The sequence below is a fragment of the Saccopteryx leptura genome, chromosome 12 (genome assembly GCF_036850995.1).
Source record: "Saccopteryx leptura isolate mSacLep1 chromosome 12, mSacLep1_pri_phased_curated, whole genome shotgun sequence".
Lineage (NCBI taxonomy): Eukaryota > Metazoa > Chordata > Mammalia > Chiroptera > Emballonuridae > Saccopteryx > Saccopteryx leptura.
Genome location: NC_089514.1, coordinates 10,755,105 through 10,877,000, shown reverse-complemented (window position 1 = coordinate 10,877,000; position 121,896 = coordinate 10,755,105). Strand labels below are relative to the sequence as shown.

The following is a 121,896-nucleotide window of genomic DNA, read 5'->3' as shown; positions in this document are numbered from 1 at the left end:
CACTTGGGCAGTGACCAGAAACTGAGAGCAGAGATGGCAGGTTCTTGGGGGCAGAGGGTAAATACTTTGCCTGGGGAGTGGGCTCTCAGTTATGAATTGGCTCCACCACCAACTGGCTACATAACCTTGACCTATTTATTTAGTTCTTTTTATTTAAGCCTCAGTTTACCCATCTGTACCAAGAAGAAGTTCAGTAGGATCACAAAAACAGTAGCAATGGTAATTGACTCCTCAGTGAATAAATAAAACCAGTGAAAACCCACTATGGGGGATGTCAAGACCACGAAGAGGCTGCGGCTCAGAGAGAGAAAGTGACCAGCCCAAGCTTGCATAGCTAGCCCTGGCCTCGGGGAGGCAGCCCAAGCGGTGGGACTCCGGACTCCGCAGCGCTATCATTCTAAGCTGCTGGAGGCTCCCTGTGCGCCCCCACCCCTTTTCGGAACATTGAGGCATTCATTCCCCAGTAGAATACATTTGAAGACATCCAGGCAGACGCCCCAAGCTAGCTGATCGTTTCAGGCGGGGTTGTGGGGGCATAGGCCCAAGGAGAGTCTAGGTCCTTCCTAGGACTTGCTGGCTAAGGAAGGCTTCGCGGAGGAGGAGGAACAAGCCGACAGACACGGAATCGTGAGGATGTGGGAGGGAGAAAGAACAGGGCTTTCTCGCTCTGGGCGTCTTGGGGAAGGTGGAAAGGAGGGCGGTGAGCCCAGGGGAAGGCCTGACTCTGAGCCCGGAAGCCCAGCGACAAAGGGGGGAGTGGTCGCCCCCGCATCCTCCTCTCGCTGTCGCTGTCCGCCCCGCAGCTCTTGCTGGTGTAAGCTTTTAAGCAGGCGAAAGCGGCAGGCGGGGTCCGGCCCCCCCACCCCAGCCTCCGCCGCCCCGGCCTAACCCCTCCCCCGGGCGCCCATTGGCTTGCACCCCAGCCCCAGCCTGCGAAGTGCGCGGGGGAGAGGGTGCGGGGAGAGGGGGGGGGTCGGTTGCCTCCCTCCCGCCCGGAGCCTGGTTTCACCGCGGAGGCGGCGCGGCTCCCGCAGGGCAGACACGCTGGACCGGCGCGGGGCGCGGGGAGGGCGAGGGCAGCGCGGGGCGCCGCGCTCGGGCCCCGGGCGGTGACTGACAGCGGCGGCTTCAGGCGAGCGCGGTCCCCGCGTGCGCACACGCACACGCACACGCCGCCGGGCAGGCACTCGCGGCCGCGGGCCGCCGGCGGACACACGGCCGCGGAGACCCGGGGTCGGCGCGCGCTCCTCGGCGCACAAGCTCTCCATCGCCCGGCGGCGGCGCGGGGCGCCGACTCGCCGCTGCGCGTCTTCCCGGAGGAGTCCGCCCTGGGCTGACCCGCAGCCCGCGGCCCCGCGGCGAGGCCCCGCGGGGAGAAGGTAAGGGCCACCCCGCTGCCCCTGTCCCTCCACGCCTCGTCCGCCCTCCCCGGGCTCCACAATCTTCGCCCCTCGGGGACTGCGGACCTCCTCCTGCAGCTCGATAATCCCTGCAAACCGTGTCCTCCACCAACGGAGAGCGGCCCAGGGCAGCGCAGGGCCAACCTCCTGAATACGAAATGAAGCCCCCTCGCGTCGCTGCTCCCTTCCTGCGCGACTGTCTGACACCCCCTCCCCCCAAATGTCTGCTGGTTCGTGCTGGAGGCGACCGATCCCTAAAGTCCTTAGGGGGTGGGGTCGGCCTAGCTACCTCGCGCCCCTTCCGGTGCCCGAAGGCAGGACCAGAAGCTGGGAATGCACTGCGGCCAGAGACCCAGAGCGACCCACACGGACTTGTCCCTCTACTCCCAGGGCACTCGGACGCGCCTACGCGAATTGGGCAGGTGACGCTGGAGGGTCCCCGGGTGCCTCAGGAGGTTTGAAGGGTGAGCAAGTGATGTGGTCGGTAGGAAGTGGGGTCGGGGCCAGCATAGAATGCCCCCCACGGTGACACATTCGGGATTATTCCAACGAGCGTCGTCTCTCGGTTTCCCCGCAGCGTGGAGGGGCTGGGGTCTGGATGGTTTTGGTGGTCCCGCGAGGAAACGCCCCCCGGGGGCCTGTGGGAGAAATACACCTGCCTCCGAGACCCCTGCCGGCTGCCTTAAAGGCGCAGGTTCCTGCGGCAGCTGCAGAAGGAGGGGGGCACATCCTGGCGGTACATCGTTGGGTTGGGGCATCAAAGGAGCCAGGGTGCCAATGGATGGAGCTAGACACTCAGAAGGGAGCCCAGCCAGAAGCTGATTGTATTTCAGGTGGAGTTGGGGATTGGAGCCTCACCCCTGGAAGGAGCTCAGACCCCCTTTGGAAGATGCTGGGGTAGTGTGGTAGACCCCTGCTAGCGCTGGGGCTCCAGCCCACATGTATGCAAGTGCGTCGGTTCCCCTTTCTCTACCTCCTCCAGCCTCACAATGTCTGCAAAGCCATCCCCTTGAAAAAAAACTCAGAAAAAGGAGACAGGCATTTGGCTTTTCCTGTGAGCAGCCCAGTGTGTCTATGTGTGTGTGTGTCGGGGGGGAGGGGGGGCTTGGGATGGACAGGGCTTCAGAGTCTGTGGGGGGCTACTTGGGCAGATACAGGTAAGCGTCCTGAAGGTCAGACTAGAGGCATTTGGGTGGCCGTGGGCTTCCGAAGGGGACGAAACCCTGTTTGAACCGTGTGGGGGGAAGCAGCAGCACCCAGGTTTCACCAAGAGGCCCTAATCTGAGTTTGGTGCCCGGCGCAGGTGGGGTTGGGCCCACAATTACAAAGTAAATCCAGCCCCTGCTTCCCGGTGACCTTGGGTAGAGCCAGAGGCGCCAGTCTGGACACAAGCCGAAATTTGAATGTATAAATTAGAGACAGAAGACACTGGGCAGGCCCTGGGCCAGATCTTCCAACCAATCCATCAACAAGTGTGTGTGTGGGGTGAGCAGGCAGGCGGCCCACACCTTCCTCCGCCAGTGGGCAGCTCATCCTGGTTCTGTGTCGGGGACAGGACCCGGGAGTCTGTCTGCCCCTGTTCACAGTGAGGGCAGGCATCTGTGGGGAATCTCTGGAAGGACCTTTCTCTGTATCCCAAGGATTAATCAGGCTCAAGGCTGGCAGGGGGTTGGTTCATTGGCGAAAGCTTCAGAGGCTGTGTTTTTCTCCTGCTTCCACCCTCTCTGCCACGTTCCTACTGTGGGCTACCCTCTCAGTTTGTGCTGGATAAACAAACCCACAACAGTGGTGTTTACCATCAGCTTATGCAACCAGGAGGCTGGAAAGACAGGAGATAAGGCCTTCCTCCCGGGCACATGGCTCAGGTCTCCCAGGTGTCTGGCCTCCCTGGGAGGAAGATGTCACTGACCAGCGGCTGGCCCCGATTAGGTAGAGGACAGACACCTCGTGCTATCTGCCAGAGGGCAGAGCCAAGGCCCAGCTCTGCTCCGCTCAGTACCAGCACAAAGCCTACTACACACACCTGGGTGACAGTGGGTTTCTTGTCAGGGAGGTATGTGAACATGAGTGATGCCCCAAACAGGGGCCACCTGGGGGCGTTTCTACTCAGGTAGGGACTAGAAGAGGTTTGGTCACCGCTGAACAGGGTCTGAGCTGCTGGGCCTAGTGGTCCAGCTGCCGGCCAACATGCAGGCAACTCCTCGGCCGTGTTTGTGACGAGCCCCGGATGCCGTCAGAGGCACATGGTGACAGCCACCCCCACAGTGACACACAAAGGAGTGACACATAGCCGGGGAGGCATGTAGGCTTCCCATGGTGCCGGGCAGAGAGCTGGGGCGAACCATGCGAGAGCGGAAAGACAGACGGGCACCGGGACACACGCCTCGCACAGATCCAGGGGTACCTGGGACCCGGGCGTTTGCCCAAGGAAGTCACGAGAGCCCTCCTCAGTGCCAGTCCATGTGCACGCTGAACTGAATGCAGGAAGTGCCTGTGTTGCATGAGATGAGGACGAGGGATGGCGACGTTTCTGCAAAGGGCCAGGTTGTCAGTGTGTTCGGCCGGCTGGCCGTTCGCTGTGGCAGCCACTCCACTCTGCTGCTGGAGCGTAAAAGGAGCCACACAGACAGTGTGGAAACAAATCGGCATCGCTGTGTCCTGATAAGCTTTATTTATGGACACGGAGATTTGGATTGCATACAGTTTTCGTGTGTCATGAAAAAGGAGTCTTTACATTTTTTTTCCTGACCATTTAAAAATGTAAAAACCATTCTTGGCTCACACCGCCTGTCCAAAAATAGGTGGCAGGCTGGATCTGATTCGCCTCAGGGGTTTGCCAAGACCTGGGCTGTAAGGTGAGAGGTGGCTTAGGAGGTAGGAGCACGGAGGGGCTGCGTGCTGAGAGCGGGAGCTGCCCTCTCTGTGTGGAGCTCAGAGGGCCCTTCTGTTCGGTGGGCCAGTGCCAGCTGAGGCTCCCCGCCTGGCCTGAGCACCCCACCCCAGACAGGCCTCTGATATGTCTGTGTGATAAGTGTCCCACTCTAAGGACACCACACCTGGAGACCACAGTCGTGACTGAAAACAAAACGTCACATCCCTGGAGTTCACTGGAGCCTCTTTTTCCATCACCCTCTGTGCCCAGGTCTGTGCCCACCTCCACCAGGAGGGAGACCACAGGGAAATCTGGACAGGTCCCTTGTTTCCAGATGAGACTTGAAACTTCACAATGGGCAGGATGAGACGTGAAACGGCCCCAGCAGGAGTGAGGCACGGGTGGTTTGCAGAGGAGGGTGAGGTCAGTAGAGGCAGGTGCAGTCAAGGTGGGTTTCCTGGAGGCAGTGGTAGGAGGTCAGGTTGACTTTGAGAAATACCTGAATGCTCTCATTTCAGCTCCAAGCATTGCTTTAACTGTTCTTACCTTTCCCCCCTGGCGAATGGGCACAGCAGGGGGTTGGCGAGGGTGAAGATATAAAGCTACTCTGTAGACATCTCTGAACTTCCCAGCTTCTGACTTCAGGCTGTGTGGTGAGCCAGGGCCTGCCCCTGGTGTCTTCCTATTCCTTCTGTCCCCACCTGCCATTTCCTCCCTGCATTTTCCTGGGGGCTGGGCCAGAGACTGTCCTCTCCCATCTCCATGTGTCTCTGGGCTCCATCTCTTTTTCCGTTCCAGCGGCCCTTCCCCACCCAGGCCCCATTATTCCCCTGAATCCAGAAAAAATCCCCTGTGTGGCTTCTGCCTGCGCTTTCCCTCCCATTGAGCTCCCCAGCCTTCTGAGCAATATCCCCTAACTGGGAAGCTGGTCACTTGACTCCCCTGCTTAGAACTCTTCCTGCTCCATGGAACAAGGCTGCAGTGTCCCCGGGGTGTCCACGGCCGTCTGCCCTCTTGTCCACCCCACCCCCTGATACCTCTCTGTGCCCCTCCACGCCCACAGGTCGCCTTCCCAAACACATCCACCAGGCACTCCTCAGAGTTTTCTGGGCCCCCACCACCTGCCCTTTCTGTGCCAAGTGCTGAGGGCATCAGAGCGGGGCCTCTGAGCGGAGGCTGCTGGTTCAGAGGGGTCACCTGTCCCTAAGCCACACCCTGTGCCGAGAGGGGCTCTGTAAACACCGGTGGACAGGTGCCTGCCCCTGGTTCCGCTGCCTCTCCCCCTCCCCCTCCTCCACACTTCCCCTAGCCTTCCATTATGTCTTTCTTGCCTTGCTCTTTCCCCCTTTTTTTCCATTTATCTTCTGCTTCCTCCTCTCCCTCCTCTCCTCCCTCTTGCATGGTCCAGGGGGGGCTCTCCCTGGCAGGGACCGCCCAGACCCCCTCCAGGACAGGAGATGAGCCTGGACCACCCAGTGTGACAGGGCTTTGCAGCAGGGCCTTGGGAAAGTCTCCTGGGTTCCTGGGACCCAAGCCCTTGGCAGTGAAAAGGGGAAACGCCACATGTGTGCTGCGCCCTGCCCTTCCTGCCCTGAGCCCGGGTTCCCCACGTGTTGGATGCAGAGCTTGGGTGAGATCGTTGCTGGAGTCCCTTCTGGGCACCTGGCTTCTGTCACCTGCTGGGCACGGGACCCCGGTGGCCATGCTCTGAAAGTGGAAGGTGTGAGCACCGAAGAGGAGCATGGCATTTATGATGGATTCTGCGATTGTCAGGACACGCCTCTCCCCGGTGCTGGGCTCTGCCCTTTCTCAGCTCTGCCCTTCGCAGGAGGAAGGGGTTCCGGGGGGTGCCCCTCTTCCTTCCCCTTTGAGAGGGTGGGGGCAGTGTTTCATCTTTCAGCTTCGCCCCTTGGCTCGCTGCACTGAGAGGGAGAGGAGGGCTTGGGGGGAGGGGTGTGCTTAGGTTCTATTAATCAAGAGAACGTGGGGAGAGCAAGAGAGGCCAGTGACCCACCTCTCCTGGGTCCTCTTCTGCCTGGCGCCCGGGCTTGACACTGCCCGGTGCTGGGGAGGGATGCCAGGCAGCCAGAGGAGTCCAGCAGGAGCTGGCCCAGAGGGCCCCAGTCCCATGAGGGCAGGAGAGGCCCCCAGGGCTGTGTGTCCCCACAAAAAGGGGGGGGGTGCTGCCCTCCCGCTGTGGGGCTTCCATGAGGCAAAGCAGGACCTGGAGAGACGGGGAAGATGTCAGGCTTCGCCCCTCGGGGGCCTGGACCAGCCGCTGGAGAGGGGTGAGCACCCCATCCAGGGAGCTGGATGCTGCAGGCAGGGTCCTGCAGGGTGTCGGGCAGTGGGAGGATGGTAGAGGGTCTCCGAGTCCTCTCCCACTCCATGTGGGAAGGCGGGAGCCCAGTGAGTCACGCAGGCTCCGGTGTGCTGACGGATGACACGTCTTCCTGCATGCCTGCACAGCGCTCGTGGAGGACTCGCTGCTCTCGGCCCCTCCTGTCCGGTCTGCCGTGGGGCTGGGGGGGCCCGTGGAGGGCGGGCCTTCCTGAGCCTGGAAGGGGCAGCGGACTCCACTCTGGCCCAGGGATCTGTCACGCCTCATTCCTGCCATGCAGCGGTCCACGACTGTCCTCGGTGTGACCTTGGGAAGTGTCTTCCCTTCTCTTGTCTCTGTCCCCAAAGGTAACTCAGTACCCCAGGGAAGTGGCCTTTAATGTCCATCTCAGGTGTGAAATGCTATGTTTATGGTTAAATCTCCCCCTGGATGGTTCTTTAGATAGAGAAGTATGGGCAGAGGGTAGCAGAGGGCCTGACCGAGTCCCCAAGAGTGTCAGAGGGACCGCTGAGGGGGACCAGTGGGTTCTGGGCTCACCTTCCGTTCGGCAGTAGCAGAGGCTGGCGGGAACATAGGAATGGAACGCACCAGTTTCGGAGCCGGGTGGCTTGGGTTTCACTTCCCAACGCTACCGCATATTTGCTGTGTGACCCAAGGAAACTGCTTAGCCTCTCTGTACCTCAGTCACATCGGCTATAGAATGAGGATAACAGTAGTCACTACTTCATAGGTTTGGGCAAGTGAAATGAGTTAATGCATATTTATTGCTTGGAAGCGTGCCTGACACATACTGAGTGTTTAATAAATGTTAGTCATTAGTAGAGAAAGGTGCAGCTGGCCTGCTGTTCCCATTTTGAATGTGACACAATGCAAAAGCCTGAATGCAAGCGGCCCAATGACAATAATAGTCAGCATGCGCACTCCCGTACCGGGAGCCAGGCTATACTCCATACTCCGCTGTTTTACTTACATAAATCTGTGCATGCCTCACAGTCATATCTATGAGATAGGTGTTACTATTACTCTCACTTTACAGATAAGCAGATGGAGGCACTGAAGAGCTAAGCAGCTTGCTTGAGACCCTAAGGCTAAAAACTCTAGCCAAATGGTCCCTAAGTCCACCACAGTAAATGCCAGAAGATAGAGTTTATTGCCCTCAGATGAGTTGCAAAGTTGCCCCAGCAAAGCCTGGACCCAAGAGAGAGACCCTGGGAAGATCAGTGACGAGGTCATCCTGAGCCACTTGTGTGGCTCGGCCAGAAGGGTCCTGTGTGCATCCGGAAGGGTCCTGTGTGCACCCGGAAGGGTCCTGTGTGCATCCAGAAGGGTCCTGCGTGCACCCGGAAGGGTCCTGCGTGCACCCGGAAGGGTCCTGCGTGCACCCGGAAGGGTTCTGTGTGCACCCGGAAGGGTCCTGTGTGCATCCGTCCTGTGTGCATCCAGAAGGGTCCTGTGTGCACCCGGAAGGGTCCTGTATGCATCCGGAAGGGTCCTGCGTGCACCCGGAAGGGTCCTGCGTGCACCCGGAAGGGTCCTGCGTGCATCCGGAAGGGTCCTGCGTGCACCCGGAAGGGTCCTGCGTGCATCCGGAAGGGTCCTGCGTGCACCCGGAAGGGTCCTGTGTGCACCCGGAAGGGTCCTGTGTGCATCCGTCCTGTGTGCATCCAGAAGGGTCCTGTGTGCATCCGGAAGGGTCCTGCGTGCATCCGGAAGGGTCCTGCGTGCATCCGGAAGGGTCCTGCGTGCACCCGGAAGGGTCCTGCGTGCACCCGGAAGGGTCCTGTGTGCACCCGGAAGGGTCCTGTATGCATTGTGAAGGGTCCTGTATGCATCTTGAAGGAAGGGAGAGTCCACCCCAGGCTGCAGGAGCCAGGCCCTGTCCTGCAAGGTCATTGGCAGCCTGAAGGAGGCAGCGGAGGGGGTCGGCCAGGCCAGGCCAGGACAAGGGGCAGGGGCAGCTGACAGAGCTGGGTGGCAGACCCCGGGGTTGCACCTAAGGGCAGAAGAGCCGTTCGGGTGGCCCAGGGGAGTACCAAGTTTGGGGCAGGTGGCCTAATATCGCATACTCTGAGCGCTGTGCAGCAAGGTGCCTGGAAGCTGAGGAGGTGACCCCTGAGGTCCCCAGCTGAGGTGGGGGCGTGGGACGGTCCAGGCTTGGGGGCTTCCAGGGTTTGTCTCGCCGGTGTGTCTGTGTCCAGTTGGGCAGGGGGTAGATGGTAGTGGGGGAGGGTAAACAACGAGGCAACAGTGGGCTCAGAGAAGAGATCTTAAAAGTCCGCCTCACAAGAGAAGGAAATTTGTAACTATGGTGACCGGTGTTCACCAGACTTCTTATTGTGGCAGTCGTTTCGCAATATATTTTGCAAAATATTGAATCATTGTGTTACACACTTGAAACTATGTAATATAACGCTCAATAGCAATTACATCTGAACAAAAAAGAGAGAGGACAATAGGGAGAATGCACAGGCCTAAGTCTAACCCGTCCATCCTGTGTCTCCAGGCTGGGGCCACACCTGGCCCCTGGCTCCTGTCATTGCCTAAGCAGCCCGCTGACCGAGCGGGGAGCTGGGGTGGTTGGGCTGGGGCGTCCGCTCCGGCGTGTCTTCAGTCCAGAGCGGTGGGACTGAGGGGTGAGCACGTGTGTGTGCACATGCACAGGTGTGTGTGTGTGTATGTGTATGTCTGTGCCCCTGCGCCTGCATCTGAATCCAGATAGGCCTCCTTGTCTCTGTATATAGCCGAGTGCCTTTGCATAACAAGTGTGTCTAAGTGTGTGTATTATTACATAGGTCAAGAGTCTGTTAAACACACCTGAATACCTAACTTGCGGTGTGATTCGTCTGCATACATCTTTGTTCTGTGAGTGTACTTCTGCACTGCTGGGAAGGAGTGTGTGTGTGTGTGTGTGTGTGTGTAGTTGTCTGTCAGCCCCTAAAGGAATCTCCTCCTTTGTGTATTCCACACATGGCTGTTTGTATTGGTGCGTTCAAGCTGGTGCCCCGGGGAATAAATGTCTCTCTTTGTCTATGATAGGTCTTTATGATCTTCTCTGTGGACCTGTGTATTTGTGTGTGTGTGTGTGTGTGTGAGAGAGAGAGAGAGAGAGTGACAGAGAGAGAGAGAGAGTGACAGAGAGAGAGAGAGTGACAGAGAGAGCGAGAAAGAGAGTGAATCAGAAACCAGCCATCCATCCTCAGTACACAAACAGCTTCCTTGCTGTTGTCACCTGCTGGCCCTCGAGAGCACCGGAGTCCAGACTAGTGGTCAGGAGGCAGCCATGCCTCCCAAATCAGGCACCTGTGGGTTAGTGGTGACCCTGACATGGGCCTAGTCCTGTAAATGATTTAATAGCGATAAAAGTAATTGTTAAATCATTGTGTAGTATGTCATTGTACGGCCATGCCGGGGCCTAGGAGCAGCACCTCCCTGCTGGACGCCTTGTTGCCCAGTGTGTGCTGTTACTGCTCTTTTAAATGACTCTGCAGGGAGCATCCTCGCCTCCGCCTCCTTTTGTACGGGTGCACATACTTCCCCAGGGTCGACCTCCAGGCGCGGGATCCGGGGTGCACATACTTCCCCAGGGTCGACCTCCAGGCGCGGGATCACCGGATCTGTGGGGACACATGCTAGTGGGCGGTTCTAGCAGACCAGACCCACCCCCTGGGCATGTGCTGGGGCTCCCACCGCCTCTGGGCTTGGCTCCCACACCCTGGTGTCCCCACCCGTGACCTCCATCCTTGAGGACCTCGGGGCTCCTGCAGCTCTGAGGCCCCCTCTCGGCCATCGGCAGCTCTGGGGCCCCCTCTCGGCCATCGGCAGCTCTGGGGCCCCCTCTCGGCCATCGGCAGCTCTGGGGCCCCCTCTCGGCCATCGGCAGCTCTGGGGCCCCCACTCGGCCATCGGCAGCTCTGGGGCCCCCTCTCGGCCATCGGCAGCTCTGAGGCCCCCACTCGGCCATCGGCAGCTCTGGGGCCCCCTCTCGGCCATCGGCAGCTCTGGGGCCCCCTCTCGGCCATCGGCAGCTCTGGGGCCCCCACTCGGCCATCGGCAGCTCTGGGGCCCCCTCTCGGCCATCGGCAGCTCTGGGGCCCCCACTCGGCCATCGGCAGCTCTGGGGCCCCCTCTCGGCCATCGGCAGCTCTGGGGCCCCCTCTCGGCCATCGGCAGCTCTGGGGCCCCCACTCGGCCATCGGCAGCTCTGGGGCCCCCTCTCGGCCATCGGCAGCTCTGGGGCCCCCTCTCGGCCATCGGCAGCTCTGGGGCCCCCTCTCGGCCATCGGCAGCTCTGGGGCCCCCTCTCGGCCATCGGCAGCTCTGGGGCCCCCTCTCGGCCATCGGCAGCTCTGGGGCCCCCACTCGGCCATCGGCAGCTCTGGGGCCCCCTCTCGGCCATCGGCAGCTCTGAGGCCCCCACTCGGCCATCGGCAGCTCTGGGGCCCCCTCTCGGCCATCGGCAGCTCTGGGGCCCCCTCTCGGCCATCGGCAGCTCTGGGGCCCCCACTCGGCCATCGGCAGCTCTGGGGCCCCCTCTCGGCCATCGGCAGCTCTGAGGCCCCCACTCGGCCATCGGCAGCTCTGGGGCCCCCTCTCGGCCATCGGCAGCTCTGGGGCCCCCTCTCGGCCATCGGCAGCTCTGGGGCCCCCTCTCGGCCATCGGCAGCTCTGGGGCCCCCTCTCGGCCATCGGCAGCTCTGAGGCCCCCTCTCGGCCATCGGCAGCTCTGGGGCCCCCTCTCGGCCATCGGCAGCTCTGGGGCCCCCACTCGGCCATCGGCAGCTCTGCAGGTCGTGGAGGTGAAGGCTGCCCAGGGGCCCAGTGGGCTGAGGTGGGTGAAGGGGGCTCTGTCTGTGAGGGGCCCAGGCTCAGCAGCCGGAGCCAAGCGGCCGCCTGTGAGTGAGCACGTTAGGAGCGCGGGTCTTTTTTGTTGTAGTCTGGGGCCGGGGTGGGGCAGTGGTGGCGGCTTGAAAAGCTCCCCCAGTCATCTGGTTCCCTTCCGAGTGTTGCTCCCCGCCCCTCAGCTTCCATCCTTGCTGCCCTGTCAAAGCCCAGTGGGGTCCGGTGGCTGGGAAGGGTGCAGGAGCAGAAGAGGGCAGCATGGGACGCCTCATGGACAAGTGGCAGATGTCACTGCCACCCCCATTCCGTAAGTGGGGACTTCTTCAGATGGCCTCTCCTGAGAGCCACAGGGACAGGGAAATGCCCTCCCTGGTGGGCACACGTGTGACAGATAAACTGTTGTTGTCGAGGGAGATTTGGGGAGGCAGTCGTCTGCCGCAGAGGAGAACGCCATCCGGACCACCCCAGCAGTGCAGTGGGGGCCCGAGCCACTGTGCTCCCCGCGTGTCCCCCGGTCCTAGCACTGGGCAGGTGCTCAGTGGGTGTTTGCAGAGGCTGCGGGTTTTGCCACAGGTGGGGAGGAGGCCGGGGGAAGGGCAGGCTATCTCTGCCCCTGCTCGCCAGGATTCATGCCTTTTCCTCTCTCCACCCCTAGACGCCCGCGGCTGTTCAGCGGCTGCTCGGAGTGGGAGGCCAGCGGGCCGACCGCAGCCTCTTCCGGGATGAGAAGCGTCATGGCCGCCAGCACCGTGCAGGCCGTCCTGGCTGCTCTCCTGCTGCTGCCCCTGGTAAGGACCCAGGACCGTCCCCTCCATGGCCAGCTGGAGCCCCAGGCTCACCTGAGCCCTCCCCCGAGAGAGCCTGTGTCCTGGGCATGATGCCCTCAGCTGGCAGCATTCCCACCGGACTACCCGGCACCTCTGTGTGAATTAGAAAGGGTGTCCCATCCTCAGGACCCTCAACTGACTTGATCGGAAATTGTCACCCAGTTTACAAATCTGTGATGATGGAGACACATGTGGCAATCTTGCAGAACGTTATCCTGCTCAACTGTGCAGGCTTCAGAGCTCAGAAGCCTGCTCTAGGCTCGTGCCTCCCCCAGCACAGGGGCGGTGGGGGGCTCCCCGCCTTGGCCCCTGCCCCGAACAGGGAGTTCAGACCCGCAGTGGATACAGCTGTCCTGAGAGTCCCGGATCCATGTCCTGCCTCTGCCCTGCCCTCCTGTGTGACCACAGACAGGCCCGCCCCTCTCCCCGGAGCCATCTGCACCTCTGTGAACAGTCAGGGCCGGATTGAACACTGCCCGCGGCGGCTCAGACGCCTTGTGCCTGCCTCTGCGCTCCCCGACACTCCCTTACGGAACCATTCCAAATTTTGAGTTAGTGACACCATTGGGACACAGCGGTCATGAGAGCAATGCGTGGGCTCTGAAGTGCCTTGGTCCCGTGCTCGACCCCAGCTTCTGCTGCTAACCAGCTGAGGGGCTTCGGGCAGGCATGTCCTGACTTCTTTGAGCCTCAGTTTCCTCTTTTGTAAAAGGGGGCAAGAGTAAGTGAGAGTGGTTCATTGGCCCGCTGAATGCTGCTGCCACTCCTTGGCCAGTGGCCCTGTCCTGAGCCCGCAGGGGAGGGGGGAGGAGTGCTCTCAGCCCCTCCTCCTGCCCAGCCTCTGCTTCTTCCCCTAAAGTGCAATAGCTGCCTCCTGGTCTCTGAGACCAGACTGCCTATGTTCCAATCTTGGTTGTACAGTGTGCTAAAGCTGGGTGACTTTGAGCAAGTTACTTAATATCTCTGTGTTTACCTCTGTAAAATGAGGCGTGGTAGAAAGAGCATCTACTTTGTAGTACTCTGGAGATACACACACACACACACACACACACACACACATTCATACATACCCTCCTAGTTTATGACAGAATGAAGCACGCATGTGGTAAAGTGCTATCTATATATGTATCTGCTACTCTTTTTATAAGACTTAAAAACTGAGACCCAGGGCCAGGGTGGGATCCACCCAAGGCCACACACTGAGTTGGCAAAGAAGGGCCCTCATGGGACCTGCGACAGAGTGGGTGTCAGGACCTCTGTTGGCCCTGAAGTCTCTGTGTCACTATCCTCTTCCTGCTTCTGTCCCCTCCCCCCACAGCCCCCAGGGCTTAGGGAAGGGTGCTCACAGGGGAGCCTCCCTGCTCCCTCCCACCACCCATCCCTGTGTCCCCTGCAGACCTCTGCCATGCACTCCAACTGCATCTTCAAGCAGGAGCAAGCCCTGTGTCTGGAGAAGATCCAGAGGGTGAACGAGCTGATGGGCTTGAATGACTCCTCCGCAGGTGAGGCGGGCGCCAGGAGGGCACGGGTCCGCGGCACAGCCGGGCTGGCCCCGAGAACGGGGACTCCCGCCGGGAGGGCGCGGTCCCCGGCACAGCCGGGCTGGCCCCCAGAACTGCGACTCCCGCCGGGAGGGCGCGGGTCCCCGGCACAGCCGGGCTGGCCCCCAGAACTGCGACTCCCGCCGGGAGGGCGCGGGTCCCCGGCACAGCCGGGCTGGCCCCGAGAACGGCGACTCCAGCCTCCAGCCGCCTTGTAAAGCAAGGTGGAGGCGATGGGTCCTGGGTCCTGCAGAAAGCTCTCTGGGTGATGGAGTCCTGAACCTGTTCTGGGCAGTGACACTACGTTCGCCCTCCTTGGGGGACGGCCTGCCCTGGGTGCCTCACCGTGGGAAGGGCTGTTCTGGGTGGCTGGATGTGGCCACCTCTGATCCCAGGGGGATTAGCACAGAGCTGGGGTCTGGGCTGGGCAGGACCCTGGCTGTCAGAGAACTCGTTAGCAGGCAGCCTGGGCCTGGAAGCAGCAGGGACACAGCGGTTGCTGGTGCCCAAGCCGGAGAACATGTGGCCACCCTGAGGCAGGAGACATGGGGCCCTTTCCCACCTCCTCTGCTCACTCCATCAGAAGCCAGAGAAGGAGGGGCCGACAGCAGGAAGCCCAGTCCTCCACCTGTCTGAGCAGTACTTCCCGGGACCACAGTTAGCCTGGGGAGGGGCCCTGCCCCCTCTGCTGGAAGGGCCATGCACTGCAGGACTTTAGCTGCCTCCCTTCTCCCCATTAAATAGATGCCATGACTCCCCTGATCCCAGTGGCAACCCAAAATGCCTTGCAGCATTTTCAAATGTCCCAAGGCCGTGGCATGGTTGTCTGGCTGAGAACAGGGGGTCCCGTGTAACCCCCTTCTCCTGACTCCCTCACTGTGCAGATGGGATGCCGAGGCTGACGGGAAAGAGCCTCCCTGCCTGCCTGACTCCCAGCGGGGCCAGGGAGAGGGTCAGCGTGGGAAAGCTGGGGACTTGGGGGAGGGGACATCCTGGGAGGCCTCACAGACTCTTCAGTCGCTGGAGGGCGGGGCTCTCTGCCCAGGCTAGAAGGATTCAGTTCTCCCTCCGGATCCTCCCCGTTTACAGGGAGCTCTTCTGAGCACCATCTGTTTAAATACTTGATTAATCTGCAGCCCAGTTATGTGTAACGGTCCCCCCAGGCCGAGCTCCCCAGCCAGGCAGTGAACATTAGCTGGTAACGGAGCCGCTCCCAGCCGTGCTGGCCTGGCCTGGCCTGGCCCTCCAGCCGAGCTCTGGCTCAGCCATAACCAAGGCTGCAAGGGGATTCTAGGTCCTGCCAGCCTGGGAAACTGAGGCAGGGTCTCCAACTAGGTGCAGGGTTGTAGGAGACCAAAATAAGATCTGGTCGAAGGCTCCGGGATGGGAAGGCGGGGCCCGGAGGCAGACCTGGAATGCAGGTGTGCCGCCGCCCAGCCCGGGGCCACGGTTCCTGCAGCCTGGGTGTCGGGGGCATTGGGGTCCCGCAGCCTGGGCGTCGGGGGCATTGGGGTCCCGCAGCCTGGGTGTCGGGGGCATTGGGGTCCCGCAGCCTGGGTGTCGGGGGCATTGGGGTCCCGCAGCCTGGGTGTCGGGGGCATTGGGGTCCCGCAGCCTGGGCGTCGGGGGCATTGGGGTCCCGCAGCCTGGGCGTCGGGGGCATTGGGGTCCCGCAGCCTGGGTGTCGGGGCATTGGGGTCCTGGGGGCATTGGGGTCCTGCAGCCTGGGTGTCGGGTGCATTGGGGTCCTGGGGGCATTGGGTTCCTGCAGCCTGGGTGTCGGGGGCATTGGGGTCCCGCAGCCTGGGTGTCAGGGCATTGGGGTCCTGGGGGCATTGGGGTCCTGCAGCCTGGGTGTCGGGTGCATTGGGGTCCTGGGGGCATTGGGTTCCTGCAGCCTGGGTGTCGGGGGCATTGGGGTCCTGCAGCCTGGGTGTCGGGGGCATTGGGGTTCCTGCAGCCTGGGTGTCGGGGGCATTGGGGTTCCTGCAGCCTGGGTGTCGGGGGCATTGCGGTCGGGCAGCTAGAAGCCTGCAGGAGGGAAGGGTAGAGGCGGCAGGTGGGGCACCGCACAGTGTGTGGAGCCCTGGGCTGGGAGAGGATGGGAGGGTCGCCCACAGGGGTGGTCCGGAAGACACGGGAGTGAGATGCGCTAAGGTGGACGCCCTCCCAGGACGGGGCAGGCCAGTGCTGGGGAGGAGATCCCCCCCTCCGTGTGCTCAGGAGAGAAAGAAAGGATTCATGGGGAAGATGGTATTTAAATCCCATCCTTGTGCTCAAACCTGGCCGCACGTCCAAGTCACCGGGGTGCGTTCAGAAAAGTGCGCTGCAGCCGCAGCCCGAGCCTGAGTTACAGCAGAACCTCGTCCCTCCTGGTCACCGCGGACATTGAAGGTTCCCAAGGCAGTTCTGAGGAGAGGCTGAGCTGAGAAACCCCGAGCCAGGGCCCAGGGACGAGTAGGCACCTGACAGGCGGTGAGACTGAGGGATGGGTGATTGGGGAGAACAGCCCATGCCGGGGACCTGCAGCAGCGGGGGGTGGGGTGGGGGGTGGGGGGTGGGGAGGGGCGGGAGTCACTTCCTGTTTCCGGACTCTTTATTGGAGGGAGGGAGGGAGGGAGGGAGGGAGGGAGTGGGTGGGTGGGTGGGGGTGGGCCAGAGAGCGGAAGGGGCTGGCTGAGGGCCCCAGCAGCCGGCGTCTGCATGTCCTGGTCCCTCTCCACTCGTGCTGGAGGTAGGTGGGGACAGCAGTGGGTGACTTGCACCAGGCTGGCATCCCCCCCAGTGTCTCCTAGGACCCCACCTGGCCCTCCTCGAGCTCTGCCTCAGAGGCCTGTGAGTCAAGGCCGACCACAGGTCACCCCTCGAACCTGGACTTGGGTGAGCGACCCCAAGCCTGTGGGAGGAACTCATTTCCCTCCCTCACTCACCCATCCCCTCACTGTCTTAACTCGTGTGATGAGCTGGAACCTTCAGGTGTCTGGATGCTCCGCAAACATCGTCACTTGGCCACAACAGGTGGATCTGATCTTCTATTCCAAAGAGAAAGCAGGAGCCAATTACGTGATGGGCTGGAGTCTTTAGGTGTTCAGCCCGGGTGGAGTGAGGGCAAGACCCGGGGGAGGGACTCCAGAAGGAGTTTCCTACGGGGCTGTGAGTCTAGGTGGTGGGATCAGGGAGGGCTTCAAGGAGGGAGGGGAATTCAGGCTGGGCATGGACAAGGGCTGGGTGTGAAGGGGTCTCCTGGAGGCAAGGGAGCAGCTCTCCTCTAACCCGGGGCGCCCAGAGGAGAGAGGAAACAGCCCCTCCCATGGCCTACCTGAAGAGAGCTTCCCCCACCTCTTCCTAATCCCCCTGCTTTGAATCATAGGATGAGGCTCTATGGGACAGAGCTGAGGCCTAAGTAAGCAGGACAAAAGGCCACCGTCTGGAGGAAAAGAAGAGGAGACGGTGGGTCTAGCTGGACCACCACCTCCATGGCCCTTTCCTGCTCTGGGCCTCAGAACCTCTGCTATTAAAATGAGGAGGTGGAATGGATGGATCCTGTTCAGAGCCAGTACTTACATTACAGCTTTACCGTGTGTCGGCGCTGCTCTAGTGCTCACCTCCCTTTGCAGGCACCTAGGGGGCAGGCTCTATTACTACCCCTGCTTTATAGACGAGGAAACTGGGGCACAGGAGGTCATGTACCCAGCTTGGAGACAGTCTGGTAAGAGGCAGAGGTAGAACCTGTACTCCGATAGTCTGTGCCCTCAGCCACTGGGACGCACTGCCTCGGAAGATGATATACTCTGGGCGGCAAGTGCAGTTTGGAACATTCTGGAAAGACTTTCTGGAGGAGCTGAGGAAGGGTTGGGGACCAGATCTGGGTTTCAGAGGGCAGATGGAGAGGCGTGGGAAGGCAGGAGAGAAAGGTCTGGTGGGGGACGACCGACCCAGCTGAGGGTAGAGTGGGAGCCGTGAGTGCAGTGGGCAGGACCTGGGACCGCCGGCTATGGAACCAGCATCTAAATCTTCGCACACACACGTGGGGGCATGGTGTGGCTCATTTAAACCTGAGCACCCCAAGGCCTGGGCAGCTGTCCCTGCCCTTAGCAGACGAGGCTTTGCAGACTCACAGGGGCTGGGCTGCTCGCCCGTGACCCGGTACGTCACGCACGAGGAAGGTGGAGCCGGGATGTGCGCTCGATGGTTCCAGAGTTCTGGTTCTTAACCACCACTGCTTTGGGCCCAGAAGAGGAGCGAGGAGACACCCGCACCCCAGGTCCCCCTCCTGCAGTGAGAGGTCCTACGGCAGAGGAAGTTGAAATGAGGCTGGAGAGAGGAGTTGGTTGGGGGAGGGGGGCCGTCACTTTTCTTGGCCATGAGAAGGCTGAAGGGCATTTGTCTTTCTAAAGGCCAGGATAGCATGAGGCCTCAGCCTCGGTGGTCTCCTTGGCCGGGTCTCCCAGGCCCCTGGTCCAGTGCAGCCGAAGGAGAGGGACAGGGAGGCCACAGAGTGTCCAGCTCCGCTTAGCTCAGCTCAGGCGTGTGGCCTGTAGGTTCCTGCAAGCTGAGGTTGGAGGAGCCCCCGCTCAAGGGGCCTTCAGAGCAGGTGGCCTCTGGGCACCTCGTCAGTGCCACTGTTCTGGGACAGTGTGGACCGCGCTGCCAGCGGCCAGCGGACGGTTTGCTAGGGCCCGAGAGAAGCCTCAGGCTGGGCCCCTGGGGCATCCTTGGCTTCAGACGGGACATGTTGCTGAACTGCGGGCAGCAAGCAGGCTGTCTTGTGCTGGTGGTTGCGCTGGGTGGTGTATTGAAACTGAGAGCATTTAAAATGCCCTCCCCGGACCAGTGATCGGCACTGGGGCGGTGGGCTTGTTGAGAGTGCGAGTTCAAAGCCTGTCGATGATTGTAAAGCATATCCAAGTTCAGGAAACACTGATTTGGCCAGAGAAGATCCTCCACCAGGGTTCTTAGGCCAGAGAACAGCTCCCGGGATATGAGTAAGCCAGGCCAGGGGCCAAGGGCCAACTCTGAGTGCAACTGAGAATCCACAGTTGTGCGTGATGTTGTTAATCTGTGCTTGGGTGAGTTGAGAGAGGCCGGGCCTCCTGCTGTTCCCCGTCTGTGCTCCTGCCTTGTCCCTTCTGTCCCCAAGCCCACACACTGTGCCTAGGACGCTGGCCACAGGTCAGCCAGCATCCCTGAAACACACTTGAAAATGACCAAGAAAAATCTGTTAGCTCGTTCCAGAGACTGTGGGTGCTTTAATACATTTTTTATGTATTTATATATATACATGTTTCCTGTATCTCTTAAACCCGGTGAAGCGAGTGCATCTGATGAGGGTGCTGGTCTGTTAGAGTTGAGCCGTGTGGCATTGCCTGTGGTTGGGGTTCCCAGGAAGACACCTGCACCCCTTAAATTCTGGTTCCTCACTGGTGCCAGGACCTGCAGCCCCCAGAGAACAGCAGGGGGTAATGTGTCTGGTGGCCTTCAGAGTAGAAGCCCTGGGACAGGATCGCGCTGGGGAAGGAGAGGAGAGGAACAGGCGGGCGGAGGAGGCAGCACATTTCGGCACGGCAATGGAGAGTGAAAGCTGGCCTCCGACTTGGTCTGCAAACCCTTGGCGTGTTTTAAAGATGTTTATTGGGACCGTTAATGAGGAGCTGCATTTAGTGGTTTTGTCCCTCATTCCAAACCCCTGAATGCGCAATGGGACTTGAGACAACCTTGAGTCCAGTTCGGTCACGTGACACACGGAGAGGCTGAGACCAGAGGTAGCAGTCACCGGCCAAGTCACACGGAGGGGCCGAGCCAGCTCTGGGACGGGGCCCAGCTCCGCGGCCCCAGCGGGGGTGCTCTTTGTGCTGCGGAAATCTCGTGCCAGAGAGAAGGAGAAAGGACTCCTGTGTGTGGGAACCTGCGTTTCCACTGATGAGGGTCCCAGATGCACGCAGGCCACGGGCCCGGCCCGCCGGGCTGGTTGCTCTGGTATCTCTGCACACCCCGGGCAGCCCACCCGCCCAGGGGGAGTCCAGCTGCGCCTCCCCTTTGTAGGGTGGTTAGGTATGGTCATCCTGGGGGGTCCCAGGAATCTGGGGAAGGTGGAAGAGGGAGGCCTGCAGCGGCCAGCCATGGCAGGAGGGTAAGGAGGCTTGTAAGGAGGACAACAAGGCCTGCTTATTGCTATTCTGACCCGCCTCTGGGACCAGTCCAGGGTGCTCAGTGCCTGGGCCCAGCCACACCCCCACCCTCACAGACAGGAGAGGCCTGGAGGAGGGAACCGCCACAGGGCTGGGCCCAGGGTCCCCGACCTTGGAGCAAGATCAGCTTTTCTGACTCTCTGAGATTAAACAGGCACTCGGCGTCAGGGAGGAGTGAGTGAGGTCTGCAGGGACCCTCACTCTGGCCGGGGGGGGGGGGGTCCCCACTCCTGGAAGGCTTGTTAAAACACACCAGCCCCACACTTCCTGACTCGGGGGGTCCCGGTGGAGCCTGGGCGCCTGCATTTATGGCAAGTCCCCAGTGGTGTTCCTGGTCCGGGGTCCACACTGTGAGAACCGCTGACCTCGAGGTGTCGGCTGCCTCCTCAGTGCCCTCCCCACACGCCCTGCACGGGGCTCTCAGCTCGTCCGCTTTGCACAGATAAGAAACACGGACTGGACCTAACTCAGGCCATTGCGGTCACGTGCCCGTGAACGAGCCCCGTGTTCTAGCAACAGCCACGCCCCCTCAGGTGGCTCCTCAAAGGGGCGACTGCGCCTCTGTCTGAGCCCCTTCAGAGCCGCTGGTCTCACGGGGTTTGAACAGCGTGGAACTGGACAGAATTGTCGCCATGACAACCTGAGATTAGCGTCTGATTTTGTTCCAGTCGAGGCTAATGGCTCTTGCGTCCTCTCTGTTCAGCTGGCCCAAGTGGTCTTTCCTTCCCACCCCCTGTTGTTGTCACCAGGCGCTGCCTCTCCCGGCTGCTTTGTGTAGATGTCTTAGTGGGAGCAGCCCCGGAGAGTGGGCATTCTCCCACCAAGCTGGCATCCCCCTCCCACCCCCCCCTTGCCCCGGCCTGAATGCCTCTGACAATGGGAGAGGTGAATAGGGAGGCTTGGGGTGTCCAGTGGAGAATGCTCCTAGGGACTCGGAGTGGTCCTGATTTCTGGCCTCCTCTGCAGGGGCAGGGAGACGAGGGAACTTCCTGGGCCGCTCAGCAGTGTCTGCTGCACTTGACCCCCCCACCCCACCCCTGAAGCACGCATTCCCGGCTGCTGTGGCAGAACCTCTCCTGGTTCTCCTTGTGTCTCCGGCCACCCCTCCTCGGCCTCTGGCCAGCTCCTCTCTGGCTGTTGGCGTTCCTTCTTCCATCGACGCCAGGCCCTCTTCCCTTTTCTTCTCAAATCTGCGCCTTCTCACTGGACCCTTCATCCAGGCCCAGAGCCCGACACAGATAGCGCCCTCTGCCCACCACTCCCCGCGTCTCCTCTGGTTGGACTTCCCCTCGGGAGGCCCGCCCTTTATCTCACTGCCCCGAGGAAATCTTGACGGATGCCCCGTGGGAGATGGCAGTGAGGCCAGGGAAGGTCCCCGGCCTCCCCGGGCATCTTCGTGGGCACCAGTGGGTAATGGGGGAGTGAGTCTCTGTTCCTGGTCGGAGCTCAAGTCTCTCAGAGTTGAGAGTAGCCAGCCCTCAGGGTGCACACCGGGAAACTGAGTCAGGATGGAACGGGTAGAGACTTGCCAGAGCCATACGTTGAGCCCTGGGCAGAAGCAGGCAAATCTCCGGTCTTGTGGCCGCCGTGCAGAAACTGAGGGGGCTGTGCCCTTTCCCTCTCTCGCTCCGCAAGGGCAGACTTCTCAAACGTGTTTGCTCCACCTCTGTAGCCCTGGGCCTGGTGGGCCCTGGCACACGGGGCTCAGAGAATGGTGGTTAAGAGAGAATGGTGGTTAAGAGAGAATGGTGGTTAAGAGAATGGTTGGTAAGAGAGAATGGTGGTTAAGAGAGAATGGTGGTTAAGAGAGAATGGTGGTTAAGAGAGAATGGTGGTTAAGAGAATGGTTGGTAAGAGAGAATGGTGGTTAAGAGAGAATGGTGGTTAAGAGAGAATGGTGGTTAAGAGAATGGTTGGTAAGAGAGAATGGTTGTTAAGAGAGAATGGTGGTTAAGAGAGAATGGTGGTTAAGAGAGAATGGTGGTTAAGAGAGAATGGTGGTTAAGAGAATGGTTGGTAAGAGAGAATGGTTGGTAAGAGAGAATGGTGGTTAAGAGAGAATGGTTGTTAAGAGAGAATGGTTGTTAAGAGAGAATGGTGGTTAAGAGAGAATGGTGGTTAAGAGAGAATGGTGGTTAAGAGAGAATGCTGGTTAAGAGAATGCACCCCCTGCCCTGCCTCCAGGCCTGGGACCTCCACCCTGGGGGCCACTTCCTCCTTGTGCCGCCCCCGCCTGAGCCCTGTGCCCCTGCCTGTCCCTGAGTCCTCCTGACTGTTCACCTCCATCTCACGTGCCCTGGGACCTCAGGAACATCAGCTGACACTAGACGCTGGCTGTGCCAGGGTCCCAGGTTCCATGTTAAGGGAACGTCTGTGAACGGGGCTGCTGGGACGCGGACCAGATGTGACCATGCTGCTCCATGCTCAACACAGATCACGGCGGCCAACGATGTGCTGCTGGGCCCCTTTTAAGGACCTGATGTCACAACAAAGTGTGTGCCGTCTGGAGTCCTGCCGGGTGGGTGGGCAGGAGCCATCAGTGACTGGCTTGTTGCTGTGACACCCGGGACACGGCCCCTGCCATGTGGCCCCCAGCATCTTTGACTTGTTGACTTTCTGTCCTCAGAGCTTTCTGTGGTGTTCCGGGTTCCCAAACTCATTCCAGGAGCAGAATGCTACAGGTTACTGTGACTGGGCGGGACCTCCAAGTAGCCAGCTCTCAGTTCTGAGACAGACCACTTCTGTCCAAGCAGTCCGGGCGGTCGTGGGCCCCCGCAGAGAGGCCGTGGGCTCATGCGGCCTGCCGCGGGCCCCGCCCTGCCCAGCGCCGGCCCGGGCTCAATTCTGAGCCCTCTGCTGCTCGGGTCCATCTTCCTGCCGGGCTTCTTGCAGGAGAATGATTTCCAGGGACTCCTAATCGGCATCGTGAAATTCATGACAACAGTAGGGGATGCGCACTGAGTGAGCTTGGTGCTCCGCCGGGAGCTTTACATGTGTGAAGTCATTAGTCCTCACGGTAGCCCCGGGGACGGGGCACTGCCTGTCACCTGCTGGCTGTCCTTTACCTGGCAGGGCGTCCTCTCCACGGCCCATGTGTATAGACCCCAAATAATTTAACAGCCTGTTCTCTGCCCTAATGACCATTTTAAGTATATAAAAAAAAATGATATACCGAAAGGTAGTTTATCATTTTATGCATTTAATACTTAAATAAGAACAAAAAAGGAGGCACACAAAACTAGATTATGTTATAAGAAAGAGCTTTAAAATATTAATGAAAAAAAACATTAAATAATACCTGACAGAAAACAACAAAACTGTTCTCTGAGATATTTCTATACTACTTCTTGATTGGCGTCCTCACTTGCAATTTTTTTTTTTTTTTACCTATGGACGGAATGAATGTTACAACGGACGATCAGAATGTGCTGTTGTGCAGATGAATGTTAAAAAAAGAGTAAGGAATGTCAATTTGGGATTTCCACCTTGGGCGGCTGTCCAGGCGCCCACCTTAGAGAGAACCCTGATCACAGGTGCCATTTTAACAGCCGGTTTGCCAGAGTCAACAAAAAAAATTAGGTATCGGTTCTGCCGAACCTGTGAGAACCGGCGGAATCCCACCGCTGCTCCTCTTCCTCCTTCGCCTCTGCCGTGCTCGCGCCATCCCGTGCCCTTCCTCTGCCCACCCGGAAGCGGGGCCCGCGGGGTCCCCTCGTCTAGGTCCTCTCCCTGGTGAGCTCCCATCCCATCGCCCCCTCCCCCAAGCCCATGGCGCTGGGCCTTAGGGACCGTGTCAGGGGAACCCAGACCACGGAGGGGTGCTCACTGCCAGGGCCTGGCTCTCATGCCTGTCTCCCCCACAGGCTGCCCTGGGATGTGGGACAATCTCACGTGCTGGAAGCCCGCCCACGTGGGCGAGACTGTCATCGTCAGCTGCCCCAAATTCTTCCAAGTCTTCGATCCAGACCAAGGTGGGTTTGCCCCGGGGCCTCTTCAGGCCACACTCAGTCCAGCCCGCTCCCTGCGCTCGGGCCCCAGACCATCCTGGGACACAGGTACCAGGGACGCTGGGTGCCCTGCGGGCAGATAGGTATTCCCTGCTCCGGAGTTAGCATACCGGCGTGGGCATGGGGGATAAAACCACAGACCTCCTGCACACGGGGTCACGGAGGCCTCCCTCAGACCTGACTCCCAGGTCCACGTGGGGCCCATCGTGACGGCTGGGGCAAGGCTGGGCTCTCACCCGTGACCTCCATCACTCACCCAGCTGCGGGCCTTGAGCAGGGCATTTCCTCCTCTGTCCCCTCTTCCCTGGTCTGTCAGATAGGAACGGGGCGTGGTCACTGGGGACCGTGGTGCACGTGGGAGTCACTCAGTGCAGGCCGGGGCATGTTTTTTGTTTTTTTTTTTGTTTTTTTTTTTTGTATTTTTCTGAAGCTGGAAACGGGGAGAGACAGACAGACTCCTGCATGCACCCAACCGGGATCCACCCGGCACGCCCACCAGGGGCGATGCTCTGCCCACCAGGGGGCGATGCTCTGCCCCTCCGGGGCGTCGCTCTACCGTGACCAGAGCCACTCTAGCGCCTGGGGCAGAGGCCGAGGAGCCATCCCCAGCACCCGGGCCATCTTTGCTCCAATGGAGCCTTGGCTGTAGGAGGGGAAGAGAGAGACAGAGAGGAAAGAGGGGGTGGGGGGTGGAGAAGCAAATGGGCGCTTCTCCTATGTGCCCTGGCCGGGAATTGAACCCGGGTCCCCCGCACGCCAGGCCTACGCTCTACCGCTGAGCCAACTGGCCAGGGCCTCTGGGCACGTTTTAATGTTCATTCGGTGGTCATTGTTAGCTGATCTTATTATCATTGTCACTCATGGAGAAGCTCAGGGACCCAGGGAGACACACAATGAGACACCCCAGGCAGCTGGACACAAGACGCCCTCCCAAGTCCACACTCGCACGGGGCCCCAACCCCCACAGCGGGTCAGGCACACTTGTGAGCAGTAAGCGAAGCGTGTTCTTGGTCCTCGCTGTCCTCAGGCAGCAATGAGGGCTCAGGAGAGGAAAGGCCAGGGGTCCTGCTCCCGGGGAGCTCCCGGGCCGCCTGTGAGAGGAGAGCGGGCACACGGGAGCTGCCGGCTTGGCCGAGCTGTGTGTGACGGCACCCTCCCTGCCAGGGAGGGGCACAGAGGGGCCCAGAGTTGTAAAGAGCTCAGTTTGGGGCGTGTCTGGGTTTGAGGTCTCTGGGGGGTGGTTTACCAAGTGCTCTGGAGATATTTAGGGGCCCCATGCTGGTGTGGGGGTCCTTAGGGTGGGCAGTGGGTGGGCTTTGTGACTCCGGGTGCAGGGAGACGGAGCGGGGACTGGGCAGCGCTCTGCCTGTAGGCACGAGGCCTTACTGGCTGCATCTCTGGGAAGCAGTCTGAGACCAGGTCTCCCCTTTGGCTGTGAGTCTGGTGGGCTCTCCAGGCTGAACTCTGCCTTCAGCTGAGGCCTGCAGACTCCCAGAGATGGCGGGTGTCTGGTTAGAACCGTGACCCAGGAAGAGTCTAGAGCCAGACCCTGGCCCTCCACGGCACTCCTGAGTCAAGAGAAGCCGGGTGGCAAGCTGAGGGCACCGAGCGGGGGGTTGGGCGGGAGAGACAGTGGGGCCAGTCTCCAGACAGGTGGTTTACTGAGAACCACCCACGGACCGCTGAGCCCTGGGTTGGGGCCTTGGTCACACGCTTGGCCATGAACGGGTCCCTTGAGACCTGGACCTCAGCTTCTTCCTTCACCTAAGGCCCCAGCTGATGTCCTTCTAGAAGCAGAGATTTCCCAAGCTCTGCTCCACTAGAGTCCTGCCGGCCACCACCCTGTCTTGTCTGTGAGGGAAAGAGGCAAATTCTGTTATGCACCTGGAACTCCACTAACCGGGACCCTCCCTGGCGTGGCAGGTGCTTACAGGAAGTGTGGCAGTGGGAGGAGAGAGCCCGTGTGATGAGGTGCCAGGCTTCTCTCAGACTTCCACACCTAGACCAGAGAAGACAGGGTGTAGCTGCAAGCCCCCCTCCCCTCTCCCTCCCCCTCTCCTTTCCTCTCCCCCTTCCCCTTCCCTTTCCCCTCCCCTCTCCCTCCCCCTCTCCTTTCCTCTCCCCCTTCCCCTCCCCCTCCCCCTCCCCCTTCCTCTCCTTCTCCCCTCCCCCTTCTCCTCCCCCTCCCCCTCCCCCTCCCCCTTCCCCTCCCCCTTCCCCTCCCTTTCCCCTCCCCTCTCCCTCCCCCTCTCCTTTCCTCTCCCCCTTCCCTCCCCCTTCCCCTCCCCCTCCCCCTCCCCCTTCCCCTCCCTTTCCCCCTCCCCTCTCCCTCCCCCTCTCCTTTCCTCTCCCCCTTCCCCTCCCCCTTCCCCTCCCCCTCCCCCTTCCCCTCCCCCTTCCCCTCCCTTTCCCCTCCCCTCTCCCTCCCCCTCTCCTTTCCTCTCCCCCTTCCCCTCCCCCTCCCCCTCCTCCTCCCCTTTCCCCTCCCCTCTCCCTCCCCCTCTCCTTTCCTCTCCCCCTCCCTTTCCCCCTTCCTCTCCTTCTCCCCTTCCCCTTCCCCTCCCCCTTCCCTCCCCCCTCCCCCTCCCCCTCCCCCTCCCCCTTCCCTTCCCCTCCCCCTTTCCCTCCCCCTTCCCCTCCCTTTCCCCTCCCCTCTCCCTCCCCCTCTCCTTTCCTCTCCCCCTTCCCTCCCCCTCCCTTTCCCCCTTCCCCTCCCCCTCCCCCTCCTCCTCCCCTTTCCCCTCCCCTCTCCCTCCCCCTCTCCTTTCCTCTCCCCCTCCCTTTCCCCTTCCTCTCCTTCTCCCCTCCCCCTCCCCCTCCCCCTCCCCCTTCCCTCCCCCCTTCCCCTCCCCCTTCCCCCCTTCCCCTTCTGGGGCCTGTTAGCCACACCCCCTCCATCTCCAGCCCAGAAGGAGGGTGGCAGTCAATCTCTCTCATCCTGACAACTAAGGGACTGGGTGTGGCCACATCCTGTCTAGAACAGGATAGGAAATGAATTTTGAGAGCAGAGACATAGGAGGGAAGCGCAGGGTGGGAGGTGGGACGTCAGGCGTGTGGCCGCCCCGGGACATGACCTGACGCAGCCCGGTCTCTAACTCATTCCTATAGAAACCACATCAGTCACACCCTCCATTCATGGCCTCCTTTCATTCATTCATTTATTTGAAGTTTATTGAACATCTACTCTACGTTGGGTACCATGCCCACCCTGCTTCTTTTCAACAATAAAAAAAAAAAAAAAAAGGCAAAATGACTCAGCAGTAAAATAAGACTTTAAAAAAAAACCAAAACTTTCCTTCAAACTCTACCCTTCCGTCTGGCAATTGTACAATGAAGGTGTTATTGACACCCGATTCTTAATGGTTTCTTAAGGCAGGGCTCTTTAGCATTTCCGTTCACAAAGCTGAATCAGTGAGACTTGCCTTACCCACTTAGAAAGTTGAGAATGGCACGTCTCCTGTTATCTCTGGGTCCCGTGGGAGGCCGTGGAGATCCAGGGGAGCCCTCTCTCTCCTCTCAAATGTCTCCGCTCATTCCTCTGTCCCGGTGTCCTGCTGGAGAGGAGGAGGTAGCGGTCTCCAGGGCCCGGCTGGTCCCCAGCGTGTGGCCCTCACCGCAGAGCCAGTCTCCGGAGTTGAGGGGCGGGGTGGGCAGCAGGGAGGGGCAGGGTGGGATCGGTGGGGCCCAGGGTGGGCGGGCCCACTTCAGCCCTCGCTCACCTCTGCGTTCTCTCTCTTTCTCTGTTTCAGTCTGGGAGACAGAGGCCATCGGTAAGAGGAGCCCTGGAGGGGACAGACTGCTGACCACCTGTCCCTCTGTCCATCCAGCTGGAACCCAGCCCTGGCTGCTGGGAATGGGTGGTGGTGGGGGGGGATAGAGAGGCTCATCAGGACCAGTTCTTCCCTCCTCCCCCTTCCTGCTGGGCCATCCTGGAGGTGGGGGTGGGTGGGCAGGGGGACGGAGGACATGGCCCTTAGCCTCAGGGTGCTCATGGGCTCTCTTTGGGAGGATGAGACTCACCCACGGAGGGGTTGGGAACAAGCCCACGGGGGAGGGGGCGGCGTGTGTGCAAGCCTGGATGTGTGCGTGTGCCCACTCAGACACTGACATCCCCAGGTGGCTGCGGAGTTGGAACGCACAGCAGGCTTGCCTCAGAAGCAGGATTTGGAGAAATAGAGGGACAGGGAGGTTCATTGCTAGGAGAGGAGTCAGCATGGGTGGGGGTGGGAGTAGGGTCCGGAGGGAAAGAGCTGAGGATTACGTCCTTGGTTCCGGGTCCCCTTTGAGGAGAGTGGTCCCGGGTGGGGGTGGGGTGGGGTGGGGTTGAGCAGCGAAGAAGAAACCCCAAGCCCAGGACTGGTGTGGCTGTTCCCTGTTTTTTCCTCGAAAAGGCCCGGTCATCCTTTTTCCTTCCTCTCCCACTCTGGAGGGGGCCCGCGGGTCACCCCGACAAGGTCCCATTTCCACTTCCGGTGGTCCTGAGGGGGAACTGGGTCATTGGAAGCATCAGGAGCACAGACATACAAAGCAATGTGACTGCAGTCAGAACATGCCGTGTGTGTGTCAGAAGGGGGTGCCGGCGGCTGCTGGGCCGCCTCTTGGCTGAGACCCCAGCCCCGGTCCCCCAGACCGCGGGCAGCCTTGGCCTTCCCGTGGGGAGAGCCAGTGTGGACAGCCCCGGCGAGCTGACAGCCCGGCGTTCGGACTCAATGCCCGCGTCTGTGTTTTGCAGGAGAGTTTGGTTTTGAAGACAGCAACTCCTTGCATCTCTCAGGTAAATTGGGGTCAAGCCTGGGCTGGCTGGAAGAGGGGGGGCCTCTGCTGATGCGTGAGTGTGGGGACCCCTCTGCCAGGCCAGGCTGTGCCTCTCTGTGGCTATGTGCTCTGTGGCAGGTCCCTTGTCCTCTCTGATAAAACCCTGGATCTTCCCCCTGGCACCTAGCACTCCGGGGCTCAGAACATTGTGCATCCAATTTTGGGGGCAACACAGACCTCTTGGAGCCCCAGAGAAAGAGCTGGACCAGGTGGCCCCTAGCTTCGAACTCCCATGTGCAGAATGGCCGTTCCCCCTCCTTTCACTGTGGTCACAGTCCCCCAGTGCACTTGTTAAAACGCAGGCGCCTGGGCCCTCGCCCAGAGTCTTTAATTTAGTAGACCTGGGGGGAGGGGCTCTGAGAAGGTGTATCTCTGGCCGGGCTCCAGGTGCCGTGGATGGGCGGGTCTAGAGCCACTGCCCTGAGGTCCTGTACGCCTGTGACTGGGGACGAAGAGCCTAGGACAGGGACCCGCGCGGTCACGGCGGGGTTCCGACAGTCGGGAGGGCGCTGGAACAGTAATAGCGTGGCCGACTCGTGGCGGAGTTCTGAGCAAAGAGGCTTCTCTGTCCCTGCGCCCACACTGTGTGATAAAAAGAAAAAAAGGAGAATAAAAGAAAGGAAATGGCGCCTACCTCTAGGACACTTTTTAAAAAATTGTTTTCCGAAGTGGCTTCCCCTTCCTCTCCCCACCACCCCGACGTGGGCAAGGCGGAGAGGGGGTGAGGCCGTGTCCCCGGGAGGTGTGGGCACTCTGGACGGACGAGGTGTTCACGGGGACTTGGGGAGGAGCTTGCCGGGAGCAGGCGAGACAGGTTTGCTGGGAGCAGGAACAGCTGGCGTAGAACTTGACGTGGAAGTGACTCCGTCCCTCCCTGGGCTTGCCAGGCGTCCTCCTTGTCCTGTGTGGTAGGACGCAGGGTCCCAGAGGCTGTGGAGACCGGGGCCCCCTCTGCCACGGCTCTTTCACGGCAGGGTCACCGCCCTTCTGCTGCTCCCTGAAGCCCCGGAATGTGCCTTTTTAACTCTCTGGCTAAAAGAACTGGCTTCAGAGCTTCCCACTCAGCCAGCAAGGGCCTGAGGCTGGAGAGGTGGGGGCGAGGTTTTCTGTCTCAGCCTCTGCCCTCGCCTCCTTCCAGAGCTCTCCAGAGGTGGCCTCGGCCACAGAGTGAGGGGTTCCTCCAACAACCTGGGAGGCGGAGCCCCTTTGCTGCAGGTGTCTCTTGCAGGCAAAGTCCTGGGCACAAAATCCTGTGAAAGAGAGCACCATGCCCTGTGTCCTAATCCAGTGGTCCCCAACCTTTTTTGGGCCACGGACCGGTTTAATGTCAGAAAATATTTTCACGGACCGGCCTTTAGGGTGGGACGGATAAATGTATCACGTGACTAAGACAAGCGTCAAGAGTGAGTCTTAGACGGATGTAACAGAGGGAATCTGGTCATTTTAAAAAAATAAAACATCATTCAGACTTAAATATAAATAAAACGGAAATAATGTAAGTTATTTATTCTTTCTCTGCGGACCGGTACCAAATGGCCCACGGACTGGTACCGGTTCGTGGCCCAGGGGTTGGGGACCACTGTCCTAATGTACTGTGGGGACTCCCAAGAAGCCAGTGCGGGAACAGGGGTCGATCTGGGGCCACCCTCAGGGGCTGGGCTGGCGGCAGTGGCTTGCCTCCTGCCTCTCCCTGGACACCCGTGGGTCACCCTTACAGACGATCAGGAGAGGGGAGGATGAACTAAGTAACCCTTAACGGCTAAAACAGCCCCAGGCGTGGTGAAACCAGCCTGGCCCCCACTGCACTACACCCAATGACTCCTGCCCCCTCTAGCGTCCCACAAAATGGCCCTTTAAAGCCAATCAAAAGAAAACGAACATATGTTAGTGACAGAAAACAGACCTCTAAACCTGGAAAGGCAGAAGTTCTTTTGAAAAAAAACAACAACAGCCCAAGTATATATCCTAATAAGATCGTGTGCCAGGTTAATGGAGGTCTGGTTCTTGTTAATGAAGTGCTCCGTGTCCCTTCGGTGCGGGGTGTTGCAGCTGCTGGCAGGCCCAGAGCTCCCAGGAAAGTGTCACCTAGGGTTGAGTTTCTCAAGGTGTGTGGGGAACTCACAGCTCAAGGTCACTCAAGGTGACTTCTGGACCAGAATCCCTTGGGGGAGGGGTGGGATATGTGGTCTTGGGATGTCTGTTTCTGATCCCAGGGTGCTCGGCTCCCAGAAGTTTGAGATGTGCTCAGGCATTTCCCTGCTGAGCCTTTGCCGGTTCCGAAAGCTAGGGAGGATGGATTCAGCCCAGCCCCGTCCCCTTGTTATGGAATCAGCTTGCACTGCCCCCCACCTCCAAGTCCTTTGTAAAGGCTGAGCCCGAGTCCGCGGGCAATCGCTGCGTGCCTTTAGACAGCGGAGGGTTTCAGGACCCTGGAGTCGCCGTGCTTCCCAGAGGCGCATATGGGTTTCCAGGCATCCCCACTTCCCAAGTAACTTCCGAACAAGAATTTCAGGGACCCCTCTTGAATCACTGTCATGCCTCTACGTTCTCCTTCTGCTGCAGGCTTGAGGGTGGTCAGCCGGAACTGCACGGAGGACGGCTGGTCGGAGCCGTTCCCTTACTACACGGATGCTTGTGGGCTGGATGACTATGGCGAATACGAGAGCTGGGACCAGGTGAGTGTCTGCCCTGCCCCCCGCCCCCACCTGGGAGCAGTGGAGGTGGTGCTGAAGAGGCCTTGACTCCCGCTGGGACTGTGGGACTCTCAGGTCCCCAGGCAGCACTCACGAGCACGCCCTGTGTACCCGGGCCAGACACGCACACGGAGGCCAATGGGATGCGCTCATTCTGGGCTGGGAAGCGGCTGGTTTGCTGCCTGAGCTCCCTCAGCCCTCGTCATGTGTCCCCCACCTCCCTGGCTACTCCCCCAGGATACCCAGCCTTGCTGTGGCCCAGCAAGTGGGGGGGGGGGTTGCTGCCAGACCCAGCAGGGGTCCTCGTGGACCCTTTCCTAGGCTGAGGCGGGTGCCCACTGGGACTGGTCAGTGGTCCTGCATTCCACAAGCACTGACGAGTGTGGACACTGTGCAGAGGGGACGCAGGCTTGGGGAGGTCCCGGCGGCAGAGGCACTGCTGGGGGCGTGGAGGAGGGGAGGTCAGCAAGAGGAGAAGGGAGGAAGGAGGAGCTGGGTGGTGGGCCCAGAGGAGGGCGGGCCCTGGCCTGGGAGACTGGGCCTGGGAGACTGGGGCAGCCCCCGTGAACCTCTGCCTGCTCTGTGCCCTGCTCCAGGACTATTACTACCTGTCGGTGAAGGCCCTGTACACGGTTGGCTACAGCACGTCCCTCGTCACCCTCACCACTGCCATGGTCATCCTGTGTCGCTTTCGGTGAGACCTTCCGCAGGGTGCCCAGGAGCTCAGCGTGCCCCGGTTCAGAGCCCCGTCCCTAGGATAACGTGGGAAACCCCAGAGAGGGCAGCTGGCCTGCCCGGGGCCGGAGACCTGCGTGCCTCCCTCGTCTTTTCCTGGTCCAGACAGAAAGGTCATTGGAGGGAGAAGTCTAGCCTCGAGGAGGAGTCCTGGGGCCGGGTGACAGGGGCCTGAAGCTCGGGGAGGCGGGAGGAAGGGGTGGTCTAGGTGGGAGACCCCATTGAGACAGAGCCAGGCAGGGGGCCCAGAGCAGACCCCGGGGAGGGGGGGGTTAGAATGCCGTGGGGTCGCCGCTTCAAGGCCGCCTCTTCCGCTGGTGTAGGAAGCTGCACTGTACCCGAAACTTCATCCACATGAACCTGTTTGTGTCCTTCATGCTGAGGGCCATCTCTGTCTTCATCAAAGACTGGATCCTGTATGCGGAGCGGGACAGCAGCCACTGCTCCGTCTCCACCGTGAGTGAGCTGAGCCCTCCCGGGCCATCCTGCCCCCCACTGCTCTCCGGCACTGTCCCCAGACTGTCCCCAGGGAACACAGAAACCCGGGGACGATCACGGGGCTGCGGCGGCCCATGAGTCCCCCGTGTGGCACCACCTCCTGTCCCTCGGCACGGGCGGGCGTGCTCTTGGCAGAGCGGGCGAAGGTTGGATGGGAAGGCCGGGTTCCACTTGGCTGAGGAGGAACGTGGGCTCGGAGAGAGGCCTGGCCTGGCCCCTGGTCATTAATCGCCCAGGACGGAGTCCAGGGGCTGATGGCCTGGCCTTCTTTCTAGACCACCTCCTCGGGCCTTGGGCCTTTGGGAGGTCAGCAGAGAAGATAGGTTTTGGTGAGATAGGGTAGAAAAAGCAGTTCAGAGCACAGGGCCTTGATCTCGGAGAGCACAGGTAGAGGAAGTCTCTCTGAGATTTGTGGGGGCCAGGAGAGTCACCCCACCCCAGGGTGCCTAAAGCCCTCGTTTTATCAAGGAGCCTCTGCAGGGACCTCCCTGCTCACCTGTCCTTCTTTGACCCGGGCAGTGTGGCCTGTATGGGCAGCTTCGACTCAGAGTCACAGACTGCTGCGGTTTTACTCCTCGGGTCCAGGAGTGCTGCATTTCAGACCCTGCAGATACGTGAGCCCGAGAGGCCAGAGCGGGAGGGTCCAAGGGATCCTGCCCGGTCCTGCCGGGCTGGACTTCCAGGGCTCTGCGGGGCGGGGCTGGGGGCTCACGTCCCCTCCCACCCCACCCCACCCCCCGGCTCTCCCTGTGTCTCTCTCTCGGCAGGTGGAGTGCAAGGCCGTGATGGTTTTCTTTCACTACTGCGTTGTGTCCAACTACTTCTGGCTGTTCATCGAGGGCCTGTACCTCTTCACCCTGCTGGTGGAGACCTTCTTCCCCGAGAGAAGATACTTCTACTGGTACACCATTATTGGCTGGGGTAGGTCACTGGCCAGGCTCGAGGCTCACGGCCAGGCGTGTCCTTGGTGCCACCATCAGGGAGTGCCAGGTCAGGGGAGGAGGGACTTCCCCACCCCCCCCATTGATGGCGCGCACCCGCTTCCTGGACTCTTTCTTGCTTTTCCTGCCCGCAGAAAGCGCTCTGCCTGGGGGGTATGCGCAGGGAGTCCTCTGGGAGGCACAATGCCCCGCGGTCTGAGGGAGACGTGAACCCCTAGGAGGCCTGCGTCTAAGGGACAGTCAGGGCCCCCAGGGCTCCAGGTCGGAGCCCCCTGTCTGAGTGGGAACAATATCCTGAGAAGGATGCCAGACCCTGTAGGGGTTCCTGTTATCACAGCACTCCTCTTCTTGCTCTTGCAGGGACCCCAACTGTGTGTGTGGCCGTGTGGGCCGTGCTGAGACTCTACTTCGACGACATCGGGTGAGTGCGAGCCTGAGAGCTGGGGCAGGAGCCCCAGGGAGGGTCTGCCACGTGGGTTCAGGAGCCCCAGGGAGTGTCTGCCACGTGGGTTCAGGAGCCCCAGGGAGGGTCTGCCTCGTGGGTTCAGGAGCCCCAGGGAGGGTCTGCCTCGTGGGTTCAGGAGCCCCAGGGAGGGTCTGCCACGTGGGTTCAGGAGCCCCAGGGAGGGTCTGCCTCGTGGGTTCAGGAGCCCCAGGGAGGGTCTGCCTCGTGGGTTCAGGAGCCCCAGGGAGGGTCTGCCTCGTGGGTTCAGGAGCCCCAGGGAGGGTCTGCCTCGTGGGTTCAGGAGCCCCAGGGAGGGTCTGCCACGTGGGTTCAGGAGCCCCAGGGAGGGTCTGCCTCGTGGGTTCAGGAGCCCCAGGGAGGGTCTGCCTCGTGGGTTCAGGAGCCCCAGGGAGGGTCTGCCTCGTGGGTTCAGGAGCCCCAGGGAGGGTCTGCCTCGTGGGTTCAGGAGCCCCAGGGAGGGTCTGCCTCGTGGGTTCAGGAGCCCCAGGGAGGGTCTGCCTTGTGGGTTCAGGAGCCCCAGGGAGGGTCTGCCACGTGGGTTCAGGAGCCCCAGGGAGGGTCTGCCTCGTGGGTTCTCCGCGGCTGCCCTGACTCCACGTTAACTCGCCCGGACTGCGCACCGCGCCCTGGGCACCCACTATGCCCTGGGCCCGCCACGGTGGAAGGCAGTGAGAACACGCAGGGTTTCAGAGCCCCGCTCTGCTCCTGGGCCCGGAGCCCAGTGTCTGTTTTCCTTTTAGGGAAGGGAGAAAGGGGTTTAAGGATAAGTTGTGCCCCACAGGGGGAATATATGGCCCTTATCCAGGAGGCCTTTGGTGATCCTGAGTCTTGGGCTTCCAGCCCTGCTTTGACAGAGGAGCGGAGGGAAGGACCGTGGCCCTGGGAGCGCTCCTTCCAGCCGGCCCTCCTCGGGTAGCTGCAGGAAAAGAAGCACCAGCCGGGGGCCAGAGAGAGCCATGGTCCTGCAGGCGTCCTGCCCCCGCGTATAATCTCTCTTCTTTCTCTCCATCTTTCAGCTGCTGGGATATGAATGACAACACGGCTCTGTGGTGGGTGATCAAAGGCCCCGTGATCGGTTCCATAATGGTGAGTGTCCTTGGGACGAGGAGCAGGGAAGAGGTGGTGGATTGGACAGCAAGGCAGGGCAGGAGAAGAAATATAGAGGTCACCAACCTAAACCAACCTTTTTCATGGCCGCATGGTATTCTGTGACACGGATATGCATATTTAGCTATCCTGATAGCGTTGGTCATTTATATTGTCTCAGTTTTCCTCATCATGAACGATACTACCAGGAACAGTTCAGTGCATAATTTTGAGTGCACGTGGATATTTATTTCGAATAAATCCTTAAAAGTGGAATTGCTGGGTCAATTGTCTACTACACTTGTACTATCATCCATCATTTAAATTTTTACACAGTCTTATGGAGGGGAAATAGTTGCTCAGTGCTTTAATGTGCATATTTCTCCATATTGTTAGTTAGTGCCAAAGGGTATTTTTTCCCAGATGTTTATTGACAAGGTGTTTTTATTCTGGTTATTACCTTTTTACTTACTTATTTTGGCTTATTTTTCTAGCCCACTGGTTGTCTTTCTTACTGTTTGAAGGATGGTAACACTTTATTTGGTATACATGTTGTAAGTGTGTTTCCAAGATGGCCTAACTCTTGTACAGCCCAAATATCAGACTTTCTCTTCACAAATTCTGGGCCTTGTTTCTTGTTTAAGAAGGACTTTCCAGACCTAAGATAAAAAAATATGCTTCTTAATTGTTTTGGCACATGTTTGTGGATTGGGTTATTACATGCTTTAATTCAGCTGAGATTTTATCTCCTTGATCTGAAATGATACCTAATTTTAGTTTTTTCCCCAATGGATTAATGTTCTACCCTCTCAATTCTTTTTATTGATTAGCTCATCCTTTCTTCATTATGTTGAAATGCCATTGTACCATAAACATTCACTGTATTCTGTTTGGTTCCAGATTTCCTATTCTGTGGTACTAATCTATTAGATTTTCCCATGACCCATACCCCTTGGGCTAGTTACTGTAATATTGTAGCATGCTTTTGTATCTGGGATGCTAATTTCCCCTCTTTTATTCTTCAAAATTTTTATTGCTCATTGTTCTTTTTCAGGTAGATTTCAAATCCCTTTGCAAATTGCAAAAGAAAAAAAAAAAAAGAAAGAAAGCCTAGTTGAAATTTTTATAGGAATGACATTGAATTGAGGAACTGATTTGGCAGATTTAATTACCCCACCCCACCCCCCTCCCTGCCCATCCACAGTTTTGCTTTCTAAGTTTTCAGTTACTTGTGGTCAACTGTGGTCTGGGAAAATTATTAAATGGAAAATTGCAGAAATACGCAATTCCTAAGTCTTAGATTGGAAATTAGAGGCCACGGTGAGGAACGTGATGAAATCTCGCTTTGTCCCATACCGGACCTCCCAGGCGCGAGCCCTCTCTTCGTCCAGTGCAGACCCACTGGAGAGGCTCACAAGCCCGAGAGTCACTTAGCAGCTCTCTTGGTTATCAGATGGATATTTTGAAAGAGAGAGAGAGAGAGAGAGAGAGAGAGAGAGAGAGAGAGAACATTCACATAACTTATACTACAGTGTATTGTTATAGTTGCTCTGTTTTGTTATTAGGTAGTGTTAATCTCTTACTGTGTCTATTATATAAATTAAACTTTATCATATATATATATATATATGATTTGGTACTATCTGTGCAAGCACCCACTGGGGGTCTTGGAAAGTATCTCTTGTGAATAAGGAGGGATGCTTGCAACTGATTTTCTTAAAATACTCTCTCCAAGCCTGACCTGTGGTGGTGCAGTAGATAAAGCGTCGACCAATTATGCTGAGGTTGCCGGTTCAAAACCCTGAGATTACCCAGTCAAGGCACATATGGGAGTTGATGCTTCCTGCTCCTCCCCTCTTCTCTCTCTCTCTCTCTTTCTATTCTTTCGCTCCTCTCTAAAATGAATAAAGTCTTTAAAAATAAAAAAAAATACTCTCTCCAAAAAAAAAAATACTGTCTTTCCCTCCAAGAGCATGGAACGAATCTCCATTTATTAGTCTTTCTCATAGAGTCATTTTGTACCATTTTTTAGTTGTCTCGTTAAATTTATCTCCAAGATAAATCCAGATGGTCTATGCTTTCATTGTGTCCAGGATTCATTCTTTCGTTGTATTTTTTGTAGATTACTACTGATAAAGAGGGAAGGTTTTAGTTTAGTTTTATTTTTTCTTGTCTTTTTTTTTTTTTTTTTAAACATTCTTATTAGTTCTCATCCCTTTTCAGTTGTTTCTTCTGGATTTTCTCTAGGTAGAAAATTATATAATCGTTAATTGGAAATAGTTTTTCCTCTTCCTTTCTAATATTTATACCATTGATTCCTTGGTTTTGATGATGTTTGTAATTTGGGGAAACTACTGTTCAATGAATTTAGCAAAGTTTCTATTCCTGACTTGTGTTAGTGTGTATTTTTTTAAAATTGGGAATGGGAGTCACATTTTAGCAAATGTGATCTGGAGACATTTATTGCAGTAACTTATCCTTTAGTAATGGATATTTCTAGTATTTCAATTTTTCTTCGTTATAGACCAGCGGTTCTCAACCTGTGGGTTGCGACCCCGGCGGGAATATGTATTTCCGATGGCTTTAGGTGACCCCTGTGTTTTGGTCATTCCACCCCCGCCTGGGTCGCGACCCACAGGTTGAGAACCGCTGTTATAGACAGTGCTGCAATGGACATATGTGTGCATATCTTTGAGCATGTGTGGATGTGTCTTTAGTATAAACCTCCAGGAGTGGGATTTCTGGGACAAAGGCTGTGTACATTTAACATTTTCATGAATATCAAATTGCCCTCCGCTAGCGAGTACAAGAGCACTTATTTCTTGTGTCTTTGCTGATGTGATGATTACCAATTTGCCAATCTTTTGAAGGATGATGGTAGCTTATTGTTTTAATCTGTTTCTATAGCAAATATTAGTGGGGTTTTTTGCATTCCTCACATGAATCCTTTCTGGCCATGATCTGTTTGTTCTTCTAGTACACCACTAAAGTCTATGTGCTCCTATTTCGTGTAGCTTTTGCACTGCTCTCTGTAAGTTGTCTGGTTTTAGGCGTAGGCCTGCGAGTGCGTCTGTGTTTTGTCGCAGGGTTTTGTTCGTCTCATTGGTGATTTGGGAGCTTTTCTTTCTTTGCTGTTAGACAATGGAGCAGCGTGTAAACCGCATCTTCCTTAGAGGTGTCCGGACGCTGCTCTGCAAAGTGATCTGAGCCTGTGCCTTTTCCTGCATTCCTCTTTGATTCCTTGTAAAATTTCTTTGGAGGTCATTGCTCTGTTCAGGTGTCCTCAATTTGCTTTTGTTAACTTATATTTCCCATTTTGTTTGGTTTTTTCTCATGGTTTAAAATACTCTATGCATCTGTTGTTTTATCCTTTTTTGCCTTTTTGGAGGGACTCACCCAGGCAGTTAGCTGTGATGACTGAGCTCGGTTCCAGGTACTGACCAGACACTGGGCAGGTCGTGGAGAGTGTGGCTGGCAGACCCGTGCCCTCCTGCAGCTGTTTGCTAGTCCTAGCAGATCTGTGAGAACAAACAGATGATCCCAACAAGACCTAATGTCGAAGTTAATTTTATATGATCAAGTCTCCTATTTTCCCCTCGTTTCTTAATAATGATTTTTTTTCCCCCAGAGACAGAGAGACAGAGTCAGAGAGGGATAGACAGGGACAGACAGACAAGAACGGAGAGATGAGAAGCATCAATCATTAGTTTTTTGTTGCACATTGCGACACCTTAGTTGTTCATTGATTGCCTTCTCATATGTGTCTTGACCGCAGGCCTTCAGCAGACCGAGTAGCCCCTTGCTCGAGCCAGCGACCTTGGGTCCAAGCTGGTGAGCTTTTGCTCAAACCAGATGAACCTGTGCTCAAGCTGGCGACCTCGGGGTCTCAAACCTGGGTCCTCCGCATCCCAGTCCTACACTCTATCCACTGCGCCACCGCCTGGTCAGGCGATAATGAATTTTTTATCTTTATGAATTCTCTCCTTGTATAAGTTACATTTGTGGTACTCTTTCCCTAGTTTTTTATTTGAATGCTTAAATGTTTTTATCGTCAGCATGCGATTATTTTTTCGTAAGGAAGCGTCAGGCTCTCCGTGTTTTTCTCAGAGTGCTGCCTCGGCTGTATCCAGAAGATGGCGCTGTTCAGCCCCCTCGTGCGTGGTGCCTCCTCGCTATTTATTTATTTGCCTGCCTCTTTCCTCCCTTCTCGTTCTACCCCAGTGTCCCACTTGGTTTTAGAGAGCTTTTGCCCCTGATCTTTATCTGAAGGTAAATGCCGCTTCTGCTATTCCCAGACAGGCTCTTAATTAATAATGCGTGTGGTTGTCCATCTTCAGTGCTTCTGAACTTGGGAGTTCCCCCAGAGGGCGGCTCTCACCTCTGCGGTATCCTCTTCACTATCTGCGTGGCTCTGGAAGTTTTCCATCACCCTGATCCTGCTTGCTCTCTCTCTCTTCCAGAAATTGCTCACTTTCCTGGCTCGCTCATGACCGCCCTTCCCGTTTCTCAGTACTCCCATGGAACTATTTCCCCCCTTCCCTCTCTCCCGTCATGGCAGCCACGGGAGCCAGCGTTCTCACGCCGCACGCCGCCGCTTTGGGTTATGAGACTAGATGGGATCTCGAGGAGATCGGGGAGAGGGGGCGGTGTTGGGGGGGGGAATGACAGTCCGTGCAGAGACAAGGGCAGGGGGAGTCTCGGCTCAGTCCGTGCAGAGACAAGGGCAGGGGGAGTCTCGGCTCAGTCCGTGCAGAGGCAAGGGCAGGGGGAGTCTCCGCTCAGTCCGTGCAGAGACAAGGGCAGGGGGAGTCTCGGCTCAGAACCATCTCCGTCTGCTTTTCCTTTGCTCCCCAGGTGAACTTCGGGCTCTTTGTCGGCATCATCGTCATCCTGGTGCAGAAACTCCAGTCTCCGGACATGGGAGGCAACGAGTCCAGCATCTACTTGTAAGTACCACCGTGTGAATGTCGGAGCGACTTCCCACAGCCGGGAGGGTCCTGCACTCAGGTCGCGGCGGGAGGAGAGGTTTGGGTTTTGCTGACAGGGTAACCCAGCGTGGGCTTTTTTGCAAGATTTCTTTCTGATTAAAGTGCCTTTAAAATCTAGTTGCCCATCTGGACTCAGCCAACCCAGGAGCTCCTAATTCATACGGCTCTTCTTATATAGAAGGGAAAAGAGAGACAAGCAGAGACTGGCAGATGTTATATCCCCCGGGGAAATGCAAGATGGGAAATTGCCAGGTTCCCTAAGGGAGTTAGCCTCTCGGTTGGTTTAGAAGCCGGATTTCCTTTACGTAGGGTGTCCTGGTTCTTTGAGATGCTCATGAATGCCGCTGGTTGCCTGCCGCTGCCATCCCCGCCCAGTGTGTACAGGTCGCTTCAGCCTTCGCCAAGTGAGGCACGTGGGCATTCTTGCCGGGCTGAGTGTTGGAAGGGGGGATTCTTTTTCTTCTCCTCTCCTCAGGGCAGCTCTGCTTCTGGGTCTGGTCCTCCTCCTAAAACTCCCTCTTCCCCGAGCCAAGGGACCTGCACTGTGTTTTGGACTGATGGGGTGTGCAGGCAGCCCCTTACCGTCGGGTGGAGCGTTTTTGTCACTTCCCCTGCCCTTTGGGTTGCTTCCAGAGGTGATTTTGTAGTCGGGGCTCCAGCAGCCCTCCCCGCTGGCTCTGTCTTCCCCCTCTGCCGGCCCTCAGCCCGTTCTGAGTCCCACCACCTCCCATCTGCCTCTTTCTGCTTCAGGGTCGGAAGTCTGACCCGCTAGTTCTGTGGGGTAAGGGGACACCAGTGCTGGGGAAGGAGGTCAGTTCCCTGAGGTTGGCTGGAGGGGCCAGACGGATGCATAGAATCGGGGGACAGTCTCTGGGGTCCGTCCACGGGCACAGTATAAGCCGTATGTGTTACTTCCTCAGTTTTTTAAAGAAGAGAGCAGGTTAGAAAGAGCTGAAGTAGTCCAATGGCATCAGTGGGGGGCTTTGTCCAGCCTTCATCAGAGGCCCAGCATGGGGCTCAGAACTTGAATAGCTTCCCAGTGGACAAGTGGGGTGGCAGAGAGTCCCCAGCAGAGGGTTCCCCCCAACCATTCACATACAGAGGGAGAGAGAGAGAAAGAGAGAGAGAGGGAGAGAGAGAGAGAGAGAGAGAGGCACAGAGGGGGAGAGAGAGGGAGAGAGAGAGAGGGAGAGAGAGAGAGAGAGGCAGGAACTGCTTAGCGACCCACCTTAGGCACCTCCCTAAGACTCCCCGGGGCTTCCCGTGGTCCTTGGTCTGTCCGTTTGGCCCAAGCAACGCCCCTGTGGAAGCGCAGCCCCTGGGGGCGGGGGACCAGCCCACGGCCTGGCTGGGGAAGTTTTTTTTTTTTTCTGCATAAAGGATGATTCTGTTATATTGGGAAAGACCCCCCTCCTTGTGTGTTATCCATGTCCTGTGTCTTTTCATTTTTCCATACTTTTGTAACCCATGCTTGTATGTGTATGCTAATGTAAGTCAAAAATGACTCATCCATACTCAGTCACTAAGTCTCTGAGTGAGTCCCTGCGCTGGGGGACCAGTGGGACCTGTTCTCTGCAACTGACTAATTGCCCGAGAGAGGTCGTTCCTGCCGTCAGTCAGCCCAAGGACCCACCCCACAGGGCCCTGCCCTTCTCCTCACCTCCCTGTCCGGCATCAGAAGCTGCGTCCTGGTGTCTGGCCCCCGTTTCTCCTGCTCCGGGGCGCACTGGCTCCCAGTAACGGGTATCTCGGATAGGGGGAGCCAGTGCGCCCCGTCTTTCCTCTGAGCTCTCGCAGCCTCGCTCGCCTGCCTCTGTTTCTTCTTCTGAGCTCCTGGGACCTCTTCTCTGGGGGGTTCTTCCAGCTTCCCCTCACTCTGACTGTGCAGGGACACCCAAGGGCTCAGCCGCAGCCTAACTAAGCACATTCTGCTGATGCCAGAACACACTTCAGCTCAGACATCCTGCCCCAGGCAGCAAGCACCACCGGGGTCTGCCGGGAGAGAAGTGTGGGGTCTGCTGGAAGAGAAGTGTGGGGCCCGGGCGTTGAAGCTGTCACAGGCTTGGAGCTGTGGAGCCCGACCGGCCTTCCTAGTGCATAGATGAGAACCATCTGTAACTAGCACGTGGTTCACCCAGGTGTGCTCCGGAGACATTGCAGGGTTAGGTCCATAGCACTGCAGTACAGTGACAATCGCAATAAAGCGAGTCACACAAATGCCTCGGTTTCCCAGGGCATAAAGAAGTTAGGCTGACGCTCTAGTGCAGTCTGTTCAATGTGCAATAGCATTACGCCTAAAGCAACCATGTAGATACCTTAATTAAAAAACGCTTTATTGCTAGAAAATGCTAACCATCATCTGAGCCTTCAGCGGGTCCGGATCTTCTTGCCCGTAGAAGGTAGTGCCTCCGTGCTGATGGTGGCTGACTGATTCGGGGGGGCGGTTGCTACAGGTCGGAGGGGCGGTGGCAATTTCTTAGAATAGGACAGCGGTGAAGTTCGCCACACCGATCGAGTCTTTCTTTGACGAATGATTTCTCTGTAGCACGTGTGACCCTGTTTGATAGCGTTTTTACTCACCATAGAACTTCTTTCAAAGCCGGAGTCAGTCCTCTTACGCCCTGCTGCTGCTTTGTCAGCTAAGCTTTGGTCACATTCTTAGTCCTTTGCTGCCGTTTCAACAGTCCTCACAGCATCTTCCCCAGGAGTAGATTGCATCTCAAGAAGCCGCTTTCTTTGCTCATCCGTGGAGGAGTCACGCCTCCTCCGTTCAAGAGCAGTCACGAGGGCGCAGCAACTCAGTCCCGTCTGCGGGCTCCACTTCTGATTCTGGTTGTCTTGTTGTTCTGTTCCCACCACCTCTGAAGTTATGTCCTCCCCCGAAGTCTCGCACCCCTCCCTCAAAGGCATCCACGAGGGTTGGAATGAACCTTCCCCTAAACTCCCATTAATGTTGATATTTTGACCTTTTCCTGTGACTCGCTGATGTTCGCAATGGCATCTAGGATGGTGAATCTCTCCCAGAGAGTTTTCTGTTGATGTTGCCCATATCCATCAGAGGATCACTGTGTATGGGTGGCAGCTATTGCTTTATGACATTGATTTCTTAAATTATGAAGCTTGAAAGTCAGAACCAGTGCTAGCTCCACGGGCTGCCGAATGGATGTTGTGTTAGCAGGTGTGAACACGACGTTAATCTCAGTGTACATCTCCATCAGAGCTCTTGCTGCGATGTGACCAGGGGCACTGTCAGTGAGCAGTAGTATTTTCAAAGGAATTTTTTTTCCCCTCTCAGCAGTCAGTCTCAACAATGGGCTTTAAAATATTTAGTAAAAAAAAATATTGTAAACAGATGCACTGTCATCTAGGTTTTGTTTTTCTGTTTGTAGAGCACAGGCAGAGTAGATTCAACAAAATTCTTAAGGGCCCTAGGATTTTCAGGATAGCAAATGAGCACTGGCTGCAACTTCAAGTCACCAGCTGCATCAGCCCCTCACAAGGGAGTCAGCCTGTCCTTTGAAGCCTCAAAGCCAGGCACTGACTTTTCCTCTCTAGCTATGAAAGTCCTAGACGGCATCTTCTTCCAATATTACCTGTTTCTTCTACACTGAAACTCTGTTGTGGAGGGAGCCACCTTCTCTAATCATCTCGCGGGAGCCTCCGAGAACCTGCCGGGGCTTCTCCATCAGCACCTGCTGCTGCGCCTTGCACTTGGCTGTCATGGAGACAGCGTCTTCCCTTCAACCTCAGGAGCCTCTGATGGCTTCCACTTGGGCAGCTTCCTCCCCTCTCTCAGCCTCCATGGAGTGGGAGAGAGTCAGGGCCTTGCTCTGCATTAGAGCTTGGCTCAGGGGGGGGGGGTGTGGCTGGTTCCATCTCTCCGGACCACTAAAACTTTCTCCACATCAGCAGTAAGACAGTTACGTTTTCTTATCATTCGTGTGTTCACTGGAGCAGCACTTTTAATTTCCTTCAAGAACTCGCTCTTTGTGTTTGTAACCTGGCTGTTTGGCATAAGAGGTCTGGCTCTTGGCCTGTCTCGGCTTTCGACATGCCTTTCTTTCTTAATCATTTCTAACTTTTGATTTAAAGTGAGAGATGTGTCACTCTTCCTTTCATTTGAACACTTAGAGGCCATGGTAGGGTTATTAATTGGCCAAATTGCAATATTGTTGTGTCTTGGGGAATAGGGGAGCTGGAGGGGGGGGGAGAGAGAGAGAGAGAGAGAGAGAGAGAGAGAGAGAGAGAGAGAGAGAGAGGCTGGGGAAGAGGCAGTGGCTGGAGCAGTCAGAACACACACAACATTGTCTCATACGGGCGTGGTTTGTGGCGTCCCACACAATTACAATAGTAACACCAAAGATCACCGATCACAGACCACCATGACAAATATAACGATAATGACAAAGTTAGAAATCTTACGAGAATTACCAAAATGTGACAGAGACACAAAGTGAACAAATGCCGTTGGAAAAATGGTAAGGATAGACTTCCTCCACACAGGGTTGCTACAAGCTGTCAGTTTATTTAGAAACAAAATGCTCTATCTGCGAAGTGCCGTAAAGGGAGGAGGTGTACCTGTACTTTTAAGCTCAAACATTGGAAGAACCAGCCAATTGGTTTGCTTCTATTGTGTAAAAAAGAAAAAAAAAAATCCCCTTACGATCTCAGCAAATCCTTTTTATAGAGAAAGTGAAACGTGTATTCATCTCAAGCCCCAAAGATTAAACATTCTGACGGATGTGGTCTGCAAACCCGGGGTGGGGGGGGGGGGTTGGGGGGGGGCAGCGCAGGACAAGGGATTAGCTTGATCCTATTAAGTTCGGCAGCTTGTTTAGGTGTTCCCAGGGACAGGGAGACCTGGCTGGCGCCAGTGAGGGGTAAACAAGGTGACAGGGCTGCTAACCATTTAGAGCGCTGAGAAACACCTGCAACTCAGACCATGCTCAGCTAATGCTCGAGAACACCCAGAGCATCCGGCGAGATAGGTATAGAAAATGCATGTATGCAAACTGTCCCCTGTTTCCCCGCGGAGGGGACGAGTGGTCAGTCGAGTGCAGCGAACCCAGTAGGAAGGAGTGAAGGTGTGGCTACATGGCGGGCAGGACTCAAGCTTTATTACACTGCCATTCCTGTCCTCAGGCAATTTCCAGGCGAGAAGAGGGTGTTAGGCAAGTCTATAAACAAAGCTTCCTGGAAGAAGAGGCCCCAGCAGGCTGCAGCCTTGTATGAGATGGCCCACTTGGAGGGCGTTGAGCAGAAAGGTGTCTGCTGTGGGGGAGGGGTTGCTATGGGGGGATTGGAAAGGGCGGGACATGGTGGGAGAGGATTTTAGGGCGGTGCCCGAAGTCCCCTTGGGCCACCAGAATGATGTGTTGGGCTGAGAAACCCTTCAGATCTACCAACAGCTTTTCGGTTTTTTTCCTCTATTTCCAGAACAAATTTAAGCCTGGGAGTCCCCAAGAAAGCCCGAGAGGACCCCCTGCCTGTGCCCTCAGACCAGCATTCACTCCCTTTCCTGTAGGTTGGTTCCAGCCGCTCAGATGATAAGGGTTTGTCCGCCTCTGCAGGACCAGCGGGGGCTGGGCGGTGGCACTGAGCCGCTCACACGCTCGCGCCTGACGCTCCTGCTACGAGCATCTGGGGTCAGGGCACGGGCATGGAGCGTGGGCACGTGCTCAGGCTCGAATTGGCCTTGGGCAGGGGCTAGGGTTCAGCCCGGGGCTGGGGTCAGGGTTAGCCTGCCTTTGCCTCTGCAGGAAGCCAGCTGGCTCCACGGGGGCCGGGGAGGCTCCGGGGCAGACAAAGCGTATGCTGGGAGCATCTCAGGCTCCCTGTAGCAGCTGGCTGTATGCCCAGCAGTCTTCCCACTGCAAGGGGGGCATTGGAGGCTGCCTCTGGGGACTGGCGTGGGGGAGGGGAGCCCCATCTGTGTCCCCCGTGGGGACTGCACGGAGGGGGTACAGGAGGGAGAAGAGAGCAGGCTCTGGGAGGTAGCTGGCTCAGCAGGGCTGGAACGTCCCCGGGGTCAGAGGACGACACTCATCCCGGAAGACGGGCTTCTCCGTGGCCAGGTGGGAGTGCAGCCAGCAAGCTGTCAGCCCGGGGACCCAGCTGCCTTCTAAGGCCTCCGGTGCAGGTGGGGCTGCATCGTCCACCTTTGAGGCAGCCCCCCCCCCCACTGTCTAGGAGCTCTGGTTAAGGATCAGCTGCAGAGAACGGTTACCCACAATGTGCAGATAGAGAAACTTAGGCCCAGAGAGGGAAAATGGTACCACCCAAGATCACCCAGCAAGTCAGTGGCCAATCAGAGACTTGAGTTCAGGGGCCCCGCCCCCCAGGCTGGGCAGGGACACAGAGGACTGGCTTCTCCACACTGATGGGGTTGGGCAGGGAAGCCAAGATCTGCTGAGGGGGGGGGGCTTCTGGCTGGGGTACCAGGGTGGTGTGGAGTGCCTCCCTGGGGACTGGGTAGAGTTTTGGGGGTTCGAAGCATCTTCAGCATCAGGAGGGACCTTACGCAGGATGTTCAGCTCAGATCACGGCATTCTGTGGGCCTGCCATGTCCAAGGCTATGCCGATCACTAGGATCGGGGGAATACAGGGCTGCTGCCCCACCCAGGTCTCCCTGCAGGGGTCTCTGTCTGGCATCCTGCCGGGTGCTTCTTAGGGCGACAGCAGGCCGCCCTGCACAATGCAGGTGCCAAAGCATTCGTGGAGTTTCGCCTGAGACCAAAGCAGGGGCCCCAGAAACCAGGTGTGCATCCCTGGCTTCCGGGCGGAAAGGCCAAGGCCTGGCCGTGGCGGTGGCCTTCCTGCAGACAGACAGCAAAGCCTCGGCAGGACCCGGCCCGGGAGCCAGGGCTCTGGGAACTGCCACGGGGCTCCCCTCGGACTCTGCCTGAGGCTGCTCCCCCAGCGGCCCCCACCCAGCACCCTGTCTGAGCTGCTCATACTCCTTTGAATTCAAATCAGAACTCAACCCCTCAGCCAGCCTGGCTTTCTGTCCTCCTCTTGATGAAATTCCTTTGCCCTCTGTAAGGCCAGTAGCGCTGCCATGCACATGCAGGTTCCATTGGATTCGGGCAGACGGTAGAGAAACAGTGGAGCCAAAAAATGGTAGGCCGTCCCTTTATTAAAGTCTTGCACTGGCGGACGAACAAACACACAGGGAAACGCTTCCCTTTCACTCAGGGCTCCCAAAGCCCTGACACATTCTCCGGTTCCACAACCAGGAGAATCTTCTCCGGTTCCTCCTAGAATCAAAGGCCCCACCAGTCTCAGCGGAGCTCACAAAGGCCCTCAGCTCTGGTTCCCCATCTGCTGTCCTCCTCTCTCTCTGCACAAACTGGCTTCTTCCTCAGCCCTCTGCATTCCCTCTGCTCTCATTCTGCAAACATGGCTTCTTTTTGCCTCTTCTCCTTCTCTCTTTTCAAAACTTGCCTGCATGAAAACCCTCTCCTCCAGCAAACATGAGCAAGACAATGGCCCTTCCCAAGCAGGAAGGTCATTTGCAATTTCACAGACCCACATATACCTGGCGCTGCCCAGCCCCCAATGCAAACTATAAGCGAGCAAACATAAAAATCATATTTTACAAATTTATTTGACCAACACCCTCTTTCCCAACTTGTGACTTTCCAGAGGACCTGACATCGCTTTCTTTCTCACGCCTCTCTCTGGCTTTGCCGCCACTCCCGGTGTTCCTCTCCAGTGGGTTCTTTTGTTCAGAGTCGCTGAAGATTTGGGGGAAGGGGAGTGTTTGGGAAGAAGAGCCCTTGCTTTTGTCCTTAGGTCCTTCTCTTGAGAGCCCCCCCAGGTGCCAGGTCCGCCGCCATTTTTCTCCCTCCCCCTTCCCGGTCCCCTCAAGGCACTCATCTTTACCCAGGGCTGACTGACCGGCTAACACGCCGCTACCTGCCCCCTGAGCACACTTGGAAGAAATCAGAGGAGTCTAGTTATAGTGCATCCAGGCTCCAGGAAGGGTGAGGGGACAATTTGGGAGTTCCAGGGGAAGACACCTCCAAGGAGAACAGCCGAGGCTTTAGAATTCTGGGTGAGGGTTTAAGCTGAGTGTGTGGGAGGTGACACTCGAGGCTCGGGGTACGGGACCCTGCTTTCCATGCTTCGTGGAGGCCCAGGTTGGGGGATCGGGCCACCGACTCCGGGAGAGCTCCTTTGGATACTCCTTTGGATTCAAATCAGAACTGAACTCCTCAGCCAGCCTGGCTTTCTGTCCTCCTCTTGATTAAATTCCTTTGCCCTCTGTATGGCCAGTAGCCGCGGCCATGCACATGCAGGTTCCATTGGCTTCGGGCAGACGGTAGAGAAACAGTGGAGCCAAAGAAAGGGTGGCAAGGTAGGAAATCACTGTGAAGGCTAGATTCAGGCTTCCATTCCCAAGTTCCCAGTGCAGCCCTTTTAATTACATGCTCACGTGTGTATGTAATTAAAGCAAACCAAAAACAAAACCATACTTAGGCGTTTCCATCTGTGTCTTTGTCTGCGTACCCCACAGACCTGGGGCATTCATTGAGGGCGCAGAGGGGAAACTTCCCACATACGTGACTGCCTCCTGGCAGGTGCCTCTGAGCTCTGACTGGCCCGTGGGTCACCTGGGCATCTTGTCAAAGCGCCCGACTCCGAGCCAGCAGGTCCGGGGTGGCGCCCGTGACTCTGCTTTCTAAGACGCTCGCGGGTGGCGCTGGTCTGGGCGGCCGAGGTTCGTGCCCTGCACCCCTCATCTAGAAGATGGGCCGGCGTCGCCCGTTTCCCTGTGCCGCGTGAGCTGTGGAGTGAGAAGCGCAGCCCCCATGGGGGCACAGGTGCTGGGTGGACACCGGCTTGTTCCGTCTTCGACGTGTGTGATGCACATGTTGGCCCCAGCTAAGTGGTGCCGCCACCCCCCCCCCCCCCCCCCCCCCCCCCCCCGCCAAGGACCTCAGACTTGCTCTCGAAGAGCTAGAATCCACGTCGTGACTGGATCGCTCAGCTTGGGCAGGCCAGCGGCAGGTGCCGGGAGCTCGGCGCCACGTGGTGCCCGAGGAGGGTTTGTAGGGGACCCTGGTTGAGATCTGATGAGAGGGCACAGCCCTTCCTCGCTCGCTCCCGTGTTTGTCAGAGAAGGAAAAGGAGTGTCCAGGGTGCGGGACGCCCCACGTAGGGAGGACAGAGAAAGGCTAGAGGAGGTGGAAACTCAGCCCGAGGCCCCCAGCTGAGGCGGCAGTGGCTCTGTGCAGGCACCCCGGGCCCGCGAGCAGACGCCTCCTTCAGATGACTTCTTGCAGGCAATGGGGCCATGCCCAAGACATGCCCCCTCAGCCTTTGGCCCTGCCCAGCCCGTCTGTCAGCCAGCCTAGCCTGACCAGTGCTGTGGGCTGGCACTCAGCAGGGATGAAAATGCCCTCGGTCGGTGCTGTCCACGTGGGACCTGCTCGCCTCATGTAGCTGCCGAGTCCTTGCGGTGTGGCTAGGGCCCGTGAGGAAGTGGAGTTTTAATTGGATTTAATTTTTTTTTTCCTTATTCAACTCAAACAGCCATAGTTGGGCAGTGGCTGTCATACGGGATAGTTCAGATCTAGACGGACAGTTTGTTCCGAGAGAGAGGTGTAGCGGGGAGACCAGAGGCCATCAAGTCGGGCTTCTTCATCGAGCCGCCCACATCTGACCTGATTCCAGGCTCCGTCCACCGAGGCCGGGCACCAAGAGGTGCGCGGCCTGAGTCCCCGGTTGCCAGCCCTCTGGGTGACCTCCAGTGAGGCTGTGTACTGAGCGTAGAGCTGATTCTGCAGACAGCTTCCAGCCCCCTGAGACCCAGCCCAGGCCCCACCCCGTCGGTGGGTGGTCCCAGTGTGCGTGCTCGTGTGTGCGTGCATGTCCGTGCACAGACGTGTCCACGTGTGGGCGTGCATTTCTGTGTCCGGAGCTGAACCTGTCTTGGCCCCGTCGGTGGGTGGTCCCAGTGTGAGTGCTCGTGTGTGCGTGCATGTCCGTGCACAGACGTGTCCACGTGTGGGCGTGCATTTCTGTGTCTGGAGCTGACCCTGTCTTGGCCCCACCCTGTCGGTGGGTGGTCCCAGTGTGCGTGCTCGTGTGTGCGTGCATGTCCGTGCACAGACGTGTCCACGTGTGGGCGTGCATTTCTGTGTCTTGGCCCTCGGCTTCCTCATTCTCCACGTGACCACCGGGTCCTGTCTCTGCCCTCCCCGTGAACCGTGTGGCTCTAAGCCCCCACCTCAGTGTGTCTCCACTGCCCGATGCCCTCAGCTGACAGACGTGCTGATCTTGTCACACCCAGCAGCTGCGTGCAGAAATGCTACTGCAAGCCAGAGCGGGCTCCGCAGCACCCTTGCAAGATGTCAGAACTGTCCACCATTACTCTGTAAGTGCGTGGCTGCGGCCCGTGTCCTGGAGGGGAGGGGGACGCATGCCGCCTCCGCCCGGAGCCCGCGTCCTGCTGCTCGCGGGGCGGGAGGGGAGCAGAGGGCCGTTTGCGCCTCCAGCCCCGACCCCCTTCCTGGCTGCTGCATGCTGACGTCTGTGTGTCTTGTGAGTTCCCTGCAATCTCGTGGCGGCCGGCAGGAAGGGAGGGGGGGGATGGAGCTGCAGCCTTTCAGGGAACAGCCAGGGCTTGGCTGGTGCTGAGGACGGTCTCAGGAGCCTTGGCCCCTGCTGCTTCGATGTGTCGTCTTTCCCCAATGTCCTCGTGCTCTGGGCTCCGGTCTTTGAAACTGCCAGGTTATTTCTGCTAGTCTTAGAGCTTGGGTTTATGTGGTCCGCCCCCCTCACGGGACCTGGGTCCTCACTACAGTGAACCCCACTCTCCCCTCATGTGTCCGGTCGGTGCTCACTGTCTTAGTCTCCGTCACAACCCTGTGAGGTGGGTCCTTGTATCGTCCCCATGTTGCAGATGTGGAAACTGAAGCACAGAGAGGTGGAGCGACTCACTCCAGGTCACATAATTGGCGGGGTGAGGATTTGGGCCCATGGAGTCCTGTCACCGGCCCCAGGGTACCTCGGATGGGAGCTGCGGCCTCATTTGGGCATCTCTTTAAGTGTTCTGGCTGTTGGAAGCTTTTCTTGGTATTTTTTAGGACAGTTTTTTTTTTTTTTTCCATGGATGCCTCCTCAGGGCAGAGGAACAGATGCCGCTGTCTCTCTGGGTGAATCAGATCATACAGTGATTCTGTGGCTGTTCTCAGAGAGGTGTCCTGAGGCTCACACCCTCTGTCCCCATTGAAAGGCCTCTGGTTGGCTCTGAAGTGCGGAGGCCCCAGAACTCGGGGCCCCGGTGACCTCCTCATCTGCCTCCACTTCCCCATCGGTCAGAGGCTCACTGGGGTGCCCTGAGTCCCTGGCAGAAGTCCTGACCGTTCCTGACTGCCTCGGGGCTGCCGGGGAGGGGAGGTGTCATCCTCGGACGGTGTGATGGGCCACCCCGGTACCAGTCCACCCCCAGTGCCAGGCACCACACCCCGGTGTCAGTCCACCACACCCCGATACCAGTCCACCACACCCCGTGCCAGGCACCACCCCTGTCAGGCGTGGAAGGGCCCGCGCCAATACCTGAAGGTTCGCTCTTTCTCACACATGTCCTGTCCCGTGCACGGCCACCACAGAAGCCAAAGTGTGGCCTTTTGGTGTCCAGGGCACTTTGCAAACTACAAGGACAGGACCCTGGAAACAGACCTATTTGTGGGAGAACAGGGAACTGGATCATGGGCACGACCCAGGGCCATTGTCCCTCTTGAGCCCAGGACCGCGGGCATGTCCCGGGGCCACCGTCCCTCCCGAGCCCAGGACCGCGGGCACGTCCCGGGGCCACCGTCCCTCCCGAGCCCAGGACCGCGGGCACGTCCCGGGGCCACCGTCCCTCCCGAGCCCAGGACCGCGGGCACGTCCCGGGGCCACCGTCCCTCCCGAGCCCAGGACCGCGGGCACGTCCCGGGGCCACCGTCCCTCCCGAGCCCAGGACCGCGGGCACGTCCCGGGGCCACCGTCCCTCCCGAGCCCAGGACCGCGGGCACGTCCCTGGGCCACCGTCCCTCCCGAGCCCAGGACCGCGGGCACGTCCCGAGGCCACCGTCCCTCCCGAGCCCAGGATCACGGGCACGACCCACGGCCACTGTCCCTCCCGAGCCCAGGACCACGGGCACAACCCACGGCCATTGTCCCTCCCGAGCCCAGGACCACGGGCACGTCCCAGGGTCACTGTCCCTCCCGAGCCCAGGACCGCGGGCACGTCCCGGGGCCATTGTCCCTCCTGAGTCCCTTCAATTAAGCTGTCCTTGTAAAGCCGTCTTTTTAGGTGGGGCCACAGAGGGACCCCGAGGTGCCCTTGTGCCTGCATTTCTTCTTTAGAAGTTGTTATTTAGCCAACTGTCCCTGCTGTCTCTGGCGCCCTGGGTGTCGGCAGAGGGGCAGGGCCCAGGTCACCTTCAGTTTTAAGGGCCCTGAAGCTTTCACACGGGGCCTGTGCGGTCCGAGTATTCCTCCACGGGCAGGCTGTTCCCGAGTGTGGGCGCTGTGCGGGCCACAGAGGGGAGCAGGGGTAAGGGGCCACCAGGCCCGCCTCCGAGGGGCCGCAGTCCGAGAGAGAACAGACAGGTGGGTGGCTCGACCGCTCCAGCTCCGGAGCTGGGCTCAGAGTGAGCACTGCCCAGATCCCACTGGCCCCAGCCCTGGTCCCGGGACCCCAGGCCTTGCAGAACGGACTGCCCACAAGCCTGGCGAGGGTGGATGGGTGCCTAGGCCTCGAGGGCCTTCTTCCTTCCAGGGATCAGCCTCCGTCCACAGGAAGGTCTCCCCAGCTCACTCCTCCCTTTTCTATGTGTCTCCTTCCCTCCCTTCCTTTCTTCTGTTCCCCACTTTCTCCTTCCTTCCCTCTGGGAAGCCAAGGGCCTCACTTGGCCTCTATGGATTTGCTTCTGAAATCAGAGCCCACATTCAACAGAACATTCTCCCCCAGAAAAGCTGGGATGGGGAAGAGGGGGGGGCGCAGGTATTAAAGCCCCCCACGCCCAGCTGTCCACCCTGTGGACCGAGGGCTGCAGGGAGACCTGACCTCCCTCCCACTCACACCCAGACGCAGAGGGCCGCGGAGGCAGGCCACGCCTCCCGGACAGGCCCCCGCTTTGAGGATATTCGAAGGGAGCCGGTACACTGGGGGTGGACGGAGATGGGTCACACGCTTGGGAACCCTCTGGGAGCTCCCTCCTCACAGAGCAGGACCCACAGGGACCCGCACGGCGCATGCTCTTGTTGTCTTTTGTGGCTTCTGTGCCCCGCCCCTCGGAACAGAGCCCTTCCCACCGGGTCGTGGGGAGGGTCAGGCAGAGGGTCCCCAGCTGACACATCCCTGCCCCCCCTACCCGTGCAGACAGCCTTCTCTCCTTTTGACTCGGTTTCCCGGGTGGCGAGTTCCTCCTGCTTGGATGGAATCACTCATGCCCACAGTCAGTGTGTCCTTCCTAGAACCCCACCCAGTCTCTCCTGCTGTGGCCCCCAGACCGTGCTCCTACCCCACCCCACCTTCCTGTCGTCAGCACCTCCCTGTCACTCTGTGAGTGTCCCTGGCCAGCCCCGGACGCAGACCCCTACCTGTCCGTGTGGCCCCTCAGGGCTGCTCTCCAGGCGCCTGCAGCTTCCTTTCAGAGCCCCCCATTGGTCCGCTTACCCGTCACGTCCGTCACTCAAGCCTTCCGTGTCCCGCCCCCGTGTTTGGCCCTGCCTTCACGTTTCCCACAAGGGGTGTCAGTGCGTCCACACTCACAGGTGTGCGTGTAGTGGGCCTGCAGGGTCCTGATGTGGCCCAGAGGGACAGGGGCCCTGCAGAGCCCATGAGGGAGCTCTGAGCCTGGGTTTTGCGGGCCACCATCCCTCCCAGCCCCGTGACCTCGGGGAGAACCCCAGGGAGGTCCGTGGACAGGGATCCGGCGCTGGGGGAGATGACAGGGCTGGGACCGGGGCTCTCTGCCCCCCACGGCTCCAGCCCAGGTGCTGGTGGTCCCCAGAGCAGGTGCCTTGCTCTCTCCCGACAGGCGGCTGGCCCGGTCCACCCTGCTGCTCATCCCGCTGTTTGGAATCCACTACACGGTGTTCGCCTTCTCCCCGGAGAATGTCAGCAAGAGGGAGAGGCTGGTGTTTGAGCTGGGGCTGGGCTCCTTCCAGGTACGTGTTGGGGGGCAGGACTCACCGGGATCCAGGGCCCCGGCCCTAACCTGCTCATGGTTCTAGAAACTTCTTTAGCCTAAAGAGGGCCTCCAGGCTTCCATCTCTGCAGTAAGCGCAGTAGACTCAAAGGTTGCTGGGAGAGCCTGTTCTGACTACACTCTGATGTCTTCCTGTCCCTGGGTCTGGGTGTCCTGAGCCAGGCCTCTCTTAGGTGACCTAAGACAGTAGCCCCCTCATCCCTCACCAGCGGCTCTGGGTGTGGGCAGAGTGTCCACCAGGGACCTCTCTGTCCACGTCCTGACTTCAGCGTAGACCGTGTATCCCAGGAGCGCTGGAGGTCTGTCTTGCCAAAGTCAGGGTGCCCAGAGCAGGACCTGGCCACAGAGTGCTGAACGAGCGGAACTGGTGGACGCGCGTGTGGACACAGAACTAAATGACCCGGGGAGGGGGCGGGGCACGGGACTGGTGACTCCGGACGTGAAGGAATAAGTAGGAGGGTCGTAAACAAGTGAGCAAAGGAGTGTTGGCAGGAGGATGAGTAGATCAGATGGGAGCGTGAGGGAGCAGGCGGGGCCCCCTCAAATGCCCCCAGGTTACAGCCACTGTTCCTGAGCCCAACTGTTTAAACGTTCATCTGAGCTGGAGGGTCAGAAAGTGTTTCTGGCTTGAGTCTCTTCCCTCTCTCCATTTAATTCTCAGCCTGGCAAGGGTCTGATTTATAAAGACAAACCCTAGCCTGGGGTTCCTGTCCCAGCACGAGAAACCTGCACGCAGAGAAAACACATAGAGACCGTGGTAGGGTAGCTGAGCACCTCCTCTGTGCCAAGCACTCACCCACGTGGTGTTGGGTGTGGTGTCCGCAAGAGTGGCCCAGGGAGGGGGGGTAACACAGGTCTGTGCTGTCCCGGTGGGGTGTGCCTTCAGGGCGCCTGCAGGCTGGTTGGAGAGCCCAGAGAACATTCTGGGGCCTTCAGGGAGGCCTCTGTAGGAAGCGTGATATATAGAGCTGTTCTTTGCGTTAGGATGGGAAGGATTTGACCAATGAAAAGTGAGCTCTGAAGCCAGGGGCATCGGGAGGGGACTCTCTTGCCAGCCACCTGGCTCCATGGCAGTGGCCATCTTGCTGGGGGAGAACTTGCCCCCCCCCCCCCCCCCCCGTTACCCCTGGTTCCTGGGCGGCTGGTGTCCCTCCTGCCAAGTGATTGTATTCTTCTGCTTCCTGGTGTCACCTTCACTCCCGCCCCCTCCCACACCCTCTGCGTGGAGGACCCTTCGCCATTGGTTCCTGGGCGGCTGGTGTCCCTCCTGCCAAGTGATTGTATTTTTCTGCTTCCTGGTGTCACCTTCACTCCCGCCCCCTCCCACACCCTCTGCGTGGAGGACCCTTCGCCAGTGGTTCCTGGGCGGCTGGTGTCCCTCTTGCCAAGTGATTGTATTTTTCTGCTTCCTGGTGTCACCTTCACTCCCGCCCCCTCCCACACCCTCTGCGTGGAGGGTCCCTCGCCAGTGTGCTCAGGCCTTTCTGTTCTCTCCCCAGGGCTTCGTGGTGGCTGTTCTCTATTGCTTTCTGAATGGGGAGGTAAGATCCTGGCCCTCTGGCTTCTTAGCAGTGGGGGTGGGGGCTTGCTGAGGAGCAGACAGGGGGCGGCCTGCGACCACACAGGGCTTGTCGCCCAGACCAGGGCTTTGCCAGACTCCCAGGACTACAGGAGGCGGGGGGGCGGGGGGGGGTGTGGCCGTGGAGCCAGGGTCTCCTGCAGGCTCCCCCTTGTGCTGGCCTCTCTCCTGCTTTGTGGTCCAGGCAGGGCCCAGGGGCAGAGACCCCCCCACACTCCGACCGCTTGAAGGCATCCGCTGCAGAGCGCGGACGCACCGGGGAGGGCTCGCACTGTAAGAGACGCCTCAGTAAAAGAGCACTGAGAGTGAGGAGGCAGGGCAGGGCCTAGGAGATGGTGCCCGAGAGTGAGGAGGCAGGGCCGGGCCTAGGAGATGCTGCCCGTGGCCGTGAGGCTGTGATGAGCAGGGACCCTGAGCAGGGAGCGGCCCGAGGCTCAGCACTGCCTCCGGTGGTCAGCCTGCCCGCCCAACCCATCCTCTGTCCAGAGGGGACTGTGAGGACGTGGCAGAGATGGGGTGAGGGGCCTGGAACCGTCTAGAAATGCCCCCCCTTTCCAGTGTGGTGCTCTTGAGGTCTCCAGAGCTCACCTGTTGGGTGATGCTTTTGAGCAGAGCCCCGGCCAGAAGCGCTGAGGTGCGGGGGGCGGGGGGAAGGCTTTGGAGGGTGGTCAGCGTCTCGGCTGAGAGAAGTCAGCAGGCTTCTCCACTTCTGCATCCGAGAAACACAAAGGCTGGGCTCAGGGATCGCCCAGACACCCTGTAGAAAGGCCAGATCAGGAGAGGCGGACGGGAGGACAGGCAGGGGGAGCCCCTGGGCCTGCTGTCGAAGAGGGAGCTGGAGCTGGAGGGGTGGGTGCTGGTTCCGGTTCTGGCTGTGCGGTCCGAGCACCGCACGAAGGGGCCGGCCGGATGGAGGGGGCATCGGAGGCTGAGCCACACGCCGGGCTCAGAGCAAGTGGGTGCGTTAGGTAGTGGCCCTCGGCTCTGACTGCGTCCAAGAATCCCTGGGAAGCTTGAAAACAGGTGGACGCCTCATTCCAGAGACTGTGATGTGACTATTGTGGGGTGTGGTCTGAGCATCTGGATTTTTAAAGCTGTCCAGACGAGTCTCACGTGCAGCCCACTATGGGGCTGACGGTCAGCAGGAGGGGGGCTCCTCGCTCTGACCTGTCTGACCCTTTCAAAGCCTCCCTGAAGGCCCCAGCCCGTCTCACAGCCTCAGGAGCCACAGTCTCTGACTGTGGACAAAGAGCGGCCAGGAGCCGAGGCTCACGGCCCCCAGGAAGCCGTTAGCGGGCCGGGCTCAGACGGTGACGGGGCCAGGGGCTGCAGTCAGCTCCTCCGAGGCCTCCTTTCCCACTGGGGACCGGGGACTGCTGGCCGCAGTGCCTGGCTGGGAGGGCCCCCGGGCCGGAGGCAGGTGGACGGGACCGGAGGGCACGTCCCTCCGGAGGTGGGTGACCTGGGTGACCGCCGTGTCGCTCCCTGCAGGTGCAGGCGGAGATCAAGCGTAAGTGGCGGAGCTGGAAGGTGAACCGCTACTTTGCCGTGGACTTCAAGCACCGGCACCCGTCCCTGGCCAGCAGCGGGGTGAACGGGGGCACCCAGCTCTCCATCTTGAGCAAGAGCAGCTCCCAGATCCGCATGTCCGGCCTCCCGGCCGACAACCTGGCCACCTGAGCCCCCTCCGCCCTCCTCTCCTCCACACGCAGGCTGGGGCTGCCGGCGGGGGCCGGCCGTGCATGTCGAGCCTCTTTCCTCCCTCCGGGCAGGCCCCGGGCTGGACGCTGGGCTCCCCGAGGGGGGGAGGACGCAGGTGCAGGTGGGCACCCCCCCCACCACCTTCCCGTCTTGGCGCTGGTCCCACCCACCATGGACCCCTGGGCCCTGACCCCAGATATGTAAATACCCCTCAAATCTGGAAAACTGTCTCATCCTGATCCCTTCATCCAGTGTCCCAGCTCCACCTGCCCCATCTGCCGGCCTCAGTGACCCCTGACCCCTGTCACGAGGCCGACGACCTTGCTTTGGGGGCTCAGGGGGCCTGCCCGGCAGTCTCTCGAAGTGTCTGACTCTCAGTGTGGATTCTCAAGTCTTCTCGCCACCCTGGGGCCCTTCCCGGGCCTGGCCCAGTGCCTGGGACCAGCCTGAAGGCCGGTTTGGACAGCCAGAGCGTCCTTCAGTGCTGGCCGGTAGGTATGAAGGGCCCTCGAGCTCAGCCACGCCGTGGTGTCCGGGTGCCCAGCTCCTGGCGATCGGGGCAATGGGACAGCTCCGGGGCTCTTCCCATCGGAGACTGCCCTTTGGGAACGGCGCTCAAGGTCAGGGGACGTTCTGGTGCTTTTCACGCGGCCCAAGGAAAACTGCCGGGAGCTGGGAGCGTGGATACGATTGGGAAGGAGATGGAAAGAGTGCACAAGGACCCGCGGAAGAAGACCCTCACCACGTCCATTGCTTGACCCCCGCCTCACGGTGGGCAGGAGTTCATCTGGGAGCCTCTCTCCTGCCCCGCCTGCCCCTGGCCTCAGTCGTGGGAGGTGAGAGGCGGGTGCCACGCCTCCCACACGGAATCCCTAATCATCCCCTCCCCCCCCCCCCCCTGCTGTGAAGTCAAAGCCATGACTAGGACGAACCGGACGCCTTCCTGTGGCGGCAGTGAACTCTGAAGCACCCGACATCTCCGTGGGCCCAGTTCAGGGCCCGGGCTCCCACCCCCGACCCCATGGACAACAAGGGGCCCCGGCCGCCAGCTCCTGGGGCTTGGACTCAGCTACAGAAACCCCTGAGACCTCCACAGACGCCCCCCCCCCCCCCCCCCGTGTGCTCTCGCCACTGAATCACCACGGAAGGATCCCGAGGGGGAGCCTCGCCCGCCGAGCCTGTTTGTAGAAGCTTCTGGAAGGAGTGGGGCACCCCAGCGCCGGCCCTGACTCCCCACAGCCTGGGCATGAGAAGGGCCAGACCCGGTTCAGGGCGGGGGGAACAGTGCTGGCCCGCTGGGCCCCGCGTGTGGGGCGGCTTCGTGCCACGGCGACTCGGGTGTTCCTGTCCCAGTGTTCAGGGTGCTCGCAGAGGCCGGGTGGGGGGCTTTGCCTGGTTTAGAAAGAGGAAGGGGCCCGGGGGCTGGTGGAACTGTTCAGATCAGGGAGGCCTTCAGAGCAACTGGGGACGGGCCTAGCTGCTGGGTTTAGAGGACGCTGGCCCCCAGGTCCCTGGCAAAGCCGGGGAGAGACGAGCCGGGTGCCATCACCTGGGACCCTTTGCACTCAGGCTGGCCGTGGGCTGTGCAGCGGCCCTTCCGTCAGGCACTTGGCCTCACGGCCCCCGCCCCCTGCTTTGGGAGGTCAGTCCGTGACCCAAGTGGGTGTCCACTGGCCACCTGGCACTTCAGGCCCCATCGCGGGGCCCGAGCCGCTTGGAAGGGGCCACGAGCTGGGATTCGGAACATAAGGTCTGTCCCAGTCAGACCCAGACCAGTGAGACTTGCAGACGGAGCGTTCCCTGTCTGGGCCTCAGTTTCCCCGTTTGTGAGAGGAGGGCACTTGTCAAGCTTCTCCAGGCTCTATCCTTCAGTGAGTCTCCCGTTCAGCTCGAGAGCAGGGAAAAGGGCGTGCACCACTGTGACGTGTGTCAACGAAGGTTTTGCTGTGTGTGTGTGTGTGTGTGTGTGTGTGTGTGTGTGTGTGTGTGGTGCTGTTATTTGTGGAAATGGGACATGTGTCTCTTTCCTTTGGACACAACAGTGGGAGCTGGTGGGCCGAGGGAAGGGCCAGGCCAGGGGCAGGTGGACAGGCACCTGGGGCACGAGGTGCAGACCGGACCCGGGCCTGGCAGGGCAGGGTGCCATGACTGAGTGGGGAGCGGTCCCCCGAGGATAGACCTTACTTCTCCATCCTTGCCCCCATCAGCGTGTCTGCTTCACCGTGGAAGACACTTTGACTTTACACATAGATCATCGCACAGCAGCAAAAACAAAATCAACCCCGAAGCCCCTGTGTGGCCGCCGGAGCCCTGGGCCTGGTCCTCACAGAGGGTCCAGCTTCCTGTTGGTTTGTCGGTTTGTTTTCCAATCTGAAACTACCCTTGCCAGTCTTGTGAGCAGGGGCACCTGCTGTTATTTTGGATATTCCGGGAGGGAAGGCAGCTGGCCTTCGGGGTTACGGGCAGTGGAGAGGGAGACAGCGTGAGGTTTGGGTAAAAGCCTTCCCTCTCTGATCCTTTGTTTTCAAATCTGTAAAATGGGCGGTAAGACGAGATGATCTGTTGAGCCCAGTGCCTGGTTGGATTCTCTGTATAAACAGCAGACACCCCCTGGGAGGGGCCTCAGGCAGGGACTGTGGTGTTTGTCTGGTCCAGGAAAGGAAAAGCAGGCACACGGGGTGAGGAGAGGCCTCGGAGTGAGGGGAGTGGGGAGGAGTGAAGCCCCAGACGCCACGACTCCGGAAGGTCATTACCAGGAAGGCAGTTACTCGTAGCCGGTGCAATCCGAAAAGACAGAACCCAGCCGGGGAAGGCTGAGTCCTTGGGAGGGGAAATCACTCATCCTTGGTCACGACCGCCCCAGCTGTGACCCGGCGTGGCCGTGTGGAGAAAGTCTCCAGCCCTGGGGGGAAGGGTCACCAGGTAAGGAATGCTGAGGCTGCCCAGGAGCCTTTGAGGGGTCAAAGTGTGAGGTTTGCGGGCCTCAGTGGCTCTGGTGGTCCCCAGCACTGTGGGCCTCATGACTGTCCCCATGCTTGAGGCCAGGCCACCTTGGCACACCCATGACCTGCAGTGGTTCCTTCTCTGACCACCCCCCCTTCCCCTCCAGACTGGCTGCTCCGGGGAACAGGGCCAGGCGCTGGGGCCAGGCCTGAGGCTCGCTGGGCACCTCTGTCCACCGTCACCCGCCACCTGCCCTGCCTGCTGATTCCCCTCCTGACCCTTTCCCTTCCCAGAGGGAAGCTAGAAGAGGCTTTCTTTGTCATTCTGTGGTTACCTTTGACCCCTCAAGGTCACTCCAAAGTGAAAGCACTGAGCGCTTTGGTACCTTAAATTCCTCCGTGAGCCTGGTGACCGTGCACGCTTCTGGGGAAGCCCTGAGCCAGGAGCAGGGGACTTGGGCCCCCCCGCCCCTCCCCCCCGCTTGGCCTCTGACCTTCATTTGGCCTTGACTCCTTCCCATGCGTCTTTGGGGAGACTCACGAAGACCTGGAGCTGGGAGGAACCTTGGAGATCTGCAGCTCAAACATCCCCATTGAGCTGGTAAAAAAAATGCAGGTGGGTGGGACGCAGAACACACTTTAGACACACGAGCGAGGAGGCGGGCCCGCCCGTGTGTGCCCAGCCCTGCATGGGCCCGAACGAGCCCCTCGACACAGCTCATCAGAGAGCCTGCAGCCTCGCACAGGAGAGGGCGCTGCTTAGGAGTTGTCAGGACTCCACAGAGTACAGGAGGGGGGACCGAGTCACCGTGATGTGATGTGGCGAGACCTGCGTGCCTCCCTGGGCCTCACCCCCTGCCCCGCGCTCCGAGGCTGACCCTCTTCCTCACCTGAGGAACGAGAGGGGGTGGTTTGCCTTCTGTCCCACGGGACAGGGATGGGGTTGAAGTGAGATGCCCTGTGTGTGGAAGGGCTTTGGTAACCACACAGGAGCGGGCTGGGTATTGGGGTGAAGACCCCTGAAGGCTTCCCTGTGCTGTTAACTGCTTCAAGCCCTCCTGGGTTAACCTTTGTCCCCTTTGTAAAAAGCCACCGGAACTGAGGGTAAAGCGGAGGCCAGGGGCTCTGATGAACACAGAATTCCAGGTTCGTCTCCATCTACAGATTCCATTTGTTCTTGCCGTCAGGGTAAGGAGGCTTCCGTGTGTGGGTGACGTCAGCCTTTTCCTGCCACCCCCACAGGAATCCTTCAAAGATCTGCAACATCCCTCGAATGGGCCAGGTGCTCATTCCTTCTCCCCGCCTTGAACCTGAGTCCTGGGGCGTGTCTGTGCTTGGCGACGTGTGTCTTGTCTTGTGTCCGTCTTCTGTAGCTTTGCCCCTGTGAGGGCTGGAGGGGGACCACCCCTGGCATCCCAGGCGTGGCTCCGGGATACCTCATCGGAGCCCGGTCAGCCTGGGTTTCTTCTCCCACAGTACGGACAAGCCCCACAGACCTCCCTGCTACTGCGGCCACCATTCATGCTGTGCTCACAACCTTGTCTGGGATTTGGGGGATGTCAAACTGCTGTAGATGACTCAATAAATGTCTTATCATTTTTCCTGGTGGCTGTAACTTGGCAGAAGTAGAGGGCAGGGAGGAGAGGAGGTGGAAAGGGTACAAACCTAATGTCCTGAGTCCTGTCGCCTTTTGGATGTCAAAGGGCAGGGATGAGAATGGATCTGAGTGAGCTTCGCGTGGACTGGAAAAGTGACACCCCAGACTGGAAAAGTGACACCCCGGACTTGGAAAAGTGACACCCCGGCCTCAAAGGACCTGTGAGGATCATGCAGTGTGAGTGGGTTCACAGCCACTTGGGATGCTTTGTGTTCCCAGAAAAGGAAGCAGTTCACCGCATAGTCTTTCTCGTCTCATGGGATCCACATTGTTTTATGAGAGTGGCCACCAGAAGTCCCCAAAGCTTGCCAGGAGCGAGCCTTTCATTCCAGGGCACCGCGGCGATGCCACTGGCTGCCAGAGTCCCATTCCATAATGCCTCTGGGTCCTCAGAGCCACCAGCCCCTGCCAGACTAGATAACCAATTCCAGGTGACCCCCGTTCCCTGAGGGTCTGTTGATGTTCGCAGTCCCCAGCGCCCATTTTTCACGTCAGTCCAAACTGTTAGTTGTCACAGAAGAGAATTTTTGCCAGTTTAGGGAAGAAATACCGGGCAGCTCATAGAACCCGTGAGGCTGGAGATGCCAGAAAGGGTGTCGGGAGCCACCTCATGCTACACAGGCCGGGTGGCAAAGGCATTGAGTGCGGCTAGCCCAGTGAGGTTTCCTCTGGGCCTGGGGCCCAGACTCACCCTGTCTGAAAGCAGACAGCTTGGCCGCCACCCTCACCGGCGGGTCCGACTGCATACGACGTGTCTTTCAAGTCACTCACTCCTGCACCCGCCTCACGTGAGTCCACGGGGGTCGCCGTGCACTTCTGCAGGGGACGCCGGACATTTGAGTGCTTGGGACTCCACCCTGGGAAGGTCAGGCTGGACAGATTCTCAGTGTAGCGATTGTATTACAAAGTCCTGACATCGTACGCGGCCAGCCCTGCAGGCCCGAGCGAGGGCAGAGCCAGCAACCTCCAGGGACCGGGTGGGCCACTCAGGACGTCAGGTCAGTGGGACGATAGCATGGCAGCCCGGCAACCAGAAAGGCCATTTGCCAAAGGTGCCCTGGCGTTCGGGCTGTGTTCCCGGCGGGAGGCTGGCTGGTCAGCTTCAGACGCAGGCCCGGGGGGCTGGAAGGAGGAGGTGGACAGTATCTCTCTCTAGCCCAGCCGTTTTCTGTTTTAGGCAGCCTCACGTCTGCTCACACCTCACTGGGCCACACGGCCACCGTTCACTGCACCCCTAATGACACTGGAAGGGAAGGACGACTCTGGCTGGCAAACAGGAGTTTGTGTCGTAGTCTCAAACCCCCAAATCTGTGGGGGTTCAGGTGGCGGTCACTGGGCTCAGCGATCTCCCGGGCCACTACACTGGGGACAATCCGGGGGATGCCGTCTCTAACGTGAACTGCAGGATCACCCTGGGGCGGTCCTCCGTCAGATCAGGGGGACCGGCTGATGCCCACGGCGGGGGGCGGGGGACGCCACTCTGCGGTGAGGTGTGAGGACGCGTCTGCCACATTCTGCGTCCTCCCTCCCCGCTCTTTCACGACCGCGTTTGCCGAGCGCCTTCTGCTCCCTCGTGGCTTCCACATTATTTAATCTCTTTTTAATTTGGGTGATTATCAGAGTAATGATGTAGTTCACCCTTTTTTCCTCACCCCCTCCCTTTTTTTTCCTGGTCTTTTAATTTCTGTCGGTTACCCTCAAGTGAACCCAGTTTGAATGCGTCTGAGCCTTCCAGCTTTGTTAGACTGCCCTCTGGTGGACGCCGATGGCAGCGCCTCTCTGGTCTGAACATAGAGCTGGAGGCCAAGATGATGATTCCACCTGGGAAACTCGGTCTGGGGACAGCTCGTCTGACCTTCAAGATGCAGCGTGGTTGAGGCTTCAAGGCTAACGTAGAGCGGGTTTTTCTCGGCCGGTTCAATAGCTGTTTCCTACATTTCTATAAAGAAGAGGCTTAGGGGTTGTCAAGCTTATTATATCAGAAGGAGGATGGCGGCAACTTGCAGGGGTCGTCAAACTTTTTATAAAAACCGCCCACTTTTGCAGTGCTGGTAGACCTGGTCCCTACCGCCCACTAGTGGGCGGTTCAGCTTTCATGATGGGCCAATCGCGGCGCTGTTTGGTTGCACGGTAGGGACCAGGTTGACCAGCACTGCAAAGTGGGCGGTTTTTATAAAAAGTTTGACGACCCCTGCGAGTGACACTCTCCATTTATTGACAATTTCCTGAGTGCCTACTGTACGTTGGGAGCTGCTCTGTCACCGGGGAGCATCGGAGATCAGGAGCTTGCCTTCTAGGTAAAGAAGGAAAGAAACGGGGTGGTTTCAGGTGGAATCGGGGGGAAGCTGACAAGCTTTCAGCTGGGAAGTACGGAGGACCGGGAGGGGGTGGCTTGGTTTGGATAGCGCAGCCGGGGAAGGTCTATCCGAGATGCAGCATGGGATCATCTAAAAGCCCCCGAGCCTCGTGGGCCCCTCGCCTGGGGTCCCTGCCAACACCTCAGGGGAGAGCATTTCATGTAGAGGTGCCAGCAAGAAAAACGCACTGCAGTATGAAATAAACACACATGTCCCAGGGAGGGCGTACCACTTCCCTCGGGCCGCCCTCAGGATTTCCATCAACGAGGAGGCTTACAACAGCAGAAATCAATTCTCTCACAGTGCTGGAGGCCGGGCGTGGAAAAGTGGGGCGGAGGCAGGGCCGAGCCTGCTGAAGGCCTTCGGGGGAGGCGGTCCCCTGCCTTTCTCTTGATGGCAAACCCAGGCAACCCTTGGCTTTTCAGGTACATGGCTCTGGGCTGTCCCCGCTCACTGCGTGGCCTTCTCCCTCTGTCTGTCTGCTACTCTTTTTTTTTTTTTTAATTTTTTTTATTTATTCATTTTAGAAAGGAGAGAGAGAGGGGAAGAGAGAGAGAGAGGAGAGAGAGAAGGGGGGAGGAGCAGGAAGCATCAACTCCCATATGTGCCTTGACCAGGCAAGCCCAGGGTTTTGAACCAGCGACCTCAGCATTTCCAGGTCAATGCTTTATCCACTGCGCCACCACAGGTCAGGCCTCTGCTACTGTTCTTACAAGGACACCACTCATAGTGGATTCAGGGCCCACCCGAACCCAGTTTGACCTCATAGTAGTTCATTAGATCTGCAAAGGCCCCTATTTGCAGATGAGATCACATCGACAGGTGCCTGGAGTTAGGATTTCAACGTGCCTTTGGGGCTGGAGGAACGTTTCAACCCACAACAAGGGCAGGTGAGCCTGGAGGCTCTCTGGCTGAGCTGACCCACGGCTTTGACTGAGGCTGTTCGGAAGTGGTGGGGGTTGATGATGGATTGGTGACAAGAGGGTCTGGCGGCCTCCTCTCACCCACAGCCACCTCTCGTCACCACCAGCGTGTCTCAGTCAAACACATCCACCAGCCCTGGTCCTCCCCGGCCCTGGTGTGGTCCTTGCTTTTGTCACGTTTCTCATGGAAAGGGACTCCTGAGAGTCCATTGTCCGCTGGCTCACAACTTCCACAGTGGCGCCCACATCCCGCTGGGGCCCAGTCTTAGCCACTCGAGCCGGATGAAATTCGCTCCCCGGGGCTGGACACTGACCTTCTCTCACTGCCCGAACAACTCTAACTTCCAAGAAACTGAGTGCCCTTCCCGGAGCAGAAACAAAGCAAGCCAAAGCAAGACTCCGCAGCCAGCCACACCTCCTGGTGGAGGGCAAAGGGGGCAGAGCCATCCTTCACATCCGTTCTGACACACACGGGCTCTCCGATGGGGATTGGGGAGCTAAGTCGCAGCTCTAGGCAGCATACCTCCACCAGCTCACGGGAAGAGTGTTTGGCCCCCGGGACTCCCTCTTAGTCACTCTTCTCTCTTTCCCTACCCACCTGGCTTACCCTGTTCTTGCTACTTCCTCCTCACCACCAGGTCCCTCCTCTCTACCCCTGGTCTAGACTCAGGCATGGCTCGGCGGTCTGTGCTTTTCTTGAGCTGATACTATTTGAGGGCCCCTGTCTTCTGGGTTTCCCTGACACTTAGGAACCTTTTGTGGTGTTTTCTTTAACTCACTTGTCTTCAGACAGTCACTGCATGGGCAATGCATCATTTCCTGTGTATTAACCGTGACCTCAGTTGACCATCCGGGCTCTGGGTCTCCAGACACAGCACGTTGGCATAGGCGTGCTCACGCAGTGAGTACCATGGAGAGAGGCACGTGAACTCGCGTTCCAGCACCACAGACAGTTCCGAGATCCCGCACCTCCCGGAGCCCGGCATCTTTGTGTGCCGATCGCAGATCGCATCTGCTGTGAACAAAGGCAGATAGATCTAGGTTTTATGGGCCCTGAAACTCATATGATTTTGGGAGGGGAGTCTTCTTTAATATAAATGCGAACACTTGGATTCCACATTGGCATAACAGTGAGGTTCTGTTTGTTTATTTGTTTGTTTTTAGAATGAGAAAAGTTGACAACCATCACCAGCACTATAAAATCCAGAAAACCAACATAATATCATAGTTGTATTGATTACCCTAGGAAATGTTTTCCCCGGCTTCGTGCATGTCAAACTTGGTTTCCGCACCTCTGCTCTGACTCTGTAGGACTTCTTCCTAGCATGACGCCATCTCTGGCCCTCTGCCTCTGTATGTGATGCGGCGAGAACACAGGAGTATTCCTGGAGTAAGAGTCCAACTGTGTAATAAACCAACAGCGCGATCCTTATTTGTTATCCAAACTGAATGGACCTCTAATTTAACTTCCCCTTAGCTGGATCCCCTGAGAGCTCACGGTGGCTTCAAGACTGTCAGACATATAAGATGGTGTTAAGTTAAATTTTCAGTCCCTTGCAAGAGAGCGTGCCCTGTTAGAGGCGTCCGATACCCCTGGGGGAGGGAGGATCTGGCCAGTCAACTTTCCCAGGAGAATTTGTTCCCGAGCCTGAGTGTTCATGAGCAAAGAAGGAGAAGAGAAGAGGAAGGAAACAACATTAGAAGCAAAGAAAGGGGCCTGAGCAACGACTTCACTTTCTACTGACCAGCTTTCTGTGAGCCCAAATCCGGTGAAACGCCGCTGATGCTTTCTTATAAAATTCCACACTGAAGCCACACTGAGTTTGATGCACTCACACAGGAAATATGAATGGCGCATCTGGTAAGTTCCATGTGCTTTAGATGTCTGGGACTAGAACCATGGATTAAGGATACGATTTTTTTTTTTTTTTCTGGAAAGAAGTCCTTTTATTGGTTAGGCCTCCTGGGCTCTGAAATGGCCTGGCCAGAGGACCAACCTCCTTCTTCATTTGCATCGCAAGCAGAGACATGTTGAAACCGGGTCATGACACAGTTGGTTATTTAACCTGAGCGGCAAGCTGGTGAAGAAACAGCAAACATAAAAAGCCTCGGGAGTTGAAAGCAAACTCTCTCCCCCATCAGTAGACAAGTTCCCCGTCTTGATTTCTTTGAGAGGAATATCGGTGGCTGGGTCTGCACTGCCCTCTGCTGGTCACTTGATTACCAGCAAGGGCAGCCCAGCGCTCCCTGTTTGGAAATCACAAGAGCTGTTTGCACACCGTGACTCATACACGAGATAACCATAACCTGGGGCCAGAGCAAGTTCAAATATTTACTATAATTAACATCAGGAGGAAAAACTTATGTCTTACTCTCTTTGTGCAAAGAATGTGGCCAAGGGAGTATTTCATGGTGGATTTAACTCTTTGCCTTCCCTGTAGCTGAGGCATACATTTAACTCCCTCCAACCCTCCACCCCCCGCCCTGATTTTGTAATGAGAGCGTCCAAAAACTGTAGACAGTTTCTGTAAGATTTCATCTGAGCCAAACTGACGACATGCCCGGGAGCAATATCTCCAATGCGCCAGAGAGGGACAGTTCTGCAGTGTCTTTCATGCACGTGGAGTTAAGGAGGGAAAGAGGGAGATTATATGATGGTGTGAGAAAGCTAGGTGGGGATTACAGGCTAATGAACAAGGTTATGTGCTTTCTTGAGGGTGGTTACATCTTGAGGGGTCTGGAAAAGGGATCTAGCCTTTCAAAGGTATGCTAACCTAGATTCGCAAGAACAAAGGACAGACTGGCTTAAAAACCTTTTACTAAAGAAGTTCTGGGCCCGAGGTGCAAGGACCCACCGCGACCTGTCCAGTTAGAAATTTACCATCAGCTCATTGAAATGCTGGGCCGTTGGGGGAGGGGCAATACCATACAACTCTGTGAGGTTACTTTCAGTCACCAAACTGGTACACACCCCACCTTTCATTCACGCTGATTAATTTTTTTTTTTCTGAAGGCCACGTAAGTGTGAGAAACATGTCTGGTGTCATTCAAGCAGTGAACATGTGTGTAAGAATGTTCACGCTTCAGGCCCTGGCCGGTTGGCTCAGCGGTAGAGCGTCGGCCTGGCGTGCGGGGGACCCGGGTTTGATTCCCAGCCAGGGCACACAGGAGAAGCACCCATCTGCTTCTCCACCCCCCCCTTCCTCTCTATCTCTCTCTTCCCCTCCCGCAGCCAAGGCTCCATTGGAGCAAAGATGGCCCGGGCGCTGGGGATGGCTCCTTGGCCTCTGCCCCAGGCACTAGAGTGGCTCTGGTCGCGGCAGAGTGACGCCCCGGAGGGGCAGAGCATCACCCCCTGGTGGGCAGAGCTTCACCCCTGGTGGGCGTGCCAGGTGGATCCTGGTCGGGCGCATGCGGGAGTCTGTCTGACTGTCTCTCCCCGTTTCCAGCTTCAGAAAAATACAAAAAAAAAAAAAAGGAATGTTCACGCTTCATTGTAAACACGCGTGTACTCGTCTACCCATTCATTCATTCCTCAGATTTTCATGGAGATGTTTGCCCCGCCCTCCCTCCCCCACTTTGGGAAAGGGATGCGTCTCTTGGCCTCAAGGAGTGTGTTGTTTGTACGGAAAATACTAAGCAGCTAAAAGCGGGCGAACAGGAAGACGCGTCCTCCTAGCAGGCGTGGTGGGTACCCGCCCACCATTATTCGTAATGCCCCAAAGTGGAAACAACTCAGATGTCCATCAATTGCTAAATCAACAAATGGGGTCTGTCCAGCCACTAGAATAGTATTTAGACATAAAAAAGGAATAAAATAATGATCCGTGCTAGAACAGGGCTGAACCTTGAAACCGTTATGTTCAGTGACAGAAGCCAGTCACCAAAGGCCACAGAAAACGTGGTTCCTCCGAAGGCAATGTCTGGACCGGGGAAATCTCTGAGACAGAGAGTGGATTCATGGTCCCTGAGGGCTGGGGGTGGGTTCTGGGGGCTGCAGGGGTGACAGCTGAGAGGTGTAGGCTTTCTTTGTGAGATGATGGACAGGTTCTCAAATTGACCGTGGCGATGGCTGCGAACATCTGCCAATATACTAAAAACTATGGCATTGTACATTTTAAATGGTGGATTGTTTGGTATGCAGATTCTATCTCACTAACATTGTTTCTTAAAAAGTTTAAAAAAATGAAACACCACTGAGAAGGAGAAACATTGCTGTTGAGTAGATTTGAGGAGTTTTGAGTCAGATCAGACATATTTGGAAGGAGCTGTAAAGGCTGGGTTAAGAAATACTAACACTAATACTATTAATAATAATTGTAAAAATAAAAAGTTCAGTTTTTTCATCTTTATCCAACTTAAACTGTACTTCGATAAATACTGCCATAGAATATATCCTACCTTTTATGTTTAATTTGTCTTCAGCATTTTTTCATAATTCAATTTAGCTTTTTTAATTGGATGTTTTAAGCATGACTGTGCTAAGGTTCAGGTAATAAGTCTTTCTGCCCTCTATAAAAAGTCATCAGACTGTTTTCCAAAGTGGCAGTGCAGCACCAGCTATGCACAAGGGTCTGATGCTCTGCATCCTTGTCAGCACTTGGTATTGCTAGTTGTTTTTTTAAGCCTTTGTAATCAGTGTGTAGTGATGTTCACTGTAGCTTTCATCTGTATTTCCCTAATGAATTATGCGGATGAATAACTTTTCCTGTGTTTCTTTGCTACTCATATCTTTCCTTCAGTTAAATATCTGTTCACATCTTTCACCTATTTTTTTTTTAAAATGAGTTACGTATTTGTTTCCTTCTTATTAAGTTATGGAGAGTTAAAAACATTTTTTTTTCATACAAATTCTTTGTCACACATGTGATTTACAAATTATTTCCCCCCGGTCTGTGGCTTCTCTTTATTTTCTTAATAGTATCTTTAGAAGAACAGACTTTAGACTTTTAAAAATGTTGATAAAGCCCAATTGGTCAATTAAAACTTTTATTTTCCTACTTTTGTTTTTAGAGGCATTCTTTTTTTTTTTTGTATTTTTCTGAAGTTGGAAACGGGGAGGCAGTCAGACTCCCGCATATGCCCAACCGGGATCCACCCAGTACGCCCACCAGGGGGCGATGCTCTGCCCATCTGGGGCTTCGCTCTTTTGCGACCAGAGCCATTCTAGCGCCTGAGGCAGAGGCCACAGAGCCATCCCCAGAGGCATTCTTTTTAATGCAGTAGGGAATAGAGAGATTTTTAAGAATTTCGAGCAGTGGAACAATATATTACAAGAGACATTTTTAAAAATGTGGTCCTATTGTAGACAATAGTATAAATTGAAGTAGAAATAAATCTTGAGTAAGAAAAACCAACTGTTACAATACATTACGTGTGAAATAAGTGAGGACACAGGTAGGTGTGGAAACAACAGGAATAGTAGTTTATTAAAACTTCACCTCTGCTTAATGAGAGTATACTAATGATCAAATAAGAGTCCCCTAAGGCCAGGGTCAGGTGACTCCTAAGGGATATCAGGAGTCCTTTAACTGGTGACATAAGAAAGCCCAACCTCCTTAATTCCATCTGGCCTGTTGCTCAACATGTGCTTCTGTTTTTGTATCATGATTTCCTATTCAGTCAGAAAACACCAGTTTTCTAAGATGCAATTTGACTGTCATGTTTATATCAGTGAGCTGTTGCTGTGTCACGAATCCCCTCAACACACAGAGTTGTAAAACAATCACCATTTATTTAGGTTCTGGTTCTGAAAACGGGCAGTTCGGGCTGGGTTCAGCTGAGCGGTTCATCTGGTTCCTGCTGGGGCCCTCTCCGACATGTGTCAGTGCCTTTCTAGAATGGCTCGTTTCTGCTGCTGGCTGAGCTGGAGGGGTTTGCTTGGCAGCTGGCAGGGTTCCGAGAGATAGAGCTGAAGAATGCATGGCCTTGTGAGGCCCAGACCCAGAACTGGCGTTACCCACTGTATTTAACTGGACAAAACAAGCCAGCCCAGACTCAAGTACATACAAGGAAAGAAATCATGGTGGCCATTTTTTAAAATAAACAATCTCTTTCAGGTTCTATGTCATAACCTAACCTATGGTCATTTTGTGACATTCCTTGGAAAGAAAAACACTGTATTTAATTGGACAAAACAAGCCAGCCCAGACTCAAGTACATACAAGGAAAGAAATAATGGTGGCCATTTTTTTTTTTTTAATAAACAATCTCTTTCAGGTTCTATGTCATAACCTAACCTATGGTCATTTTGTGACATTCCTTGGAAAGAAAAAGCAACTTAGGAGCCTGTTGGGAAAACAGCTGTGTTAGGCTTGCTCGCTCGTTTACCGGCTGCAAGCACTTTGCTTGATTAGTGCCTGAGCACATGGCAGCACCATGTGTGGATAGTCTATGTAAGGCTATGGGTGCTTGCGCTCGGAGCGTTTTGCGGATTGCCTGCCTGACACTGTGAGGGGCCATTTTGCTGTTCCGTTTGCCCGAGAAGCTGTTTTCCGCTGCCTGTTTGCTCATCCGCAGTTGCAAGCAAGACTCTATTAAACAGGAGCGGCCCACCGCTTTCTGGCTCCACAGTTTCTCTCTACCGTCTGCCCTGCCGGAATCCAATGTGGACCTGCCTGGCCTCGGCCGCCGGCATTATAGACCCTTTCTGAGAGTTGATGGTGAAGGGATTTTTTCTAAGACAAACTTTTATTAGATTCATTATTACAGGATCTGGGGCCCTGGAAATGGAACCAGAATCACCATCTAAAGTGGAAATTCCAACTCCTGTGATCTGCCGCCCACAAGGGTAAGAAACAGACACATTAGTAAGAGCTGCACTTGGCTACAAATATTAACTAACTATAATTGACCCTCTCTGGGAATTTCCATTTAGTTATTTACTGGGAGCTGTTCCCATAATTTCCAACGTGCTGTTGTTATCTATGAGATAATCTTTCTTTTAGCTGTGCTGGGTTTTCAGAGGCATTAATACAGCTTAATATCTCTTCCTGTTGCTTCTCTAATTAAAAGCTGGTTGGATTTCCAAATAAGAAACACTATATCCCGGCACTGGTAATAAGACTGCTAATAACCAGGACAAAAACCTCAGCAAGGGAGGACATTAACCAGACCTGAGGGATCTTCTAATCAGGCAAAGAAAAGGGACTAAGGGTCGGAGGAAGACCATCCGGCAACGATGTGGCTCTGAGAAGCCAGCCTCCCCGGAGAGGCCGCTGCCGGCCGAGGACCGCCAGTGGACAGCCTGAATGTAGTTCAGGGGCCCCGTTCCAAGGTAAATGTTTAAATCCTGGGTCCTGGAAGAAGAGCTCATGTCTGGCTTTCCAATTGTTACCTCTCACCTTCCTTGCTTCCCTCATTTCCCCATTCCTCCCCTCTGGCTGCCTTTGCCGACTTGGGTCTTCACAGCAGGTAACAATTCTGCTAGTTACAAGAAGCAGCCACTAGATGGCACTAGGTGTTCAGATTAAAGTGCTTTATAGATGGGCTCCTTGGGTCCCTCCCTGGTGGGGGACGGAAGGGTCTGAAGACAGCTGCCGCTGTCATTCTCGTCCTCCCCTTCTTCCCCTCATGTTCTCAGTCCATCTCCAGCCCATTTAAAAATTCGGTTTCTTCCAGCAGCAGCTTTTGCGTGATTCTGAAGGCCGAGGATAAATGTGTGTGTGTGGGGGCGCACATGCGCCACGAATGATTGGCATGGAATGGGGGTGCGGAGAGAGGGCATGTGTGGGGCCCACAGGAACTTTGGAACTCTTCCGGCACAGATTTAACTCTGGGCAGGAAAGAAGGTCCAGCCACGCCTCCTCTTCTCATATCCCGAGCCCTCACTGGGCTGAACCCACTACTTCCTTCTGTCCATCCTGTCCTATCCCTGTCTACTCTTGTTTTTAGAGTTCCCTCCTCATTTCCTACACTCTCATAACCAATCAGTTTCGGAAGCTAAAACCTGTCTTGTTTCTTCACACGACTCTTGCCCTCCTGTCTCACCGGCTGCCAAAGAGTTGCCAGCAGCTCCAGCTCGGGGCGCCTCTCGCATCCCTCCACGTGCCCCGAGTGATACGCCCTTTGACCACCTGTGCGCTTGAATGTACCCAAGGTATTGACGCTGGGGATGCAACAGGGACATCAAACGTGAAGTGTGAGGGATGAGCGGACGTTAGCCAGGCAAATGGGGTAAGAGCATTCTCTAGCAGGGGTCTCCAAACTTTTTACACAGGGGGCCAGTTCACTGTCCCTCAGACCATTGGATGGCTGCCAAATACAGTGGTCCTCTCACTGACCACCATTGAAAGAGGTACCCCTTCCAGAAGTGCAGTGGGGGCTGGATAAATGGCCTCAGGGGGCCGCATTGCAGCCCGCGGGCCGTAGTTTGGGGACGCCTGCGAGAGCAGTGAGGTGTGTGTGCACCTGCAGAGCAGCACGGCCCACTGCTGCTGTGGGCCTGTTTGTAGAAGCAGAATTTGCCAGGACTTCTGAGAGCCGTGTGGGTTCTGGACTGAGTGTCCACACGGGTATTTCTAAAGGACACTCCCTTCTTCCTCCTGGTTGCTTGGAACATGTAGGGGTGCCTGCTCTCTGCCTCCCTTTCATTCCCCCCCCCCAATTCTTCCTTCCTCCAAAGGGGGCTTTTGGTTGTTATGACCGGACTCGGGGCGGGGTGGGGGTGGGGAAGGGAAGGTAGTAGGTACAGGCCAGGGATGCCTCTAAACATCCTCAGCGCACAGCAGGGCAACCCCACAACAAAGAATTATTGAGCTGAAAAACGTCAGCAGTACTGAGGAAGCAGAAAAACCCTGCGACTGAGGAAGCAGAGAGGCGAGGAGAGAACATGGCTTTTCGAAAGGACTGGAATACTTTTATTATGGGAGGACAGGTCGGGGGTTGTGGCCGGAGACCCACCGTGCAGAGTTGCATCAGGCGTTTAGACTCTTCAAGGCCAATGAAGAGTGCGTTCTTGAAGCCATAGGAGCCACTGGAGGCTTTATCGTAAAGGTCATTGAGAGCCACTGGTGGGAACTGTAGAGCCTTGGAAATACTTAGTGAATGAATAGGCACAATGTCAGTTACAGCTTTGGACGAGGCCTTGTCCAGAAAAATATTGGTATCTTATGATTCTCCTGATTTTTTTGTTGCCTGTCTAAAGAAATACAATTAATTTTTGCACAGCACAATTTTGTTAAATGTATTCATTAAGCATTATAAATTTATCTGTAATTCTAAAAAATTTTCTGCACACAATCATGTCACCTTCAAATGCTGACTCATTAAAATGGAACGTAAATGAGTACTTTTACCACTTCTCTGTTAAATGCAAAGACCTTGGAATGGTTATTATTTTTACACAATCACGTTTATTTTGATTACTTCTCATATTGACTTCTCTTTAGTTTTTTTATCCTTTTTTTGCATTCCATGATTTTTTTTTCTTTTTCTCAACATCTCCCTTACCCCCCCTCTCAACAGCTCCCTCCCCCCTTCCCTTCAGGTTTAATTCCATTCCTCAGTCCACGCATTCCATGATTAATTCAGGATCATTTTCCTTAGGTGCTTTGGTCTTTCATATGTTATATACCTGCTGCTGATGAATTTCCTCAGATTTTGATTGTCTGAAGTGTTTATTTTTAAGTTTTTGTTTTTTTTTTTTTCTCTCAATACTTTGAAGGTGTTACTCCGTTGTCAGCTTGGTTCCATTATTTCCATTGAGAAGTTAAGGGTTATTCTTATTTTGCTTTATTGAAGGTTTCCTTTTTCCACTGTTGTTTTCAACACATTTTTCTTGTTTATATTTTCTTCAGCAGTTTTACCGTGATAAATCTAGCTGTGTTTTTTTCTTTCTATTTTTCTGCTTGGGGTTTATCGTGCTTCTTAAACTTGTGGCTTGATATCTTTCATCAGGGTTAGAACATTTCTATCTAGTATCACTTCAAGTATCACTTCGGTCCCATTCACTTTTTAACATTCTCTCCTAGACTACAATTATACATATTACAACTTTTTGCTATGTCTTATGTCTCTCATTCCACCCTTCTTTCTTTCTTTTTTTTTTTTTTTTTTTTTTTTTTTTATTTTTCCGAAGCTGGAAACGGGGAGAGACAGTCAGACAGACTCCCGCATGTGCCCGACCGGGATCCACCCGGCACGCCCACCAGGGGGCGATGCTCTGCCCCTCCGGGGCGTCACTCTGTTGCGACCAGAGCCACTCTAGCGCGTGGGGCAGAGGCCAAGGAGCCATCCCCAGCGCCCGGGCCATCTTTGCTCCAATGGAGCCTTGGCTGCGGGAGGGGAAGAGAGAGACAGAGAGGAAAGAGAGGGGGAGGGGTGGAGAAGCAGATGGGCGCTTCTCCTGTGTGCCCTGGCCAGGAATCGAACCCGGGGCTTCTGCACGCCAGGCCGACGCTCTACCACTGAGCCAACCGGCCAGGGCCCCACCCTTCTTTCTTTTATCATGCTTCACCTTTAACATCTTCTTCTGATCTATTCCTTGTTAACGAATTCTCTCTCTGTGTGTTCTTTCTCTACTTATTCTATGTACGTCTGTCTATAGATCTCTCTCTATAGACATAACATTGCCGTTAAACACACCTGAGTTTTTTATGTTGTTACATAAGTTAACCCAATTATAATAGGCTAACAATCTTCAAATTGCTAGCCTATTGGAGCTTCTCCTGGTCTTTCAGTCTTCTGGTGGCCAATTTTGCTGTGATGACAGAAGTGGTGTTGTAGGTCCAGGCACATCTTTTTAATTTTTTTTTATTATTTCAGTTTTACGTTTTATTTTACAATGTAAAATTTTCTAATAAAATCTACTCTCTTTCTCTAATTTCTTGAATAATAATGGTCACTTATTTTAAAGACCACGTCTGATCAAAACCAGAATTGAATTACCCGTGGCTCTATTTCTGTTATTTGTCTTTCCCCTCATGATTTCAACCATCTGGTTTTATTTCCTGATGTAAAAATGTTTGACTATATCCCTCTTTTGACTATAAAAACATGTTAGAGATGCTCTGGGTGGTGTTATCAACGCCTAAACATGGTTTATTTGTGCTTCTGGTGGTGGTTAGGGTAGGATACCATCATTTTGATTCAATCTGATCTTGAATTGGTTTGAAACTGGGCTTCAGTCTTTGTAAGGGATGGTCTATTACTGGTTCATTGCTGTCACTACAGTATAGGTCCTTTAGGCTTGTCAACTGAAATTCTGGGATGTTTGCTAGAACACCTCCTTCAATTATTTCCCCCAAGTCTTATAAGCATGTAGGACAGGGGTCAGAAACCTTTTTGGCTGAGAGAGCCATGAACACCACATATTTTAAAATGTAATTCCAGGAGAGCCTTACAACGACCTGTGTACATTACGCATTATCCAATAAAAATTTGGTGTTGTCCCAGAGGACAGCTGTGATTGGCTCCAGCCACCCGCAACCATGAACATGAGCGGTAGGAAATGAATGGATTGTAATACATGAGAATGTTTTATATTTTTAACGTTATTTTTTTTTATTAAAGATTTGTCTGCGAGCCAGATGCAGCCATCAAAAGAGCCACATCTGGCTCACGAGCCATAAGTTCCCGACCCCTGATGTAGGAAATCCTTGCTCAGCCTCTCTGTCTCTTAGCTCCCACTTGTGAATTATTAAACCCCTTGATCAGAAAAGCAATATTAAGTTAATGTCAAGCTCACCTTTTTGTAAATTTTCTTTCTCCAGGATTTTGTTTCCTTAAGTCCTCACTGCCTTTGTAGTTCTTTGGTATCTGCAAATACATATTTAAAAAACCATATTCCCAAGCATTTCTAGTTGATTTTAGCAGGAGAGTTGGTCTGAAACCACTTACTCTCTGATTACCAGAAGCATAAATCTCTGATAACAAATCTTTAAAGAACATGCAATAAGTTTTGATTGTAGTGCTTCCTATAGAAGAATATTAAAGGCTCTGTGTAAAGCTAGGTAAAGATTTTCTTATGAACTAGGGTTTGATATGTAAGTTCATTTAATCTTTATTTCTTTTCTATGAACTGGATAGACATATGTGGGATTTTTCTCTTTTTAACATGGCTACAATGAAAAGGTTTAGGATTTCTATGTTTATATATATTTCCAAGTCTTTTCACTTTACAAAGACTTCAGGGAAATAAAGGGAAAAATTTAGCTTTATAACACTATCTTCACATCTGAAGTCTGATTTCATTTGCATTTTAAATGTATCACATTGGCTATTTCCTGGAACATTATTTCAAATAGCAAAAGATTGAATGAACCTAACTGTACATGAATACAGGGTGGTTAAATAAATTATGATAAACTCATATAATAAAACATCATAACCACTCAAAATAATTAGGCGGCTTTCTATGTAATGGCATGGAATTATTCCAAGGGATATTGAGTGAGAATAGCAAGGTGTAGAACAAGGTGCGTCCTGTTACTGCTGCCACGCGTATGAAAAAAATTATGTGTGCATATTTTTAAATAAATTTACAAACTGTCTTTGGGACAATATGCATAAACTAGTAAACAATAGTCCTTTCTAGCAAAGTTATTCCCAGGAAATGGAACAAGGTCCCAGGGAGTCAGATCCAAGATGAACACTAACCTTTCGATGCGTATCCTTGTACCTCTTTGGGATGTGTAACTTACTCAAAAATGCAAATAAGTTATTTTTAAAAAGAAAACACGCATTTTCCTGTATCCTAGTGAGAGAATTTCCATTTGTGGGCATGACCAAACTTTTTCCTTCCATTATTAACCTAGTAACGTACCTAGTTTATGTGCTTATAATCAGAAAATTATATGTCCTTTTTCTTCATATGATAACTTTTTCATATTTTTTTATAATCTTCAGAACTATTTTAAAATTTTGTATAGTATTTTGTTTAGCTCATGTACCATAACCGACTTATCCTTTCCCCCAAGGTTGGTTTATTTATATATTTACATGTTTCCTAAGTATGTGTGATGTGATGATAAATATCTTGGCAACGGTATTTATTCGGTGTCTGTAATTAGCTCTAAACCTTTATGATTATTTGGTAAGACTGAATGAAAAGGAAATAAGCCCCTACATGGAGTAGGAAAAAGGTCAGATATGATTATAGACGATCCTCTGAGGGGCCCGTGAGAAGCAAGGCTGTAGCCGTTCCTTCTAACATTTGTCTGTATGGGCAAAACAAACAGAATTGTTGCTCTTTAAATATACATACAGTAAAAGTGGAACTCGTAGGAAATAATGCACTTAAAGAATCATTAATTATTACCTAATTACTTGCACCACTGTGCCATGGACAGAAAAGTGCTCTGTGATGATGAAGTTGTCAATTACAGTGGATAATTAAGGGGCCAGGTGCATGTTTAACTTAACAAGATAAATATCTGCCCAGATGTTGTTTGTCTGCGGCTTCATTACTAGGTAGGTTAGGAGATTTTCATAAACCAGAAAGACTATTAAATGCAAAACCTTGCTACATCAAAATTTAACAGATCTGCCAGTATCGCCAATAGTCATTCAAAGAAGACTGTTCGCCAGACTTCCTAGAAAGCTGAAGAAGAAAGTTAGGTGTCTATAATACTGTGTTTGCAGATTCTCAGTGAAAATGGCCTTTTGCATATAAAACAGGGCAAAAATACCACAGTAATGGAAGCTAGAGAAGACGCCTCTCCATGCCGGAAATATGAAGGAATTTTATGCAAGATTGAAAACACCAGATTGTAAGGAGACAACAGGAAATCAGTCCACGTTTGGACCATTCCAAGGAACCCACGATCCTTGGATGTAAGAGACGAAGACTCTGGCAGAGTGATAGGAAGATATTCTAAGCTGAAGGGAAGAGACTGGGAAGAAAGAACTGGTTGCAGGAAAAATGAAGTCAGATCACGTCACTCCTTGCATTGGCTTGCTAGGGCTCCCATAACAGAATACAAAAGAGTGGATGGCTCAAACAACAGAATATTCTCAGAGCTCTGGAGGCTGGAAGTTCAAGATTGAAGTACAGGCGGGACTGGTTTCTGCTGACACCCTTCTCCTTGGCTTGCGGATGGCTGCCCCTCACTGTGTCCTCATGTGGCCTTTTGTCTGCACTTGTGTATCTCTGGTGTCCCCTCCTCTTCTTACAAGCCCTGTTGGATTAGAGCCCACCCTCAGTTAACCTTAATTACCTCTTTAAAGGCCCTGTCTTTAAATACAGGCACGTTTCAACATGTGAATTTTGGGGGAGCAAATGAGTCCATATCACTCCTGTCCGTAAGACTCTTCCAAGTCCTTAAAGTGACCCGCCGTGCCCCCCACCCCAATTTGGTCCAATGCTGTCTCGCCAACATTCTCTCCTAAAATTCTTCACCTTTATATAGTCCACCCATCTCTGTGACCTTCTCCCTGTGTCTCTGCCACCGAGCAAGCTCCATGTCAAGGCTTTGTAGTGCTACTCTCTGTCTCTGGGTCGCTTGGCCCTCAGAGAGCCACATGGCTAGCTCCCTCCCCACTGTAAGGTCCCTGTTCAAACAAACTCTTTGCACAGCGGGTCTTTTCTGACCATCACATAAAATAGAACTCCCTGTCACCTTATTTTTCTTCTTGCCTAGACTTAGCATCTTTTTCCATACACTTAAAAATTTTGTGGTATTTATTTGATGAATATTCTCCTTCACAAGTAAACTACAGGTGCCCACCTATGCATAGCGAGGAAGAGAATTTGACACCAGGCTTGTCTCAATCCAAGGCCTACCCTTTCCACTGCAGAACATAGAGTATTTGGAAAAATTGCTGTATAAAACGTCTTAATGGCCTGAATAATTCACCTGGGCTGATCTGTACCGGTTGAGTGGCATAGCTGTTTTCTGAAGCTTCCTTCTTCCTTATGTGGCACAAGCATCCCTTTAACGTCCAGTTCTATGGGTATCAGAAAAGAGCGGATTCCTTCCCCCAGGAGATTACCATGTGTAAGGCCTCTGTGCAGCTCGACCCCCCAGAGAACCCCTGCTTTGCCCCTACTGCAGCGGGCCTGGGTTTCCCTTCTCAGTATCTGACAATGGCAGGCTCTTGGTGGGTGTGGCAAAGAGCCATGCTGGAGTGCAGGGTCCCCACACGTGCGACTCCACTTCAGGTCATGATGCTGATTGGGTGGGTGCTTCGGTCTGGAGCATGACCTCTAGGAAACAGGAAACAGAAGTTGGCTTGGGATAATTCTGCCCTTGTTTTGGGGATCAGCATTTCACCTCTGCACTTCCTTGTATTTTTTGAGGATTAATTTTCATACTTCTTTGTATTTTGGTAAGTCCCCCTTCCCTCCTTTTTTCTGATTATTATACTACATGTTTGTTGTGAAACTGTAAGTAATACAGAAATATATAACAAAGAGTAGAAATTTCTTTCATTAAAAAAAAAATCTCTGTTTGCTGGGTACTTCCCACACCCCATACACTTTATATACATACCCTCATTCATTTCTTGCAACAGCTCTATACATGGGCATTATTATTCCTCTTTTACAGATGATGAAGAAGAGACACACAGATGAGATCATCTCTCCAGAAGGTCTGCCAGGTAACAAGACCCCTTCTCTGAATCGTTGCACTGGACTGCGTTTAATTCTCGCTTAGATGACTTAAAAGCTTTCTCAAGTCAACACTGTAATCTGTGGTCTTTTTTTCACGTGATCCGTATTGTAACCCTTTGCCCCTTTCTCTGACATCAATCACATCTCTTTCTGATATGACATGGGTATGGAGCGCTCACTAGCTAAAAAGCCTTTTAAGAGCAATACGTGGTTATATTTACCAACACGACGGCACTGCCTATAGCAGGGAGTCCGACGTGGGGTTTGCTGAGCAGTAAATCTTCATAGAACCCGTCCGTGAGTGAGTGAATGAATACAGTTTGGGCTAACAAGCTCTTTGCGTGCATCATCTCATTTGCTCCTGTTAAAGTGAGATCACATTCATTTGAAAGTCTTTTCCACGCTGAATGTAAGTCATGAATTTTATACTGTCAATGGTTTACACAAAGCTCTTGTAAGAAGAATAATGTTAAGAGCTTAGAATTTTTAACGTATTCTCTGAAGTAGCCAAATGTTCTCTTTTATATGCTAATGTTGATTTGTCTTTTGTCAATCTCTGTGTTTACCATTCTGAGTGGGTACTTTTCTCTCTTGCTCCATTCAGGAGAATCTGGCCAAAAATTTCTCCTCGATTGTCACGGGAGACACTCTGCCCCCAGCTGATAGCCACCATGCTGGCATTGTAAAGGGTACCTTAGACATCACATGCAACTGGCCCCTACTCCTATCCCCCCAGAGTCAAGACTTTCTAGGGAAGGAGATGGAATACCACCACATTCCCTTCTGTTTTCTACTCATCTTCCCAGGGGCTGCACCCCAAGTTTCACCTGGGTTTGTACTTGTTCTCTGTGAAATTGTGTAACTGGAAATAGTCCTTGGGTTTGAGGTGCTTTGATAGCCACAGGTCCCCAGCTGCCCGCAGAGGGTCACACTCGCCACCCCCGTGCTCCTCTCTGACTCAGCCACGACCATGCAGAGGCAGCCTGACTTCAGATCTCCCACGGGTTTGCTGTTTGACCTTGAAGAAGTTGGTAGACCTTCCTTGACCAGCTGGGGAATGAACTTCAGAAAGAGGCAAGTGAATTGAGAGTTGTGGAATCCTAGGTCTGGGAACAAATCAGCAGCAAAGACGGAGGATTATACTCATGTACTCATGTTTCTCCACCCACTTTGTGGATGAAAGAGCTTCCGAATCACTATCTGTCAATCCGACCCTTCAGATAAATGACTCTTCCTTTGAACACAGTCATCATAGGAAAATCTGAGAGCCAGTATCAATATTTATTAGGGGACACACACCCCTCCTGTCCTGTTGTATCACGGATGTATAGTACAACCAGTTATCCTGGGCTCCCTAAGCTCTTTCAAGGATTGTGCTAAAATTAAACCTGTCGGCTGTTTCTTGGGAGGAACAGGAAGTTTCAGACATTTGTGGAGCTGATTTGCCTGCAGAAGTATGGAAGCAGTGTTTTGTTTTCTAAAATTTCTTCTTGGCAAAATAGTTCTTCTCCTCTTTCCCTTTCCTCCCATGGTTCCCGGTGCTTGGCATCTGAAGGCCAAGTTCCTCTGGGAGTGACTGACATGTCTTCGGCATCTACGTGGGTCAAAAGGGAGAGAGATACGAGTGTTGGCCACTGAGTGAAGAGAAGGATAAACAATCCTTGGAAGCCCTGCCAGGAGAAATAAGAATCTTACAAATGTGAAAGGGAGAAAAATATAACACCGGTTTTGTTGTTGTTGTTAAAATTAACTTTGGAGGAAGATTAGGTCAAGCAGGAAAGTTGAAGAAATTCAGTGTCCAAAGGGAAGAGCAGAAAATGACTCAGTGGTCCACGTGAGTTGAAACGAGCGCCACACAGATTTAGAAAGAACTAGCATGGCTCTTCCCTAAAGGAAGATGTCAACAGGACTTCCTGTTGTGGTGCCTCATGACAGTTTAACATGTTGAGCATCCTAGAGGTCCTACAGGAAGGACTCCAGGAGAGACAGGTGACCACCTGTTTGGACTGTCCTTGAATTGGAGTCTCTTGTCTCCTTTCACGTCTCATGAATCTGTGTGTTCCTGAGTCATGAGATTTGGAAGAACATAAAGGAGGGAGTAAAGAAATAATAAATGACTTATAGTTTAAGTTAGTGAAAGCATAAGGTAATTGATAACATTGATTGAGAGCTTACCAAGTGCCTGGCACAATTGGGCAGTGCCTCTCCTATGAGTTAATACTGTTGTTTCTCTTCTTCATAGCTGAGAGAATAGCGAAGGTAACTTGTCCAAATTGTCACAACAGGTCAACCAGCAGGGAATCTGAGTCTCCTGCTCTGACCACCAGGCTCTACTGCCTTGCTTACCCCACACCCTACGTCCTTTCTGAACACCAGCCTGCACTTGTGTGCTTTCAGGATAGCTACCTGCAAGGATTCCAGGGAACGCATTGCATTTTGCTACAACTGGCATAAGCTCATGTGAATGCATATGCACTGTTAGGAAAGTATGGGAACGGGAGGAAGTGGGGGAAATTATGTAGAGCGAGAGCTGTGTCTATGTGTGTTTGTATGTGCACGCAGGTGTCAGTCCATACGGAGATCACGTGGTTTCAATTCTGTTCTGCAAGGAATGACCTCAGAAACATTCGAGAAGTGCCGCTCTTAGGCTCTCCACAGCCCTGTGCAGGAAGAGAGCCTGCCGGGAGTGAAACTGTATTTCACAAACAGGAATCAGTGCGTTTATAAAAAAAACAAAACAAAAAAATCTCCCTGCAATTGAAGATATTAAACAAATTTATTCCGATTGTGGGAACCGTCTAGATTTAACCTGTTGGGATCTGCTGTTCTAGGTGTTTCAGACTCAGAGAACAGGCATTTAAGATGTTGCTTTGTCTCTAAAGGAAGCTGAAGATGTAGGCAGAGTACAGGCCGCGCCCCAGTGGGCCTTCTCCGAAGAGCCCCTCCCCTGGCGAGCGCACTGCAATAGTCAACAATGGGGTCCCTGAACGATCACTGTATCTCTGGTTTCCACAAAACTTCATTTTTCCCGCCTTTGATCCTCTCTTAACGCCGTCAAGAATAGCACAGCAGTGGAAACATAGCCAGTAAAGTAGAAGGCCTGTCCATCCAAAGCATTCAGATTTCCAGTAGGAAACTTCATCTCTGACTCTGAGAGCCCAAAGGCGTGCTCAGCGTTCCCGCTGAATGTCTGGGGGCCAGGTTCCTGTAGGAGAAGACGGCTCTCCGCGCGTGCGCAGTAACCACGGGCCGACTGTCCTTTCTGTTGAGGTGGTTGGTTCTTGGGCAGAAAACTTTCGGAACAGCTATTGGGAGAAGGGAGAGTTTGGCTTTATCAACTAGTCTTATATTAGGCACTAAATGATTACATTTCCATATTCCTAGAAATACTATGTAAAACACCAGTACCACTTTGCTTTTTTTTTTATTTTTTATTAATAGCCCATTTTCTTGCTGAAAGAAAAAATAAAATCAAATATTTTTAACTAATAGAAAAGATCACGTCTATTTTGACTCTGCTTTCTTTCTTTTTTTTCTCTCCTTCTTTGCTTAAGTCTCATAGCTGCTTTGGAAGGATGTCCCCTTTGCCTAAGTGTCTGTCGCCGCTCTGCACTAACTTGCTGAAGTCTCCCCTCTGTAACCTGCTCTGGGTTTCCCAGCACGGCTTTTGGAACTGTAGCTTTCTTAGCCGTTATCAGTGACAGTTCTTGTTTTCTTCACCACGAGGCTGTGGATCAGTGGATACTGGTCCTGTTGATGACGTCAAGGGGCTAATAAGATAGAATAATATAGCTGATACATGTGGTTTATCACGGTTTAGAAACTGCTTTTATATTCAGATCTCTTCTAATCCTAATGAAACATGCATTTGCAAAGAAAAAAACTATTTTCTCAGCAAAATATTGCATTAGGTGATTGTCTTGCAAAAAAATATGTACAAAAGTGACTCTATAGCTGTATCTCTCTATATTCTGTTCCATTTACTGGTTCTGTTTCTCTGGAGAACCTTGCCTAATGCATTGCCTCTGTCTCTGTCCCTGTCGCTACCTGTCTCCTAACTCCTCTCATTGGGAGGGCGTCTCCCTCGCCACTGGTGCAATGATGTAGCTGGGGCCGCTTTTGCTCTGAGAAGAGGGGCACATGCAGGAATCCCACAGGGAACTTTCATTGTATTTTTATATTTCAGAGAGCTCCTTTTTCTCTTTTCCACTTCTGTTTTTAGCTCCTTTCCTTCTGGGAATCAGAATGACTGGTGAGGGCAGCAAAAATCGCAGACAGAAGGGCGGGGATGCCCCAATTGTGACTGTGGGACTTTTTTTTAAAAGCCCCAAATGCTATTCTGATGGAAATTTTTACACTTCGCCCTCCGACACATTCGCACCACGTGGCTGTGTAAAGTGCCCGAGTTCAAGCTCTTGGGAGCGAAAGTCTTTGAAACGAGGAGAAAAAAAAAAAATTACGGAATTCGGATCATATGCTATTGCACGGTTTCAGTTACAAATGAGTTAGCAAAACAAAGTTTAAGGTCCCCAACTGAGCATTTAAAATAAAAATAGAATTTTGTAGGGTGCATAACACCTTTCATTGCAAGAATGGATGAACAAGCAATGAACCTTTCCTGAAAAGTGTCATGGCAGAACAATCCAAGGTGACTGGAAACTCGTGCGGGGAACTAGAAAACCTTAGCTACCAACAAATGACCTCCTTGCTCTTGCAATGCTGAGAGAGGTGTTCTGTAGGGCACATGCTTGGCTACAAATAGGCTACAAATACCTCTTGAGTCCTAATGTGTCTGAGTGGAAGGGACTTGTTTACTAGTGTCCATTTTAGCTGCATATTTTGAAGGTTTATCTCCTTGTTCTTTTTTTTTTTCTTTTTGGTGAAAGAGAGGGACAGACAGGGATAGACAATCAAGAAAGGAGAGAGATGAGAAGCATCAACTCATAGTTGCGGCACCTTAGTTGTTCACTGATTGCTTTCTCATATGTGCCTTAACTGGGGGGCTCCAGCCAAGCCAATGATCCCTTGCTCAAGCCAGTGACCTTGGGCTCAAGCCAGTGACCTTGGGGTCATGTCTGTGATCCCACACTCAAGCTGGCGACCCCACACACAGCTGGTGAGCCTGTGCTCAAGCCAACGACCTTGGTGTTTTGAACTTGGGTCCTCAGCATCCCAGGCCTACGCTCTATCCACTGCGCCACTGCCTGGTCAGACACATTTTCTTGTACTTTTGTAAATTAAAGGGAGGACTGACTTTTCTGCCATGTTGTTTGTGCCATCACTGGCCCATACATGAGCATCGGTAAACATGACCACAAACAAAACAAATCTTGTGAGTGACCCAAACCACACATTTGGGAGGGAACTCCGTCAGAGCTCCGGGTCATCCCGGACAGGAGGTGGTGAAGCCATCGCAAGAGGCTGGCGGATGCAGTTCCTTCTGTTTGCAGACTCTCTGTGCCTTTGCACGTGCTGATCTTACTCTTGGGAACGACGTTTGTCCCAACCTGGTGAACTGATCTCACGTGGCGTCTACTCAGATGTCACTTCTGTTGCGCAGCCGTCCCAGCCATCGTTTCCCTCCGGTCGCTCTGCCCTCTAAGTTCCCACGGCACTGTGTTTCCATGCCTCACCTGTAGACTCCACCGCATATTATACATAACTGCTTATCTGGACTCCTCGTTAGAGCATGACACCATCGAGAGTAGGAACTTAAGTCCTTTTTATTTTTGTGTGTCTAGTATTTTTAGCACAGTGGCTGACCCAGGAAGTGAACAACTGAGTGAGGTCAGGCATCCATAATGTATACCGATCAACCACCAGTCCAGTTGCATGACCAAATTCTCCCACAAGTGCTACCCTTCTGCACATGGAGGGGGTACAAGTCCTCATCTACAAGTCTCTGGGGTAAAATAACAGCAGCCGAGGTGGCAGAAGCCACACTGACTCCTACTGGTACCACTGACTGTTCCTACTAGGACACTGTCTAACCTTTCCATCCCATTTTGGTGACTTACCAGCACACCCCAAGGCTTACTATTCAACCTGGTCCAGATGCCGAATGGGGTTGGACAGGAAGCCTGGGCCCACGTCTTGGTGCTCTCTGCCCACCTTTGATACACACGTGCTCGGCTGAGGTCTACCATCAGCAGCATGGAGCTGCTCATCTTGCTTCTCTAAATTAATTTTCCTGGATGTTTTGAGCCTCTTCCTTCTCACAAGAGTGACCAGATGTCTTTGAGTGCCTCTGGCAGGCTGGGCACTGCCCTCGCTCCCAGGGTACCTCCATCAGGATGCCAGGCCAAGGTGCCGGAGCCGACTCTCCTGCCTGCTCTGCAGACAGAGACTTTTCCGACACTGTCAGAGGTCTCAGATGCCTGCCAAGGTCCCAGAAAATCTGCGCTTGTTCATTTATCAGCAGACCTTTAAAATAAATGAGCAAAACCTCACGAAGATCATCTTGTCCTGGTGTGGAGATGTGATGAGGTGAAGTTCCTTCTTTCAGAACTCCGCATCTCAGCTTCACCAAGTAGGTGTAGACTGTATCCATGGTGATCTAGTATCACGCCCGGGATCAACAGGCCAAGGCGTCCTACCCAGGGTAATGCCAGTTAATCGCGTTCACCTCTGGGAAACTAGGGAGCAGATCCTTGGAAGGGCCAGCACCTTCCCAGCTAGGCTGGCTTTTGATTTTTTTGGTTTCTTAATCGGAAAAATATGAAAAATTAGTCCTCCATGGAGGAAGTATTAAGACTGTTTTTATTATTCCTGAGGGGCAATAAAATAAGATTTTAGAAATCTTAAGGCCCCGTGGAATACAAATTTCAGGCCTGACTTCTAGGCCTGCCTCTGCCAACGCCCAGCCATGTGACTTCAGACTAGTCACCTCACTTCTCTGGGCTTCAAGCTCATTTTACAGGAGATATGAGTGCCTTCCATTCTTAATGAATGGTGCCTGGAGAGCTTACTGGAGCATCAGAGACTCAATTTTCTACCTGCTCAGAAAGGTTCTCCCTCTCCCTTAGGGCCTGTTAGATCTCTCCCTCAACAAACAAGCTCCAGGTGTTCTAACCATCTCTTCCAGATCTGTCAAGAAGGCCCCCTGCTCTAGGCAGCGCCGTTGTCACAGACTGGAATCCAAGGGTTCCCCAGAATTGTGAGATGCAAAAGTACATCCGTGTCTACTTTTTCTTTTTTCTCGAAAAGACATGTCCATTTCCAATTTTGTAGCTGGTATTAAATAGATAATGATGTTGTAAAAGTTATGAGGCAAACAAAACATCTTTTTGTCAAAAGACATCTGAATATAACCCACGGCAAATAAAGTGCATCCCAACATAGGTACATCAAATATAATTGCATCTGTGTCCACCCACCCCCCAACCCCTCCAGCAATGGTGATTAGAAGGAATTATTTTCTTTAAACATCTCCCTAAGTTCAGCACTATTTTTTTTTTTTTTTTTTTTTTTTTTTTGTATTTTTCTGAAGCTGGAAACAGGGAGGCAGTCAGACAGACTCCCGCATGCGCCCGACCGGGATCCACCCGGCACGCCCACCAGGGGGCGATGCTCTGCCGCAACCAGAGCCACTCTAAAGCCTGAGGCAGAGGCCATGGAGCCATCCCCAGCGCCCGGGCTATCTTTGCTCCAATGGAGCCTTGGCTGCAGGAGGGGAAGAGAGAGACAGAGAGGAAGGAGAGGGGGAGGGGTGGAGAAGCAGATAGGCGCTTCTACTGTGTGCCCTGGCTGGGAATCGAACCCGGGACTCCTGCACGCCAGGCTGACACTCTACCACTGAGCCAACCGGCCAGGGCCAGCGCTATCTTTGATAGTTTCTTTTGTCTGATTATTTAAATAATCACGTTTCCCACATCAGGTTGGACTCTCCTCCTGCAGGATCCACCTCACTGGTATTTTCTTGCCTGGTACCAGAGCTCTGGGGATGACTCTTCCTTTCCCCTTCTCTGTGGTGGGCTTCCCAAGGGAACCCTGCCTGCGGAAAGCAACTTCATAAACATCCTTTTCTCCACCACCCTGAACCCGCACAGCCGGGCTTCAGTAAGAATCGGTGACAACCACACTGTAAAATCAGGCACCTTCTCTGAGTGCTGACCCTGTAGTGGGCACGGTGCTAGGCCCTCAATATGAATCACCCTGCGTAGTTTCACAGGAGACTTCTGACAAAGGTATCCGAGTATTCACATTCTAGAGAGGAGGAAATAGGATGAGAGTTTAAGAATCTCACCCAAGGGAACTTTAAGTGATGCCCCATGTAACTGGGGTTGGTTTCCAGTGTTGAGTCCTTGTCTGTGACAGTGAGCCAGCCCTGTGGATCCACCCCCTTCCTTTCCTTCTCTATGAGAAAGTCTTGACTTTTCTTTGTGAAGTGGAGGGGTGCAGGGTAACAGAATTCAGTGTTAACAGAACTTTGCTATTGCTGGATAAAGTCGTTGAGTGTAAATTCAGGTTTGCAATATGCCTCAAGAGCTAGGGCTTAGAAGGAACCTGCAACCTGCCAGCTGTGTGACCTTGGACAAGTCACTTAACCTCTCTGAGCCTTAGCTGCCACATAATGAAAGGTGTGTGGCCCATGAAAGCGCTTAGAACAGCGCCTGGCATACAGTGAGCACTGAGTAAATGTTACGGCCTTCCTTTTGCTGTTATTGACTCCATTATCCAGAGCGTTTGAACAATTATCAGAAAGAAGCAGATAAGAGGCTTAAAAATAACTTGTTTTGCATCTTGTTTTGTGAAAAGGCCATCTTCCCTTTCCTTTAACTATTTCTGTTCCTTCTTATAGAGGAATTAAAAGTACAGAGGTCTCTTCCCGGCCACTTCTGTCCGCCATTGCAAACATTTTAATTAAGGTATCTTTCGAGAAGGAATACTTTAATCCAAAGTGATCACTTTGATACGCAAAGAGACACATTTGGAGGCTACTTGGCGAGGGGGAATTAAAGACGGAGAAGCTGAATAAATATCAAGCAAAATGTTAATGTTTTGGCTTTGTAGTGTCTGCATCTGAGAGCACTCCTGGCAGATTTCTCAGCCGGCTCCAGCTGGAAGCTCGGGCGGCGCCTTTTGTGTGCCCGGAGCCGCGGCTGCGGATTGCCGCGCTGCCCCTAGGGGTCAGTCTGATCCAGGGATTGTCCCGACCGGCGCCGCGCTGGATGCGGAAGGAGAGCCGGGCGCCGGGGACCACGCGGCTTCCAGCAGCGGCTGGCTGGCACTGGGCTCCGAGCCGGAGCCGCGGAGCGAGCGCGCTGTCCCCGCCGCTGCGCGCCGCCTGCCCGGCCTCGGCCACCCTCCCGCGGTTCCTGGCCTCAGTGGGCGTTGTCGAGTCGGGAGAGGGCGAATTTTTCTGCACCTTCCTCAAGGACTCGGGTTAGCCTCACTTCTTAATGGTACAAAGGTTAAAAACAAAACAAAACCCAAAAACAGAAAACATGGATCTAGACGGCTCAGTAATATTTGTAATAAATCTCTAATTTTTGGTTTGCGTCATATTCAGCCTGTGGCATCCAGGAGCCATCAAAGTGCTAGCGCCTTGCGAGGCTGCAGGACGCCTTCGATCAACCCACCCTTTGACAAAGAAACTGAGGTCCAGAGGAGAACCAGACAAACATTCCCACAGGAAGTCTCAACTGAGGGTTAGCTCCACTAGGCTGACCTTACTCATTAGTTTCAAAAAATGTTATGAATGCTTATTAGTTGTCAAGGCCAAGATTCTAGTACAAAGCAGTTGTTAGGTGGTTAGAGGACAAATATGGCCTAGTAATTACTTGGCAGACCTCAGAGGTAGATTATCTGCATTCAGCCGCGGACGGGGTGGGGAGGAAAAGGGTTACCACTCTCTGTAAAGTCCTGAGCCCTTAAACCTATCTGTCCCTCAGTTTACTCATCTGTAAAGTGAGGATAAATTAGCTGGATTTTTTTTTTTTTTTAAAGCCCTACAGAAGAATTCGGTAAACACCCAGGGAATGTTGGCGGACATTACATTAAGATCAGAAGTATTGCAAGGGAAGTCCTTGAACTTGGAGGAAGGGGTGAGAACCCTGTTTTACCCTTTCCAGTTTGTCTTCCGTGTGACGGCCGGAGTGATCCTCTTTAAACGCACTTTGTGAGTCCTTCCCCCGTCTCACACGCAAGCGCAGTGTGGCACTAAAGCAGAAGGAGTGTCCCCCGGGAATCCGGTGCAGGAGTCGGGCGTGCGCGGGGGGGGGGGGGGGGGGGCGGTGATAACGGGCAGGGTAGCAGGTGTTGGGCAGTCTGCCCAGGAGACATTTTCAAGGAAGAATCCCCAGAATTTAGCAACTCCCTCAAGTTCAAATCCCAAAGGATCAGGACCTTCGCAGGGACTTCAGGTATTTCATGACTTGCTCGGTGGCTCAGTTAGCTGCACATTGTTTACACCCCAGGGCAGCTTCCTAGAAGGCTGAGCTTCCGCCCCGCCCCTGGCGCTGGGAACAGGGCGTGCTTATGAAAAGGCTTCCCTGGGGTGTGGCTGCTGGAGAGGACGCTCACTGCAGTCTCCTCCTCACAGACACGGGGACCAGTCTTTCTATGCAGACGCCCTATATCAGATTAATAAGAAAGTCAATCCAACAATAGACCAGCGTCTTCAGGCTTTTCTGTCTTCTTTCCATCGACGTGGCTGCATTTGGAGTATTTGAAGATCTTGCCTACGACTGAAGAAGGGCTGACATCTAACCCGCCCTTCACAAGGCACGTCTGGAGATGCGTGAAGACAGCCAGCAACACTCCTCGAGGTCTCCTTCTCGGGTCTCCCCCACTCCTCACAGAGCGTGATTCAGAGAATCATCGCTATCCTGGTCACACTAGCATCTAGATCTCCCCCAGTTTGTAAATGTCTCTCATCACCTCTTAGATTTCGGTACCCGGAAGAGAACCCAGAACTATGGATTCTACCTACAATCAGATCGGCTCTTCCCAGAGTTCTAGTTTACCTCCTGCCTTACTCGGAACCCATGCTGTCATTAGCATGTTCCTGGAGTACATTCTCAGAGCAGCATTGTGCTCTTGAGTCGTGGAACCTGTAGCATAATGAACCCCAAGTCGTTTTCACCTTAGTGACCATTGAGCCACATCCCTCCCCATCCTGTCCTTGATTGGCTGATTATTTGAGGCTAAAAATTGGATTTCATATTTATCCAGCAATACCAACTTGTTAATTTCGCAGACTGTTAGTCTCCTTGGCCAGACTATGAACTCCTGGAGGTCAGAGACTGTCTCTCAACTCTGCGTGTCTAGTGCCCATCACAGTGCCTGACATTTCATAGATGATGGACAACAACAAATATTCGTGGGATGAAGGAACAAGCCTATTGAGGATCTTTGGCTCTAAAGTTTCTTATTCATGATCATTTAGAACATTATTTGTAATATGTAAATGTGTTACATGTAAACATATGAAATGTTCTATATTTTCATCTCAAGTGAGTAATATTTTGATTAAGACAGAGCTACATAGGACATAACTAGACAAAATTCTTCATAAAATTTAATAACAATAATGACAATAATTAACACTGCTTGACCAGAGTCTATCAGTGTACCATGCATTTATGTCATTTTGCTAAGACCTAGCTTAAATGTTCTGATCTTGAACACAGGATTTCAGGACATTCTGCTGACTGCCACGTTAAAATCAAGGTGCATATCTCCATGGCATTCCTGATATTCAAATAAATGGCCAAGCATCAGAAATGAGGTTAGTGTATCACAACTTGAGTTTTAGTGATTTGCCTCTTTCTTTGCTGATTGTTTACTGTCTCACCATTACTACCGTCTTGTCTGAAAAATGTTGATAAACTTGTACTAGATTTTATTAGGTGGTTGCATGGATAGCACAATACTCCATACAAAGCATTTAGCATAATTCCTGGCACAGAATATGATGCTTAAAAATGTTAACTACTCTTACTATTACTTTTGTTTGGCCAGTTATGAACCCACTCAACTGGATTCGGATCTGCTGAATTGTGCATTCACCCGGTCAGGTCTGTTTTGATTTTTCAAATTAGCTTAGCCAGTTTGGTGTTCCCTAGCCAAAAATTGTGGCTGGCTCGTTTTTTATCATATCAACCTTTTTTGTTGACTTGTTTGTTTTGTTTCCTTGCCTGGAAGAGACAAAGACCTGAGTGTGTCCCTTCCGAGCAGATGCACGTGTTTGTTTAAGCGAGTGGCACAGGCTGGGAAGGGAACCAGGTGGGGTGGCCAGCAGAGGACCTTGTAAATACGGGGCAGGCCAATGCAAAGATGTCGGCTAAAGCATTTGTGTCTCGGTGATTGCGGAAATGAAATGTGGAGAGTTTTCTCCATCTATCAGCAAGGAGTTGAAGCAGATGGCAGAATGTCCAGCCTTTTTTTTATTTTAAACTTTTTTTTTTCCTTTACAGAGACAGAGAGAGAGAGTCAGAGAGAGATAGAAAGGGACAGACAGACAGGAACGGAGAGATAAGAAACATCAATCATTAGTTTTTCGTTGCGCGTTGCAACACCTTAGTTGTTCATTGATTGCTTTCTCATATATGCCTTGACCGCAGGCCTTCAGCAGACCGAGTAACCCCTTGCTTGAGCCAGCGACTTTGGGCTCAAGCTGGTGAGCTTTTGCTCAAACCAGATGAGCCCGTGCTCAAGCTGGCGACCTCGGGGTCTCGAACCTGGGTCTTCCACATCCCAGTCCGATGCTCTATCCACTGCACCACCGCCTGGTCAGGCCTGTCCAGCCTTTTTAATGCAGTGGTGTCAATAAAATCTAAAACCCAGTATCAACTGATGTTGGGTCACGTGCCTCTGTGTGGTCTGATGTTTTGAGTTTTATCAGGCAGGTCTTTCTGCCGCTCTCGCTGAAGATGAGTCTTTGTATCCTCATTGGTCTTGGGGGATGGATCTAGGTGATTGTTAAGATGTACTGGTCCTGACTATGCTGTTATCCTAAATTTTTCTGAATTGTCTTTATGGTCTTGGTATTGTTTAATCCTCAAAACACTCCTATGAGTTATGTATTATTATCCCAACTTTCCAAAGACGGTGACTAATCTGTCCAAGGTCACACAGCCAGTAAGGGACAAAGCAAGGTCTGCTTGACCCCAGCAGTTAAGGCTTTGCCCGTTCTCCTGCACCAGCCTCCCCACGGCATGCCTGTGCCTTTGAAGGAGCTCTCCCAGGCCCCTTCAGCTCACTTAGTGAGCGCTGAGAAGGCTTTGTGGAAGTAGGAGCAGCATATATATTATTAAAAAGAACAAAAGAGCCGTAGAACTTTTTTGTCTCACTCTCCGGGAGAAGCAGAACCAAAGGAGAAGTTGGACATAAATGATTCATAAACAGCCATTAATTACCTTCATAGACTTTTGAAGTTTGATCTTCAGTTGCTCAATTCAGAATTGATTAATTAATAATTTAATTAATTCAACAAATATTCATGAAGCACTTATCATTTGCCTGTCACTGTCCAAAGTGCTGAGGAAGGGTGCCAATTCAAAGGCTTTCTATAGTCAGTTATTGGTCTAGAGCAGTGGTCGTCAACCTGGTCCCTACCGCCCACTAGTGGGCATTCCAGCTTTCATGGTGGGCGGTAGCGGAGCAATCAAAGTATTATAAATAAAAAGATAGATTTAACTACAGTAAGTTGTTTTATAAAGATGTATTCTGCCAAACTTAGCAAAAATCCGACATAAAGTACTTGGTAAGTAATTATTATTGTATGCTTTAACTTGCTGTAACTCTGCTTTATAAATTTTATAAAGTAAAGTTACTTCCCTACTTTATAAATCACCATGACTGTGGAACCGGTGGGCGGTTAGAAAATGTTACTACTAACAGAGATACAAAAGTGGGCGGTCGGTATAAAAAGGTTGACTACCCCTGGTCTAGAGAGACTCAGTACTCATTTTCAGGAAACTGAGATTTTTATCCTCATCGCAACTGAAGTTTTCACTTGATTGAAATATTTCTTACCCATCCACGTATGATTTATATACATATACCTACCTGGGACCTCTGGCCAGACCTCACCTCTTATAACCACTTAGCCAAACACTGCACCCTCTTCAAAGGCCAGGACCTACCCCTCTCTTGAAATCTTCCCTGATCACAAGGATTCAGCTATAGTTTCCCCTTTCTCCTCTAAACCTCTATTTACTATCTGTAATACTCTCTTTTCCTTTAAGAGCGTGCCTGTTGGATTCTCATATTTCAAGGATTCTTGACCTGGGGTGGATGCAGAGTCATCTTGCGAGTTTTATCAAAATCCGTGTGTCTGGTCTTCACCTCGCTGAGTGTTTGCTGATTCAACATTTCTGGTGCTGGAGCTTGATTGTGTATCGTTTGAAATAGCTACCTGGGTGATTCTAATACCTGAGTGGGTTAAGAGGCCATCATCTTCCGTTGTGGTAGGATGTTTTACCGAGACCCTACATTTTACGTGCAATTTCACGTGCAAAGTATTACCTCTGAATTGAGATTTCAGCACCTGGAAACATTGTGATTATAACTCTTTGTATTTTCCTAATTCCTAGCACAATGCTGAATAAATACACAGTAGTTAATCGCCAAATGAATTATCAGTTAAAGGGGCAGATCCTGTTTCCTCTTCCATCCCAATGCACTCAGAACATTTCAGGCGTGAATTTCAGTCTGATACCTGGGAGGCCAACTCCCTGGTCCTGGCCTGTGCGGTGGCAAGAGGTGAGTCACTGAGGTTCTGGGTTTCTACCTTCCAGACATGGTGGCATCACGCTTCCCCAAACCCTTGAGGTTATTTGTGTGGCCAAGTGGCTTGCTCTGTTCCAAGACTGTGAGTGGACGTGATGGGTGTCTCTCCCAGGCTGGAGAGTGGAATTACCTGTGCGACGCTGGCTGTTCCTTTCCTGTACCTGGACAAGCAGTAGGTCCTCAGCACATTGGGGACCCCTCCCCTGAGTGAGGAGATGGGAACCAGACCTTCCTGCTGACCCACGTGGGAGTGGAGCATGAGCAAGGAAGAAGGCATTGTGATGGCAAACCACAACATGTGAAGGGCTTTTGTTACTGTTTCTTAGTCTTTCCTGGCTAGCCCAGCATGGCCAAATCCATATTAAATTATACATATCTATCTATCTATCTATCTATCTATCTATCTAATCTTAATTGACTTTATTGGTATGGCATTGGTTCACAAAACCATGCAGGTTTCAAGGGTACAACTCAGGACAACACCGTCTATTATATAAGACTGTTCAGTTAGAAAAAAAAAAAAAAGGAATGTGAAGAGTTGAACTCTTCCCAGAAAGCAGCAGTGGAAACAAAGTCAGACTAAGGCCTAACCTAGCAAGTTAATGGATTTGGAACTTTAGTTTACGTGGCCATTAAAGGGATATTTTTGTCATGCGTGTGCTTATTAAACACCACTCCTTTTTTGTTATTAATTTTAATGGGGTGACATTGATAAATCAGGGTACATATGTTCAGAGAAAACATCTCCAGGTTATTTTGACATTTGATTATGTTGCATACCCCTTACCCAAAGTCAAATTGTCTTCTGTCACCTTCTAACTGGTTTTCTTTGTGCCCCTCCCCTCCCCCCATCCCCTCTCTCTCCTTCCTCACCCTCTCCCCACCCCCCCATCCCACCCCCATTACCATCACATTCTTTTTTTTTAAATTAATTTTAATGGGGTGACATTGATAAATCAGGGTACATATGTTCAGAGAAAACATCTCCAGATTATTTTGACATTTGATTATGCTGCGTTCCCATCACCCAAAGTCCAATTGTCTTCCGTCACCTTCTAACTGGTTTTCTTTGTGCCCCTCCCCTCCCCCAACCCCCTCCCTCTCCTCCCCCCCCCACCCCGTAACCCCCACACTCTTGTCCATGTCTCCGGGTCTCATTTTTATGTCCCACCTATGTATGGAATCATATAGTTCTTAGTTTTTTCTGATTTACTTATTTTGCTCCGTATAATGTTATCAAGGTCCATCCATGTTGTTGTAAATGATCCAATGTCATCGTTTCTTATGGCTTGAGTAGTATTCCATAGTGAAAATGTACCAAAGCTTTTTAATCCACTCGTCCACTGACGGACACTTGGGCTGTTTCCAGATCTTCGCTATTGTGAACAATGGTGCCACAAACAGGGGGGTGCACTCCTCCCTCAGCTGGTGACATAGGAGGAATTGTTGGGTAAGAGGGTAAATACTATCGTTGGTGCTCCAGTGTGGATGATTGAGGATCGTACAAAAAGTAATTACGCAATAAGAGTTTGTACCTTAGTCGTATCCTTAATTAATCACTTGGGATAAATTCCATTAAGTGAGGTGGCTAGGTGACAGGTGTGCCACTCTTCGGGCTGGTACTTCCTAAGGAACGCCCGGAGGACAGTTCTGATTTCTGTGACCGCCAGTAATCTATAACAGGCTGTGTTTCTTTGAAGTCTCCCCAGTCGTGGGCCCTACCTTTCTTCTCAGTGTTTGGTAGCTTGATGGGTAAAAAGCTGGATCTTTCCCTAATCTGCATGTCTTTGGTCTGCAGCGAGGTTGTCCAGCATTACATGTGCTGTTGGATCTTTTGTTTCTCCATTTGTGAACTGCCTCTTCGGGTCCTGGATGGAGGAAACCTTAAAGGAGGGGGTGTCTCTCCTGAAGTTAGGACACAAGGACCCAGAGCCCCTCTGCTCCTTCGGGGCTTCAGCACCCCCGCTGGCGCACGGGGAGGGGGAGGCCATGATGCAGCACTGCCCGGAACCCCCACCTCCCAGCCCAGACCCCTGGATACCCCGCTCACTTAACACCCCCCCCCCCCGCCCCAGCTGCAGGGTCTGGTCAGGTTTCTGGAATGAATGCCACGGAAAGGTGCAGAGGGTGTGAGGCTAGAGCTCAGCTTAGGACACTGTGGGAGTTCAGAGACTTTCACTTTCTTTTTTTTTTTTTTTTTTTTTTTTTTTAAAGATTTTATTTATTCATTATAGAGAGGGGAGAGAGAGAGAAAGGGGGAGGAGCTGGAAGCATCAACTCCAACATGCGCCCTGACCAGGCAAGCCCAGGGTTCCGAACCAGCGACCTCAGCGTTTCCAGGTCGACGCCCCATCCACTGCACCACCACAGGTCAGGCGAGACTTTCACTTTCAAGAATGGCACGGGCTTCTCTGTGCTCTTCCTTTCCTCTTTCGAGCCTCTCTCCCCCTCCCCTCCTCGTTTCCGGAAGCAGGGCTGCAGCAGCGGCTCCGACTCTGACCCCCTGATTCCCCGAGGAGCTAGCGGTGGCTTGCTTGTCCCTTACCGCCTGCTGCTTACTCTGCAGGGGAGTGGGCGCCTCCTGGCCTTGCAGAGGGTCCTGTTCCTCCTCCCCACCCCACCCCCTCCGCTGCTCAGGCCACATGCCTTGTGGTCCCCTGCACACTGACAGCCATGAGGTCTTTTACTGTATCATCTTCCCTCTGGGGGTAAGAGTCGATTTCCCCTGGTTGTAAGAAATTCTGGGGAGCAAACTTAGGACGATTGAGTTCTTTTGAGAGGCTCTGTCCAGGAATACAAATGCCTCTGCTCAAAATAACCTTTTTGCCATCACGGTGTGCTCTGGAGCCCTTCAACGCCACTGAAGTTAGCGTGGCCTGTGGAAGGCCCTGGAAAGGGCTATTTGTTCTATTTTCCTCTGCAGAGAGAGCTGACCAGGTGGCCCTGCTTCGAGGATGTGCTGTCTGGCCAACCTTAGCTTTTCTGCACCATGACGAAAGGGCATTGCGCATGCATTTCCACGTAGCCCATGGAAAATGACACATGGCCTTCCCCTTGCTAGGAAGATAGTGTCCTATTTATCTGGTAACCAGGAAACTGTACTGCTCCTGGGCCAGGTTCTGGCTGGGGGTAAAGAACTCCAGACCTCATTTTCTTCATGGTTTGGAGAACATGCAGAGTCCTTCTGGGCCCTCCAAGAAGATTCTAAGTACGATCGTCAAAGTTTTTTTTTTGGAGTTCAAGAAGAAAGCGAACAACCCGTGTGTGTGTGTGTGTGTGTGTGTGTGTGTGTGTGTGTGTGTGTGTGTGTGTTTCCCAGATGGGAGGCAGAGCGAAACAGATAAGGTGGCAGAATTTCCATTGTTAGAGGCCTCTTTTTTTGTCTACGAAACGCACACGGAGGAGCTATCCTGAGCCATGCCTGCTGAAAACACTGGCGTGCTCTCCCGCACGTGAAAACACTCGTCTCTGAAAGATCCCGGGCCCGCCCTGGGCCGCACATGTCGACTCCGGAGCTCAGCTGTTAGGTGGCTCCTCACCTGCACCTACAGCGAGAGCGAAAGCGCCCTGGCGCAGACATTGTTTAAAATGGGTGTGTTAAAAATACCATCCCGGCTTCACAGTTTCCTGGAACTGTGAGGTAGCATCCTCGTTTTGGTTCCCTGATGAAGGTAAGTCTGGGAGAAATGCACGAGCCAGTTAAAAGTGGTTCTCTAATTGGATTATGCAACAACAGCTTTTGGATCTCATTGCTTTAAATGTTAAAGAACCAGCCACCTCCTCTGAACCCCAAAGTGGGGCCGGAGCAAGGCTTCGGGGCATCAGAAGGGGAGGGGCTGGCAGCTTGGTCAAGGTGTGACTTTGGTGGTGGCCTCATGTCCAAGATGGAGTAACAGGACTTTATGGGGAAGGCTGTCCCATAAGTGCTGAGAAAGAAGGGAGCAGCAGGTTGGAGGAAGGGATGCGAGGACTCCAGAAGATCGCGGCTCTGGGGTCCGTTTCCAGTGAAGGAAACTGGTGACGTCGTGGCTCAGGTTTACTGTAGAAGCTGGGGAAGCTCTTCCCTCTAAAGCTGAGCATGGCTCTCATGTAGTCAGCTCCCCAAAGCACCTAAGTCAGGCTCATGAGCTTGGATTTCCTTGGCAGAACGTGTCCCCAGGAAAACATTTTACAAGGGACCCTCTTACCTCCCACTAACTTAGCTGCTTGCCAGCCTCTACCAAACCCGTTTCTCGTTCGTTCCACGCAAGGTTGGCTCGGACAAGTTCCATGCCAGGGGCCAAAGACTATGGGGACATTTAGGACTCACATCCCTTCTGAGAAGGGAGATGTTGCTGGTGAACCCAGTGGTATATCTGGCTTGAAACCAAACTCTCTGTTGTCTCCATTCCTTGTTTCTCCGACTACTCAGGACTTTATTCTGCAACTGGCCTTTTAAGGTGTGCTCTGAACTGTCAATGCCGCTGCAGTTCCTGCCCTCGGAGGTGATGGGGGTGGCCGTCAAGGCGGGGGCACGAGAAAAGGGCTAAGGAAGATGACCCAGGTGGCGGCCCCATGGGAGATAGCCTCTCATCTTGACTCTTGAAACGTGGAACAGTTGGCAAGCCACCCAGAAGTCAGGGTAAAGGATTGTAAAAACAGAGGAAAGAGGAAAAAAATACTCAACATGTGTTGATTATGAATTTTAATTACTGAGTTATCTGTTCAGCTAAACAAGCTGGGAAAGGAATGTGGGCAGGAAGGGCTCGGTGAGCGGTCCAGATGATACAATTCTGTTTTTAGGAAATGCACAATTAGACTGTGTCCACACAGCCCAAAGTAAAAGCAGATGTATCCGTCATCAGACTATTTTGATTAATGGGGAAATTTGGAGCTTAAACGATCTGGTTCCGCCAGCTATGTTGATCAAATGAACTGGAGCCTTGCCAGACCTCCATTTCCCTCCGTGGGGTGTAGACACAACTTTTTGGGTGAGGCATTCTCAGGGACGATATTCATCATCGCGTGAAGTGGCGGGATCGAAGTGGGCGGGGAAAAGGGGCCACAAAGGAAGTGATGGTGACCGTCTTACACTTGGATAGCTCCTACAAGAGGCCGTGGACTCAGTGTACGTCCCAATCCCATCATCAACCCAGCCACCTCCCAAATGCTGCTGTGCACCCATGCTCCCCACCGCCTTCCTGCGAGTGGGTTATCCAACTGGGGAAATGGTCCTCATGCTATTGGTCTGTGATGAGGAGACTGAGCAACCAGACAGGGTAGAAGAGGTGAGAAAAAGCCCTGTGACCCCGAGGGTAGACCGTTTTCATGATATCTCAGTTCAGAGAGGGGTGCTGTGAAGACGGGCCTCTCATGCCATTTTATAGACTGGGCCAAGGTTCTCTCCTGATATGGAAGTCCATAGTCCATGTCATAGGTCCTCCAATGTTTTCGCTGAAACACCCTGGTCCTTCTTTGCTTTTCTTTCTCCAGAACATATTTACTTATTTGCTTATATATATATATATATATATATATTGGTCACTGCAGATTATGGAGTCAGTGTTTCTTCTTGCTGTTTTTTAAGTACATGTTTCAAATGGGGCCGCTCTCTGAGAAAAGACAATGATTTGAGCCATGGAGGATGCTGTGCACCAAAAGTTACCCTTTGAAACAAGGTCCTGTTGGAATGTGAATCCTCTAACGTTGCCCAAATGCGTTGACTGGTCTGGGATGTCTTTCATTGTGAAATAAGAAAGGCAAATGAGAAACAAAAGGGAATAATCACACAGGAAATCATTAATGATAATGAGTGATTAAGAAGTGGCTATAACAGCTCAAATACCCATCAATGGATGAATGGATGAACAAATTATAGTATATACATACAATGGGCTATTACTCAGCCATAAAAATAAATGAAGTACTAGTATGTGCTACAACAACATAGACAAACTTCAAAAAAAACATGCTAAGTGAAAAAAGCTGGACACGAAAGGTTACCTAGTGTATGATCCCATCGTTATGAAATATCCAGAATAGGCAAATCCATAGAGACAGAAATCGGGCTGGTGCCAGGGATGGAAGGGAAGGGAATTGGGGAGTGAATGCTTGGTGGGCATGAGGCCATCTCTCGGGGTAGTGAAAATGTTTTGAAACTAAATAGAAGTGGTGGTTGCACAACTTTATGAATGTACCCAATGCCCCTGAATTGTACACTTTAAAATGACTAATTTCATGTTAAATGAACTTCCCCTAAAAACCCCCCAAAGCGACTAGAAAGCACACATGTTTGAGTCATGCGCTGCCGCCCTCATCCCCGTGTTCCTGATGGAGAGATTACAGAGAGCTTAGAAACATTTTGGCAATGATTCCTATAGCCAAACGAGGTCACTGGTTTAAGGGGCCTTTAGAAACCATCTCCTCCCATCCTTCATTTGTGATGTGAAGTGATGCAGTAGTTGCACAGGAAGTTAGGGAGAGGACCGGGTACGTATCCAAGTTGCTCAATTCTTACGTCAGTGTCTAATCCAGGTAATCACACTGTATCCTAAGAGCAGGTGATGTAACATTCTTAGATTCCCACCCAGAGGGGTGAAGGAGATTCAATAGCTTCTTTTCTCTTCTGCTTTGAACCAATGTAGTAATAGTAATAATATAGCAATCATCATCATAACAACTGATAATAACATGTTTATTGAACTCTTATTATGTGTCAGATATTGGTGGAAAAAAAACCCCACTTTCTGTGCAATAACTGATTTAATTTTCCCCCCAACTCTATCAAATCAACAAGGAAACTGTGGTCCAGAAACAGTAAGTAAATTTCTTCCAGATGTTGGTGGTAGAGTTGGGGTTGGCATTTCCTATTCTTAGGGACTACAGTGCTCTTAACCAATACACCAGTGGTTTCTGGACCTTTGGATTTCACAAACTCATAAAATTCCCATAAACCAACACAATGCAGTCATATTTTTTTTTTTTTTGCCAAGTATAAACATCGAGTAACAAACAAATTATATAAAAAAGCAAACCCTAGTATTTTCTACCATTATTATATATATAATCAAATAAAAAAGTATTTCACACCAAACAGTAGAAGGACCTAATCTCAGAACAGGGAGTGATCTTTCTAAAGTGGATTTGTTTGACTTCAGGACACACATCCTCTACTTGTTTTGTTGCCCTGGAAGGTGTCCTAGTGGAGGCTCCCGGTCGGTCTTTGCTGATGGTCGAGTCCTCAGCAAAGGATGTAGTGCAGTGGGCCTCAGCGAGGGGAAATCCGTATCCTAGTGTCTGTGCCTCAATGCTCTCTCTGCCACCAGAACAGCTTGTACACGGGACCGTCATCCAAGTGTCGGGGTGGCTAGAGAAAGAAGCTAGCAGATATCCGGAGATTGGGGGCTATATAAGGTGACTTTATAGGGTTTAGGGGAAAAATTATTTAGTCATGGCAGAGGAAGTATTATATTTTTCACCCAGTATCTGACATCTAATAAGAGCTCAATAAACATGTTATTAGCAGTTATTAGTATGAGGATTGCTATTAGCACTATTACTACATTGGTTCAAAGCATAACAGAGAAGAAGCTACGGAATCTTCTGCAGCCCTTCGAGTGGGTATCTCAGAATGTCACGTCGGTTCACCACATCTGGAGGATATCTGCTAACTTCTTTCTCCAGCCACCCCAACACTTGGGGACAAGGTCCCATTGTCTGCCGAATTACTAAGATCCTCTTCTTCAGTGGATGTCCAATGGTGTAACACTCCCAGTCTGGGTGAAAAATGGGTAAAAAAAAAAAACCTGGGTGAATCCAACTTTGACTGAGGAAGAGATACAATAATCACACTCTGATGAAGCTGCTGCTTTGTCCAAATTAAGTTTGGAATTTTACCTCCCCTTGGTCTAATCAAGTTCTAGCCTTCCTGCCCCACTCAGATATTGGAGAAAGGAAGTCCACTCAAATGTTCTCTTTAAATGGTGCTGTTTTTTTTTTTTTTTTTTACAAGGAACAAGTAATCTATTTTTTTTAAGAAACTAATATCATTTACCAATGTGTATTTAGTATTTTATATGAGAATTACACATAATTTTTTGTTGTTGTTGTTTTTATATTTTTCCGAAGTTAGAAGCGAGGAGGCAGTCAGACAGACTCCCGCATGCGCCTGACTGGGATCCACCTGGCATGCCGACCAGGGGGCGATGCTCTGCCCATCTGGGGCATTGCTCCATTGTGGCCGGAGCCATTCTAGTGCCTGGGGTGGAGACCATGGAGCCATCCTCAGTGCCTGGACCAACTTTGTTCCAATGGAGCCTTGGCTGTAGGAGGGGAAGAGAGAGACAGAGAGGAAGGTGAGAGGGTAGGGTGGAGAAGCAGAGGGGCACTTCTCCTGTGTGCCCTGACCGGGAATTGAACCTGGGACTTCCACAGGCCGGACTAACATTTTACCGCTGAGCCAACCAGCCAGAGTCACACACAATTCTTTCAATGACCATTGGGGAGCAGTCAATACTATTTAGTCACCCCTGTGAGCAAGAATAGTGGGTAACCTATGAAAATACTTTTGATAGTTCCCTCTTTATGCAGAAAAAAAATATTTCTTGCATATCAGTGAAAAATCTCTGCTTTACATTAGATCAATATATATTTAATACTCAACCTGCATCAGAATGGTGCCACACATTGTCTTAATCATAAAATACCAGTCCCCAGGAAGAGTTCAGCCAGGATCACTTGCTAGATGAGTAGTGTGTACACTGTAAACCGTTTGTGCAAACCACTGCTTTGTTACAGCACCAAACGTATCCGGCGAGAAGAAGTCCCCTCTCATCAGAGAACAGGTTTGCCATCTGATTTGTGCCCAGAACATGTAAGAAACATAGCAGATTGCATGCTGCACTGATTATGGAATATACGTATGCATTTAAATCACTTAGGCTTTACTTTTTTATGATGCATTGGTGAATTGTATTCCTTTTGCGTTTGTAATTAGAAGGCGAAACAGATGTAATGGCTCCATTTAAAGTGATATGTCCATTAAAATAACCCACACTACCAAGTCATTGTTTCCTCTAACAAGGGAGTCTGTCCATCGTGAGGCTGGTTTTTGAGCCATGTAAATAGACGATGAAGAGAAGCACATGTGTTTGCAGGAAATACTGATTGATTACGGAAGTCAGAAGTTTTTTGTTTGTTTTTTTGTGTGTGTGTGTGATGAGGTTTAACTGTTTTTATAATTTGTTGTGGTTTCTTTTTGTTGTTTCCTTTATCTGAAGATGGGACATCATCAAAGAAACAGTCATTCCTTCGCCATCACTTATGTTCTCAAACTGAGCTGAATAATCAAACCTATCTGTGTTTCAAAGGAGACCAATTTTTTAAAATTTTATTTTCATAAGCCGCATAGAGTAAAACTGAATACTTAACTGTCGCACACTTGGTGATCAAATATATTTGATATCCACACTGGCTGTTTGTTTGAACCTAAATAAAATGTGGATTTTAAAAAAAATTTTTGATCAATAACAGCTTTCCAGAGATCTGCTGTTGTCGTGCTTGATTGAGACAGACTGTGACAGCCAAAGTGGTAGCCAGCAGACAACTCCTTAATATGTGAACGTGACTGACCCAATTTTCTGCCCCACCCCCCCAAAGCAAACTGCATCTCTAACAACCTTTTCACCTTTTCCGCTTGCAACATCAATGCACGTATGATAAACGTTCTGAAATTCATCTTTGTAGAACAGATGCATATTAATTTCTTGCACCACTGTAATTAAACACCTCTGTCACTGAGTCACCAATGCTTGTAGACACATCCTCAAGTTCAAGGTTGCCATCTTTTTTAAGAGGAAAATTTAATATCAGGAATGCTACCCGGTCGGTACACAGCTTGAAAAGATAGCGTGGTTTTATACAAATTCCATTTAGGACACCAAGAAAGTAATTCTTTGCTGAGATAAAACATTCAGAAAGGTTTTTATAGGGGAAGAAATGTTGGGATAGAACATATTATGATGATTATGATGTTCAATCTAATTATTAAGTCCCAAGAGCACCAGTACTATGCCCTATGGGGCAGGTAGAGAGAAAATCCTTTTAAGCATTTTTAACTGAATCCCTGAGATGGTCAGCATTATTCTATAATTGAACACTAACTAGCAAATGTATTTTGAGGCTTGCCTCTCTTGACTTGATGACTTTCTAGGGAAGGAAAAAGTTTTCCTAGACCCTCTAGAATCTCTGACTGGGTCTGAATATTAAATTGACAAACAAAATACTATAAGTTTTTCGTGACACAGGAAAACTTCCTAAGGAAATGAAGGCTCAAAGAACAAGCGGACCTGCGCATGTCGATGGTCAGTTTGGTGAAGAGTGGGTAGTCGTGAAGAAATAGGATCGGGGCCCTGGCTGGTTGGTTCAGTGGTAGAGCGTCGGCCTGGCGTGCAGAAGTCCCAGGATCGATTCCCGGCCAGGGCACACAGGAGAAGCGCCCATCTGCTTCTCCACCCCTCCCTCTCTCCTTCCTCTCTGTCTCTCTCTTCCCCTCCCACAGCCGAGGCTCCATTGGAGCAAAGATGGCCCCGGCGCTGGGGATGGCTCCTTGGCCTCTGCCCCAGGCGCTAGAGTGGCTCTGGTTGCAACAGAGCGACGCCCCGGAGTGGCAGAGCATCGCCCCCTGGTGGGCAGAGCATCGCCCCCTGGTGGGCGTGCCAGGTGGATCCCGGTCGGGCGCATGCGGGAGTCTGTCTGACTGTCCCGTTTCCAGCTTCAGAAAAAAAAAATAAAATAAAAATAAAAAGAAATAGGATCAGTTAATAGATGAGGTAAATGTAGTAAACTGGGGGAAACGAAACAAGGTCATTTGTTCGGATGGTGTATGTCCCTTTGTCTCCAAAATAAGGCTGTTCTTTTCCTCCAGGTGCAGGGAGGGCACCTCTCAGGTGAGGGATTTTATGACCTGGTTCAGTGGACAGGAGCAGAAGAGTGGGTCAAAGTGATTTTCCTGCCTTTTCTGTCTTCTCAAACACCTTCAGGCTGAGACAGTCATATACCCAGGTTCCATATTTGGAGGGAGCATGTCCTGAACCCCACCAGTTTGCAGTTATTGAAATACAGTGTGTCCGTAAAGTCATGGTGCACTTTTGACCGGTCACAGGAAAGCAACAAAAGACGATAGAAATGTGAAATCTGCACCAAATAAAAGGAAAACTCTCCCCGTTTCATACCTATTCAGTGCAGTTCGATGTGGGCTCACGCACAGATTTTTTAGGGCTCCTTAGGTAGCTATCCCATATAGCCTCTACAGACTCGTCACTGACTGATGGCCTACCAGAACAGGGTTTCTCCACCAAACTGCCGGTTTCCTTCAACTGCTTATCCCACCGAGTAATGTTATTCCTATGTGGTAGTGCTTTGTTATAAACGCGCCGATATTCACGTTGCACTTTGGTCACGGATTCGAATTTAGCAAGCCACAGAATACACTGAACTTTCTTCTGTACTGTCCACATCTCGACTGGTATGGCTGTGGGCTACTCCGCTGTATACATGGTGTTACGTCATCATCTGTGCATGCGCACATGCTGCCACATCATCCTACAGAAACTAGGAGGGTTTTCCTTTTATTTGGTGCAGATTTCACATTTCTATCGTCTTTTGTTGCTTTCCTGTGACCAGTCAAAAGTGCACCATGGGCCTGACCTGTGGTGGCGCAGTGGATAAAGCGTCGACCTGGAAATGCTGAGGTCGCCGGTTCGAAACCCTGGGTTTGCCTGGTCAAGGCACATATGGGAGTTGATGCTTCCTGCTCCTCCCCCCCTTCTCTCTCTGTCTCTCTCCTCTCTCTCTCCTCTCTCTCCTTTCTAAAATGAATAAAAAAAAAAGTATACCATGACTTTACAGACACACTGTGTATACAAGAATGGCTAACTTTCTGTTTTTGCTGTTGATTTCAATTTGTTGTTGTTATTTCATTAGTCATGGCTCTGATTTTCTGTGTCTATATAAACTTATTGAATGGACACTATTTGTGGATAGTCACTCTCAAATCTTATTTGGGCGGCGATAGACAGACACACTCAGGTCAGTGATTGTGAATTGATTTGATCAAACAGACAAAACCTTCCATTTTTCCTAGCCGCTAGTTTCTAGTTGTGAAAGAGAAATAATGATAGATTTTCTTCAACTGCATTATATGGTCTGTGTTTCCTATACATCCGAATTTTATAAAATATTTAGAGGTTTATTCGGAAAGCTAATTGAGCGGTTGTGGGCAAACATTGATAAATATTAACAGCCAAGATGTTGCAATAGGAATAATAAACTTGATTTATTCAATTGATAGTCTATTGTTTAATTAATTATTTCTGGATACTGTATAAACAAATACTCTAGAAGTATGTTAAGGAGCCTATTCATGGAGTGGCTTTCAGTATGATAGAAATCCATCTGTTTGAGATTATTTAAACATAATCCTGTCTGAAACTTTGACTTTTAAAGATTGCATCTAAGGCTTTTATTTAGTTGTTTACTTAGACCAATTTCATGTTCAAATTTCACATTGTTAGAAAGTTTAAAGGATGCTGTTACTATGATCTTCAAAATAAAAGGATGACCTCCCCTTGGAAACTGTTCTGGTCATCACGCTTCCTAGACCTGTTTTTCTACTCTCTTCCTATTTCTGTGATTCTTTTCCATCATCCCATTCTCCCAGACCACAAAATCTGTTCCTTTCATTTGGCTCTCAGTTCTCCAGTTTTTTTCCCTGCCTCCCACAGCAAAGCCATCGGCCAGGTCCCAGGGACCTGACCTGACTGGAGCCTGCCTTTTCTGGACCTTCTTCCTTCCCCTCTGACTCTCCTGCCCTGGGCTGTCAGCACTCTGCCCCCACTCAATGCTTCCCTCTTCCAACGGAGCCTCACGTGACTTCCAGTTCAATCTTTTTCGAGCATCGCTATGATTTTGTTCAGAGTGCCATCAAGATAGTTCACTGTCTTTCCATTACATTTCGCCCCAAATCCAAACTTTGTTATCTTGGCCTTACCTTTTCTCCCACTCCACCAAGGTGAAGAGCTAACCTCTCCTCTTTCCCCAGCCGTGTGCTTTGACATGCTCTTCCCACGTGAAAACACCCCAGCTCCTCCAGCTCCACGTGGCCGTCTTCTCCTCCAGAGGCCACTGTGGAAGCCACCCAGACGAAGCTTTCTCCAAGGCTCCCAGTTGGAAAGACACTTCCAGTTCTCCGAGTCCATGCGATAACGCCTTTTTACCTATTGTGTTAGTTTGCTAAGGCTGCCAAAACGAAGGACCAGAAATTCATTTTCTTACCGTTCTAGAGGCTTAGAAGTTTGACATCAAGGTGTAGCCAGGGCTGCTTTCTTCTGATGCACTGCTCCTGGGCTTGTAGATGGCTTCTTCTTCCTATGTCTTCACACGGTCCTCCTTCTGTCTGTGTCTGTGTCCTACTCTCCTCCCCTCGAAAGGACATCAGCCACATTAGATTAGAGCCCTCTCTAATAACCTCATTTTAACTTCATTATCTCTTTAAAGCACCGACCTGTCCAGACAATCACATTCTGGGACACGGGGCACTAGGGCTTCGACATTCGACTTTTACAGGGGGCGTCATTCAGCCCCGAGCCCCTATCTTTGCAGCACGTCTCACCTTAGAGTGTTCTGTTTTTTCTTTGTGTGTGTGTGTGTGTGTGTGTGTGTTACATGTTATCAATCTCCTGCCATATTCTTAATATGAGAGGGCAGGGTCTACATTTTCGTTATGACATATGTCCGTGTAAATCCCATAAACTCTCAAAACAGCACCTTCTTTTACACAGGAGCTATGTCACACTTTTTAAAAGATGAATAGAAAATAAATTAGTACTTTTTCTTTTTTTTTAAGAGTATTGTTTTTTTAAATTTTTTATTCATTGATTTTAGGGAGAAAAGAAGGGGGGAGAGAAAAACATAGATCTGTTCCTGTATGTGCCCTGACTGGGGATCGAACCCCTAACCTCTGCCATCAGGATGATGCTCCAACCAATGAAGCCATCCAGCCAGGCCAGAACTTTTTTTAAGGTGTATCTGGCATAAAGACAATAAGAACTACATTCAGGTAAATAGATTTAAATAGGTGTCAATTATTTGGATAATTCTTCCAAATTTTATATTTCCACTAAGAAATATGAAGAATTTTAGCCAGAATTTTACACACTATTAGTATTGAGTACACTAATTAACTGCTGTGCATTCTGTTAATGGGGTAGGAATGAACTCCCTAAAGGAAGCTGTTCCATTAGTAAATTATTTTCTTTTTTTTCCAAGCGAGAGGAGGGGAGATAGACAGATTCCCATGTGTGCCCCACCTGGGATCCACCCGGCGACCCCTTCTGGGGTTGGTGCTCTGCCCGCCTGGGGCCATGCTCGCAACTGAGCTATTTTTAGCGTCTGAGGTGGAGGCTCCAAAAAGCCATCCTCAGTGCCCAGAGATGATGTGCTTGAACTAATTGAGCCATGGCTGCAGGAGGAGAAGAGAGAGAGAGAGAAAGAGAGAGAGAGAGAGAGAGAGAGAGAGAGAAGAAAGAGGGATGGAGAAGCAGATGGTCGCTTTTCCTATGTGCCCTGACTGGGAATTGAACCTGAGGCATCCACACACCAGGCCAACGCTCTACCGTGGAGCCAACCAACCAGAGGGCCATAAGTACATTTAAAACCCAATAATTACAACATTTCTTGAGCCCTGCTTATGTGCCAGGCACTGTTTCAAACACTTTAAAAATATTCACTCATTTTATAATCACAACAACTCTGTGAGAGGAAAACTATTATTATCCCAATTTTGGACATTATAAAACTGAGGTACAAAGAGCTGAAGCAATGCCATTAAGACAGAGCCAGCCATTAAGACAGAGCCAACCTGACTAGGTGGTGGTGCAGTGGATAGACTGTTGGACTGGGATGCGGAGGACCCAGGTTTGAGGCTCCGAGGTCCCCAGCTTGAGCACAGGCTCATCTGGTTGGAGCAAGGCTCACCAGCTTGGACCCAAGGTCGCTGGCTCGAGCAATGGGTTACTCAGTCTGCTATAGCCCCACGGTCAAGGCACATATGAAAAAACAATCAATGAACAAGTAAGATGCTGCAACGAAAAATTGGTGCTTCTCATCTCTCTCCCTTCCTGTCCATCTGTCCCTACCTATCCCTCTTTCTGTCTCTCTCTGTCTCTGTCACAAGAAAAAAAAAGAGTCAGGTTTAGAACACAAGTCAATTTATAACTTGACTCCAAGCTCTGAGATTCTATACTATTTCTATCTGCTTGTTCATTCATTTCTCTCACGATAAGTTGTAAGATTCTCTAATTATTCAAATATCTCTGACAAATAAAAAAAAAAACATTAACTCCTAAAGTTAAGGGGCAGTAAAGCCCTAGATCTATTTTAGAACTTCGGAAATATGAACACAAGATTTAAAAAAATGTTAAGTTTATTAGCACAAACAAGCAAATTAAGCAGTCAGGCCACAAAATGGATTCTTTGATCTGAATTTTCTGGCGAACATTTCACAGCGATCATTGCCAAATGTCATGCTGAAAGTGTTACCGACAGGCACAGACTATAAAAAGACTTAGTTCTGTCTCAAGGCCAATTTCGCTACTATAGAACTCGACTCTGGCACATAATTACAAATTGATGCATTGCTATGGTGGATAGACAATTCCCCATGACTACTGAAATATTTGGTAAAGTCATGTCAATGACTAAAAAATACATAGGCAATTAAAGATGGGTCCGTGGAAATACCCTTTTAAAATCAGCATATATGTAGCTTTTGAAATATTGATCCACTTTTGAGCTTGGAAATTTTGCATAAAAACACTGCAGAGTTAAGAAAGATAAATTGCATGATGCAGTGTGTAGATGGTGTTATATACTGAGTCATACACTTGAAACCTGCATGGTTTGGAGAACCATGTCATCATTAAAAATGAATAAATTTAAAAAGGAAAGATAAATTGATGTATGATATTTCTTCTGACTTTTACAGAAGCCTGTATTTGATAGGATAATTATCTAACTCAAAGTAGCTTCAAAAGGGAATTTTAGACTCTTGTCACTAAGACGTTCTAGACAAGTTGAGCTGACATCAAATTTCTGACTGTCTCTTTCTCATCTGCTTCCCACTAGGTTGGTTTTTATTAGGAAAAAAAATCTCATTCATCACTGCAGCAAAGATGGCCTCCTATCTTCGTAGACCCTTCTTACTGTTTTAGGAGAAAGAACCTCCTTCCTCTGACATACGCATCGTTCCCTCTTCCGGACTCTGGGGAGCCCCGCCCCCTGCAGTGTGCGCTCAGGGTGGGGAACAGGCCCCTTCCTGGCAGGTGGGGCGGGAATGCAGACCCAAAGAGAGAGCAGTGCAGGTGAGGCAAAAAGTAACAGATGCCGCCCGCAACTGCTGAGCTATTTACAAACAAAATCTATTTAACCTCCTTCTTGGGAAAATGCACCATCTTTTTTTTTTTTTCCCTTTAAGTCAAAATACATCAAAGTAGAAAAGATAATTCTTTTAAAAGATAGAAAACCCCTAAGAGAATAAAACTTAACTCAACAACATGCAATCAAGGTGCGAAGTCTAGGTAGTATTTTGTGACTATAGTAGATACTGTCTTCTAATAAAACTATTCTGGGTCGGGTGTATTCTGGCTTTCCAAGGTGAGTTTTTAAAGAGTATTAGGCACATATCAGAGAAATAGAAAGCTTTGGGAAAGGCAAACAGTCTGAATAGTGTTTTCTGACTCCCAGTCTTGCTCCTGCTGCTTGCGTATTGGAAATGTTCATTTCTTTCTTTTTCATTGCTTGAGCAAGGGACTTAATCTCTTTGGGTTTTACTTTTGTTTCCTTGTCAAATGAGGATACATACATTTTTCTTGGACGGTTGAGTTAAAAGTGACAATGCATATAAAAACTCATCAGATAGTAAGTAGGTCCTCAATAAATGTTAGTTTTCCAGTGTATGTATACACTTAACGCAAGGGTTTGATTCTCCTTTCTTTTATTACCCACTTGACAGTCTACAATGCAAATGGAAACAATAATAGTTTGTTCAGATAGCAACACACACACACAAACACACACACACAGAAGCAGAATTAATAATAAATTACACTCATCAAATTTCTGGTAATGAAAAAGGCAAGCATATAAAAAAATTAATCACACCTTGTTATATGTCAAAAATCCAGCAGAAAGGAAAGACAGCTGGACACCCACTGAGTCACAATCACGGTACAGCCAGCATTTTGATAAGAGAGAATATTATACGTCACATTGTCACCATCGTTCTGTCAATCACTGGCGACTGAGACCATATGAGGCCCAGAATCACACACAGCTGCTCAGCACAGCCTCCAAACCAAAGAACAGAGCAAGAGCTTCTGTTTGACCATTTCTGAAAAAATTCAAAATAGTATTTTCCTTTGATTGTGGAGAAATGGGTTGGATTCTTTACTTTGTAGCTTTGGATTTGGTGTTCAAATTTTTCTTTTTTGAGTTTTATTCTGCTGGGTTTTTGTTTTGTTGATTTTTTTTTTAGATTTTTTATTTAATGATTTTTAGAGAGAAGAGAGAGACAGTGCTAGAGAGAGGAGAGAAAAAGAGGGTGGGGGGAGAAGTGGGAACCATCAACTCATAGTAGTTGCTTCTCATATGTGCCTTGACCGAGCAAGCCTGGGGTTTCGAACCAGTGACCTCAGTGTTCCAGGTCGATGCTTTATCCACTGCGCCACCACAGGTCAGGCTGTGTTCAAATTTTAAAGATGACACAACCTGCTGGTAATCTTATTTCTCCAAAATAGGTTACCGGTTAGCTGAAAAATGTTTTTGGATAGATCTGAAAAATATTTTCTTCTACTTGCAAAATGATAAACCCCTCTCATAAGTCTGTGGAAAGAATATTTAAGGAAGAATGTTCGACAGCGTTAGTTTTATGTAGCTGTTGTTCCTTTGGCTCCACCCATCAAGATTAAATGACAGGGATGGGATTTTCATCAGAAGAAATCTCGGAAAGTTTGATGAAAAACGGAAAAAAATAAATACAAAAAGCCAACCCACCCTGAATTAATTTACACAGCCTAATATATGAGCATGATGAAAAACGGAAAAAAATAAATACAAAAAGCCAACCCACCCTGAATTAATTTACACAGCCTAATATATGAGCATGATATTCTTTGGATGCAGTTTATTGTTAGCCAAATTTAGAAAAAAATTGCATGTACCACTTTAATCTGAAGTATCTTCTCATGAAATGTACATGGTCGTGCGGTTAACTGTTTACGGGAACTTTTCAGTTTTGTGGCTTGGCCTGCTTTCAAAACATTCAAACATATTTGGCTTTTGCAACTTCGCTAATTAAACCTTCTAAAACAGATGGAATTATAGAAATTACAGGGTTTAAAATATCATTTTAATTGGTTTACGATCTATGTGACACACAGTTCCATTCATACTGTAAAAAAAATATATACACACATACACACACACACACACACATACAAGAATGGCTCAAAAGAGAGAGCTAATTAATGTTTCTTTAACTCTTTCAATGAAATCTTGTGTTTCCATCAGCCTGGCTCTGAGCAAACCTGATCAACACTAACTGGGAAGATACAGGTTGCAACCTGAAGCCGTACTGGGGAGCCTCTTTTAGGATGTCCGAGGGGCGAGGAGAACCCAAATTGACTTTCTTTTCTAAAGGAAATAAACGGCCCCCAGAGAGGCCTCGAAGCGTGCATAGAGCAGTGCCTCGGAGTGAGGCGTAGATGCATCGTCCTTCTTTCAATAGGGTGGCCTAATAAGGCATGCAGACAACCATGCTTTTCTGGAATAGTCTTGATTTCAAATATTCTACTTTACTGTCCCACTAAGAACGCTCCCATTTGTAAGGCCACATGTTGAGATTTTTGAGTTGAAATGGCTGTACCCAAATCCTTGGGAGGTTTGCAGGGGGTAATTCAAGTGTGTCTACGGGCCTTAACCATCAAAAATCTGGTAGAGTGAAGCTCACCCACGCCCACAAAGGTCCTGATTTTGAGGCCCCACAGTGAAGGCCTCCATTTAAATAAACCTGCTTTGCCCGGCAAAATAACCGACAGTTTTAGAAAAAAATATATACTATCCTACAATGTTTTTGGCTAGTGTTGGCTAACAAATTCAAACGCCCGTTTCTTTTGAATATCTTAATTTGCCATTTAGATGTGATTTTAAACACACTATGCCCCTTTGTTGCCATGGTAACAGATTTGGGCCCTCATGGGTGACAGAGAAGTATCACAGTACCGGTTCCCGTTTGAACACACATGTTCTCTGGGTCTCTCCTGCCCTGCAGCGGGAGGACAGAGGGGGGCTGGAGTCACCGCCCATCCCACAGCAAGGTAAAGCCATGCATCAAGCGGCACTAAAGCTGGGGAAACCGCCCACCTCGGGGCAGAGTCCCTCTTGTAGTCACGATGGAGAAAGATTCAAATACTCGCTTTAATGATCCCAGATAGAGCCCTTCGCCTCCCCACCAATGTGACATTTTTGCAGACATTTTACGTATCGAGGAAATATTTAATTGAAATGTGCTTCTGAGAATGCCTACCGAGCTGGCTCTCGGCAGCTTCCAACGTTGCAGGGGTCAATGAAAGGAACCAATCAACTGTTTTTAAAACTTGAAAATATTAAAAGAAAGAAAGGTTTGGGGAAACGAAAGTGGACAAAAAGTAATGTTAAATAGCATGGAGCATGACTAATGGCGCTAGCATGTTAAAATCATTGGGAAAATGTCCTTGGAAGACAAATGAATTTTCAGCAGAATAATTAACTTAATTAACAAATTTGCATGCATATTCATCAGGCTATTGAAGTCTTTCCAGCCCAGCTTGATGAGCGTTGGTGTAATAATTGTCTCATTTACATTCTGCAATCTACTACAATTTAGGGCATGCAAAAAAAAAAAAAGCCAACCTCTTCCCTTTGACTTTCTCTAGGACCCACAGACTCCTAATGACACAGCCATCACCCACGCTGCAGCCTTAAGATCCGGCCTTTTGAGAGAACCCCCCCGGAGAGAGTTCACTGTGGTTTTCTCCTCCCCCAGCCTCCTCTTCTTTCTTTCTTTCTCTCTCTTTTTTTTTTTTCCTCTTGGCCCAGGTTCTCTGATTTTGCCTCTGCTTGCTCTCCTGGGTACATCTTGGCACCAGTTCTGACTTCAAATCTCCTGGGTCGCCAGACTGCATCATGTAAAAATTGCCATTTCCCTCTATCTCTGCAGGGTAATCTTTAAAGGCAGTAAGGTGTGACGCTCCAGACTGGCGGTTTGGCACGCCGCAGCCCGTGGATACCAGCACACAGGGATCTGGACGGCTCGCTCTGACAGCACTCAGCGCTGGGAACAAAAGGAATGGGGTGGGGGTGGGGGGGTGGAGCGCAAATGTATTTTTACATATTGTAGGCATATGGCCACAAGGCCAGCAGAAATATATTTAATTACCAATTGCGCACATTGAGGAGAAAAACACTCGGAAGGGAAGGGGGAGGGGGGGAACTGTGTACACAGCAACATTATTCTACTTTAACTTTTCACCTCATTTATTTATTTATTTATTTATTTTTAGTTGAAGATGAAAGGGATGTGGAGGAGAATCTCCAAAGGTTATCCGCTGGAATCCTATCAAAGGTGATGTGGGCGTTTGATGTGCCTTCCTCAACAGTGTAACGTTATCTTAGGAGATAGAACAGTTTCAATGATAAAATAATTTTACTAAGGTATTTTTTTTTGGGGGGGGGGTGACCCATGGGAACTAATCTGAAATATACCAAAATAGATGCTCTTACTGATCTGCCGAAACTATAGTTCTGATGTTACACGTTAATGTAGGGCTTCACAATGAAAAATCACTCTTGGAGAAGTATAGTCTTGTTCTTCCCTAGGAAATCCAAACAGTTCAGCCCACATTTCTTGTCTGCTTCATGGCTCTCAGGCACTGTGCTCGCCAATGAGGGACAGGATGAGTCAGGTATAGACTCTGAACTTCAGAAAATCATACTCTGAAGGGAGACAAATATATATACAAATATAATTTTAATGCTAAATTATTAAATATATTGAAACTCTTACTATATTTAAAAGTACACAGTATACATAATAATATATGTGTTGTGTGCTAAGAGAGGTACATTGATCCAGGGACCACAGAGAATTGACTTAGTTTAACCTGGGAGTCAGTCACTCAGGAGGACCAGGGAGGTGACTTCTTCCTGGGGAAGTTACTAAAAAGGAGTTTTAGGTGTAAAGAAAGATGTAGGTAAAAGGTCCCAACAGTGTCCCCTGACCTTGTTGATTCTGTCTCATCAATCACGAACCTGTTGGAGAATTGTATGTTAGACAACGTGTTACGACTTTCTACTCCCCTAATCCCCAGCAGCTGGGGAGGATGGGATTGCACAGGCGTGTATTGGTACTACACACACCTTTGGGTTACCTGGTCATTGAATGCCTGGTGGTTGGAGCTGGAGCTCAGAACCACATCCAGTGTGGATCATTGCCTAGTGGGTCAGGCCTCCTCTGAGAAGTAGTAGCCAAGCCAGCACCCCGGCATTGAGGTTGGTCGGAGAATTTGGCTGCATGACCAACTTGGTGTCCATAGACTCCAGTTAGGAAGAAGAATCCCAAGGATCAGGTTAGGTAGACTTTTTCCAGCTGTTAAACAACGGCTGGCCCTTGGGTGTGCCAGCCCCGATTGATGAAACCTGCAGGCATGCCCTTGAGTGGACATCGCTGAGAATTGTGTGGGCAGCTCTCTTCTCTTTTCTTTCTGATCTATGAAGGGTTTATTGGAAGGACAGACACAGAGAGGGTTCCAACCCTGGAGATGGAATAGTTGTGATAATCACCAGAAGCTGGCTTCACCTTTACTGGAGCAAGTTTGGTTTATTTGGGGCGTGGCCTTGGAGAGGCCAACACTTACGAAAAAGGCCAAGGTTGCTGCAGGGCTCAGATGGATCCCATATCTTGCACTTGAGAGATTTTCTGGCTCTGTTATTAGTGAGTTCAAGTGTGCTTGGGTAGGAGCTTAAAGTGTTGAGATGGTCATAGGTTAGGAGCCTGTTGATAATTCTCCTTCTGTAGCCCAAGTTTAAGGTACTTGTGGGAAATAAAAGAACTGCATCAGAATACTTCTAAGGTCCTTCCTTTACTCACTCACCCATCTATCTATTCATTCATTTATTCATCAGGTTTACCAGGGGCCTAGTATGTGCCAGATATTGGGCTCCCTGTTGGAGTACAATGGTGAATGAAATAGACACAGTCCCTGCCTTTCCAAACCTTCCAGTCTGGCAGTGGAGAGAGATGATTAGGCAAGCAAAGACAACTCAGTCTGTGTGGGAAAGATAGAAGATAGAGGGAACATATGGTAGGAACACCTCACCCAATATAGAGCGACCAGGAACCTTTTTTAGGAGAAAATGATCTCTGACAGTAGATGTTTTAGGCCAAAAAGACTGCAAGAAGGTCAACAACAACCATTCATTGAGGGCTTACACCATGACCAACACTTAAGTGACTTGTCCAAGGAAACTTTGTGAGTGGCAGAGTTGGATTTTTCTGAAGCCAAATTGTATTGACTATATGATTTAAGAAGCCCAGAGACTGGCTACAAACACATAGGGTACCAGACTTTAGATTTGGCTACTCTATTGACCACATGGGGTTTGGAGCTTCAGCTCCTCAACTAGTAGAGAAACCCCAATTCGAACTATCAGTTAGTGGAGGGAGCGAGGTCTCTTATCTGCACACTGAGGATATTGTCGACATCTGAAGGACAGATTCCCAACAACTTTCCCATTGCATAAGTGAGGCCACACAACTGTTTTTCAATTTGGTTGAAACATGAAAGTTAGCTTTCCATGAGAATTAAAGTGAAGTTTTTAGGTTCTGTGGACACCTTGTGGTGACTTTCAAAAGTTTGTGGAGTAAAGTAAGAATGACACTACTATCACAGGTTTGGAACAATGACTTGATAAAATAAACACCTACTTTTAAGTTTGTGGCACCAATGTATATATGTTTATAGTCTATCTTCCAGAAACTTAAGGAATATCTTAAAGGAAAAGTCATTAAAAAAATTAAGATGCAAAGGAATAAAAAAAAAAGGAAGTTCAATTTGAATAGAAATATGTATCAAGTTTATTTTGGGCTTCCTTGAAACTAAAGCAAAAAGGGAAATGTGGAAAATTACATAATTTTTCATTATCAGAAAGAAAGAAGCACAATCCTAGGAAGAAAAAGTATTTGCTAAGACACAAATTCGAAAAGTTACTCGACACAGACTTGACCCTTGAAAGAAGGAAGAAATAGATTAAGATGTTTATAATGTGGTGGATTGCAGTACAACTCAAGAACTGTGATGAAATATGTCCTTTCCTTTAAACCTAGAAAGGAGGAAGGCTTCCTACCAGGTCACTAGGCCCCGATGCACAGGTCTGGGTTTAGCCTGCAGCACTAACCCATCTATTTGGTTATATATTCATGAGGCAAACATTTATTGATTACCTGACCTGTGCCATTCATGTTTCTAGGGCTGGAACTGAATGATCAAAAAGAAAAATAAATCCCTGCTCACAGCCCAAATTAAAACGATTCCAGCACATTAATATAAAATTTTATAGTTTTAATTGCTACAATGGTATGTGATGGATGAATGATGGGTTAATCAACTTACACGGTGCTTTATGGTTTACAGAATGTTTTCATACATCGTTAGAACCCAAGTACGCTTATGGAAGCATTGGGCCATTCCAGGTAGAACCTAACGGTCAGATCTGGGCTGATGTTCCTGGTTCCAGAGTCCTGCAATATTATGGAAATACTGTTTGTGTTTATATTTTTCCATTGAAAGGATGTGCTTGGGAGCCCATTTCGGAACTTAGTAAGAAAATCACAATGCACAAGAGACCTGAACACACCTTGATGTGTTTAAGACTTGAACATTATACCCAGTGACACTTGGTTCAATGAACATCGTAATTTTCTTCCCATCCCATGATGTGTTGCAGAACTTTGGGAAAAATGTGAGATCCTTGTGCGAGGCGCAGCTAGGAAATACAATATTAATAACTGTTCAATGGCGCCCAATTGTCCGTATCTCGGGGCAATGACGGCTTATTGTGTGGTCCACTCTGGCTCTTGGGCCCTTTCTTCTCCTTCCTCCGCACGCCTGTTGTGCACAATGGGTGAAGAATTCTGCTTCTTTTCTAGTTAATTAACCCACGTGCTAATGATACTCTTCCATCCTTGGTCGGTTTAGAGCAACCTCCAGCTGTCTGCCTGTAAGAAGAAAATGGCTGCATGTATTCACCAGGGCCACTTGCCTGTAGGGGACAACCTCATCCCAGTTTGCCCAGGATGTTTTCGGTTTTAGCATTGGAAGTCCCACATCTTGGTAACCCCCTCAGTCCTATACAAATGGGACCAGGATGGGTCACCCCAAATGCAGAGAACTATCTGTCCGATCAAAAAGCAACAAATGAACATCTGCATCACTGAGTAAAATACAAGGATTGAAGGTGATATTGGATGGTTAGTTTGGGTCCCACCAGAAGCAGGTCCTGGGTCAAGGATACTACTGCAAGTAGTCTACGGGGAGGTGGTCCCGGGAAACAGCTGTAAGAGAGGATAGAAATGAGACAGGCAAGCAAGCTGTTCCTGTGGGCACCTGGAACCTAATTCTACTGGGAAACACTGGGAACTGCTGGAAAGCACATGCCCCAGAGCCATGCGCCCTGGGGGTGAGAGGAGTGGAGGTAAGCACGTTGTTAGTGGAAGTCCGTTTCTGCTGGTGGCAGTGAGGTCGTTAGCTTGGTCTGATGAGCCTGGAGGCAGCGGTCAGAGGAAGCCCTCTGACCTAGAGATGCAGGGGTAGCAGATGAAAGCCTGGCCGTTTCCACCCAAGTGGTCAGGGCTGAAGGGGCCTGGGATGTGACAGCGCTGCTCCAGGGGGCTGCACTGTTCTCTGGGTCATCGCATCCCACAGCACTGACCAGCTGTCTTTGCGCTGTGGCCCCGGGCTCAGACATGCGTGCTTGTTCTGTAACCGGGGAAGGAAGTGCGCTGGACGTCGGGGACGTGGAGCGTGTTGGGCTGCAGCGAAAGGCGGATGAGTTGATGTCTCTATATAGTGACTGATACGTGTTCTTTTTTTTTTTAATTTTTTTAAAATTTTATTTTTATTTTATTCATTTTAGAAAGGAGAGAGAGAGGAAGAGAGAGAGAGAGAGAGAGAGAGGAGAGAGAGAGAGAGAGAGAGAAGGGAGGGGAGGAGCTGGAAGCATCAACTCCCATATGTGCCTTGACCAGGCAAGCCCAGGGTTTCGAACCGGCGACCTCAGCATTTCCAGGTCGACGCTTTATCCACTGCCCCATCACAGGTCAGGCGATACATGTTCTTTTCATTGGTAATTACCATATATGGCTAAAGTACAGAAATGTGAGATCAGTTGGAAATTTCCAATTGGTCTTCAGTGCTGTCACTTTAGACATTAATTCTATAAATCTCAGCAATTTGTATGGAGGAGACTTTTGAATACCCTTTAGGATCTCATTCCAAGACTTATCAAGTCTCATTATTATAAAGAATTTGAATTTAAAATTTTTTACATTTCCTTTAGCCATTAAAAACTGTTTGCATTTCTGTCCTTGAGCTGAACAAAGTTTGTCTCTCCAGTCTACCAAAGAAACACCCAGAACATGACCTCCTCCGTCAGCTCACCACGTGCCAATGCAATGGCGTGCTGTGCCCCAGCCAGGTCCCCTGGCCAGGTGCCTGGAGTCGGTAACCACGCCAATCAGCAGTCTAGGTGACCTGGTATATACCTCTGCCAAATGGCGATGCTCCAATCTGGGTAGAAGCTGAAGATGCAGATGACTGTCCAAGAAGTTGAGCGAAGATATTAGGTGAGTGGGAGCCACAAGGAATCAAAAGC

General features: G+C 52.1%; 1 protein-coding gene across 4 annotated transcripts; it reads left to right on the top strand.

Moving 5' to 3' along the window:
- Positions 1–968: 968 nt before the first annotated feature.
- Positions 969–62,271, top strand: ADCYAP1R1 (ADCYAP receptor type I). 4 transcript variants are annotated; one of them, XM_066353832.1, is made up of 17 exons: positions 969–1,379; positions 12,108–12,240; positions 13,676–13,781; positions 23,872–23,979; positions 27,765–27,785; positions 28,748–28,789; positions 31,393–31,505; positions 32,120–32,217; positions 32,582–32,714; positions 33,524–33,677; positions 34,058–34,118; positions 35,180–35,249; positions 40,104–40,195; positions 45,674–45,757; positions 54,277–54,406; positions 55,947–55,988; positions 57,518–62,271. In XM_066353832.1, the coding sequence occupies exons 2-17, from the start codon at positions 12,175–12,177 to the stop codon at positions 57,704–57,706; spliced, it is 1,509 nt and encodes a 502-aa protein (XP_066209929.1). In that variant the 5' UTR covers positions 969–1,379; positions 12,108–12,174; the 3' UTR covers positions 57,707–62,271. The 4 variants fall into 4 exon arrangements, with proteins under 4 accessions (XP_066209929.1, XP_066209930.1, XP_066209931.1 ...); XM_066353833.1 differs by lacking the exon at positions 45,674–45,757 and adding an exon at positions 50,538–50,618 and having other exon boundaries at positions 970–1,379; XM_066353831.1 differs by lacking the exon at positions 45,674–45,757 and adding an exon at positions 50,535–50,618 and having other exon boundaries at positions 971–1,379.
- Positions 62,272–121,896: the final 59,625 nt, after the last annotated feature.

What these genes read in the sequence shown, in the direction of transcription:
- ADCYAP1R1 (XM_066353832.1), top strand. Translation starts at nt 12,175, where the DNA reads ATGAGAAGCGTCATGGCCGCCAGCACCGTGCAGGCCGTCCTGGCTGCT. An exon ending in CTCTCCTGCTGCTGCCCCTG is followed by an intron (nt 12,241 to 13,675) that starts GTAAGGACCCAG and finishes TGTCCCCTGCAG; the next exon opens with ACCTCTGCCATGCACTCCAA. An exon ending in CAGCATTCACTCCCTTTCCT is followed by an intron (nt 45,758 to 54,276) that starts GTAGGTTGGTTC and finishes CTCTCCCGACAG; the next exon opens with GCGGCTGGCCCGGTCCACCC.